Source organism: Ranitomeya variabilis, chromosome 6, assembly GCF_051348905.1.
Source record: "Ranitomeya variabilis isolate aRanVar5 chromosome 6, aRanVar5.hap1, whole genome shotgun sequence".
In the NCBI taxonomy this organism is placed as follows: domain Eukaryota; kingdom Metazoa; phylum Chordata; class Amphibia; order Anura; family Dendrobatidae; genus Ranitomeya; species Ranitomeya variabilis.
This window is the reverse complement of record NC_135237.1, coordinates 422,121,854-422,251,530: the sequence shown is the minus strand read 5'-3', so window position 1 is coordinate 422,251,530 and position 129,677 is coordinate 422,121,854. Positions and strand designations below refer to the sequence as shown.

Here is a 129,677-nt window from a genome sequence, read left to right as displayed (position 1 = left end):
CCTGTATATACTATATACCTGCTGTGTGTCATCTCCCCTGTATATAGTATATACCTGTATGTCATCTCCTCCTATATATAGTATATACCTGTACGTAATCTCCTCCTGTATATAGTATATACCTGTGTGTCATCTCACCTATATATAGTATATATCTGTGTGTCATCTCCTCCTGTATATAGTATATACCTGTATGTCATCTCCTCCTATACATAGCATATACCTGTATGTCATCTCCTCCTGTATATACTATATACCTGTAGGTAATCTGCTCCTGTATATAGTTTATACCTGTGTGTCATCTCCTTCTGTATATAGTATATACCTGTATGTCATCTCCTGCTGTATGTAGTATGTACCTGTATGTCATCTCCTCCTCTATATAGTATATACCTGTGTGTCATCTCTCCTGTATATAGTATATATCTGTGTGTCATCTCCTCCTGCATATAGTATATACCTGTGTGTCATCTCCCCTGTAAATAGTATATACCTGTGTGTCATCTCCTCCTGTATATAGTATATATCTGTGTGTCATCTCCTCCTGTATTAGACCTCGTTCACACGTTATTTGGTCAGTATTTTTACCTCAGTATTTGTAAGCTAAATTGGCAGCCTGATAAATCCCCAGCCAACAGTAAGCCCACCCCCTGGCAGTATATATTAGCTCACACATACACATAATAGACTGGTCATGTGACTGACAGCTGCGGGATTCCTATATGGTACATTTGTTGCTCTTATAGTTTGTCAGCTTATTAATCAGATTTTTATTTTTGAAGGATAATGCCAGACTTGTGTTTGCTTTAGGGCGAGTTTCGTGTGTCAAGTTGTGTGTGTTGAGTTGCGTGTGGCGACATGCATGTAGCGACTTTTGTGAGATGAGTTTTGTGTGGCGACATGCGTGTAGCAACTTTTTGTGTGTCGAGTTGCATGTGACAGGTTAGTGTAGCAAGTTGTGTGCAGCAAGTTTTGCGCATGGCGAGTTTTGCGCGTGGCGAGTTTTATGTGTGGTGCCTTTTGAGTATGTGCAAGTTTTGTGTGAGGCAACTTTTGCATGTGTTGCAACTTTTGTGCATGTGGCAATTTTTCCGCGTGTGCAAGTTTTGCGTGTGGCGAGTTTTCCATGAGGTGAGTTTTGCACGTGTGGCGAGTTTTGCATGTGGAGAGTTTTGCGTGTGGCGAGTTTTGAGCTGCGACTTTTGTTTTTCAACTTTTATGTGGCGAGGTTGGTGTATGTGTGGTGAAATGTGCGCTGAGGGTGGTATATGTGTTTGAGCACGTGGTAGTGTGTGGCGCATTTTGTGTGTGTGTTCATATCCCCGTGGTGGTGTGGTGATTATCCCATGTCGGGGCCCCACCTTAGCAACTGTACAGTATATACTCTTTGGCACCATCGCTCTCATTCTTTAAGTCCCCCTTGTTCACATCTGGCAGCTGTTAATTTGCCTCCAACACTTTTCCTTTCATTTTTTCCCCATTATGTAGATAGGGGCAAAATTGTTTGGTGAATTGGAAAGCGCGGGGTGAAAATTTCACCTCACAACATAGCCTATGACGCTCTCGGGGTCCAGACGTGTGACTGTGCAAAATTTTGTGGCTGTAGCTGCGACGGTTCAGATACCAATGCCGGACATACACACATACATACATACATACACACATTCAGCTTTATATATTAGACTAGCTGTACTACCCGGCTTCGCCCGGGTTAATGACTGCTGTTAGCAAAATAGAATGTGTTAACAAAAATTTATTCTGCACACAAAAACCACAAAACAAATAGATAGAAATGTATTTATTAAAAGGCAAAAACTAAGCTAATAGAAGAATTTCACAACATATATTAGCTTTGTTATACTGAGAATGTCTTTGTTGCCTATATTAACCAATCAGAGCTCAGGTTAATAAACTGTAGCAAAATAGAAGCTGAGCTGTGATTGGTTGCTATTGGCAGCCTGATAAATCTCCAGCCAACAGGAAGCCCTCCCCCCTGGCAGTATATATTAGCTCACACATACACATAATAGACAGGTCATGTGACTGACAGCTGCCGTATTTCCTATATGGTACATTTGTTGCTCTTGTAGTTTGTCTGCTTATCAATCAGATTGATTTTTATTTTTGAAGGACAATACCAGACTTGTGTGTGTTTTAGAGCGAGTTTCATGTGTCAAGTTGTGTGTGTTGAGTTGCGTGTGGCGACATGCATGTAGCGACTTTTGTGAGATGAGTTTTGTGTGGCGACATGCGTGTAGCAACATTTTGTGTGTCGAGTTGCATGTGACAGGTTAGTGTAGCAAGTTGTGTGCAGCAAGATTTGTGCATGGAGAGTTTTGCGCGTGGCGAGTTTTATGTGTGGTGCGTTTTGAGTATGTACAAGTTTTGTGTGAGGCAACTTTTGCATGTGGTGCAACTTTTGTACATGTGGCAATTTTTCTGTGTGTGCAAGTTTTGCATGAGGTGAGTTTTCCATGAGGTGAGTTTTGCACGTGTGGCGAGTTTTGCGTGAGCCTAGTTTTGCATATGGCGAGTTTTGCACGTAGCGAGTTTTGCGCGTTGCGAGTTTTGAGTGGTGACTTTTGTGTTTCGACTTTTATGTGGCGAGGTTGGTGTGTGTGGTGAAATGTGCGCTGAGGGTCGTATATGTGTTCAAGCACGTGGTAGTGTGTGGCGCATTTTGTGTTTGTGTTCAGATCCCCGTGTGTGGTGAGTATCCCATGTCGGGGCCCCACCTTAGCAATTGTACGGTATATACTCTTTGGTGCCATCGCTCTCATTCTTTAAGTCCTCATTGTTCACATCTGGCAGCTGTCAATTTTCCTCCAACACTTTTCCCTTCACTTTTTCCCCATTATGTAGATAGGGGCAAAATTGTTTGGTGAATTGGAACGCGCGGGGTTAAAATTTCACCTCACAACATAGCCTATGATGCTCTCGGGGTCCAGACGTGTGACTGTGCAAAATTTTGTGGCTGTAGCTGCGACGGTGCAGATGCCAATCTCGGACATACACACATACATACATACACACATTCAGCTTTATATATTAGATATACCTGTATGTAATCTCCTGTATATAGTATATACCTGTGTGTCATCTCACCTATATATAGTATATATCTGTGTGTCATCTCCTCCTGTATATAGTATATACCTGTATGTCATCTCCTCCTATACATAGCATATACCTGTATGTCATCTCCTCCTGTATATACTATATACCTGTAGGTAATCTGCTCCTGTATATAGTATATACCTGTGTGTCATCTCCTCCTGTATATAGTATATACCTGTATGTCATCTCCTCCTGTATGTAGCATGTACCTGTATGTCATCTCCTCCTCTATATAGTATATACCTGTGTGTCATCTCTCCTGTATATAGTATATATCTGTGTGTCATCTCCTCCTGTATATAGTATATACCTGTGTGTCATCTCCCCTGTAAATAGTATATACCTGTGTGTCATCTCCTCCTGTATATAGTATATATCTGTATGTCATCTCCTCCTGTATTAGCCCTCGTTCACACGTTATTTGGTCAGTATTTTTACCTCAGTATTTGTAAGCTAAAATGGCAGCCTGATAAATCCCCAGCCAACAGTAAGCCCACCCCCTGGCAGTATATATTAGCTCACACATACACATAATAGACTGGTCATGTGACTGACAGCTGCCGGATTCCTATATGGTACTGTGATATATGTGATGCAGTAACCCCTGTAACAGGTAGGGGGCGCTGCATGGTCTCCCCGGGATGTGCACGGAGTTGTATTGAGGCCGTGAGAATTGACCTGCAGTGATGTCAGGATCACGTGACCAGCCCATGTGATCCATTACTGTGGGTGTGATTACAGGTACATAACGTGACCAGAGTGTGGGTCACATGTTCCTGTGTGGTTCCAGTGTTTGGACCTGAAGGGTCCAAGTGCAAAATCCCTGAGGGAGTTCCTGAGGGCTCGGTGTGTTCCTGTGTTGGAAGCCTGGGAGGAGGCTTCCTGGAAAGCACCTGCTGGCGTGGGAGGTCCTAGGAGGAGGACCGGATCCCGGAGCAGTGCACAGTGGAACTGGGGAAGCTACAATCCTTCAGTGGCTCTGGACTGACTAGTGTGTGCCGGCCAGGCAAGTTGGTGATCCCTGTAAGGCAGCTTACCCGGAGGTGTGGACTGGCGAGGAGTCAGCAGGTGGAGCCGGAGCTCCCGTCAGGTATCGGACAGGCCGGTAGTGCTTGTGAAGTTCTATGAACTGTGTGGTCTCCCTTGGGAACTGGTTAAGGGAGGACCAGCGTGTATTAGAGACGACAACCCGGAGTCACATGTGCTGTCTGTGACTTGGGACGTTGGTGAAGTGTACGGCGTACGGACACCCTGGTAACTGGGCGAAGTGAGAGGCGCAGCACGTTAGTGTCCGTGAGGCAAAGCCGTACACTGAAGTGTTAGAAGCTGCAAGTAGATATCACCAGTTGGTGCCTGTTGTGTTTCATGTTTTGAACTGTGCGTAACCCGGTTTATGAGTCTTAATAAACCGCATGGACTGCTTTGTTTTATAAACCCGTGCCCGTGTGCTTGAATATCGCGGCCAAGTGAGTGTCCCCCAACACTCTCAGTAAGAGAAACCTTACAGTACATTTGTTGCTCTTGTAGTTCGTCTGCTTATTAATCAGATTTTTATTTTTGAAGGATAATACCAGACTTGTGTGTGTTTTAGGGCGAGTTTCGTGTGTCAAGTTGTGTGTGTTGAGTTGCGTTTGGCGAGTTTTATGTGTGGTGCCTTTTGAGTATGTGCAAGTTTTGTGTGAGGCAACATTTGCATGTGTTGCAACTTTTGTGCATGTGGCAATTTTTCTGCGTGTGGCAATTTTTCTGCATGTGCAAGTTTTGCGTGTGGCGAGTTTTCCATGAGGTGAGTTTTGCACGTGTGGCGAGTTTTGCATGTGGAGAGTTTTGCGCGTGGCGAGTTTTGAGCGGCGACTTTTGTGTTTCGACTTTTATGTGGCGAGGTTGGTGTATGTGTGGTGAAATGTGCGCTGAGGGTGGTATATGTGTTCGAGCACGTGGTAGTGTGTGGCGCATTTTGTGTGTGTGTTCATATCCCCGTGGTGGTGTGGTGATTATCCCATGTTGGGGCCCCACCTTAGCAACTGTACAGTATATACTCTTTGGCGCCATCGCTCTCATTCTTTAAGTCCCCCTTGTTCACATCTGGCAGCTGTTAATTTGCCTCCAACACTTTTCCTTTCATTTTTTCCCCATTATGTAGATAGGGGCAAAATTGTTTGGTGAATTGGAAAGCGCGGGGTTAAAATTTCACCTCACAACATAGCCTATGATGCTCTCGGGGTCCAGACGTGTGACTGTGCAAAATTTTGTGCCTGTAGCTGCGAGGCCTCCAACACTTTTCCTTTCACTTTTTCCCCATTATGTAGATAGGGGCAAAATTGTTTGGTGAATTGGAAAGCGCGGGGTTAAAATTTCACCTCACAACATAGCCTATGATGCTCTCGGGGTCCAGACGTGTGACTGTGCAAAATTTTGTGGCTGTAGCTGCGACGGTTCAGATGCCAATCCCGGACATACACACATACATACATACATACATACATACATACACACATTCAGCTTTATATATTAGATTGGGTTTTTTCTGTGAACTATTTAATAAGTCTCTTCTCCAAAAGAACTTTATCTGTGAGTTTCGGGCCTCCGTAATGCTGAGACTCTATCAAAACTATTCATTGATCATGTGGTCCGATTGCATGGTGTGCCTGTCAGTGTGGTGTCTGATAGAGGGGTGCAATTTGTGGCAAAATTCTGGAGGGCTTTTTGTAAAAGGATGGGTATCAGTCTGACCTTTTCATCGGCCTACCATCCCAAGACCAACGGTGAGACTGAAAGGACCAATCAGTCTTTGGAGCAGATATTACGGTGTCTTGCCACGTTTAGACAGTATGATTGGTGCTCTGCAGTACCCATGGCGGAATTTGCTTTCAATAATCATGTCATTCAGTCCACTGGTACTTCCCCGTTCATCTGCAACTATGGGTTTCACGTCCACTTTGGTGAGTTTTCCTGAATGGATTCGGGGTGTCCAGGGGCTGATTCAGCCTTCCTGCGATTGGGGGAGGTCTGGAGGGAGGTTCAGAGAAACATTGGGGAGGCTCAGGGCAAATATAAATTTTTTGCGGATAAACAACGTTCTGTGAGACCGGCTTACCAGGTGGGGATAAGGTATGGCTATCCACCAAGAATATAAGATTGAGGATTCCCTCTGCTAAGTTGGGTCCCAAGTTTATTGGCCCTTATGAAATTTTAGAGGTGGTTAAGCCTGTGGCCTTTCGCCTGCGCTTGCCTACGTCGTTGCGGATCCCCAATGTGTCCCATAAGGCGCTTCTGAAGCCGTCGGTACCTTCTTCAGGTGCGTCTCCCTCGCACTCGCCGCCTGTTGTGGTGGATGGTCAGACCGAGTGTGACGTGGAACGGGTGGTGGATTATCGTATGCTCTGCCGTTCACTTCAGTACTTGGTCCATTGGAAAGTTTAAGGTCCTGAGGACTTGTCGTGAGTGCCGACACGTTTGGTCTATGTGGATCGGTTGGTCCGGGCCTTTCACGCTCGTTGTCCAGGGAAGTCTGGGGGTCTTGTGGTTCTGCAGCGCCCCAGAGTCCTGGTCGTTGCAGTACTATCGCTCCGCCGCTAAGGGGAGTGATGGTATGTCTGATGGCACTAAAGGAGTTCACCTGACCAGGTATCACAGACACACATTACACTTCACACTCCGGCCACCAGGGGGAGTGGTTCTATCTAGTAGACCGCTCCTCACACTCTGGTAAAACTGGGGGTTGGATAGGAAGTTAGTCAGAAAGTAGTTGGGAAGAGCTAGGGAGAGGACCTGTCAGGGGTGGGATCCTGGCAGAGTCCTAGAAAGAGACAGATAGTTACGGAGTTGTGCCTGTGCCTTACAGCGACAGACTCCCAAGACAGGACAAGAAGCGAGGTTTATTGTGGAGAAGTGAGGAACGGAAATACAGCAAAAAGGAGAAAACACCAGAAGGAGTCGTGCCTCAAGATCAGCAACATCCTTCTGAGGCGCGCAGCCCGTGGCCGGAACACCGAGAAAGTAAGAGACTCCACGCATTACTTTAAACTACGGCCGGGCAGTTAACCATAGGTTGGCTGTCTCACCATTACACCTAACGAAGACAACGGAGGCAAACTGTGGGAGAGGGGCGTCCCTAGGGTCCCCATAAAATAGCTCCAGGCCTACCCCGTCATACGGGTGCGTCCTATCCACATCATCTGGGGGACGAAGAGAGAGAGAGAGACCAGAAATATACACGACAGTTGTGAGGACTATCCCGTGGTGCTTAGCAGGGAGGTACTACAACACACAGGCGCTAGAAGGTAGATACTGATTTCCACCTGCAAAGGGAACTCTGGATGTGCCTTCGGACCGGCCGGTCTCAGCCAGCCCTGTTAGCAGTGCTCTGGATTGCGGACCCTGAAGCCTTCAGTAAAGAGACTGCAACTCTGTGTCCTCGATATTCACCCCGATTTGCACCACGCGCCATCTACACACCTTTCATTAGCAGGGTCACGGACCGGGTCTAGCCACCGTGACAACCCCAGAACTGAGACAGAGAGGCCCGGTATCGAGTACCCCGCGGCCCTGCGTCGGGGGGCGCTCCAAACTTGGCATCACGAACAGGATCTACTTAAGCCTGACAAATCGGGTCATGTGTGCCTTGGAACTGTGATTGAACTGTGATTTATTGCAAAGACTGTGTGTTGCTATTTGCCACCAAAATCCGCCATCGCCGCGCTCGAAGGGAGGAGCCATAGCTTCGTGGGTGGAGCCGGTCAAAAAGAGCGCGGAACCAGAAGACGCGGTAAAACGACGATCCCGGAAGAGGAACACCAACTTCCAGCAGGTCAGCAGGGGGAAGGAGCGACCATGTCTGAGTCGGGGGGAGCAGAGGCGGCGGTCGCAGCCGTAGACCCAGAGGCATCTCCGGCCCCCGCAGTAGACGCAGCCGCGGGCCTTGTACCATAGCTGGTTGCCGCAGAGCTCGCCGCCCCTACCCGCCAGCCGGAGGCTGCTGCGGCTACAACAGCCATAATGCCCTTCTCCATGCCGTACCTACCTGGAGCAGCCTGGCTCCCGCGATACTCTGGAGAGTCCCATACATTAACTGACTTTAAAGAGGGGATCTGCAGCCTGCTCGAGTTCTATCCTCTGACAGAGCCTCAGAAAGTTCATATGATAACCGGCCAACTCTTTGGGGCGGCTCTGAGAGAAGTGAAGTCCTGGCCCGCCGCGGATAAGGGAACTGCACAGCAGGTCTTTGCAAAGCTTAAAGCCACCTTTGACACCCGCCCCGATACAGAAATTAAGTTGACTTTCTATGGTGCAAACAGAGGCCGCAGGATAGCCTATAGGACTATGCCCTTAACCTCCAGGAGGCGCTGCGGGCCATCAAGCAGAGTGACCCCGGCAGCATGCAAGATGAAGATAAACTCCTGAAGGAGCGGTTCATTGAGGGGCTCCTGTGCAGCCACCAAAGGGGTCAACTGCACTTCCTGGCCATGCAGAAACCAGACCTGACTTTTGCGCAATTCAAGGATAAAGCCATCCAGGTGCTACAAGAGCGACAGTCCAGCCGTGCAGTGCCTCCAAATTCATCCAGCTCTCACATACCACCAGGAGGTGGCGTCGGATGCCCCAGTTGCCGCCGAGGCCGATGCCCAGAGCTTAGAGGACGACTCCCCCGCAGGACTCCGCCTCCAGATGCAGGAGTTGACCAAGAGCGTTGCTGCCCTAGCCCAGACTGTGCAGTCCCTACAGGAGGCCCCCAAGGAGAAGATCCAGCTGGCCTCCAGACCAGAGGATGTCCCCTGGATGCGACAGAGGAGGACTCCGCCGACCAGAGGCAGGGACGATGATTGCTTTCATCGGGACGGACGACCTATCTGCCGCCGCTGTCACCAGGTGGGCCACCTTGCAAGGTACTCTCCTTTAAATGAGCAACCCCTGGGGCAAAGGGCCAACCCCCAGGAGTAGGACGATCAGGCCCGCAGCATTGGAGAGCCAAATACGTTGGAGGGCGACCAGTTCTTCCTGTTGTGATCGACGGTATCCCCGTGAACGCTTTGCTGGACACCGGTTCTCAGGTGACAACCATGCCTTACGTGCTTTATAAACGGTATTGGGAGGACACCGATATTACTCGTGGCCCCGATGACGATTTCACCATAATAGCCAGTAATGGTCAGCCATTGCCACAAGTGGGGTATAAAGAGGTCACCATCAAAGTGGGCCGGTTGGAATTGAAGGCCCAAGGGATTGTAATTGTTGATATTGACCGCCGTGAGTGTAATCCCATGATGACCATTGGTACTATTGTTATAGAAAATTGTCTTGCAGAAGTTATTGTCCTATTACAACAGGTAGCAGAAACAGCTGGCTACAGTGAACAATGTTCCCTGCAAAAAGAAATCAGGGCCCTGATGCAAAGACAGCAGGTGGAGCTGACTGGTGGTGAAATTGGTCGTGTCACAGTGAGTGATTCAAACCCCATTGCGATACCCCCCAGGAGTGAAATGTTAATATGGTGTCGGGCAGCCATAGGCCTCAGGGGTAAAGACTATCAGGCCCTGGTAGAACCTGTATATTCGGATAATAGGCCTACCCTGCTGACAGCCAGAGGGGTGGTTGACGTCCGCAAGGGGAGGGTGCCAGTACGTGTTCTCAATTGCGGGGAAGAAGAAGTCCAGTAAAGGCCCCGTCACACATAGCGAGATCGCTAGCGAGATCGCTGCTGAGTCACAAGTTTTGTGACGCAACAGCGACCTCAGTAGCGATCTCGCTATGTGTGACACGTACCAGCGACCCGGCCCCTGCTGCGAGATCGCTGGTCGTGTCGGAATGGCCTGGACCTTTTTTTGGTCGTTGAGGTCCCGCTGACATCGCTGAATCGGTGTGTGTGACACCGATCCAGCGATGTCTTCACTGGTAACCAGGGTAAACATCGGGTTACTAAGTGCAGGGCCGCGCTTAGTAACCCGATGTTTACCCTGGTTACCAGCGTGAATGTAAAAAAAACAAAACAGTACATACTCACCATCTGATGTCCGTCAGGTCCCTTGCCGTCTGCTTCCTGCTCTGACTGAGTGCCGCCGTACAGTGAGAGCACAGCACAGCAGTGACGTCACCGCTGCACTCTGCTCTCACTGTACGGCGGCACTCAGTCAGAGCGGGAAGCAGACGGCAAGGGACCTGACGGACATCAGATGGTGAGTATGTAGTGTTTGTTTTTTTTGGTAACCAGGGTAAACATCGGGTTACTAAGCGCGGCCCTGCGCTTAGTAACCCGATGTTTACCCTGGTTACCCGGGTGCTGCAGGGGGACTTCGGCATCGTTGAAGACAGTTTCAACGATGCCGAAGTCGTTCCCCTGATCGTTGGTCGCTGGAGAGAGCTGTCTGTGTGACAGCTCCCCAGCGACCACACAGCGACTTACCAACGATCACGGCCAGGTCGTATCGCTGGTCGTGATCGTTGGTAAATCGCTATGTGTGACGGGGCCTTTAGCCAAATATGCCACACTTGCCAAACTGTTTACTGTTAATAGTAGTGTGATACAGGCGCCTGGGCCCTTGGTCCCATCCAATCCGGCGGAGAACAACGGTTCTGCAGGGCAACCGAAGGATTGGTGTCAGGAATTACATGTGGGCACTGACTCTACCCCACCTCACCAGAAACAGGGGGCCTACAGGGTGGTTCATGAGTACGAGCGGGTCTTTAGCAAACACCCCCTAGATTTTGGACAGGTAAAAGGGATCCAACATCATATCCCCACAGGGGATCACCGACCCATAAAAGAGAGATACCGTCCTGTACCCCCAGCTCATTATCAGTGTGCCAAGGACATGTTGCGAGAGATGAAGGAGGCTGGGGTAGTGAGGGACAGTTGTAGCCCCTGGGCAGCTCCATTATTCCTTGTTAAGAAGAATGATGGTACAATGAGAATGTGTGTGGATTATCGACAGTTAAATCGCATTACACATAAAGATGCATACCCACTGCCCAGGATAGAGGAGTCCCTGGCTGCTTTAAAATCTGCTAACTACTTCTCTACATTGCCAGTACCCACTGGTGAGATCCAGGTTCCCGTGGCGGAGGCGGACAAGGAGAAGACGGCCTTCACGACGCCGATGGGTCTTTGTGAATTCAACTACATGCCCTTCGGATTGTGCAATGCCCCGGGGACGTTCCAGAGGATGATGGAGTGCTGTCTGGGGCACAAGAACTTTGAAACTGTACTGCTGTATCTGGACGATGTCATTGTCTTCTCCAAGACCTACGAAGACCATCTGAAGCACCTGGCCCAGGTGTTTGAAGCCCTATCCAACTTTGGCTTAAAGGTGAAACCATCCAAATGCCATCTGCTGAAACCCAAAGTGCAGTATCTCGGCCATGTGGTGAGTGCTGAAGGAGTGGCCCCAGACCCCGACAAGGTTACGGTGATTAAGGACTGGCCGAAGCCCAGCAACCTCCATGAAGTCCGGCAGTTCCTCGGGTTGGTAGGCTATTACCGGAGGTTCATCAAGGACTTCACCAAGAAGGCCGCGCCATTGCAAGATCTGTTGGTGGGCCAATCCAAGAAGACCAAGGGGAAGAGAACCCCATTTGATTGGAACGAAGGACTGGAAGGATCATTCACTTGCTTGAAGATGGCGCTGACGGGAGAAGAGGTACTGGCCTACCCTGAATATGATCAACCGTTTGTACTGTATACAGATGCCAGCAACGTAGGACTGGGAGCTGTGTTGTCCCAGGTCCAGAAAGGCAAGGCGAGGGTAATCGTTTACGCCAGCAGGAAACTTCATCCCACGGAAAGGAACCCTGACAACTACAGTTCCTTCAAGCTGGAATTCCTCGCCATCGTTTGGGCAGTGACGGAGAGGTTCAAGCACTACCTGGCTTCAGCAAAATTTACCGTCTTCACGGATAATAATCCACTAATGCACTTGGACACAGCAAAACTCCGGGCCTTGGAACAGCGGTGGATGGCCCGGCTGTCCAATTATGACTTCACCATCAAGTACCGGGCAGGACGCAAGAATGCGAATGCCGATGCCTTGTCCCGGATGCCCAATTTGCCAGAAACGGGGGAGGACCCGGTGGCACTTGAAGAAGTAGAACTGCCCGCTTTCCATCGCCCCAAAGCCACTCAATGCTCCCATCATGTGAAGAACAGGCACAGAAACAACCAGGATGCCACGCTGAATCCCCTGCCCCACCATGGGTGGGCAGAGACCCAGGATGGTGACCCTGCGGTCCGTTGGGTGAAAGAACTCCTGACGCAGGCAGGTTTGCATCCCGGCCCGGATGATCCACAAGAAACCCAACAGCTGTGGAAGGGGAGAAGCAAATTGTTTATTCACGATGGTAAGCTGTGCCGAAGAAGTATCGACCCCCGCACTCACGAATTGGTATGGCAGATAGTGGTTCCGAGGCAAGATGCGCCGATGGTTCTGGGAGCGTAGCACGATGGGGCTGGACACTTCGGGTGGAGGAAGTTAGAGAGACTACTCCGAGGGAGATTCTATTGGATTGGCATGAAAAGAGCCATCGAGAAGTGGTGTCGGGAGTGTGGCCGTGCAGCCTACGCAGGAAGGACCATGACAGCCAACGGGCTCCTTTGCAGCCCATCATCACCAAACGGCCGCTAGAACTGGTCACGCTGGACCACGTGAAGCTGACACCTAGCCAGTCGGGCTATATTTATGCTCTCACCATCGTGGATCACTATTCCAGGTTCCTGGTGGTTGTACCTGTCAAGGATCTAACGGCCAGGACGGCCGCCAAAACCTTCCAGCAGTACTTCTGTAGGCCCCATGGGTATCCGGAGAAGGTACTGACCGATCAGAGACCAGCGTTTGAGGCGGAGGTGTTCCAGGAGTTCTGCAATCTGTACGGGTGTAAGAAGATCAGAACCACACTGTACCATCCCCAAACCAATGGGATGTGTGAAAAGATGAACCAAGTGGTGATCGACTTACTGAACACCTTGCCTGTAGAAGAACGGAACTTGTGGCCAACAAAATTGCCCGACCTGGTAGACATGTACAACCACATCCCAGTGAATTCTAACAACTGCACTCCGGCGTACCTGATGTGAGGAAGGTCTAGCAAGTAGCCCGTTGATCTGGACATGGGGGTTCTGACCCCCAAAGATACCTCGCCGGATGCCGATTGGGATACGGAGAGGCAGCAAAGGTACCGCAAAGTACAGGAATGCGTGGAAAGAAGTCTCGCCCAGGCCAGGCAAAAACAGGAAAGGGACTACAACCAGCATGCTCCTGCGATTCCCTTGCCGCCTGGCGAGCAGGTACTCAAGCGGAAGCGAAGGCTACACAAACTTGACGACCAATGGGAAGCAGAACCGTATACCATCCTGCCGTCCGATTTCGGCAATACCAAAGTCTGTCTCATCAGCAAAGATGGAGGGGAAACCTCAACGGCAATATCCAGAGACCACCTTAAGGTATGCCCCGATAAGTTGAGGGAGAAGGAAACAGGTCCAAGAGCCTCTCCACCTGCAGAAGAGGAGAACATTATACACACTGTTCTTGGTGATTTTCCCCAGTCTTGGACCCAAATAAATCAGGCCATCGTGGTACCTGTCTTAACGTTTCGTCAACTGAACCCGCCTGGACTAGACGTGGTGCCAGATCCTCCGGACCCGCAATCACCACAGACCCCGCCGGACGATGCCATGCCCACCGTCGGACCGGCGGAGCCTCCCTCTGCTATCGGCAAATCTGCCGTACCCACTGATGGTAGCAGCAGCTCTGAGAGATCCATTATGCCAGTGCTACCCAGACTCACTAGAAGCGTAGCTAGAAGGCAGTGCACTACACCAGTGGTAGCAAGCATAGCGAGCCCTGCTAGGCCAATAACAACCCCCGCACTACGGAGGTCTACACGTAGCACCAAGAATCAGACTCCCCTTCGCTACAAAACTTGGAGGTATTAACTAAAGTTGATAATTGTGTTTGTGTAAATATCTTTGTTACAAGTTTAAGAATGGACAATGGAGCAGTGGACAGTGAATTGCTCCAAAACTTTCAAAAGGGACCCCTTTGTTTATCCGGGGTCCCTGCTGTTTTAAAGTTACAACCACTGAACTGAGAGTCATAAACTGTGCATGACCAAACTTTCGCAACGTTCAAGTGTTCTCACCTCCCGTAAAGGGAAGCACTGTTACGTTTACTTGTTTATTGCATTTTCAAAAGTTTGTATGTTTGGTGTTAATATGTATTGTTGTTGTTCTTTTCCCAGTCTGGGAGTACTGGATTTAACCGGGGGGGAGTGCAGCGCCCCAGAGTCCTGGACGTTGCAGTACTGTTGCTCTGCCGCTATGGGGAGTGATGGTATGTCTGATGGCACTAAAGGAGTTCACCTGACCAGGTATCACAGACACACATTACACTTCACACTCCGGCCACCAGGGGGAGTGGTTCTATCAAGTAGACCGCTCCTCACACTCTGGTAAAACTGGGGGTTGGATAGGAAGTTAGTCAGAAAGTAGTTGGGAAGAGCTAGGGAGAGGACCTCTCAGGGGTGGGATCCTGGCAGAGTCCTAGAAAGAGACAGATCATTACGGAGTTGTGCCTGTGCCTTACAACGGCAGACTCCTGTTGTGAAATTGGATTTTGGGCTCCCCCGGTGGCCACTGGTGGAATTGAACTGGTGTGCATCATCCCCTCTGTTCACCTGTTTCCATCAGGATGTGGGAGTCGCTATTTAACCTTGCTCCTCTGTCACTTCCATGCCGGTCATCATTGTAATCAGAAGCCTTTCTGTGCATGTTCCTGCTGCTAGACAACTCCCAGCTAAGTTGGACTTTAGTCCTCGTTTGTTTTTGCATTTTGTTCCAGTTCACAGCTGTAGTTTCGTTTCTGTGTCTGGAAAGCTCTTGTGATCTGAAATTGCCACTCTGATGTTATGAGTTAATACTAGAGTCTTAAAGTAATTTCAGGATGGTATTTTGATAGGGTTTTCAGCTGACCATGAAAGTGCCCTTTCTGTCTTCCTGCTATCTAGTAAGCGGACCTCAATTTTGCTAAACCTATTTTCATACTAAGTTTGTCATTTCATCTAAAATCACCGCCAATATATGTGGGGGCCTCTGTCTGCCTATCGGGGAAATTTCTCTAGAGGTGAGCCAGGACTATATTTTCCTCTGCCAGGATTAGTTAGTCCTCCGGCCGGCGCTGGGCGTCTAGGGATAAAAAACGTAGGCAACGCTACCCGGCTACTGTTAGTTGTGCGGCAGGTTTAGTTCATGGTCAGTTTAGTTTCCATCCTTCCAAGAGCTAGTACTTAGTTTTGCTGGGCTATGTTCTCTTGCCATTGAGAACCACAACAGTTTGACCGGCCAAAAAGGGTTAAATTAATTGACAGAGAAAGGAGAGAAAAGAGAAGTCTGCTGAAGATTTTTTTTTTTTTTTTCCCTTCCCTTCAGTTCTGAGTGTGCTTGTAATTGAATCTCTTGCAAGTCTGCCTATTTTGCAGCCTTTCTCTCTCTCTCTCTCCTTCTAATCCTGGAATGGCTCTGTGTTCACCTGTTTAAAATGGATATTCAGAGTTTAGCTGCAGGTTTGAATAATCTCACCACGAAAGTTCAAAATTTACAAGATTTTGTTGTTCATGTTCCTATATCTGAACCTAGAATTCCTTTGCCTGAATTTTTCTCGGGGAATAGATCTTGCTTTCAAAATTTCAAAAATAATTGCAAGTTGTTTTTGTCCCTGAAATCTCGCTCTGCTGGAGATCCTGCTCAGCAGGTCAGGATTGTGATTTCCTTGCTCCGGGGCGACCCTCAGGATTGGGCTTTTGCATTGGCTCCAGGGGATCCTGCGTTGCTCAATGTGGATGCGTTTTTTCTGGCCTTGGGGTTGCTTTATGAGGAACCTCAGTTAGAGCTTCAGGCGGAAAAGGCCTTGATGTCCCTATCTCAGGGGCAAGACGAAGCTGAAATATACTGCCAGAAATTCCGTAAATGGGCTGTGCTTACTCAGTGGAATGAGTGCGCCCTGGCGGCGAATTTCAGAGAGGGTCTCTCTGATGCCATTAAGGATGTTATGGTGGGGTTCCCTGTGCCTGCGGGTCTGAATGAGTCCATGACAATGGCTATTCAGATCGATAGGCGTCTGCGGGAGCGCAAACCTGTGCACCATTTGGAGGTGTCTACTGAGAAGACGCCAGAGAATATGCAATGTGATAGAATTCTGTCCAGAAGTGAACGGCAGAATTTAAGACGAAAAAATGGGTTGTGCTTCTATTGCGGTGATTCAACTCATGTTATATCAGCATGCTCTAAGCGTACTAAGAAGCTTGATAAGTCTGTTTCAATTGGCACTTTACAGTCTAAGTTTATTCTATCTGTGACCCTGATTTGTTCTTTATCATCTATTACCGCGGATGCCTATGTCGACTCTGGCGCCGCTTTGAGTCTTATGATTGGTCCTTTGCCAAACGCTGTGGGTATGATTTGGAGCCTCTTGAAACTCCTATACCCCTGAAGGGGATTGACTCCACCCCATTGGCTAGTAATAAACCACAATACTGGACACAAGTAACTATGCGGATTAATCCGGATCATCAGGAGATTATTCGCTTTCTTGTGCTGTATAACCTACATGATGTGTTGGTGCTTGGATTGCCATGGCTGCAATCTCTTAACCCAGTCCTTGACTGGAAAGCTATGTCTGTGTTAAGCTGGGGATGTAAGGGGACGCATGGGGACGTACCTGTGGTTTCCATTTCATCATCTATTCCCTCTGAGATTCCTGAATTCTTGACTGAATATCGTGACGTTTTTGAAGAACCTAAGCTTGGTTCATTACCTCCGCACCGGGAGTGCGATTGTGCCATAGATTTGATTCCGGGTAGTAAATACCCTAAGGGTCGTTTATTTAATCTGTCTGTGCCTGAACATGCTGCTATGCGAGAATATATAAAGGAGTCCTTGGAAAAGGGACATATTCGTCCTTCGTCATCTCCCTTAGGAGCCGGTTTTTTCTTTGTGGCTAAGAAAGATGGCTCTTTGAGACCGTGTATTGATTATCGGCTTTTGAATAAAATCACGGTTAAATATCAAAATCCGTTGCCACTGCTGACTGATTTGTTTGCTCGCATAAAGGGGGCCAAGTGGTTCTCTAAGATTGATCTCCGTGGGGCGTATAATTTGGTGCGAATTAAGCAGGGGGATGAGTGGAAGACCGCATTTAATACGCCCGAGGGCCACTTTGAGTATTTGGTGATGCCTTTTGGTCTTTCAAATGCCCCTTCAGTCTTTCAGTCCTTTATGCATGACATTTTCCGTGATTATTTGGATAAATTTATGATTGTGTATCTGGATGATATTTTGATTTTTTCGGATGACTGGGACTCTCATGTCCAGCAGGTCAGGAGGGTTTTTCAGGTTTTGCGGTCTAATTCCTTGTGTGTGAAGGGTTCTAAGTGCGTTTTTGGGGTTCAAAAGATTTCCTTTTTGGGATATATTTTTTCCCCCTCTTCCATCGAGATGGATCCTGTCAAGGTTCAGGCTATTTGTGATTGGACGCAACCCTCTTCTCTTAAAAGTCTTCAGAAATTTTTGGGCTTTGCTAACTTTTATCGTCGATTTATTGCTGGTTTTTCTGATGTTGTTAAACCATTGACTGATTTGACTAAGAAGGGTGCTGATGTTGCTGATTGGTCCCCTGCTGCTGTGGAGGCCTTTCGGGAGCTTAAGCGCCGCTTTTCTTCCGCCCCTGTGTTGCGTCAGCCTGATGTTGCTCTTCCTTTTCAGGTTGAGGTCGACGCTTCTGAAATCGGAGCTGGGGCAGTTTTGTCGCAGAGAAGTTCCAATTGTTCCGTGATGAGACCTTGTGCCTTTTTCTCGCGTAAATTTTCGCCCGCCGAGCGGAATTATGATGTTGGGAATCGGGAGCTTTTGGCCATGAAGTGGGCTTTTGAGGAGTGGCGTCATTGGCTTGAGGGGGCTAGACATCAGGTGGTGGTATTGACTGACCACAAAAATCTAATTTATCTTGAGTCCGCCAGACGCCTGAATCCTAGACAGGCGCGCTGGTCGTTGTTTTTCTCTCGGTTTAATTTTGTGGTGTCCTACCTGCCGGGTTCTAAGAATGTTAAGGCGGATGCCCTTTCTAGGAGTTTTGAGCCTGACTCCCCTGGTAACTCTGAACCTACAGGTATCCTTAAGGATGGAGTGATATTGTCTGCCGTTTCTCCAGACCTGCGGCGGGCCTTGCAGGAGTTTCAGGCGGATAGACCTGATCGTTGCCCACCTGGTAGACTGTTTGTTCCTGATGATTGGACCAGTAAAGTCATTTCTGAGGTTCATTCTTCTGCGTTGACAGGTCATCCTGGAATCTTTGGTACCAGGGATTTGGTGGCAAGGTCCTTCTGGTGGCCTTCCCTGTCTCGAGATGTGCGAGGCTTTGTGCAGTCTTGTGACGTTTGTGCTCGGGCCAAGCCTTGTTGTTCTCGGGCTAGTGGATTGTTGTTGCCCTTGCCTATCCCGAAGAGGCCCTGGACGCACATCTCGATGGATTTTATTTCGGATCTTCCTGTTTCTCAGAAGATGTCTGTCATCTGGGTGGTGTGTGACCGTTTCTCTAAGATGGTCCATTTGGTTCCCCTGCCTAAGTTGCCTTCTTCTTCCGAGTTGGTTCCTCTGTTTTTTCAAAATGTGGTCCGTTTGCATGGTATTCCGGAGAATATCGTTTCTGACAGAGGAACCCAATTCGTGTCTAGATTTTGGCGAGCATTCTGTGCTAGGATGGGCATAGATTTGTCTTTCTCGTCTGCTTTCCATCCTCAGACTAATGGCCAGACCGAGCGGACGAATCAGACCTTGGAGACATATTTGAGGTGTTTTGTGTCTGCAGATCAGGATGATTGGGTTGCTTTTTTGCCTTTAGCGGAGTTTGCCCTCAATAATCGGGCCAGCTCTGCCACCTTGGTGTCTCCTTTTTTCTGTAATTCGGGGTTTCATCCTCGATTTTCTTCTGGTCAGGTGGAATCTTCGGATTGTCCTGGAGTGGATGCTGTGGTGGAGAGGTTGCATCAGATTTGGGGGCAGGTAGTGGACAATTTGAAGTTGTCCCAGGAGAAGACTCAGCTTTTTGCCAACCGCCGGCGTCGGGTTGGTCCTCGGCTTTGTGTTGGGGACTTGGTGTGGTTGTCTTCTCGTTTTGTCCCTATGAGGGTTTCTTCTCCTAAGTTTAAGCCTCGGTTCATCGGCCCGTACAAGATATTGGAGATTCTTAACCCTGTGTCCTTCCGTTTGGACCTCCCTGCATCTTTTTCTATTCATAATGTTTTTCATCGGTCATTGTTGCGCAGGTATGAGGTACCGGTTGTGCCTTCCGTTGAGCCTCCTGCTCCGGTGTTGGTTGAGGGCAAGTTGGAGTACGTTGTGGAAAAAATCTTGGACTCCCGTGTTTCCAGACGGAAACTCCAGTATCTGGTCAAATGGAAGGGATACGGTCAGGAGGATAATTCTTGGGTGACTGCCTCTGATGTTCATGCCTCCGATCTGGTCCGTGCCTTTCATAGGGCTCATCCTGATCGCCCTGGTGGTTCTGGTGAGGGTTCGGTGCCCCCTCCTTGAGGGGGGGGTACTGTTGTGAAATTGGATTTTGGGCTCCCCCGGTGGCCACTGGTGGAATTGAACTGGTGTGCATCATCCCCTCTGTTCACCTGTTTCCATCAGGATGTGGGAGTCGCTATTTAACCTTGCTCCTCTGTCACTTCCATGCCGGTCATCATTGTAATCAGAAGCCTTTCTGTGCATGTTCCTGCTGCTAGACAACTCCCAGCTAAGTTGGACTTTAGTCCTCGTTTGTTTTTGCATTTTGTTCCAGTTCACAGCTGTAGTTTCGTTTCTGTGTCTGGAAAGCTCTTGTGATCTGAAATTGCCACTCTGATGTTATGAGTTAATACTAGAGTCTTAAAGTAATTTCAGGATGGTATTTTGATAGGGTTTTCAGCTGACCATGAAAGTGCCCTTTCTGTCTTCCTGCTATCTAGTAAGCGGACCTCAATTTTGCTAAACCTATTTTCATACTACGTTTGTCATTTCATCTAAAATCACCGCCAATATATGTGGGGGCCTCTGTCTGCCTATCGGGGAAATTTCTCTAGAGGTGAGCCAGGACTATATTTTCCTCTGCCAGGATTAGTTAGTCCTCCGGCCGGCGCTGGGCGTCTAGGGATAAAAAACGTAGGCAACGCTACCCGGCTACTGTTAGTTGTGCGGCAGGTTTAGTTCATGGTCAGTTTAGTTTCCATCCTTCCAAGAGCTAGTACTTAGTTTTGCTGGGCTATGTTCTCTTGCCATTGAGAACCACAACAGACTCCCAAGAAAGGACAAGAAGCGAGGTTTATTGTAGAGAAGTGAGGAACGGAAATACAGCAAAAGGAGAAAACACCAGAAGGAGTCGTGCCTCAAGATCAGCAACATCCTTCTGAGGCGCGTAGCCGGTTGCCGGAACGCCAAGAAAGTAAGAGACTCCACGCCTTACTTTAAACTACAGCTGGGCAGTTAACCATAGGTTGGCTGTCTCACCATTACACCTAACGAAGACAACGGAGGCAAATTCTGGGAGAGGGGCGTCCCTAGGGTCCCTATAAAATAGCTCCAGGCCTACCCCGTCATACGGGTGCGTCCTATCCACATCATCTGGGGGACGAAGAGAGAGAGAGACCAGAAATATACACGACAGTTGTGAAGACTATCCCGTGGTGCTTAGCAGGGAGGTACTACAACACACAGGCGCTAGAAGGTAGAGACTGATTTCCACCTGCAAAGGGAACTCTGGATGTGCCTTTGGACCGGCCGGTCTCAGCCAGCCCTGTTAGCAGTGCTCTGGATTGCGGACCCTGAAGCCTTCAGTAAAGAGGTAAAGAGACTGCAAACCTGTGTCCTCGTTATTCACCGCAATTTGCACCACGCGCCATCTACACACCTTTCATTGGACACCCCTTAGCAGGGTCACGGACCGGGTCTAGCCACCGTGACAACCCCAGAACTGAGACAGAGAGGCCCGGTACCGACTACCCCGCGGCCCTGCGTCTGGGGGCGCTCCAGTTCCCCATTGAGAGGGGGGTACTGTCATAATCCAGTCCAGTTTGTTTTCTGCTATTCCCTCTCTGGACTGGACATGCGGGGGTTAACACCCTCTGCCTCGTTTTGGAGCTGGCTGGGCTTTTTCAGTCCTCTGCTGACCAGCGTCAGTGATAGTAACACTTCTAGGCTAGAGCAGCTGACCCGTATACCTTGGAGATCCTTCTGCCTCTGACTTCCCGTATTTGTGTGAGACCCGTTCCCTATCCCTGACGTAGTGTTTGTCTGGTGGTTTTCCTTACAGTGTATGACTTGGCCTGATCTCTGAACACCACCTCTTGCTTTCCGTCTCTGATACCTTGTTCCCTGACTGGCTTTGACTTCTGGCTTGTACCCTGACATCATCTTATGTCTCACGTTATGGATACCGCACTCCAGTTTGGCTCAGACATCTGGCTTGTCTCTGACTTCGTGCATGCTGTGACCTCTGGTACCTCTGCTCCTGACAGTTTCTGACTCTGCTCATCTAAACAATCTTTCGTTACCTGTGACACCTGTGCATCAGCTCAGTGTTGCTATGCTGTTAGTGTGCAACCTCTTTCCTCACTAGCACCCCCTAGTGGAGGTTGTGCTAAACTGCACTGCAGCCGCATCACAACAACATTCTGTGACATCACAACATTCTGTCACATGTGGAGATCAGACTGAACCAAAAGAATCTATCGTGTCTTTCTCCTGTTAAATCTGGCTTACAACAGGAAACTTGAGCAAAAGTTGACATTTCCTTTTATGGAAATAATTACGCACGCATTCCTTCTTGATATTGTAGCCTTTCACCTACATACCAGAGGTTGAAACTTATCACAGTATAGATCTGCTTTGTAAAAGAATGTGAAATATGAGCGCTTGTGCGCATGTCTGTAAAATGTCTAACTCTTTACTATATAAAGGAGGGGGAGAGCCCAGTGAGACAGACGTGCTCCTGGGCTACCTCTGTATATGATCACACAAACTCTGTGCTGCGTGTCATTTACTTGGTTACCTACATTCAGGAAGCCAGGGACGAGAAGGACTCAACATTTCTTTGGCGCACCGAACAGGGACCCGAGGCGAGAGTATTTGCTCGAGATTCACCTGCGGATACGGACAACGGAGATCTGGGATAATGGACGGCAAATGAACTAAAAAAAACCTGGCCAGGTAAGAGACATTATTAGTTCTCTTTTATCTGCCTTGTATTATCCGAAAGATCTCTATGAGCCGTGTCACGCTGGGTTAGTCTAGTAGTGAGTAGATACCTATAAAACTCGGGTTACCATATTGTATAGATTTATGAGTCCTGTCCCTGGCAGTGTGTGAGCAGTGTGGAGGTTGTGGCATGTTGTGAAAGAAGAGCAAAAGTGCGTAGAAAAATAAGCCGAAATAGTTGGGGTATAAGCCTTATACACGGAAGTCAGCCTAACTGGGTCATGTGGTTGCGTCCTTTCGGGGAGACCTCCGCCCATGCTTGACTCTCATTAAGTGCTTAACTTCCTTCATTTCTGGATAAGGTTTGATAGAATGAGCCCAGGACGCGGTTTCATGAGCCTGGGACAAGTATGCTAACTGAGACAGAAAGTTTTGTGATCTGTATGGTGTTGCTGGGTCTGTTTGCGTGCATAATAGCACTTAAGTATGTTCTGCACGTTAGGAAGAACGGAGCAGACAAGCCTTTCAATATTTTAGCTCCCTAGGAGAGAAGGCAATGAGACATCACCATAGAGTAAGTGATTGTCCAAACGTCACCTGGGGTAGAAATAGCTAATATTGAAGAGAAAAATGGGAAATAAACAGACAAAAACCATCTTAGGACAAGTGGAAGCAGCAGATATCATACAGGAAAGATGTGGAAAGACAGTTAGAAGGCAGATTAGGAGGGTAAGAGAAAAATTGGGAATTTCAGAAGCACTTATGTTCAGTACAGAATGGGAAAGAGTAAATAAAGAAAGAGGAGGAATAGTTAAAGATAATGGGTGGGAAGATATTGTGCACTGCATAATAAGAGTCTCAAAAACAGCAAAGGAAGAAAATTGGAAGTATGATCCAGACACTTCCAAATGGATCATGGGGAAGGGAAAATGTTGTGACATAATCCCGCCACCTTACCTAGATCCAAAAGCCCAATCATTTGTACCATCTGGAGGAGCAGAAGGAGGAAAACAATTTCCAGCTTTGTATCCCAATCTTGGTGGGGTAGGAGGATGGGAATGTTCACACTGTGGACAACAAAATCCAGATTGGAGGAATGATTGCCTAGCCTGTGGTGCGCCTAGACATGGCGCTGTACTTGCCCCTGTTAGGGTAGTACCAAGACCCTTTAGGGAACCTGGTGCTGACGGGGTAATGAGAACTAGGTATCATCAAACTCGGCAATATTTCCCTTGGTCCCCTGCTGAAGGTATGTCTCTCTTGCATAAAGCGCCAGACCCCACCCAGTTTCCAGTCAGATTTGCACAATATATACAGCAAATTATGCAGACTCACGCAGGAGTCTGGGCGGATGGAGAGGAACTATGTAGAATGAAAATGACTCCTGGTCTCTTCCAGGAATTACTGGCATATCTACAGGGACATAGGCCACAGGCAGGACAAGTGGGACAGGCAGGACAAGTAGGACAAGCAGGAGAAGGTGCCCTACAAACGATAGAATCAGGCAATCAGTTCGTAGACCACTTAATAATTTTCATGAGGCAGAAACAGAGGCAGAGAGGAACAACGGGAGTGGTGGCTCAGAAACCTGGTCAATCAGTAGATGAGTATTATCTAGGGGTAGAAAATAGCTTTAGAGATGAAGGAATAGATCTGACCACTCCAGGAATGATGAGGTTAATTACAAAAACCTTCATAGATGGATTGACTCCAAAAGTGAAGGAGAAACTTAAGGCCGCAACTCCTGATTGGAGAACCTTGGAAGACCCACACTTGGCTAGGCAAAAAGCCGTAGGGATAGAGTTGGATTTAAGAGAAAATCATAAGCCTGTCAGAATAGCGCAAGCAAACACAACAGGAGGGAGAGCAAGACACAATTTTCCTTGCCATTACTGCAAGAAGCCAGGACATTTTCAGAGAGAATGCAGGAAAAAGTTGGCAGATATAAAGTCAGGCAAATTTGTTCCCAGAAATAACCCTCCCCAAATGGACAACCAACAGAAATCTACCATCGTAGATGGTCCCATACCAGATTCAGATTGACTCGATGTGTTACAAACTTCCCTACCAGCTAGAAGACCTATGATACAGGTGAATGTGGGGGGGAGAGAGATTCCATTTTTGATAGATACAGGTGCAACTTCCTCAATTTTGAATCAAGATTTTCTTCCAAACCCGGAAGATATTTCACAACAAACAACTTTTGCTGAGGGTTATGATGGGGTAATTCGAACACTGCCATATACTGTGCCCCTAGAGGTCTCATTAGGACCTAAATGTTTTGCATCCAGATTTTTGTATGCCAGAGGTGCCCCAACATGTTTGTTAGGAACTGATGTCCTAAAGAAATTAGAAGCTAACATCAATTTTAGGGAAGATGGCACAGTTATGCTGACTATCCCTGATGATGCAGAAACATTAGAACAATATGTTAGAATTCAGGCTTTTGAGGATTATACTGAAGAAAAAGAGTACACCACAGATCTAGACCTCTCAATGATCCCAGAAACACTGTGGGCACAGGGTGACACTGATGTGGGATTATTGCATATCTCTCCTGTAAAACTATCTGTGCAACCAGGAACTGTTCTCCCACAGCTCAGACAATACCCTGTGAGTGCCCAGCAGGAACTAGCGATTACAAAACAGATAGAGAAATATAGAGAGAAAGGAGTTTTGGTAGAGATACAATCACCTGCTAACACTCCTCTGTATCCAGTCAAAAAGAGAACTCTTGATAAGAGTTCTATGCCCAAATATCGTATGGTACATGATCTAAGAGAAATAAACAAAGTTCTAGATCCAATCACCCCAGTTGTACCCAATCCTCATACGTTACTATCACAGATACCAGCCAGTTCTCAAGTATTTACTGTAATAGATCTTTCAAATGCATTTTTCTCGGTTCCTTTACACCAAGATAGTTGGCATTTGTTTGCATTTACATTTAAGGGCAAACAGTTGGCGTGGACACGCCTTCCACAGGGAATGATACACTCCCCTACTCTTTATTCAAATGCCCTACAAACAGTCCTTCAGAGGTTTGAACCCGAACCACAGGTAGTAATTTTGCAGTATGTGGATGACATACTACTTTGCTGCCCAGATCTAGAAACCGCAGAAAGGTCCACTGTGAGTTTACTATGTTTTCTAGAAAAAGAAGGGTGTAAAGTGAATAGACAAAAGCTACAAACTTGTCAGACCAAAGTGGTCTTTCTAGGTCATTGCATTTCTCAAGGTAAAAAGCATCTTACACCTCAAAGAACTGAAGCAATAAGACAGATGAATGAGCCTAGAAATCATAAACAGCTACGAGCATTTTTAGGAATAGTGTCTCATTGTAGACAATGGATTATACATGCCAGTCAACTAATGCAACCACTGTATGACTGTGTAAAAAGTGAACCTTATTTGTTGACAAAAGAAGGTCAAATTTCGTTCCAACAATTAAAAGATGCCCTTGTTTCAGCTCCAGCGTTAGGGCTACCAGACTACACTAAACCATTTCAGCTTATGGCTGCAGAAGTTGATTCCCATGCTACAGGAGTTCTTACCCAGAAGCATGCAGGGAAACAAAGACCAATTGCATATCTTTCAGCAACGTTAGATCCCGTAGCTAGAGCAGCGCCAACCTGTGTACGTGTAGTTGTTGCTGTCTCACTATTGTTGGACAAAGCATCAGAAATTGTCCTAGAGTATCCACTCACAGTTCAAACTACACATGATGTTTATGGGATATTAAACCAGGTCCAACCAAAACACATTTCCATGGCCAGACATTTGCGGCTGCAGTGTTCTTTGCTGCTCCCCTCTACTATCACATTTGCTAGGCTTCAGACTCTCAATATAGCTACACTGCTACCTCTCGAGTCTGAAGGGGGGAATAAGGACACTGATCCACACGCAAATTTTTTCCCTACAGACACACATGATTGTACAGAGCTCATTTTACAAGAAACGGTAGGCTTACCCAATGTATCCGAAACACCACTTCAAAATCCAGATTTAGAGCTGTTTATAGACGGTAGTAGGTTTGCAGATGACACAGGTAACTTCCATACAGGGTATGCAGTTGTGTCAGAATCTGAAACTCTCAAAGCAGAACCACTTCCACCGAAACAGTCTGCACAAGAAGCAGAACTAACAGCATTGATTGAAGCGCTAAAAATAGCTGAGAATCAGACAGCTAATATATACACTGATTCTAGGTATGCATATGGTATTGTGTTTGATTTTGGAGTAATCTGGAGAGCTAGAGGTTACATGACAGCGTCAGGACAACCTGTAAAACATGCTTCTCTGATCAAACAGATCTTAGAGGCTGCACAAGAAACAAAAGAAGTAGCAGTAATTAAGGTAGCTGCACATGTGAGACTCGACACTAGGGAATCTAGGGGAAATGATAGGGCTGATAAAGCAGCCAAAGCAGCAGCAGTCAAACCCTTACAACAGGTTCATACTGTAAACCCCACAGAAAATACTGAAGATAGACTGAGACAAGCACAGGAAGATGCAGGAGAAGAGGAGAGGGACAGGTGGAAAAAGGAAGGGGCAGAAGAACAAGCAGGAATTTGGAAGAAAGATGGACTAATATGTCTACCTAGAGCCTGGTACCCGATTGTAGTTGGTGGACTGCACCACCCTACTCATGTGTCTGCAAATACAATGACACTACTGGCAAAGCAAGTCTGGTTGGCTCCAGGTTTTGGCAACTATGCAAGAGACTATTGTGCTGCATGCGTTATATGCCTGGCACATAATCCCGGACAGACAACAAAGACCCCTATGAAGCACCACGTCCGACCTCTCTACCCGTTTCAGCGATTACAAATAGACTTTATCCAGCTGCCAAAAAGTAATGGGTATGAGTATGTGTTGGTGTGTGTGGACATGTTCTCGGGGTGGCCAGAGGCCTATCCAGTTCGGAAGGCTTCAGCTAAAAACACTGCTGTAAAGCTAGTTGCCGAACTGATACCCCGTTACGGTCTCCCTGAAGTGATCGAGTCAGATAGGGGTACTCATTTCACTGGAGAAATATTTCAAAATGTACTGAAAATGTTAGGTGTTGAAAGTCAGTTACACACTCCGTACCATCCTCAAAGTTCTGGAAAGGTGGAATGCATGAATGGAACTTTAAAATTAAAAATACAGAAAGCCATGGCTGAAACAGGAAAGCCTTGGACAGAATGCCTTCCACTGGCCCTTTACTCAATACGCAATACCCCAAGGGGTAAGACTAAACTGTCTCCATATGAAATTTTGTTTGGCAGGATTGCCAATTTAGGATGCTATTTTCCACAGCAACTTGTATTAAATATTGAGTCATTGACTTCTTATGTGCAAAATCTTCAGAAACAATTAACTAAGGTGCATGCACAAGTTTTTGCTTCCCTTCCAGATCCTGACAACACTGAAGGGAGTCACAAGTTGGAACCAGGTGATCAAGTCTATGTAAAAAGACACACCAGAAAGGCTCTTGAACCAAGATTTGACGGACCCTTCCAAGTCCTGTTGACAACACCTACATCAGTCAAGCTTGAAGGAAAGGCATCATGGATACACGCAAGTCATTGCAAGAAGTCTCGACCATAATCTTCTTATGGACACTAACATTCAAATTATGTAACAGTTGGACTCCAGGTAAAGAGATGTTGCAGAATACCGAGCTACAAAACAATAAGTTCAATACATCATGGTCTTGGACCAATAGTACACAGAATCGCACACAAGGACATTTTACTTGTCAAGCAAATACTGGATGCCCAGTAATGAATGTGCAGATTGGCGGGACAGGCAGAATCTTTAGAAGTAGTGACTATCATACATTGTATATAATAGAAGCCTATACAAATGGAAGTATTACAGTGAATATTACTTCCCTTAATACTACAAATACATGTATAAGATACAACAACACGCCGTCAATTACACAAATATATCGAGGTAATCAAGAAATGGTGGATGACTTAAGACAGCAGACCATAAATTTTGAGAAGGGAAGGTTAAGTACAACTCTTAATTTTACACTGTTCTCCGATAATGGACTCTATATGTGTATGAATGCTACCTCTATAAACGGAAGAGATAGTTTTGGAGTAACATTCCTAATATATACCACTCCCGAAGTGCTGGTAACTGCTGATAATCTCGTTCCAATACATAAAACCTGTACAAATGTCTCAGTACAAATGCAGAAATTTAGAGTACATTTCAAATTATCCTTTCCGCCCCTACCAGAATGTAAGGTTAGACAAAAACGAGAATGGTATAATACTATCCTAGGAGTAACAAGTACTGGTATGGGAGTCATGAACTCAGTACAAATGGAGGTTTTAGCAAACAAATGGAGTATGGCAGGGAGGAAAATGTCACAAGCCACAACACTCACTGCTCAATGGTTGCCTACCACTTATAGGATAGCTTCACACCAGTTAACTATTTCACAGTTTCTAAATCAAATGTATAACCAATCTTTATGGGACAGTATAGATAGAGGTACCAATTTGAGCAGTTTGATAAATTTCACCAGATGCGGGTTTGAAATTATGGATTATCTACGGCAGAAAGATAAAGCACAGATCTCCCTAATGTCAGGGAATTTTAAGGTATGGGAGCGAATTTTCAACTTATCAGCACCAGATATATGGTTCGAAACGCAAGGCAAAAAGGCAGTATGTACAGATGAGTTTTGCAAGGTAAATTTCGACTATTATAAAGTAGTACAGGGTTCTACACAAACTATGTGTAAAATTGCGGTAATACCATTAATAGTAAAGAATGAATTCTGGTACCCTAAAATACAGGGTGAATATTTGGACCAGACAAACAAAACACATGATTTATCCCTATGTGAGCTTACAAACAAGGGATATGTGTGCGGAGCAGGAACTCCTGTGTATGAACCTTGTCTTTTACAACACAACACAAATATCTGCCCATTTCTTAGAGTCCCCGTCCAGTCTGTTAATACTTTTATGGAAATTGATGCACAACATATATGCATAGTTACCGGTAATCTGTCAGTAACAATGTATCTGAATATCTCTAATCCTTTCTCAGGATGTATTAATAATCTGACCTCTATTCGCTGGGAAGGTATAACTTATTTGTTTCTACCAAGTGTTGATGTAAACAGGGAAACCGAAATATATATATCAAAGTTAGACCTAGGAATACCCCCCAGCGTGCAATTAGATAAATTAAGGAGAATAATACAAGAATCAGAACAAACCCAGAAGTTTATAAATAACTTCGATCATACCCTCCAAAAGGTTCTCGTTAATGCTTACATAGATGCGGACAAGTTACTAACACTTTCCTCTTCTATCAAGGAGTTAACCGGACACCATTGGTATGATATTTTCTTAGGATGGTCTCCTACTGCACAACGCATTCTACAAGCATTATGTTATCCTTTGCTAATACTGATTATTGCGCTTATTTTGCTATCTCTTTGTAACATCTGTACTTATTGCAAAACAAAGAAAAGGTTGCGAGAGTTAAACGGAAGAATTAATACTAGATTTGATTCTCTTATTGAATACAAGCGTGTACATGTGTAATACCAAATAAAGGCTTTGTCTTTGGCCCTGTGGTAATAAAAATAAAAGAATATGTCAAAGGGGGGAATTGTGGAGATCAGACTGAACCAAAAGAATCTATCGTGTCTTTCTCCTGTTAAATCTGGCTTACAACAGGAAACTTGAGCAAAAGTTGACATTTCCTTTTATGGAAATAATTACGCACGCATTCCTTCTTGATATTGTAGCCTTTCACCTACATACCAGAGGTTGAAACTTATCACAGTATAGATCTGCTTTGTAAAAGAATGTGAAATATGAGCGCTTGTGCGCATGTCTGTAAAATGTCTAACTCTTTACTATATAAAGGAGGGGGAGAGCCCAGTGAGACAGACATGCTCCTGGGCTACCTCTGTATATGATCACACAAACTCTGTGCTGCGTGTCATTTACTTGGTTACCTACATTCAGGAAGCCAGGGACGAGAAGGACTCAACACACACTACAACATTGCGTGACATCACAACATTCTGTGACAGTACAACATTAGGTGACACTACAATATTCCGAGACATCACAACATTCCGAGACACCAGAACATTCCGTAACACTACAACATTCCGTGACAACAACCTACTCATAAAACGCAGTCATAAGTCCAGATAAATACAAATTACAAAAAATCTTTATTAATTACAACAGGTAAAACATAGCAGCCAGGAGGTTCTCCGTGCCATACCCAACACGTACAAAAAGGACAGGAGTGGGTGTGTACATTTATATAAATACCACCAACATAGGGGAAGACCGTATATAATACATATCAATGGATCAATATAGCTGTTTGTATTTTAATGCTAACTAATCATTCACAGTCATTAGAACAAATATATCCAATATACATACCAGTCGCTGTAAATGCACAAGTGTGCAGACACCCCACACCCATCCACCCCGACGCGCGTTTTGGCGAATGCCTTTCTCAAGGGGTGACATTCCGTGACACTAGAACATTCCAAGACATCACAAGATTATGTGACATAACAGCATTCCGTAACAAAAGAAAAAGAAAAAAGAGGGACAGCACTACCTTCCACAGCCTCTGTGCACATCAAGTGCTTTCATGCAGAAAAGCGGTCCAAATTCCACCACAAGCTACCGGGTGCTCCTCCAGAAATCACATGAAAATCAGTGCATTGCATAAGAAAGGAAGGAGGGCACTCACCAATCTGAAGCTTGACTTTGCTTTATTAAATGTTCATTAAAACATCATGGCCGGGAGAGTAAACAAGGAGCTCCTGTGAGCAGTGTGAAGACGACAACTGTTTCGCGCTCTCCACAGGTCCGTGGAAGCGCAGTGAGAGCGCGAAACAGCAGTCGTCTTCACACTGCTCACAGGAGCTCTTTGTTTACTCTCCCGGCCATGATGTTTTAATGAACATTTAATAAAGCAAAGTCAAGCTTCAGATCGGTGAGTGCCCTCCTTCCTTTCTTATGCAATGCAACATTCCGTGACATCACAACATTCCGTTACACTACAACATTCCATGACACCACAACATTCTGTGACATCACAACATTCCATTACACTACAACATTCTATGACACCACAACATTCTGTGACATCACAACATTACGTAACACTACAACATTCCGTGACATCATCACATTCCGTGACGCTACAACATTCCATAACACCACAGCATTCCGAGACACCATAACAGTCTGTGAAATCACAACATTCCGTAACTACAAGATTTCATGACCACAACATTCTGTGACATCACAACATTTCCTAACAGTACAACATTCCGTGACATCACCACATTCTGTGACACTACAACATTCCATAACATCAGAACATTCCGAGACACCAAAACATTCTGTGACATCACAACATTCTGTAACTACAACATTCCATGACACCACAACATTCCGTGACACTACATTATGTGACACTACAACATTCCGTGAGACCACAACATTCTGTGACATCACAACATTCCGTGACACCACAACATTCCGCGACACCACAACATTCTGTGACATCACAACATTCTGTGACACTACAACATTCCACGACACAACAACATTCCATGACACCACAACATTCCGTGATGCTACAATATTCCGTGACACCGGAACATTTTGAAATTCCACAGAATTCCATGACACCACCACATTCCTTGAGACCACAACATTCTGTGACATCACAACATTCCGTGACATCACAACATTCCGTGTCACAACATTCCGAGACACCACAATATTCCGTGACATCACAACATTCCATGACACCACAACATTCCGTGACACAACATTCCATGACACCACAACATTCCGAGACACCACAACATTCTGTGACATCACAACATTCTGTAACACTACAACATTCTGTGACATCAAAACATTGTGACACTACAACATTCTGTGGCACCACAACATTCAGTGACACCACAACATTCTGTGACATCACATTACGTGACACTACGACATTCCTTGACATCACCACATTCTGTGACACTACAACATTCCATAACACCAGAACATTCCGAGACACCAAAACATTCTGTGACATCACAACATTCTGTAACTACAACATTCCATGACACCACAACATTCCGACAACTACATTATGTGACACTACAACATTCCGTGAGACCACAACATTCTGTGACATCACAACATTCCGTGACACTACAACATTCCGCGACACCACAACATTCCGCGACACCACAACATTCTGTGACATCACAACATTCTGTGACACTACAACATTCCGCGACACCACAACATTCCATGACACCACAACATTCCGTGATGCTACAATATTCCGTGACACCAGAACATTTTGAAATACCACAGAATTCCATGACACCACCACATTCCAAGAGACCACAACATTCTGTGACATCACAACCTTCCGTGTCACAACATTCCGAGACACCACAATATTCCGTGACATCACAACATTCCATGACACCACAACATTCCGTGACACAACATTCCATGACACCACAACATTCCGAGACACCACAACATTCTGGGACATCACAACATTCTGTAACACTACAACATTCTGTGACATCAAAACATTGTGACACTAAACATTCTGTGACACCACAACATTCAGTGACACCAAAACATTCTGTGACATCACATTACGTGACACTACGACATTCCTTGACATCACAACGTTCTGTGACATCATAACATTCCGTGACACTACAATATTCCATGACACCACAACATTCTGTGACACTACAACATTCCATAACACCACAACATTCCGAGACACCAAAACATTCTGTGACATCACAACATTCCGTATCTACAACATTCCATGAAACCACAACATTCCGTGACACTACATTATGCGACACTACAACATTCCGTGAGACCACAACATTCTGTAACATCACAACATTCCGTGACACTACAACATTCCATGACACCACAACATTCCGAGACACCACAACATTCCGTGACATCACAACATTCCGAGACACCACAACATTCCGTGACATCACAACATTCCATGACACCACAACATTCCGTGAAGCTACAACATTCCGTGACACCAGAACATTCCGAAATACCACAACATTCAATGACACCACAACATTCTTTGACATCACAACAGGTCATGGGGGTACATTTAGAGCAAGGAGAATAAAGATAGTAAAGTTTTATAGATTTTACTCCAAAATGAATAGGCAGTGTTTACAAAAGTACAAAAAGTGTACCCCAGTTATCTCGCCTAATTCTTGCCCCGGAGGCTCGACAGGTACGGGCAAGAGAGTGACGTTGATGACTGCGCAACTCTTCCTCACTTTAATCCAAGTCAAGCGCAAGTCATAACTTCAACCACTGTGTATCTAAAGTCCTGTGGCGATGGGAGAGTGGCAAAGCAGCAGGTGTGGAGTCACTGGAAGCTGTAGTCACGAATCTGCATGCTGGCGGCTCAAGCCATTTGGTCGATCCCCACTGGATCGAAGCAGCAGTGGCGTTCGAGCCAGCCTCCTGGGTGTCTGAGCAGTCCTGTTCAGGATAACTCTGCTCACCTCAATCGAGGACGAGGCTTGAAAAGGTGCCTCAAACATAGCCTGCTTCATTTCACCTGCCCAGCTTACCGCAACTGGCGGGTTTCCCATACAGCGGTCGACACACAATAAAGAAAAAGAAAATTATGGTACTAAACCTTGGCACAAGGAATGCGAGAACTGCTGGATAATACTAAGGCAGACAGACCAGAGAGAAGAATGGCATTGGTTGCTAGGGAGCTAGCTCGTTGCAAGGTCGATAGCAGCTCTCAGCGAAGCACGCTGGCAGACAAGGGTCAATTGACAGAGCATAGTGGTGGATATACATTCTTCTGGAGTGGTTGAGGCAGCACTGAAAAACGACAAGGAGGCGTGGGATTTGCTATCAAAACTCATCTTGCTCGTAAACTTACCAGGCTTCCAGAGAGCATCAACGACCGTCTGATGACACTTCAGCTCCCACTTACAAACAAGAAACACGCAACTCTGATCAGTGCCTATGCTCCCATGATTACTAATCCTGATGACATTAAAGATAAGTTCTACGATGAACTTGACACACTTATTTCAGCAATCCCACAGGAGGCAAGCTCATTATACTTGGAGACTTTAATGCCAGAGTGGGAACAGACCATCAAAACTGGGAAGGGGTCATTGGGAGACAGAGCACTGGCAAGTGTAACAGTAATGGCCTGCTGCCCCTCAAGATGTGTGCCACACATGACCTTGTCATCACCAACACTTTATTCCACTTACCCACACGCAAGACGACATCATGGATGCACCCACGCTCGAGGCATTGGCATCTCATTGATTACATCATTGCCAGGAAAAGGTATGAGATGGACTTTAGAGTGACGAGGGCCATGTGCGGTGCAGACTGCTGGACTGACCATCGCCTCATTGTGTCTAAGTGCAGGCTTCGCATCCTGCCTGCGAGGAGACCCCAAGGGCAGAAAATGACAAAGAGGCTGAATATCTATAAGCTGCAATATAAAAGAATTACAAGGGAATTTGCCAATGACCTTGATGGCAGACTGTTAAATATACTGCAGGCAGAGATCAGCATTGAGGAACAGTGGACAATTCTGAGAGATGCTGTTTATAATACTGCTCTGGAGTGGAGCGCCCCCAGATGCATGGCCGCGGGGTACTCAGTACCGGGCCTCTCTGTCTCGGTCCTGGGGTTGTCACGGTGGCTAGACCCGGTCCGTGACCATGCTAAGGAGCGTCCAATGAAAGGTGTGATGGTGGTGCGTGGTGCATGTCGCGATGAATAATGAGGACACAGGGTTGCAGTCTCTTTACCTCTTTACTGAAGGCTTCAGGATCCACAATTCAGAGTACTGCTAACAGGGCTGGCTGAGACCGGCCGGTCCGAAGGCACATCCAGAGTTTCCTTTGCAGGTGGAAATCAGTGCCTACCTTCTAGCGCCTGTGTGTTGTAGTACCTCCCTGCTGAGCACCACAGGATAGTCCTCACAACTGTTGTGTCTGTTTCTGATGTTCTTCTCTCACAACTCGTATCTGTTCTGATGTTCTTTCTCCGTCCACCAGATGATATGGATAGGACGCACCCGTATGACGGGTAGGCCTGGAGTTCTTCCGGGACCCTAGCGTTGCCCCTCTCCCACAATTGCCCCCTATGTCTGCTTAGGTGATTTAGGTGAGACAGCCAACCTAAAATTAACTGTCCTGCCGCTGTTTGAAGTAATGCTTGGAGCCAAATACTTCCTTGGCGTTCCGGCCACCGGCTACGCGCCTCAGTAGGATGTTGCCTCGATCTTACGGCACGACTCCTACTGGCTTTATCTCCTTTTTGCTGCGATCTCGTTTCTCACTTCTCCACAATAAACTTCTCTTTGTTTCCTTTCTTAAAATGCCGCCGCAACGGGTGCAGGCGCGGCTCCGTAATGTTCTGTTCTGTTTGCTAGGCCACTGTCAGGATCCCACCCCTGACAGAGACCCCCCTGAATCTTCCCCTGCAACACCCTCTGCCACAGGATGTTGCCTGGATCCAACCCAGTCAGCTTCTGACTAACTTCCTATCCAGCCCCCAGTTTTACCAGATTGTGAGGAGTGGCCTAATACATAGAACCCTTTGCTCCCCCTGGTGGCCAGAGTGTGAAATGTAGTGTGTGACTGTGATACCTGGTCAGGTGAACTCCTTAAGTGCCATCAGACGTACCATCACTCCCCTTAGTGGCGGAGCGTCAGTACTGCAACGACCAGGACTCTGGGGAGCTGCAGGAGCATCTGGGATCAGCAGCCAGAAATAATCAAGACTGGTTCTATGAAAACGACGAGGAAATAAAGACACTCCTAGAAGAGAAACATCAGCAGTACAAGGTGTCAAAATGACCCCACGTCGTTAGCTAAGAAAGGTGCCTTTACCAACATAAAAAAGAAAGGTACAGATCAAGCTATGGGAGATGCAGGATAACTGGTTTAGCAAGAAGGCCGATGAAATTCTGTAATGCTGTAGATAAGCCCCTGATGCATCCTGAAAGATGAGAAAAAGAGGTTAGATTATACTCACCTGGAGGGGCGGTCCAGTCCGGGGCCTCCCATCTTTATAGGATGATGTCCTCTTCTTGTCTTCACGCTGCGGCTCCGGTGCATGTTGTCTGACCTTTCCCAGGGCCTGCGCACTGCAGTACTTTGCTCTGCCCTCAACAGGGCAGACAAAGTTCCCCTGCGCTGGAGCCACAGCGTGAAGACAAGAAGAGGACATCATCGTAAGACGATGTGAGGCCCCAGACCGGACCGCGACGCCCATCGGACTGGACCGCAGTGGGACCGCCCCTGGGTGAGTATAATCTAACCTCTTTTTCTCATCTTTCAGGATACATCGGGGGATTATATACACAGCATTACAGAATGCTGTAGATAAGCCCCTGATGCCGGTGGACATAGCTCACCTTCGATTTTGGGGGTGACAGGTTCCCTTTAATCATTTTCACATGAGTTGCCTCCGCAGACTCTTTCACATCAGGTGGCAAGACAATGTCCCGGACACCGGAATTCCGGAACAAACTGGGCTGTGCAGCATTTACACTCTCCTGCTGAAAGTCAAAGTGAGGTGGGCTGGACACGTGGTCGGAATGTCTGACAGCCGACTACCGAAACAACTGCTGTATGGAGAACTGTGCCAAGGAAAGCGAGCAGTTGGGGGGCAGAAGAAGCGCTATAAAGACTGCTTGAAGGTGTCTCTCAAAAACCTGGAAGTCAACACCAATGAATGGGAAAAGCTTGCCCTGGATCGTCCAGGTTGGCGGGGCAGGATCACCTCAGGAGCACGTGCAGCTGAAGATAGGAAAATCTTTGACACAAAAAGAAAGCGCGCGATCCGCAAGGCACAAGTAGAATCTGGTGTACTGACCACATCTGCTTCCTTATGTCAAGTATGTGAGCGAACCTTCAGGGCCCGGATTGGACTCATGAGCCACCTCTGGACCCATAACTACTAATTCTCTTCTAACCCTGAAGTCATGGTCATCCTCAACTATGAAGGAGAAACATCACAAAAAATGTTACCAAGAGAGACAGATACAGGATACGGGCAAAAGACAACTTCCTAATTTGGCTTCATGACCTTACACCCTCTGACACATGACCTCACTGAGTGGGCGGAGCTATGGCATGCACTCCCCTTTTGAAAGTTATGAAAATGCTTATGAGTGCCGCAACTCGGGCTGCGAGGCTCACAACGGGATGACAGAAGCATTGTAGGTTTTAGGACAAAATTAGCTTTCACTTAGGTGATTGGTCAGGTCGCAATCTGTTTCTTGCTTCCTGCTGTTCACCAGCGTTTCAAAACCCACCGATGAGGAGCTCTACCGATGCAGATGCCAAAAATGTAAGTTTTTCGCCTCTATGCCAAATCAGCGTTACTATATTACATCGGAAATAAACAAAGAGGTAGACAAAGAGCCATGCGCTCCTAACCTTTTACTTTTGGTTTCATGTTACACAAGCTGTATAGCAGGACGGAGGAGTGAGGGGGACATTCCAGCAAGGAGAGAGCGAGAGGGAGGGGGCAGAAGAGAGGGGCTGTCTGTGAGCTGTGCCTGCATGTCATTCCCAAACCAAGGAGATGCAGCAGAGCTCTGTATGTGTAATAGGAACAACAAGAAATTACATCATATTCCTGACAACTCCCCTTTGGACTGCGTTATGGAGGCAGGACCTCTCGGTACTCCTCCATGCGCACCTCGGCAGGCTCGCCCCGCCAGGACAACCAGACTGTATTACCATGCTCGCTGCACTTTTTGTGTTTAACGGTAAAGTCGTACTGCTGGAGGGCAAGACACCACGGTAGCAACTTTTTGTTGGTATCTGACATGTGCAGCCAACTCAGGGGGTTGTGGTAGGTCACCACGGTGAACGTGTGCCCATAGAGGTAGGGCTGCAAACTGTTGTGAATTCCGTTCTCGGGCTCCCTCCTGTGGTCATGAGTGGTACTTTGTGAGTTTGGTCTTGGGCTCCCTCTGGTGGCCTTTAGCGATATGGCTGGTCTTGGCTGGGCTCAGCTGTTTCATCTCCTGCTAGGCTGGGCCTATTTAACTCACCTGGACCTTTAGATGTCGCCTGCTGTCGGTGTATTCAGTCCTGATCCTGTGTCCTCCTGAATATTCCTTGTGACCAGTCTCCTGCTATGAGAAGCTAAGTTTGCTTGTTCAGTTTCTCATTATTTTCTTGAAAACGTTTCTCATTATATTATGAGTTCAGCCCAGCTTGCTTTTATGTGATTTTTTGCTTGCTGGTTAGTTCTGGGGTGCAGAGTGCGCCCCTCACATCGTGAGTCGGTGTGGGGGTTCTTGTATTCTCTGTGTGGTTTACTTTTGATAGTTTTTGTACTGACCGCACAGACACCTATCTATTTTCTGCCTATCTAGTATTAGCGGGCCTCATTTGCTAAATCTGTTTCATCTCTACGTTTGTGTTTTCCCCTTGACTCACCGTTATTATTTGTGGGGGGCTATCTAAAACTTTGGGGTACATTTCTCTGAGGCAAGTGAGGTCTTTGCTTTCTTTCTAGGGGTAGTCAGTTTCTCAGGCTGTGACAAGACGTCTAGGTTTTCAGGTAACATTCCACAGCTGCCTTTAGTGTGTTTGGATAGGTTCAGGATTGCAGTCAGTATAGTTTCCACATCCCCAGAACTTGTCCTATATACTCAGGGTATATTTGTCAGGTCAGTTTGAGATCCTACCACCAGGATCATAACAGTACAGCAGGCCCACGAAAGTGTTAATGCAGCTAAAGAGGGAGAAGAGAAATCTTAAGGTCATTTTTTTTTTCTTCCTCTGCACTGTGTTTTGCCTCTCTCCTCCCCTTAATCTCTGGGTGGTTCTGTATGCAGCTACTAATATGGACATTCAGAGTCTGTCTTCTAGTGTGGATCATCTCACTGCAAGGGTACAGGGCATTCAGGATTATGTAGTCCGCAGTCCTATGTCAGAGCCTAAAATACCTATTCCTGAGCTGTTCTCCGGAGATAGATCTAGGTTTTTGAACTTTAAGAATAATTCTAAGTTATTTCTTTCTCTGAGACCTCGCTCATCTGGCGACTCTGTTCAGCAAGTCAAAATTGTTATTTCTTTGTTGCGAGGTGACCCTCAAGATTGGGCATTCTCTTTGGCGCCAGGAGATCCGGCACTGCTAAATGTTGATGCGTTTTTTCTGGCGCTTGGAGTGCTTTATGAGGAACCAAATCTGGTAGACCAAGCAGAGAAGGTTTTGCTGGCTCTCTCTCAGGGTCGGGATGAAGCAGAGGTTTATTGTCAGAAGTTTAGGAAGTGGTCAGTGCTCACTCAGTGGAATGAGTGCGCCCTGGCGGCGATTTTCAGAAAGGGTCTTTCTGAAGCCCTTAAAGCCGACGGGTCTGAATGAGTCAATGTCTTTGGCCATTCAGATTGATCGGCGTTTGCGGGAGCGCAAACCTGTGCACCCTCTGGCGGTATTTTCTGAGCAGAAACCTGAGCCTATGCAATGTGACAGGATTCTGACCAGAGTTGAACGGCAAAACCACAGACGTCAGAATGGGTTGTGCTTTTACTGTGGTGATTCTGCTCATGTTATCTCAGCATGCTCTAAGCGCACAAAAAGGGTTGCCAACTTTGTCACCATTGGTACTGTACAACCTAAATTCATTTTGTCTGTTACTTTGATTTGCTCTCTGTCATCTTACCCAGTTATGGCTTTTGTGGATTCAGGTGCTGCCCTGAATTTGATGTATTTGTCATTTGCCAGGCGCTGTGGTTTTATCTTGGAGCCTTTACAATTCCCTATTCCGCTAAAGGGAATTGATGCTACACCATTGGCCAAGAATAAACCTCAGTACTGGACTCAATTGACCATGTGCATGGCTCCTGTACATCAGGAGGTAATTCGCTTTCTGATGCTACATAATTTGCATGATGTTGTCGTGTTGGGTCTGCCATGGCTGCAGGCTCATAATCCAGTCCTGGATTGGAAAGCAATGTCTGTGTCAAGTTGGGGGTGCCAGGGGATTCATGGCGATGCTCCTTTGGTGTCAATTGCTTCTTCTACTCCTTCTGAAGTCCCTGAATTTTTGTCGGACTACCAGGATGTATTTGATGAGCCCAAATCCAGTGCCCTACCTCCTCACAGGGATTGTGATTGTGCCATAAATCTGATTCCTGGTAGTAAGTTCCCTAAGGGACGACTTTTAAATTTGTCTGTACCAGAACATACCGCTATGCGGAGTTATATAAAGGAGTCCTTGGAGAAGGGACATATTCGCCCGTCCTCGTCCCCTTTGGGTGCGGGGTTCTTTTTTGTGGCCAAGAAGGATGGTTCTCTGAGACCCTGTATAGATTATCGCCTTCTATATAACATCGCGGTCAAATTTCAGTATCCCTTGCCACTGTTGTCCGATCTGTTTGCCCGGATTAGGGGGGCCAGTTGGTTCACCAAGATAGATCTTCGTGGAGCGTATAATCTTGTGCGCATAAAGCAGGGCGATGAATGGAAAACAGCATTTAATACGCCCGAAGGCCATTTTGAGTACTTGGTGATGCCTTTTGGGCTTTCTAATGCCCCCTCTGTGTTTCAGTCCTTCATGCACGATATCTTCCGAGAGTACCTGGATAGATTTATGATTGTGTACCTGGATGATATTTTGGTCTTTTCTGATGATTGGGAGTCTCATGTGAAGCAGGTCAGGATGGTATTTCAGGTCCTGCGTGCCAATGCCTTGTTTGTGAAGGGTAAATGTCTCTTCGGAGTCCAGAAGGTTTCCTTTTTGGGCTTTATTTTTTCTCCTTCTACTATCGAGATGGATCCAGTCAAGGTCCTGGCTATTCATGACTGGACTCAACCTACATCTGTGAAGAGTCTTCAGAAGTTCTTGGGTTTTGCTAATTTTTACCGTCGCTTCATCACTAATTTTTCTAGTGTGGTGAAGCCTTTGACGGATTTGACTAAGAAGGGTTCTGATGTGACGAATTGGTCTCCTGCGGCCGTGGAGGCCTTTCAGGAGTTGAAACGTCGGTTTTCTTCGGCTCCTGTCTTGCGTCAGCCCGATGTCTCTCTTCCCTTTCAGGTCGAGGTTGATGCTTCAGAGATTGGAGCAGGGGCTGTTTTGTCGCAGAGAAGCTCTGATGGCTCTGTGATGAGACCATGTGCTTTCTTTTCAAGAAAGTTTTCGCCTGCCGAGCGGAATTATGATGTTGTTAATCGAGAGTTGTTGGCAATGAAGTGGGCATTTGAGGAGTGGCGACATTGGCTTGAGGGAGCCAAGCATCGTGTGGTGGTCTTGACGGATCACAAGAATTTGACTTATCTCGAGTCTGCCAAACGGTTGAATCCGAGACAGGCTCGATGGTCGCTGTTTTTCTCTCGTTTCAATTTCGTGGTTTCATATCTTCCGGGTTTGAAAAACGTGAAGGCTGATGACCTTTCTAGGAGTTTTGTACCTGACTCCCCGGAAGTTTCTGAACCGACTGGTGTTCTCAAAGAGGGGGTGATTTTGTCTGCTATCTCTCCTGATCTGCGACGGGTGTTGCAGGAGTTTCAGGCCAATAGACCTGACCGTTGTCCACCGGAGAGACTGTTTGTCCCAGACAGATGGACCAGTAGAGTTATTTCCGAGGTTCATTCTTCGGTGTTGGCGGGTCATCCTGGGATTTTTGGTACCAGGGATTTGGTGGCGAGATCCTTTTGGTGGCCTTCCTTGTCGCGGGATGTGCATTCCTTTGTGCAGTCCTGTGGGATTTGTGCTCGGGCCAAGCCTTCGTGTTCTCGTGCCAGTGGATTGCTTTTACCTTTGCCTGTCCCGAAGAGGCCTTGGACGCATATTTCCATGGATTTTATTTCAGATCTTCCTGTCTCTCAGAGGATGTCTGTCATCTGGGTGGTTTGTGATCGTTTTTCCAAAATGGTCCATTTGGTACCCTTGCCTAAGTTGCCTTCCTCCTCCGATTTGGTGCCATTGTTTTTTCAGAATGTGGTTCGTTTACATGGTATTCCGGAGAACATTGTGTCCGACAGAGGATCCCAGTTTGTGTCCAGATTTTGGCGATCCTTTTGTGCTAAGATGGGCATTGAATTGTCTTTTTCGTCAGCCTTCCATCCTCAGATGAATGGTCAAACCGAACGAACTAATCAGACCTTGGAAACTTATTTGAGATGTTTTGTTTCTGCTGACCAGGATGATTGGGTGACCTTTTTGCCATTGGCTGAGTTCGCCCTCAATAATCGGGCTAGTTCTGCTACTTTGGTTTCACCTTTCTTTTGCAATTCTGGTTTTCATCCTCGTTTCTCCTCGGGTTAGGTTGAGTCTTCTGACTGTCCTGGGGTGGATTCTGTGGTGGATAGGTTGCAGCAGATTTGGAACCATGTGGTGGACAATTTGACTTTGTCCCAAGAGAAGGCTCAGCGCTTTGCTAACCGCCGTCGCTGTGTGGGTCCCCGACTTCGTGTGGGGGATTTGGTATGGTTGTCTTCTCGTTATGTCCCGATGAAGGTTTCCTCTCCTAAGTTCAAGCCTCGTTTCATCGGTCCTTATAAGATTTTGGAAATCCTCAACCCTGTGTCTTTTCGTTTGGACCTCCCAACATCGTTTGCCATTCATAATGTGTTCCATAGGTCATTGTTGCGGAGATATGTGGTGCCTGTGGTCCCTTCTGTTGATCCTCCTGCTCCGGTCTTGGTCGAGGGGGAGTTGGAATATGTGGTGGAGAAGATCTTGGATTCTCGTATTTCGAGACAGAGGCTTCAGTACTTGATGAAATGGAAGGGTTATGGTCAGGAGGATAATTCCTGGGTTGTCGCCTCCGATGTCCATGCGGCCGATTTGGTTCGTGCCTTTCATTTGGCTCGGCCTGATCGGCCTGGGAGCTCTGTTGAGGGTTCGGTGACCCCTCCTCAAGGGGGTGGGGTACTGTTGTGAATTCCGTTCTCGGGCTCCCTCCTATGGTCATGAGTGGTACTTTGTGAGTTTGGTCTTGGGCTCCCTCTGGTGGCCTTTAGCGATATGGCTGGTCTTGGCTGGGCTCAGCTGTTTCATCTCCTGCTAAGCTGGGCCTATTTAACTCACCTGGACCTTTAGATGTCGCCTGCTGTCGGTGTATTCAGTCCTGATCCTGTGTCCTCCTGAATATTCCTTGTGACCAGTCTCCTGCTATGAGAAGCTAAGTTTGCTTGTTCAGTTTCTCATTATTTTCTTGAAAACGTTTCTCATTATATTATGAGTTCAGCCCAGCTTGCTTTTATGTGATTTTTTTGCTTGCTGGTTAGTTCTGGGGTGCAGAGTGCGCCCCTCACATCGTGAGTCGGTGTGGGGGTTCTTGTATTCTCTGTGTGGTTTACTTTTGATAGTTTTTGTACTGACCGCACAGACACCTATCTATTTTCTGCCTATCTAGTATTAGCGGGCCTCATTTGCTAAATCTGTTTCATCTCTACATTTGTGTTTTTCCCTTGACTCACCGTTATTATTTGTGGGGGGCTATCTAAAACTTTGGGGTACATTTCTCTGAGGCAAGTGAGGTCTTTGCTTTCTTTCTAGGGGTAGTCAGTTTCTCAGGCTGTGGCGAGACGTCTAGGTTTTCAGGTAACGTTCCACAGCTGCCTTTAGTGTGTTTGGATAGGTTGAGGATTGCGGTCAGTATAGTTTCCACATCCCCAGAACTTGTCCTATATACTCAGGGTATATTTGTCAGGTCAGTTTGAGATCCTACCACCAGGATCATAACAGCAAACATTGCAAGGCCCAAACCATGGCTAGGCATTCCTTCTCTATGGTGGAGTAGGCCACTTCCCTTGGCAGAAGCTTCTGCTCAGGTACAGCACAGGGTACTCCTGGTTCCCCAATTAGACCTGGCTAAGCACAGCTCTGAGGCCAAAGTCGCTGGCGTCGGTCTGTACTAAGAATGGTTGAGTGCTGTCGCCTGCCTTTAACACAGGAGAGCTGCTCAAGGCTGTTTTCAAAGACCTGAAAGCCACCTCACAGCCGTCTGTCCAGTCGACTGGGGTGCCTTTTTCCTGGTGAGGTCCATCAAAGGCGTTGCAAAGCTACTATAGTTTTGTACAAAGAGCCTATAGTACCCTGCAGTGCCCAGGAAAGACATCACCTGTTTCTTGGTCCTGGGGGTGGGCCATGACGCGATAATGTCCACTTTGCCAGGCTCTGGCTTCAGAGTACCCCGCCTACCCGGTGCCCCAAGTAGTGGGCCTCTCTCATGCCCATCTGACACTTTCTCGGCTTGATGGTCAGGTTTGCTTGGTGGATACGCCCAAGCACCTCCTGGAGATGCTGAAGGTGTTCCTCCCAGGTGGAACTGAAGACAGCAATGTCATCCAGGTACGCCACCACGCACCTCTCCAGTCCCTGAAGCAGGTGGTTGACCATCTGCTGGAATGTGGCAGGGGCATCCTTCATGCCAAAAGGCATGACTGTGGACTCGTACAGTCCGAAAGGGTTAAGGCGGAATTCTCCAGTGTAGAAACTTAATTACAGCTCACTCAGTTGCTCTATGTTCATCCACCTGGGGCTCAGACACCGGCCTCGCCCTGGCCTCACATCAAGGAAAATAGAAAAAATTGGAATCCCGCTCAACAGGATTGGATTTTCCTTTTCTTTTTATTTTTCAAAAGAAAATATGGTGCATACAAAAGACAGTCATGATGAGTAAGACTGCCTAGTGCAGTCGAAACGCGTCGACTGGGTCATGTCGACCATGTAAATTTTTCTTTTGTATGCACCATATTTTCTTTTGAAAAATAAAAAGAAAAGGAAAATCCAGTCCTGTTGAGCCAGATTCCAATTTTTTCTATTTTCCTGGACATCTCCTGTGCCTCGGGGCTCAGGGAAATCTGCCAATATCCCCGACTCAGATCCATAATGGATAGATAGAGCGCGCCAGCTAAACTCTCAAGCAGCTCCTCGATGCGTGGCATTGGGTGCACATCAGAGGCTGTGATAGCTTTGAGTCCCCGTGTAGTCTACACAGAACCAGGTAGTCCGGTCCTTTTTTGGCACCAGGACTACGGGTGAGGCCCATGTGCTCTTGGACCATTGAATCACCCCCAGCTGCAACATCTCATCGATCTCCTGGCGCATGATGTTCTGCACCTCATCAGAGATCAGATAGGGTGTCCGCCGTAGGGGGTTATGATTCCCGTTGACCACTTCGTGCTGCCTCAGTCCTTCCAGGTCTGTTGGTAAATACCACCCGGAAGGGTTCCAGCTTGGTCCACAACTGCGACTGCTGGGGTGCAGATAGCAAGGCACTTACCTCCACGTCCTCTATGGACCCACCGGCCTTAGCTTGGGCCAGCATGTCCAGGAGGGGATCTTCCTCCCCGTCCTTGGGCAGGTTGCAGACTGGAAGGACGCAGGCTCCACATTCTTGATGAGCCTTCATCATATTGACGTGGAAGGCATTGCACCTACACCGAGCGTGGTCAAGAGTGATCACGTAGGTGACTGGGTTGAGCTGTTGGTGTACGACGTAAGCGCCTTCCCAAGCCGCCTGAAGCTTATCCTTTGGTATGGGAACCAGCACCCACACCTTCTGACCCACCTGGTAGGTCCGCTCCCAGGTGTTCTGGTTGTACCAGTGCTTCTGGTCAGTCTCAGCCTGCACCATGTTGTCATGCACCAAATGCGTCAAAGTCTGCATCTTGTCACGGAATCGCATGACATACTCCACAATGGACACTTCTGAAGGGTTTGTCTCTTCTTCTCAGGATTCCCTTACCAACGAAAGGGGTTCCCGGACTCGCCTGCCGTACAGGAGCTCGAAGGGGGAGAACCCTGTCAAGGCCTGCGGAACCAGTCGCGTCCTTGGGTCTCAACCAGCATTTTTAGCATGTGTTTGAGGGTACCATTGAAGTTCTCACACAAACCATTGGTTTGGGGGTGATACGTGCTCGAAACCAGACGCTTCACCTGCATTTTCTTACAGAGAGCCTCCATTAGGCAAGACACAAATTGAGTCCCCTGGTCAGTAAGCATCTCCCTGGAAAATCCTACTCGTGAAAAGATGGCCAACAGGGCATCCACCACCTTATCCGACCTAGTTGAGGACAGAGCCACTGCCTCCGGGTACAGGGTAGCATAGTCTACCACAGTAAGGATGTAATGCTTTCCAGAACTGCTGGGTGCGGCCAGTGGTCCCACAATTGTTGTGAACTCTGTTTTTGGGCTCCCTCTTGTGGTCACAAGTGGTACTGTGTGAGTGCTGTCTTTGGGCTCCCTCTGGTGGCTCTTTGTGTCATTCTGCAGGTCTGAGGCTGGATCAGCTGTCTCGTTATCTGTTAGCTGGTTTCCTATTTAGCTCACCTGGACTTTCAGTGTTTGCCTGCTGTCGATGTATTCAGTGCTATTTTGATCTCTCCTGAATTCCTTCGCTATCAGTCTCTCAAGAGAAGCTAAGTTTTCTGTTTGGTTATTTTTTGCTCATCAGTGTTCAATATGTTTCTTGGTTATTTACTTGTCCTTGTCCAGCTTGCTAATATGTGATTTCCTTGCTTGCTGGTAGCTCCAGGGGGCTGAGTTTCTCCCCTCACACCGTTAGTTGGTGTGGGGGTTCTTGAATTCTCAGCGTGGATATTTTGTATAGGGTTTTTTACTGACCGCACAGTTCCCTGCCTGTCTTCTGCTATCTAGTATTAGTGGGCCTCATTTGCTGAATCTGTTTTCATTTCTACGTTTTGTATTTTCCCCTTACCTCACCGTTATTATTTGTTGGGGGCTTCCTATATCTTTGGGGTCATTTCTCTGAGGCAAGTGAGGTCTTACTTTCTCTATAGGGGTAGCAAGTTTCTCAGGCTGCGTCGAGACGTCCAGGAATTTAGGCACGTTCACCGGCTACCTTCAGTGTGTTTGGTTAGGATCAGGTTTGCGGTCAGTCTAGTTACCACCTCCCTAGAGCTCGTTCTATGTTCAGTTACTTAGCTAGTTCATTCTGTGATCCTCAGCCACTAAGGATCATAACAGTACAGCAGGCCAAAAAGTGTTTAATGCATCGCAGAAGTGGGATAAGAGAAGTCCTGAGTACAATTTTTTTTTTTTTCCTCTCCCTTTGCTGCAGTCTGTCCAGCTTCTCTCATCCCCTTAATCTCTGGGTGGCTTTGAGTTCAGCTGCAGACATGGATATTCAGAGTCTGACTTCTAGTGTGGATCATCTTGCTGCAAGGGTGCAAAGCATTCAGGATTTTGTTGTTCACAGTCCTATGTCTGAGCCAAAAGTACCTATTCCTGAGTTGTTTTCTGGAGATAGATCTAGGTTTCTGAATTTTAAGAATAATTCTAAATTATTTCTTTCTTTGAGACCTCGTTCCTCTGGTGATTCCGCTCAGCAAGTTAGAATTGTTATCTCCCTGTTACGTGGCGACCCTCAAGATTGGGCTTTCTCCCTGGCGCCAGGAGATCCTGCATTGCTGAATGTGGATGCGTTTTTTCTGGCGCTTGGATTGCTTTATGAGGAACCTAATCTTGAGAACCAGGCAGAAAAGGCCTTGCTGGCTCTCTCTCAGGGCCAGGATGAAGCTGAGGTGTATTGTCAAAAATTTCGGAAATGGTCGGTGCTTACTCAATGGAATGAGTGTGCCCTGGCTGCAAATTTCAGAGAAGGTCTTTCTGAAGCCATTAAGAATGTTATGGTGGGGTTCCCCACGCCTGCAAGTCTGAATGACTCAATGGCTTTGGCCATTCAGATTGATCAGCGTTTGCGGGAGCGCAAATCTGCGCACCATCTGGCGGTGTTTTCTGAACAGAGACCTGAGTCTATGCAATGTGACCGAATTCTGACCAGAATTGAGCGGCAAAATCATAGACGTCAAAATGGGTTGTGCTTTTACTGTGGTGATTCAACTCATGTTATATCAGCATGCTCTAAGCGTGTAAAAAAAATCGCTAAATCTGTCACCGTTGGTACTATACAGCCTAAATTCATTTTGTCTGTTACTTTAATTTGTTCTTTGTCATCCTACTCGGTTATGGCTTTTGTGGATTCAGGTGCTGCCCTGAATTTGATAGATTTGTCGTTTGCCAGGCGCTGTGGTTTTGTTCTGGAGCCTTTAGAATTCCCTATTCCACTGAGGGGAATTGATGCTACACCATTGGCTGAGAATAAGCCTCAGTATTGGACTCAAGTGACCATGTGCATGACTCCTGTACATCAGGAGGTGATTCGCTTTCTTGTGCTGCATAATTTGCATGATGTTGTCGTTTTGGGTCTGCCATGGCTGCAGGCCCATAATCCAGTTCTGGATTGGAAAGCTATGTCTGTTTCAAGTTGGGGTTGCCAGGGGATTCATGGCGATGCTCCTTTGGTGTCAATTGCTTCTTCCACTCCTTCTGAGGTGCCTGAGTTTTTGTCGGACTACCAGGATGTATTTGATGAGCCCAGATCCGGTGCCCTGCCTCCTCACAGGGATTGTGATTGTGCTATAAATTTGATTCCTGGTAGTAAGTTCCCTAAGGGACGACTTTTTAATTTGTCTGTACCAGAACATGCCGCGATGCGGAGTTATATAAAGGAGTCTTTAGAGAAGGGACATATTCGCCCGTCCTCCTCCCCTCTTGGTGCAGGATTCTTTTTTGTGGCCAAAAAGGATGGTTCTCTGAGACCTTGTATAGATTATCATCTTCTAAATAAAATCATGGTCAAATTTCAGTATCCTTTGCCATTATTATCTGATCTGTTTGCTCGGATTAAGGGGTCCAGTTGGTTCACCAAGATAGATCTTCGTGGTGCGTATAATCTTGTGCGTATTAAGCAGGGGGATGAATGGAAAACAGCATTTAATACGCCCGAAGGCCATTTTGAGTACTTGGTGATGCCTTTTGGACTCTCTAATGCTCCTTCTGTGTTCCAGTCCTTCATGCATGACATCTTCCGAGAATATCTGGATAAATTTATGATTGTGTATCTGGATGACATTTTGGTCTTTTCTGAGGACTAGGAGTCCCATGTGAAGCAGGTCAGGATGGTATTTCAGGTCCTGCGTGCTAATGCCTTATTTGTGAAGGGCTCAAAATGTCTCTTCGGAGTACAGAAGGTTTCCTTTTTGGGTTTTATTTTTTCTCCTTCTACTATTGAGATGGACCCAGTCAAGGTCCAGGCTATTCATGACTGGACTCAGCCTACATCTGTTAAGAGTCTTCAGAAGTTCTTGGGTATTGCAAATTTTTCTGGCGTGGTTAAGCCCTTGACGGATTTGACTAAGAAGGGTTCTGATGTGACTAATTGGTCTCCTGTGGCCGTGGAAGCCTTTCGGGAGCTGAAGCGCCGGTTTTCTTCGGCTCCAGTTTTGTGTCAGCCTGATGTCTCTCTTCCTTTTCAGGTCGAGGTTGATGCTTCTGAGATTGGAGCAGGGGCTGTTTTGTCGCAGAGAAGCTCTGATTGCTCTGTGATGAAACCTTGTGCTTTCTTTTCAAGAAAGTTTTCGCCTGCCGAGCGGAATTATGATGTTGGTAATCAGGAGTTGTTGGCTATGAAGTGGGCATTTGAGGAGTGGCGACATTGGCTCGAGGGAGCTAAGCATTGTGTGGTGGTTTTGACTGATCACAAAAATCTGATTTATCTCGAGTCTGCCAAGCGGCTGAATCCTAGACAGGCTCGTTGGTCGTTGTTTTTCTCCCGTTTCGATTTCGTGGTCTCGTACCTGCCTGGTACGAAGAATGTGAAGGCTGATGCTCTTTCTAGGAGTTTTGTGCCTGACTCTCTGGGAGTTTCAGAGCCGGCTGATATCCTCAGAGAGGGAGTGATTTTGTCTGCCATTTCCCCAGATTTGCGACGAGTGCTGCAGAAATTTCAGGCGGATAGACCTGACCGTTGCCCACCAGAGAGACTGTTTGTCCCAGATAGCTGGACCAGCAGAGTTATTTCTGAGGTTCATTCTTCGGTGTTGGCAGGCCATCCTGGGATTTTTGGTACCAGAGATTTGGTGGCTAGGTCCTTCTGGTGGCCTTCCTTGTCGCGGGATGTGCGTTCCTTTGTGCAGTCCTGTGGGATTTGTGCTCGGGCTAAGCCTTGCTGTTCTCGTGCCAGCGGTTTGCTTTTGCCTTTGCCTGTCCCGAAGAGGCCTTGGACGCACATTTCCATGGATTTTATTTTGGATCTTCCAGTCTCTCAGAGAATGTCTGTCATCTGGGTGGTGTGTGATCGTTTTTCCAAAATGGTCCATTTGGTGCCCTTGCCTAAGTTGCCTTCCTCCTCCGATTTGGTTCCTCTATTTTTTCAGAATGTGGTTCGCTTGCACGGCATCCCTGAAAATATTGTGTCTGACAGAGGATCCCAGTTTGTGTCCAGATTTTGGCGGATCTTTTGTGCTAAGATGGGCATTGATTTGTCTTTTTCGTCGGCCTTCCATCCTCAGACGAATGGCCAAACCGAGCGAACTAATCAGACCTTGGAAACTTATTTAAGATGTTTTGTTTCTGCTGATCAGGATGATTGGGTGACTTTTTTGCCATTGGCCGAGTTTGCCCTTAATAATCGGGCTAGTTCTGCTACTTTGGTTTCGCCTTTTTTCTGCAATTCTGGTTTTCATCCTCGTTTTTCCTCGGGTCAGGTTGAGCCTTCTGACTGTCCTGGGGTGGATTTTGTGGTGGATAGGTTGCAGCAGATTTGGAACCATGTGGTGGACAATTTGAAGTTGTCACAGGAGAAGGCTCAGCGCTTTGCCAACCGCCGTCGCGGTGTGGGTCCCCGACTTCGTGTTGGGGATTTGGTATGGCTGTCTTCTCGGTATGTTCCTATGAAGGTCTCCTCTCCTAAATTCAAGCCTCGCTTCATCGGTCCTTATAAGATTTTGGAAATCCTTAACCCGGTGTCATTTCGTTTGGACCTCCCAGCGTCGTTTGCCATTCATAACGTGTTCCATAGGTCTTTGTTGCGGAGGTATGTGGTGCCTGTGGTTCCTTCTGTTGAGCCCCCTGCCCCGGTGCTGGTTGAGGGCGAATTGGAGTACTTGGTGGAGAAGATCTTGGATTCTCGTATTTCTAGACGGAGGCTTCAGTATTTGGTTAAGTGGAAGGGCTATGGTCAGGAGGATAATTCCTGGGTTGTCGCCTCTGATGTTCATGCGGCCGATTTGGTTCATGCCTTCCATGTGGCTCATCCTGATCGCCCTGGGGGTTTTGATGAGGGTTCGGTGACCCCTCCTCAAGGGGGGGTACTGTTGTGAACTCTGTTTTTGGGCTCCTTCTTGTGGTCACAAGTGGTACTGTGTTAGTGCTGTCTTTGGGCTCCCTCTGGTGGCTCTTTGTGTCATTCTGCAGGTCTGAGGCTGGATCAGCTGTCTCGTTATCTGTTAGCTGGTTTCCTATTTAGCTCACCTGGACTTTCAGTGTTTGCCTGCTGTCGATGTATTCAGTGCTATTTTGATCTCTCCTGAATTCCTTCGCTATCAGTCTCTCCAAGAGAAGCTAAGTTTTCTGTTTGGTTATTTTTTGCTCATCAGTGTTCAATATGTTTCTTGGTTATTTACTTGTCCTTGTCCAGCTTGCTAATATGTGATTTCCTTGCTTGCTGGTAGCTCTAGGGGGCTGAGTTTCTCCCCTCACACCGTTAGTTGGTGTGGGGGTTCTTGAATTCTCAGCGTGGATATTTTGTATAGGGTTTTTTACTGACCGCACAGTTCCCTGCCTGTCTTCTGCTATCTAGTATTAGTGGGCCTCATTTGCTGAATCTGTTTTCATTTCTACGTTTTGTATTTTCCCCTTACCTCACCGTTATTATTTGTTGGGGGCTTCCTATATCTTTGGGGTCATTTCTCTGAGGCAAGTGAGGTCTTACTTTCTCTATAGGGGTAGCAAGTTTCTCAGGCTGCGTCGAGACGTCCAGGAATTTAGGCACGTTCACCGGCTACCTTCAGTGTGTTTGGTTAGGATCAGGTTTGCGGTCAGTCTAGTTACCACCTCCCTAGAGCTCGTTCTATGTTCAGTTACTTAGCTAGTTCATTCTGTGATCCTCAGCCACTAAGGATCATAACACACAATGTCCTCTGGAAAGGCTTCTTTATCACCGGCAGAGAGATCAGGTGAGCCTTGGGAACAGGCCCTGACTTCTCCACTCTTTGACAGGTGATACAGGAGCAGCAGTAGTTTGTAACATCTGTCCCCAATTTGGGCCAATAGAAGTGTTAAGACAGCCGGGCCTTAGTTTTGCTGATCCCCAAGTGTCCTGCTAGTGGAATCTCATGGGGAATCTGTAACAACTCACCCCTAAATTGGTAGGGGACGACCAGCTGTCTTTCCCTGAAACACTCCTTTTGGTATTTGCCAGGAACTGTCTCCGAGTATAACCTCCCTCAATCCCAGAACACCCTCTCCTTATCATTTTCGGAGGTGGGCATCTGGGTGAGTTGTCTCAAGGTCTCCAGGCTCACATCTGAGTGCAGAGCAGACTGGAACTAGAAGTGATGTCAAGGTCCCTTCCTCACGGGAACCCTCTGGGACCTGCTCTGGGTCCGTCTCTGGTTCAGTCAACCCTCTGACTGAGGAGGGTCCAGAAGGCAGAGTGTTATCTGCGTTCTGGGGCACTCTGATTGCGGGTGACAGCGGCTACGTAGGCCATCTCCCCAGGGATTTCCACAGACCCGTAGTCTGTGCGGCTATGAGTACTACCTCCCCATCCACTCCCATTACCTCTGGAGCAGTGCTATATATGGGGCAGTTACCTTCCTCTGTGGCACTGCATGGCATCACCTTCCACATGGTTCCAGTGCCTTTCCCCATTTCCCTTAGCATTGTCGCTAGCTCCGGTTAGGGGTTCCTCAGCCACTTCACCCCACAGCGTGACGTGGCTGAGTACTCCTGCACCTTCAGATACATAATCATTATCAGATAACTCATTATCAGGTAAAGCATTATCAGGTAAATCACTGTCAGGTAAAGCATGCATATTCACATCATTATCATTAGCATTTCCCTCAGTATCAGATTGGGAGTGTTGTCAGGGACATAATACGCGAACATACTCCCAAAATCAGTCCCCCAAAAATGTTGGTGGGCAAGTTTTCAGACAACCTCAATTCCTTCACCCCGCTCCCGGCACCCCAATTTATAAAAACACAGGCCATCGGCAAGGGACAGCGAATGCCCCCAATCCTGGTGACAGTCAGTGTTTTCCCCCGGAATAATCTCTTCAGGGGCCGCCAGTTTGGGTCGGATGAGGGTTCGTTCAGCCCCGGTGTCCTTGAGGCCTATAGCACCCTTGCTCCCCTTGGTGATGTGCCGCAAATTTTCACGTACCCTCCCAATCACCCCACCCACCAAAAGAACTGCTGCATTAGGCCCTGAGGCCTTGGCTGGAGGGTTCTTCTGCTTCTCCAGACAGGTGTTGCTGAGATGTCCAGTCCGATTGCAGGTATAGCACTTGAGAGGGTCGGAAGTAGGCCTGGCGCTGGCGAAGGGGGCAGGGCCTCCAGTGGGTCGGCTGGCAGGGGTACTGGAGGTAGATGTAGCTTACCCCCTTTCCAGCTGGCCATCACCTCCGGTTTGCGGTTGGCCTCGTAGGTGTCGGCTGTCTGCGCTGCTTTATCCGTGCCTTTTGGCTCTCGGTCCATCACGAACTGTCACACCTCAGCTGGGAAAAGATGCAGGAACGCGTCTTTTATCATCAGGTCCCACGGCATCTCAAAGGTGTCCACGGACAGTTCTTGGATCCACTGGTCAAAGTGGGTTTTGAGTCCATGCACCACATCGCTGTAACTGTCAGGTGGGCCACGTTGGAGGTTCCGGAACTTTTTATGGTAAACCTCAGGAGTTAGTTGGTACTTCTTTATCAGGGACTTCTTGATGGCCTCATAGTCTCCATCTTGGTCTTGAGGGAAAGAAGCAAATGCCTCCAGAGCTTTTCTTTTGAGCCCTGGGGTTAAATATCAGGCCCATTGGTCCTCAGGCAGCAGGTACTGTCTGCAGGCCTTTTCAAATCCCCGCAGAAGAACGTCCAAGTCCCCATCCTTTTCCATCACAAGAAAGTGCTCCGGCCGGGGTTTAGGGAACTGAGCGCTGCTGGGCTCACTGCTGGGCTGGGAAGGCCTCTGCCCCTGGATTCAGGCTAATTCCAGCTGGTACTGTATCTCTTACCGCTCCCTCTGGGCTCGGGCCTCTCACCGGGTTTGGGCCTCTCGCTCGACCCTCTCCTGGTATTGCTGGATCAGCTGCAGATGTCTCTCCTGATCGTCTGCGGGGAGTTGTTCCAAGGCCAGCCGCAGGTGGGGGTCCATGCTGCCCTGGTTGCAAGTAGGACCGGCATTCAGTGGTTGGACCTCCTGCACTTGGGCCGGCTTCTAGGTCACCAGGGCTCTGGTGACGCATTGGCTCTGCTGCATTTTGCATCAATGCAGCAACCAGTTGGGCCTTGGATTTGCCCATGGAGTCAATCTGTTTATGCATGCAAAGTGCAATAAGAGTGTCCTTGGACTGCTGCTTATACCAGGCCTCTTCCAGCGTAGCCATAATTGCCAAATAAAAGATAGAACAGAAAAACGAAGAGAAGGGGGGGTAACTGCTCCACACACCGTATTATCTCAGAACTAATAAACACTGAGTTTGTTCTCCAAATCTTTTTGCATTGGGTCCTCGCAAGAACCATGCAAGTTTTTAGTGAGAGGAATGATTGCTCAAACCAGATCACTAATGCTCTATTATACCACCGCTCTGCCACCAATATGTCATGAACTGAGGGGGTGAGGTTGCCCTTCAATTGTCAGGGATTTATTATATCCCACCAATTGTCACAAATTTACTATTTATTAGTGGTCATGGGTTCTATAACCACCCACAACTTATGTTTCCACCTTCAGTTCCGGTTCTGGAACTTGCAGCTCTCTGGTGCCCCCCTTATCCTCGGGTCAGTCAGGGAACTACACCTAGGAAAAGTAGTCGCTAGAAAGGCTGCCTTGCTGTGTACTGGCTATTGGGCACTCTGCAGTGAGGGCAGTATGTATATCCCCAGTCTTTGCTGGTATAGGTGCACTGTGTTTTATCAAGACCAAAGTCAGCACTGCCGTCTACCAAGAAATTTTAGAGCACTTCATGCTTCCCTCTGCCGACAAGCTTCTTGGAGCTGGAAATTTCATTCTCTAGCAGGACTTGGCACCTGTCCACACTGCCAAAAGTACCAACACCTAGTTTAAAAACAACAGTATCACTGTGTGTGATTGGCCAGCAAATTCACCTCACCTTAACCCCATAGAGAATCTATGGGATATTGTAAAAAAGAAGATGAGAGACACCAGAACCAACAATGCAGACGAGCTGAAGGCTGCTATCAAAGCAACCTGGGCTTCTATAACACCTCAGCAGTGCCACAGACTGATTGCCTTCATGCCACGCCGCATTGATGCAGTAATTGATGCCAAAGGAGCCCTGACCAAGTATTGAGTGCATTTACTGAACATACACTTCAGTAGGCCAACATTTCAGATTTTAAAATCATTTTTTTCAAGCTGATGTTATAAAGTATTCTAATTTACTGAGATAATGACTTTTGGGTTTTCACTGGCTGTAAACCATAATCATCAACATTAACAGAAATAAACACATGAAATACATCACTCTGTTGGTAATAACTATATATGAGTTTCAATTTTTGTATTAAAGAACTGAAATAAATTAAATTTTTGATAATATTCTAATTTTGTGAGATGCACCTGTATATAAATATGCGTGTGACCACACTGCCGCACTGTCTGTACTTGCATCTAAATATAGAGTACAGACCAAAAGTTTGGACACACCTAATTTAAAGATTTTTCTGTATTTTCCTGACTATGAAAATTGTAAATTCACACTGAAGGCATCAAAACTATGAATTAACACATGTGGAATTATATACTTAACAAAAAAGTGTGAAACAACTGAAAATATGTCTTAAATTCTAGGTTCTTCAAAGTAGCCACCTTTTGCTTTGAAGATTGCTTTGCACACTCTTGGCATTCTCTTGATGAGCTTCAAGCGGTAGTCACCGGGAATGGTCTTCCAACAATCTTGAAGGAGTTCCCAGAGATACTTAGCACTTTTGCCTTCACTCTGCAGTCCAGCTCACCCCAAACCATCTCGATTGGGTTCAGGTCTGGTGAGTGTGGAGGCCAGGTCATCTGGCGTAGCACCCCATCACTCTCGTTCTTGGTCAAATAGCCCTTACACAGCCTGGAGGTGTGTTTGGGGTCATTGTCCTGTTGAAAAATAAATGATGGTCCAACTAAACACAAACCAGATGGAATAGCATGCCGCTGAAAGATGCTGTGGTAGCCATGCTGGTTCAGTATGCCTTCAGTTTTGAATAAATCCCCAACAGTGTCACCAGCAAAGCACCCCCACACCATCACACCTCCTCCTCCATGCTTCACGGTGGGAACCAGGCATGTAGTCCATCCGCTCACCTTTTCTGCGTTGCACAAAGACACTGTAGTTGGAACCAAAGATCTCAAATTTGGACTCATCAGACCAAAGCACAGATTTCCACTAGTCTAATGTCCATTCCTTGTGCTCTTTAGCCCAAACAAGTCTCTTCTGCTTGTTGCCTGTCCTTAGCAGTGGTTTCCTAGCAGCTATTTTACCATGAAGACCTGCTGCACAAAGTCTCCTCTTAACAGTTGTTGTAGAGATGTGTCTGCTGCTAGAACTCTGTGTGGCATTGACCTGGTCTCTAATCTGAGCTGCTGTTAACCTGCGATTTCTGAGGGTGGTGACTTGGATAAACTTATCATCAGAAGCAGAGGTGACTCTTGGTCTTCCTTTGCTGGGGCAGTCGTCATGTGAGCCAGTTTCTTTGTAGCTCTTGATGGTTTTTACAACTGCACTTAGGGACAGTTTCAAAGTTTGCCCAATTTTTCAGACTGACCGACCTTCATTTCTTAAAGTAATGATGGCCACTCGTTTTTCTTTACTTAGCTGCTTTTTTCATGCCACACTGCCGCCCGGTCTGTACATGTATATAAATATATGTGACCACACTTCCGCCCGGTCTGCACATGTATATACGGTAAATATGTGACCACACTGCCGCCCGGTCTGTACATGTATATACATATATGTGTGACTACACCGCAGCCCGGTCTGTACATGTATATAAATATATGTGTGACTACACTGCAGCCTTGTCTGTATATGTATATACAGTGCCTTGTGAAAGTATTCGGCCCCCTAGAACTTTTCAACCTTTTCCCACATATCATGCTTCAAACATAAAGATACCAAATGCAAATTTTTGGTGAAGAATCAACAAGTGGAACACAATTGTGAAGTTGAACGAAATTTATTGGTTATTTTAAATTTTTGTGGAAAAAATTCCCCCGGAAGAAGGCACGCACGCCGAAACGCGCGTTGGGGTGGTGGTGCAGCAGGTCTGAGGTAACTATGCTCCTTATTAGTCTCTTTACTTCATTGATGTCTGCCTTAGGTGTTGTTGCTGGATGTTTCCCACCAGCTTAGTATATTGTTCCTATTAATGGACTTGCTATGTACACCGATTAATGTATTATGTGGACATTGACATTTACACTAGCATGTGTCTAGCCTCTGATCTGCGTCCCCTTTGTAGTTTTCACTCTTCAAACATCTTATCTAGTATCTGTCATAAATATCGTTTTTAATTGTTTATTTAATAAAATTAATATTTTGATATATCCCGGTTTGTGCAGTAGTTTCTCTGTAGGGTTCATATATTTGCTGCATGGGATTTTGCTATACCTAATCCCCTGTTTGGGCACAGGTGTATTGATTGACACACTGTGTATTGTGCATCATTATTGGTTCAGACTGTATGAAGCCCACTGCCACGTTACGGCAAACCTCGTAGTGGGTCCTACCGCCCTAACGGAGCGGAGCCGTGCGGCGACCACCGTCACAGCGGCAAAGCACCAGTAGGGCAGACGGTCTGTTGCCGCACAGAACCCATGCTGCGAGACTGAGCCCCTATGACTCTAGACCGCGCCGCCCCACCAGCACAAAGCCACAGCAACAATGGCCGCCACACAGCACCAGCACCAAAATGAATGGAGCACAAACTCACCTTCCTCCAGCTCTTCAGTGAGAGCCAAAATGGGCTAGACCCCTAACTTTGCAGTCTCCTGACAATTAAAATCACCTGTGCCAAATGGGAGGAGTGCTGGTCCAAGAAAGAGACTAGAACATGCTTTGCACAAAAAGGAAAAAAGAGACTGCGAGACTGAGCCCCCATGACTCCAGACCGCGTGCGACCACACTGCCGCCCGGTCTGTACATGTATATAAATATATGTGTGACCCCACTGCAGCCTGGTCTGTACATGTACATACATATACCGTATTTTCCGGCGTATAAGACGACTTTTTAACCCCCGAAAATCTTCTTAAAAGTCGGGGGTCGTCTTATACGCCGGGAATCGTCGTGTACGCCGGTGTATATGGTGGGTGGGGAGGGGGAGTGATCCTGATGACGAGGGGGCGTCTCACAGGAAAGTGAGTAATCCCCATTACCTTATCCTAGCGGTGCAGCGTGGGGGTGTCAGTGCTGGGAGCGGCGGCGGCTGCTGTGTTCTGGTGCGGCGGCTCCTCTTCTGTGTGGGGCCTCTGTGCTGTGAGGTGGCGGCGGCAGCGGCGTATCTTTATCCAGTTGGGGCTCCTCCGGCATCTCCTTAGCCCTGGAGGCCCCGCCGCAACTCCATCGGTGCAATGTGGTGGCCTCCGGGAAAATGGCCGCTGCTCAGATTCAGATCTCGTGTCCCGAGATTTCGGGACGAGATCTGAATCTGAGCAGCGGCCATTTTCCCGGAGGCCACCGCATCGCACCTATTGAGCTGCCTCCGGGAAAATGGCCGCTGCATTGCACCGATGGAGTTGCGGCGGGGCCTCCAGGGCTAAGGAGATGCCGGAGGAGCCCCAACTGGATAAAGATATGCCGCCGCCACCGCCACCTCACAGCACAGAGGCCCCACACAGAAGAGGAGCCGCCGCACCAGAGCACAGCAGCCGCCGCACCAGAGTACAGCAGCCGCCGCACCAGAGCACAGCAGCCGCGGCCGCCACTCCCAGCACTGAGACCCCCACGCTGCACCGCTACGATAAGGTAATGGGGGATACTCACTTTCCTGTGAGACGCCCCCTCGGCATCAGGATCACTCCCCCCCCCCCAAAAGGCACATATTCACCGGCCCTATAAGACGACATAGGGTGTATAAGAAGACCCCCGACTTTTAAGAAGATTTTATATTTTAACTGGTAAAGTTGGGGGGTCGTCTTATACGCCCAGTCGTCTTATACGCCGGAAAATACGGTATGTGTGACCACACCGCCGCCCGGTCTGTACATGTATATACCTATATGTGTGACCCCACTGCAGCCCGGTCTGTACATGTATATAAATATATGTGTGACCACACTGCCGCCCAGGCTGTACATGTATATAAATATGTGTGACCACACTGCAGCCCGGTCTGTACATGTATATACATATATGTGTGACCAGACTGCCGCCCGGTCTGTACATGTATATACATATATGTGTGACCACACTGCCGCCGGGTCCGTACATGTATATTAAATATATGTGTGACCACACTGCCGCCGGGTCCGTACATGTATATAAATATACTAGATGTTTCCAGCCAGCTAACGCTCAGCACGCTCATTGCTATCTAATTAATGCTGCTGGTGATTAAACAAAAGTAAATAATGACAACATTCAATAGCGCTTACGCAGGTGGTAATTTAGCTTAAAATGAAGTTAATAACAATAATAATCATTAAAAATCTGAATAATACTAAAAATACATTTTATTCACAGTGTAAAATCAAAAACAAACTGGATTCAGTAAGATGTACATTTTTTATTCATTCCATCATCTAAACAAATTTCATAACGAAACATAAATTAAGTAAAAATTTCTCTGTAAACACAATTAAATGTATACACTATGTTCCAAATTATTATGCAAATGACATTTTTCTCGGATGTTCCTAAATGGTCAGTGCAAATGACAGTCAGTCTAATAAAAGTCATCACCCGTTAGAGTATACATCGGATTTTATTGAAGAAACCTCCCAATGATAACAGTATAATCTCCAAAATGAATAAAAACTCAAAATGCACTGTTACAAATTATTAGGCACAGTAGTATTTCTAAACATTTGATATGTTTTAAAGAACTGAAAATGCTCATTTGTGGAATTTGCAGCATTAGGAGGTCACATTCACTGAACAAAAAGCTATTTAACTCCAAAACATCCTAACAGGCCAAGTTACATGTTAACATAGGAACCCTTCTTTGATGTCACCTTCACAATTCTTGCATCCATTGAACTTGTGAGTTTATGGAGAGTTTCTGCTTGTATTTCTTTGCATGAAGTCAGAATAGCCTCCCAGAGCTGCTGTTTTGATGTGAACTGCCTCCCACCCTCATAGATCTTTTGTTTGATGATACTCCAAAGGTTCTCTATAGGGTTGAGGTCAGGGGAAGATGGTGGCCACACCATGAGTTTATCTCCTTTTATGCCCATAGGAGCCAATTACTCAGAGGTATTCATTGTCATGCATGAAGATGATTTTGTTCCTGAAGGCACATTTCTGCTTTTTAGACCATGGAAGAAAGTTGTCAGTCAGAAACTCTATTTACTTTGCTGAGGTCATTTTCACACCTTCAGGAACCTTAAAGGGCCCTACCAGCTGGTTCCCCATAATTACAGCCCAAAATGTGACTCCTCCACCTCCTTGCTGACGTCGCAGCCTTGTTGGGACATGGTGGCCATCCACCAACCATCCACTACTCTGTCATGGTTCCCAATGGCAAGGGAACGTCAGAGAACTTAAATAACAGACTAGCTCTTGGGTGATGGAATCTCGAGCTGACCGTGAGCTAAACCTACCACACAACTAACAGTGGCCGGGTGACGTACCTACGTTTTATCCCTAGACGCCCAGCGCCAGCCGGAGAACTAACTAACCCTAATAGAGGAAAAAACAGACCTGGCTTACCTCTAGGGAAATTCCCCCAAAAAGGAGACAGAAGCCCCCCACATATATTGACGGTGAGTTCAGAGGAAAAGACATACGCAGTATGAAGGTAGGTTAAGCAAAGCGAGGTCCGCTTACTAGATAGTAAGAAGATACAATAGGGAACTTCACGGTCAGCTGAAAACCCTATTAAAATACCATCCAGAAATTACTTTAAGACTCATGTGTCAACTCATGACACCGGAGTGGTAATTTCGGCCCACAAGAGCTTCCAGCTACAGAAACATAACATAACTGTGAACTGGAACAAAAATGCAAACAAACTTAGGACTAAGAGTCCAACTTAGCTGATAGTAGTCTAGAAGCAGGAACATGCAACAGAAAGGCTCTGGTTACATTGATGGCCGGCACTAGAATAACTGAGCAGCAAGGCTAAATAGGATACTCCCACATCCTGATGGAAACAGGTGAACAGAGAAAGTGAAGCACACAAGTCCAGTACCACCAGCGACCACCGGGGGAGCCCAAAAACCAAATTCACAACAGTACCCCCCCCTCAAGGAGGGGGCACCGAACCCTCACAAGAACCACCAGGGCGATCAGGATGAGCCCTATGAAAGGCACGGACCAAATCAGAGGCATGAACATCAGAGGCTGTCACCCAAGAATTATCCTCCTGACCGTAGCCCTTCCACTTGACCAGATACTGAAGTTTCCGTCTGGAAACACGGGAGTCCAAGATCTTCTCCACAACGTACTCCAATTCACCCTCAACCAACACCGGAGCGGGAGGCTCAACGGAAGGCACAACCGGTACCTCATACCTGCGCAATAATGACCGATGGAAGACATTATGGATAGAAAAAGATGCTGGGAGGTCCAATCGAAAGGACACGGGGTTAAGAATCTCCAAAATCTTATACGGGCCGATGAACCGAGGCTTAAACTTAGGAGAAGAAACCCTCATAGGGACAAAACGAGAAGACAACCACACCAAGTCCCCAACACGAAGACGAGGACCAACACGACGACGGCGGTTAGCAAAATGCCGAGTCTTCTCCTGGGACAACTCCAAATTGTCCACCACCTGTCCCCAAATCCGATGCAACCTATCCACCACAGTATCCACTCCAGGACAATCCGAAGACTCCACCTGACCAGAAGAAAAGCGAGGATGAAACCCCGAATTGCATAAGAAAGGAGAAACCAAAGTGGCAGAACTAGCCCGATTATTGAGGGCAAACTCCGCCAACGGCAAAAAGGCAACCCAGTCATCCTGATCCGCAGACACAAAACACCTCAAATAAGTCTCCAAGGTCTGATTAGTTCGCTCAGTCTGGCCATTAGTCTGAGGATGGAACGCAGACGAAAAAGACAAATCAATGCCCATCCGAGCACAGAACGCCCGCCAAAATCTAGACACGAACTGGGTCCCCCTGTCAGAAACGATATTCTCCGGAATACCATGCAAGCGAACCACATTTTGAAAAAACAGAGGAACCAACTCGGAAGAGGACGGCAACTTAGGCAAGGGCACCAAATGAACCATCTTTGAAAAACGGTCACACACCACCCAGATGACAGACATTTTCTGAGAAACAGGGAGATCAGAAATAAAATCCATAGAGATGTGAGTCCAAGGCCTCTTTGGAATAGGCAAAGATAACAACAATCCGCTAGCCCGAGAACAACAAGGTTTGGCCCGAGCACAAACATCACAAGACTGCACAAAAACTCGTACATCTCGAGACAGAGAAGGCCACCAGAAGGACCTAGCCACCAAATCCCTGGTACCAAAGATCCCGGGATGACCTGCCAACGCAGAAGAATGAACCTCCGAGATGACTCTACTGGTCCAATCATCAGGAACAAACAGTCTACCAGGCGGGCAACTATCAGGTCTATCCGCCTGAAACTCCTGCAAAGCCCGTCGCAGGTCTGGGGAAACAGCAGATAATATCACCCCATCCTTAAGGATACCTGTAGGTTCAGAATCACCAGGGAAATCAGGCTCAAAACTTCTAGAAAGGGCATCCGCCTTCACATTTTTAGAACCTGGTAAGTATGAGACCACAAAATTAAACCGAGAGAAAAACAACGACCAGCGCGCCTGTCTAGGATTCAGGCGCCTGGCAGACTCAAGATAAATCAAATTCTTGTGATCGGTCAATACCACCACCTGATGTCTAGCCCCCTCAAGCCAATGACGCCACTCCTCAAAAGCCCACTTCATAGCCAAAAGCTCCCGATTACCAATATCATAATTTCGCTCGGCGGGCGAAAATTTTCGAGAAAAGAACGCACAAGGTCTCATCACGGAGCAATCGGAACTTTTCTGCGACAAGACCGCCCCAGCTCCGATCTCGGAAGCATCGACCTCAACCTGAAAAGGAAGAGTAACATCAGGCTGACGCAACACAGGGGCGGAAGAAAAGCGGCGCTTAAGCTCCCGAAAGGCCTCCACAGCAGCAGGGGACCAATCAGCAACATCAGCACCCTTTTTAGTCAAATCAGTCAAAGGTTTAGCAACATCAGAAAAACCAGTTATAAATCGACGATAAAAATTAGCAAAGCCCAAAAATTTCTGAAGGCTCTTAAGCGAAGAAGGTTGCGTCCAATCACAAATAGCCCGAACCTTGACAGGATCCATCTCAATGGAAGAGGGGGAAAAAATGTACCCCAAAAAAGAAATCTTTTGAACCCCAAAAATACACTTAGAACCCTTCACACACAAGGAATTAGCCCGCAAAACCTGAAAAACCCTCCTGACCTGTTGGACATGAGAATCCCAGTCATCCGAAAAAATCAAAATATCATCCAGATACACGATCATGAATTTATCCAAATATTCCCGGAAAATGTCATGCATAAAGGACTGAAAGACTGAAGGGGCATTTGAAAGACCAAAAGGCATTACTAAATACTCAAAATGGCCCTCGGGCGTATTAAATGCGGTTTTCCACTCATCCCCCTGCTTAATTCGCATCAAATTATACGCCCCACGGAGATCAATCTTAGAGAACCACTTAGCCCCTTTTATTCGAGCAAACAAATCAGTCAGCAGTGGCAGAGGATACTGATATCTGACTGTAATTTTATTCAAGAGTCGATAATCAATACACGGCCTCAAAGAGCCATCTTTTTTAGATACAAAGAAAAAACCGGCTCCTAAGGGAGATGAAGAAGGACGAATATGTCCCTTTTCCAGGGACTCCTTAATATATTCTCGCATAGCAGCATGTTCAGGTACAGATAGATTAAATAAACGACCCTTTGGAAATTTACTGCCCGGAATCAGATCTATGGTACAATCGCAATCTCTGTGAGGAGGTAGTGAACCAAGCTTAGGCTCCTCAAAAACATCACGATAATCAGATAAAAATTCCGGAATCTCAGAGGGAATAGATGACGAAATGGAAACCAAAGGTACGTCCCTATGGGCCCCCTGACATCCCCAGCTTAACACAGACATTGCTTTCCAGTCAAGAACTGGGTTATGAGATTGTAACCATGGCAATCCGAGCACCAAAACATCATGTAGATTGTACAACACAAGGAAGCGAATCGTCTCCTGATGGTCTGGATTCATACGCATAGTCACTTGTGTCCAGTATTGTGGTTTATTACTAGCCAATGGTGTAGAGTCAATACCCTTCAGAGGTATAGGAACTTCCAGAGGCTCTAGATCAAACCCACAGCGCCTGGCAAAGGACCAATCCATGAGACTCAAAGCGGCGCCAGAGTCGACATAGGCATCCGCGGTAATTGACGATAATGAACAAATCAAGGTCACAGACAAAATAAACTTAGACTGTAAAGTGCCAATTGAAATAGACTTATCAACCTTTTTTATACGTTTAGAGCATGCTGATATAACATGAGTTGAATCACCACAATAGAAGCACAACCCATTTTTTCGCCTAAAATTCTGCCGTTCGCTTCTGGACAGAATTCTATCACATTGCATATTTTCTGGAGCCTTCTCAGAAGACACCGCCAAATGGTGCACAGGTTTGCGCTCCCGCAAACGCCGATCAATCTGAATAGCCATTGTCATGGACTCATTCAGACCTGTAGGTGCAGGGAACCCCACCATAACATCTTTAATGGCATCAGAGAGACCCTCTCTGAAATTCGCCGCCAGGGCGCACTCATTCCACTGAGTAAGCACAGACCATTTACGAAATTTTTGGCAGTATATTTCAGCTTCATCTTGCCCTTGAGATAGGGCCATCAAGGTTTTTTCAGCCTAAATTAGGTTCCTCATAAAGCAACCCCAAAGCCAGAAAAAACGCATCCACATTGAGCAACGCAGGATCCCCGGGTACCAACGCAAATGCCCAATCCTGAGGGTCACCCCGCAGCAAGGAAATTACTGTCCTAACCTGCTGTGCGGGATCTCCAGCGGAGCGAGATCTCAGGGAAAGAAATAATTTACAATTATATTTGAAATTCAGGAAACGAGATCTATCCCCGGAGAAAAATTCTGGTATAGGAATTCTAGATTCAGATATAGGAGCATGAATAACAAAATCCTGTAAATTTTGAACCTTCGTAGCAAGATTATTCAAACCTGTAGCCAAACTCTGAGGATCCATTTTAATCAGGTGAGATCAGAGCCATTCAAGGATTAGAAGGAGAGAGAGAGGCAAAGGCTGCAATTAGAGCAGAAATGCAACTGAGTCAACTATAGAGCAAGCTCAGAAGAAAAAAAAAAAAAAAAAATCTGCAGACTTCTTTTTCTCTCCTTTCTTCTGCCAATGGTTTTAACCCTTGGCCGGCCATACTGTCATGGTTCCCAATGGCAAGGGAACGTCAGAGAACTTAAATAACAGACTAGCTCTTGGGTGATGGAATCTCGAGCTGACCGTGAGCTAAACCTACCACACAACTAACAGTGGCCGGGTGACGTACCTACGTTTTATCCCTAGACGCCCAGCGCCAGCCGGAGAACTAACTAACCCTAATAGAGGAAAAAACAGACCTGGCTTACCTCTAGGGAAATTCCCCCAAAAAGGAGACAGAAGCCCCCCACATATATTGACGGTGAGTTCAGAGGAAAAGACATACGCAGTATGAAGGTAGGTTCAGCAAAGCGAGGTCCGCTTACTAGATAGTAAGAAGATACAATAGGGAACTTCACGGTCAGCTGAAAACCCTATTAAAATACCATCCAGAAATTACTTTAAGACTCATGTGTCAACTCATGACACCGGAGTGGTAATTTCGGCCCACAAGAGCTTCCAGCTACAGAAACATAACATAACTGTGAACTGGAACAAAAATGCAAACAAACTTAGGACTAAGAGTCCAACTTAGCTGATAGTAGTCTAGAAGCAGGAACATGCAACAGAAAGGCTCTGGTTACATTGATGGCCGGCACTAGAATAACTGAGCAGCAAGGCTAAATAGGATACTCCCACATCCTGATGGAAACAGGTGAACAGAGAAAGTGAAGCACACAAGTCCAGTACCACCAGCGACCACCGGGGGAGCCCAAAAACCAAATTCACAACACTACTCCATCCATCTGGACCGTCCAGAGTTGCTCGACACTCATCAGTAAAGACTGTTTGAAAATTAGTCTTCATGTATGTCTGGGCCCACTGCAACCGTTTCTGCTTGTGAACACTGTTTAGGAGTGGCCGAAGAGTAGGTTTATGCACCACAGCAAGCCTTTGAAGGATCCTACACCTTGAGGTTCGAGGGACTCCAGACGCACCAGCAGCTTCAAATAACTGTTTGCTGCTTTGTAATGGTATTTTGGCAGCTGCTCTCTTAATCCAATGAATTTGTCTGCCAGAAAACTTCCTCATTATGCCTTTATTTGCATGAACTCTGTCTGTGCTCTGTTTCAGATATACAAAGTGGTACACGGCACTCAAGGTTCCTTGGTGGTGCACAAGTAAGGTATCCAACCCGTACGTAAACAATAAAGCACTTGGCACTCAGAGATTCATTTGCAAGAAAAACGTGAACGTTTTGTTTATTTGTGCGACCAGTTCAAGAGTGTTTAAACGTTTTCGGTCACAAGACCTTCATCAGAAACATCTCTCATGAAACTGAAAAATATACAAACTACAATTACATGATTGTAAACGACATCTGATATACAATTGAATTTAACAGAGGAGAACAAGTACATACACAAAAGGAGAACAAGTCTGATTACAATGGATATTTGTACAGAAAAAATTCAGCACATGATGAATACATGAGTAAATGAACAAACAGTGACAACCGTGACGGTAAGGGTTAATCCAGACTGGTGTTCAGTGAGTCGTAGAATTCTCAGGCTAGGCTATAGGAAGCTGTGAGCGTGGATAAGGATAACAAGCAGTTGTATAACCTTAATGCTGAGATTACAGAGTACATAAATTGAGCTAAAATGCCCGGAAGGATACTGTGAAAGCAGTACTGCAGGGTGTCTGGTGGTGGCACTGGGAACAAAAGTGCAAAGTGATCACCTATAATGAAAATGTGACATTGTGAATTAGCAGAATAGAAAACGGGTGAGCTGCTACGAAGAGCTTCAGCAGCATATGTCCGCCCACCCTGTATAAAAAACATCACCATGTATACGGCACACACCCCATAAGAGTATGGTATCCCAAACTGGGATGCCAGTAATGTAATGATGGCAATATTCACTAGAATCCCCAGCAGAATAGTCTATATAAAGTACCTGGAGGCAGAACAGCACAATGCATAGGCCACAAAGGCCCACGTACACATGTGAAAAGACCTGGCAAGAGCACCTGAAGGGTATGATAAGAACCATGTTACCATCCAAGAGAATCAGGGCAAACAAATAATGCATTGTATGAGTGGTTGTATACCGTGAGCTCCTAATTACCTCGGGGGTCCTGGAAGGTGTATAAGGAGTTGGGCGCACCGGGAGGGCGAAAACCGCTGCAGAGAATGGCGCTAAAAGAATAGATGCACAGTGGGAAAGATATCCCTTAGTATCGTGCAAAGTAAAGCAGGCTCTGATGAATGAGTCATGTATATTTACCCAGTAGGTCCAGGTCCGGGGTACCGAGGTGCTGAGGGGCTGGTGTTGCCAGAAGCCGCTGTAAGACAGCGGTACTTCCGGGTATAAAAGCGCCCTGAGAGCGGGTCATGTGACTTGCCTCATCATAAAACATGTGATTGCGGTCATCAGGACCGCGCTTGCGCAGAGTGAGAGGCTACTGAAGGCAGGGACTGAGCGTTGTATTAGAAGCACTGCGCATGCGTCGATTCATGAGGGGAGCGAAGTGCTGTGGGTAAGCGCTATGTGACTATGGATAAGCGCTATGTAACAGATAGAAGGCGCTGGTAGTATCGCTAATGGTATGAGATCTACAGGGGTATACATGGTTGAGAATGCAGAAATAAGCTGGCTGTTTAGGGGATGGCCGCATAGTGTGTGTGTGTGTGGTGACCCCTGAAAAAAGAAGAGGAACATAGCACATATATACTCTACCATATGTGGTGCCACCAGTGCCCAGTGCGTGACGTGATTTTAACGATTCTAAAAGACAGTAAAAAAGAACAGCATTAGGTTAAATGCTTGATGTACAAGACAAATGCAGCAACAATAATAAAACAATAAAATACATAGGAGCTCCACTAGACATAATTAGTATTATCATAGAAAAGCTGAGACGTCATAGTCTCTATTTAACCCTTGGAAAACTAATTATCACATGTGTTTAAGATTGATTTCAGTGATTCATTGAGCCCTGAGACACAATACCATCCACGAGTTTATTTGAAAAACAAAACAATTAATTCTTTAAGACACTTAAATCCAATTTGCATAATAATTTGGAACACAGTGTAGTCATTTTCGTCATTTTCAAAGATCTTTCCTTGACTTCTACCAGGTACAATTTAATGTGTGGGGACAGGATTGTGTGTCATAATGTGGTGGGGGGGCGGGATTGTGTGTGGTAATGTGGTGTGGGGACGCGATTGTGTGTGGTAATATGGTGGGGCGGGATTATGTGTGGTAATGTGGTGGGGCGGGATTATGTGTGGTAATGTGGTGAGGGGCGAGATTATGTGTGGTAATGGGGGGATTATGTGTGGTGATGTGGTGGGGGTGGGATTATGTGTGGTAATGTGGTGAGGGGCGAGATTATGTGTGGTAATGGGGGGATTATGTGTGGTGATGTGGTGGGGGGGGATTATGTGTGGTAATGTGGTGGGGGGCGGGATTATGGTTGATGTGGTGGGGGGGCGGGATTATGTGGTGATGTGGTGGGGCGGAGCTACTGCGCAGGGGGCGGGATTAGCGAGTGTGATGTGGGGGGCGGGATTATGTGTGGTAATGTGGTGGGGGGCAGGATTATGTGTGGTAATGGGGTGGGGGGCAGGATTATGGGTGGTAATGGGGTGGGAGGGCGGAATTATGGGTGGTAATGGGGTGGGGGGCGGGATTATGAGTGGTAATGGGGTGGGGGGGCGTTATTATGGGTGGTAATGTTTTATGGGTGGTAATTGTTATTATGGATAATAATGGGGTGGGGGGGGTGGGATTATGGGTGGTAATGGGGTGGGATTATGGGTGGTAATGGGGTGGGGGGGCGGGATTATGGGTGGTAATGGGGTGGGGGGGGCGGTATTATGGGTGGTAATGGGGTGGGGGGGCGGGATTATGGGTGGTGATGGGGAGGGGAGCGGAATTATGGGTGGTGATGTTTTATGAGTGGTGATGGGGTGGGGGGGCGGTATTATGGGTGGTGATAGGGTGGGGGGGCGGGATTATGGGTGGTGATGTTTTATGAGTGGTGATGGGGTGGGGGGGCGGGATTATGGGTGGTGATGGGGTGGGGGGCGGGATTATGGGTAGCGATGGGGTGGGGGGGCGGGATTATGGGTAGCGATGGGGTGGGGGGGCGGGATTATGGGTAGCGATGGGGTGGGGGGGCGGGATTATGGGTAGCGATGGGGTGGGGGGCGGGATTGTGTGCGGTGATGTGTTGGGGGGCGAGATTGTGTGCGGTGATGTGTTGGGGGGCGAGATTGTGTGCAGTGATGTGTTGGGGGGCGGGATTGTGTGTGGTGATGAGGTGGGAGGTGGAGCTACTGTGCAGGGGACGGGATTAGCAAGTAATCACGATGCCTCTTATATATATAGATAGATGTGTGACCCCACTGCAGCCTGGTCTGTACATGTATATAAATATATGTGTGACCACACTGCAGCCCGGTCTGTACATGTATATAAATATATGTGTGACCACACTGCAGCCCGGTCTGTACATGTATATAAATATATGTGTGACCACACTGCAGCCCGGTCTGTACATGTATATAAATATATGTGTGACCCCACTGCAGCAAGGTCTGTACATGTATATAAATATATGTGTGACCACACCGCCGCCCGGTCTGTACATGTATATAAATATATGTGTGACCCCACTGCAGCCTGGTCTGTACATGTACATACATGTATGTGTGACCACACCGCCGCCCGGTCTGTACATCTATATACATATATGTGTGACCACACTGCAGCCCGGTCTGTACATGTATATACATATATGTGTGACCCCACTGCCGCCCGGTCTGTACATGTACATACATATATGTGTGACCACACTGCCGCCCGGGCTGTACATGTATATAAATACTAGATTGTGGCCCGATTCTAACGCATCGGGTATTCTAGAATATGCATGTCCCCGTAGTATATGGACAATGATGATTCCAGAATTCGCGGCAGACTGTGCCCGTCGCTGATTGGTTGAGGCAACCTTTATGACATCATCGTCGCCATGGCAACCATTATGACATCTACGTCGATACTGTGCCCATCGCTGATTGGTCGAGGCGAATTCGTGGCAGACTGTGCCCGTCGCTGATTGGTCGAGGCAACCTTTATGACATCATTGTCGCCATGCTGTGCCCGTCGCCTGGCGGCCTCGACCAATCAGAGACGCGGGATTTCCAGGACAGACAGACAGACAGAAAAACCCTTAGACAATTATATATATAGAAGATGTGTGACCACACTGCAGCCCGGTCTGTACATGTATCTATATATATAATTGTCTAAGGGTTTTTTCTGTCTGTCTGTCTGTCCTGGAAATCCCGTGTCTCTGATTGGTCGAGGCCGCCTGGGCCTCGACCAATCAGCGACGGGCACAGTATCAACGTAGATGTCATAATGGTTGCCATGGCGACGATTATGTCATAAAGGTTGCCTCGACCAATAAGCGACGGGCACAGTCTGCCGCGAATTCTGGAATCATCATTGTCCATATACTACGGGGACATGCATATTGCCCATGCATATGCATATTTAAGGTAGCACACTTCTTAATTATGTAGCAGGGGTTGGGGTAGCCCCCTCATAGAATATAAAGTAGCTCCCTCATAAAATATAATGTAGCCCCCCTCATAGAACATAATCTAGCCCCCTCATAGAATATAAAGTAGCCCCCTCATAGAATATAATGTAGCCCCCCTCATAGAATGTAATGTAGCCCCCCTCATAGAATATAATGTAGCCCCCCTCAAAGAATATAATGTAGCCCCCCTCACAGAACGTAATGTAGCCCCCTCATAGAGTATAAAGTAGCCCCGTCATAGAATATAATGTAGCCCCCCTCATAGAATGTAATGTAGCCCCCTCATAGAATATAAAGTAACCCCCTCATAGAATATAATGTAGCCTCATAGGATATAATGCAGCCTCCCTCGTAGAATATAATGCAGCCCCCCACAGAATATAATGTAGCCCCCCAAAAATCATTATATACTCGCCTTTTCCGCTCCTCGCGATTACCCACACTGCCGCCCGGTCTGTACATGTATATACATATATGTGTGCGCACACCGCCGCCCGGGCTGTACATGTATATACCTATATGTGTGACCACACTGCAGCCCGGTCTGTACATGTATATACATATATGTGTGACCTCACTGCAGCCCGGTCTGTACATGTATATACATATATGTGTGACCATACTGACACCCGGGCTGTACATGTTCATACATATATGTGTGACCACACTGCCGCCCGGTCTGTACATGTATATACATATATGTGTGACCACACTGCCGCCCGGTCTGTACATGTATATACATATATGTGTGACCACACTGCCGCCTGGTCTGTACATGTATATACATATATGTGTGACCACACTGCCGCCTGGTCTGTACATGTATATACATATATGTGTGACCACACCGCCGCCCGGTCTGTACATGTATATACATATATGTGTGACCACACCGCCGCCCGGTCTGTACATGTATATACATATGTGTGACCCCACTGCAGCAAGGTCTGTACATGTATATACATATATGTGTGCCCACACCGCCGCCCGGTCTGTACATGTATATAAATATATGTGTGACCCCACTGCAGCCCGGTCTGTACATGTACATACATATATGTGTGACCACACGGCAGCCTGGTCTGTACATGTATATAAATATATGTGTGACCACACTGCCGCCCGGTCTGTGCCTGTAAGCACACCACTGTCTCTCTGTCTACATATAACGCTATACACCACACTCACTGCCACATGGTCTGCACACATATATACACACTCACAGGTGGGTGTCAGTGTGGACACCGCGTGTACACATGGACACAGGACAGGAGACGCTGAGAGAGGAGGAGACAGACTTGTGTGAACTTACACTTAGGCGCCAAAACGGGGAAAAAAAGCGGGAGGAATTCCAGCTGTTCCGTGAGCAGGAGAGCCTCTATCTCGTCCTACACAAGATGCCGGTGGCCGCGGAGGTGACGGGACCCAGCGCTCAGGAGCAGGTATGGTGTCAGAAGCAGGTATGGTGTCCGCACCCGGCGGCGGGAGGAGCATGAATGAGCGGCTGAGCTGAGCACACTGTCTTGCAGGGAGTAAATGGCGGGCAGCACCAGGAGTCCCCCCATGACGAGTTGCAGTACCTGGATCAGATCCGGCACATCCTTCAACGGGGCTACCGCAAAGAGGACCGAACTGGTACCGGAACCGTGTCCGTGTTCGGTATGCAGGCTCGGTACAGCCTGCGGGGTAAGTGTGTGGCTGATGATGGAGGGTGCAGGAACCTTGTACTGGTGATTAGTGATAGCCCCGGCAGTCATGGGGCGAGCACGTACCCACCCTGTCAGTCATAGGGTGAGTGCAGCCCCAACCCCCGGTTATTGATAGGGTGAACCCGACCCCCACTGGCAGTGATAGGGCGAGTGCAGTCCCCCCCCCGTCAGTCAGTGATAGGGCGAGTGCAGTCCCCCCCCGTCAGTCAGTGATAGGGCGAGTGCAGTCCCCCCCCGTCAGTCAGTGATAGGGCGAGTGCAGTCCCCCCCCCCCCCCCCGTCAGTCAGTGATAGGGCGAGTGCAGTCCCCCCCCCCCCGTCAGTCAGTGATAGGGCGAGTGCAGTCCCCCCCCCCGTCAGTCAGTGATAGGGCGAGTGCAGTCCCCCCCCCCGTCAGTCAGTGATAGGGCGAGTGCAGTCCCCCCCCCCCGTCAGTCAGTCATAGGGTGAGTGCAGCCCCAACCCCCGGTTATTGATAGGGTGAACCCGACCCCCACTGGCAGTGATAGGGCGAGTGCAGTCCCCCCCCCGTCAGTCAGTGATAGGGCGAGTGCAGTCCCCCCCCCCCGTCAGTCAGTGATAGGGCGAGTGCAGTCCCCCCCCCCCCGTCAGTCAGTGATAGGGCGAGTGCAGTCCCCCCCCCCCCCGTCAGTCAGTGATAGGGCGAGTGCAGTCCCCCCCCCCCGTCAGTCAGTGATAGGGCGAGTGCAGTCCCCCCCCCCCGTCAGTCAGTGATAGGGCGAGTGCAGTCCCCCCCCCGTCAGTCAGTGATAGGGCGAGTGCAGTCCCCCCCCCCCCCCGGCAGTCAGTGATAGGGCGAGTGCAGTCCCCCCCCGGCAGTCAGTGATAGGGCGAGTGCAGTCCCCCCCCGGCAGTCAGTGATAGGGCGAGTGCAGTCCCCCCCCGGCAGTCAGTGATAGGGCGAGTGCAGTCCCTCCCGTCAGTCAGTCAGTCGTAGGGCGAGTGCAGTCCCTCCCGTCAGTCAGTCAGTCGTAGGGCGAGTGCAGTCCCTCCCGTCAGTCAGTCAGTCGTAGGGCGAGTGCAGTCCCTCCCGTCAGTCAGTCAGTCGTAGGGCGAGTGCAGTCCCTCCCTCCCGTCAGTCAGTCAGTCGTAGGGCGAGTGTGCGAGGCTGTCTTCTCAGATCAGGAGACCTCCATCAGCTTGTGGAGCAGTCCTTGCTGGGACTCTGACACATGAATGTGGTGTTACCCATACAATTCTGCAGGTCTGCGAAATTCATTCACTAAGGGGATATTCCCATCTCCAAGATCCTATCCTAATATGTAGTAGGTGTAATAACATTAGCAAATACCTCCAATCAGAAATGTGGTATAGTTCTTAGGATTGGCTATATCTCTTTCTTCACCTGCAGGCATTGCAGGAACTTAAGTATCCATGGTTACGACTACTAGCAACTAGCTGTCACTACATCAGTGGTCATAACCATAGATACCTAAGGTCCTGCAATGCTTGCACATAGGGAAAGAGCCATGATGAATCAGAAGAACTATACTACATTTCTGATTGGAGGTGTTTGCTAACATTTTTATTACACAACTACTTAGGCTATGTGCACACGTAGGAAATGTGGTGCAGAATTTTCTGCACTAAATCTGCATCTGCAGATTTGATGCAGTTTCTGTGCAGTTTCTGTGCAGTTTCTGTGCAGTTTCTGTGCAGTACAATGTAAATCAGTGGGGAAAAAAAAAAGCTGTGCACATGGTGCAGAAAAATCTGCAGCAGAAACGCTGCAGAACTGCACAAAAGAAGCGACGTGCACTTCTTTGAAATCTGCAGCATTTCTGCGCAGCTTTTTTTTTTTCCCATTGATTTACATTGTACTATAAATCACAGTGCAGTTCTGCAGCAGAATAATCTGCTGCAGTTCTGCACCAATTCTGCACTAAATCTGCATCGTGTGCACATACCCTTATTGGGATAGGATCTTGGAGATAGGAATGCCTATTTAAAGGGAACTTGATAATCCTGTGCTGAGTAACTTACAGTGTCAAGTTGGCACTGTTATAGTGATTAAAATGCTATATTGGTTGATGAATATTCAGTAAGTAAAATAGGGTCAGGTCTCTGAGGGATCAGTGACCTGTCAGAAGCCATACAGATGAATAGCTAAGCAGAGCACCAGATGAAGGCCGCCCCGGAGCATGAGAATTTCATTAGCCAAGGTATCGGTTTAATCAGTATAACGGTGCTGACCTGATGGTGTCTGTAGGTTACTGTGCACAATCCTGCTGACAGGTTCCCTTTAAGCCAATATATACAAGATAATTGCCAAATGAATGAACATTTCATCCAGTAATCAGGGGAGGGCCCCCTGCGAATTGCTCCCCATTTCCATGTGCCATTGTGTATTTCTTGTGTAAATGGCTGATATACAAAATGCAGAAGTCTCCTGTGTGCAGTGATATTGTGAATGGACGGAGTCAGAGGACCCCCGGCTGAGTGGCGCCCCTTGATTACTGCACATAGACTACTTCTGTATTTTGCGTATCACCCATATGCAATAACTACATCCATTTACCTGCAGACATTGTATAGCATATGACTTAGGCTGGTTTCACATTTGCGTTTTTTGCCGCTGCGTTTTAGCGCAAAAAAAGCATGCGTTTTTTTCCTATATTTAACATTAAAAACGCATGCGTTTTTTTGTATGCGTTTTGCCGCGTTTGACGACGCATGCGTCGTTTCTATGCTTGCGTTTTGTTGCAGAAATGCAACATGTAGTAATTTCTAGAGGCGTTTTTTTGCCGCAAAAAAACGCATTGCTGTCTATGTAAACGCATGCGTTTTTAAGCACATGCGTTTGGTTGCGTTTTAAACGCATGCGTTTTCATAGAAAAAAACAAGAATACACACTGATAAGCCACCCCCCACCATCAAGGTGATAAAGGGATCCTAACCCTAACCCTAGGGATCCTAACCCTAGGGATCCTAACCCTACCCCTAACCCTAGGGATACTAACCCTACCCCTAACCCTAGGGATACTAACCCTACCCCTAACCCTAGGGATCCTAACCCTAGGGATCCTAATCCTAACCCTAACCCTAGGGTTCCTAACCCTACCCCTAACCCCAACCCTAGCTATTTCTGTTTATAGTGGGTTTTCTTGTTGATTTTGATGATTGGCAGCTGACACACACTTCTCAGCATGCGTTTCAAAAACGCAAACGCAGGAAAAAACGCATGAAAACGCCGCGTTTTACCGCATGCGAAAACGCATGCGTCTAAAAAACGCAGCGTTTGCACGCGTTTACATGCATTTTTTTCACCACCTGCGTTTGCATTTTAAACGCAAATGTGAAACTAGCCTTAACCCCTTCATGACCTTGGGATTTTCCGTTTTTCGCTTCCCTCCTTCCCAGAGCCATAACTTTTTTACTTTTCCGTCAATATGGCCATGTGAGGGCTTATTTTTTGCGAAACAAGTTGTACTTTTGAACGACATCATTGGTTTTATCATGTCGTGTACTAGAAAACAGGAAATAAATTCCAAGTGCGGTGAAATTGCAAAAAAAGTGCAATCCCACACTTGTTTTTTGTTTGGCTTTTTTGCTAGGTTCACTAAATGCTAAAACTGACCTGACACTGTGATTCTCCAGGTCATTAAGAGTTTATAGACACCAAACATGTCTAGGTTCTCTTTTATCTAGGTGGTGAAAAAAAAATTCCAAACTTTGCTTAAAAAAAAAAAAATTGCGCCATTTTCCGATACCCGTAGCGTCTCCATTTTTCATGAGCTGGGGCCAGGTGGGGGCTTATTTTTTGCGTGCTGAGCTGACGTTTTTAATGATAGCATTTTGGAGCAGATACGTTCTTTTGATAGCCCATTATTGCATTTTAATGCTATGTTGCGGCGACGAAAAAAAAGGAATTCTGGAGTTTCAATTTTTTTTCTTGCTACGCCATTTAGTGATCAGGTTTAATTCTTTTTTTTTTTTATTAATAGATCGGGCGATTCTGTACGCGACGATACCAAATATGTGTAGGTTTGATTTAAAAAAAAATAAATAAAAATTATTGATTTATTTTGAATGGGGCCAAAGGGGGGTGATTTTTTTATATATATATATATATATATATATATATATATATATATATACATACATACATACATACATACATACATACATACATACATACATACATACATACATACATACATACATACATACATACATACATACATACATACATACATACAGTCAGTCATGGCCAAAAGTATTCACACCCCTGTAATTCTGTCAGATAATACTCAGTTTCTTCCTGAAAATTATGGCAAACACAAATTCTTTGGTATTATTATCTTCATTTACTTTGTCTTAAATGAAAAACCACAAAAGAGAATGAAGAAAAAAGCAAAACATTGATCATTTCACACAAAACTCCAAAAATGGGCCAGACAAAAGTATTGGCACCCGCAGCCTAATACTTGGTTGCACAACCTTTAGCCAAAATAACTGCGACCAACCACTTCCGGTAACCATCAATGAGTTTCTTACAATGCTCTGCTGGAATTTTAGACCATTCTTCTTTGGCAAACTGCTCCAGGTCCCTGATATTTGAAGGGTGCCTTCTCCAAACTGCCATTTTTAGATCTCTCCACAGGTGTTCTATGGGATTCAGGTCTGGACTCATTGCTGGCCACCTTAGAAGTCTCCAGTGCTTTCTCTCAAACCAATTTCTAGTGCTTTTTGAAGTGTGTTTTGGGTCATTGTCCTGCTGGAAGACCCATGACCTCTGAGGGAGACCCATCTTTCTCACACTGGGCCCTACATTATGCTGCAAAATTTGTTGGTAGTCTTCAGACTTCATAATGCCATGCACACGGTCAAGCAGTCCAGTGCCAGAGGCAGCAAAGCAACCCCAAAACATCAGGGAACCTCCGCCCTGTTTGACTGTAGGGACCGTGTTCTTTTCTTTGAATGCCTCTTTTTTTCTCCTGTAAACCCTATGTTAATGCCTTTGCCCAAAAAGCTCTACTTTTTGTCTCATCTGACCAGAGAACATTCTTCCAAAATGTTTTAGGCTTTTTCGGGTAAGTTTTGGCAAACTCCAGCCAGGCTTTTTTATGTCTCGGGGTAAGAAGTGGGGTCTTCCTGGGTCTCCTACCATACAGTCCCTTTTCATTCAGACGCCGACGGATAGTACGGGTTGACACTGTTGTACCCTCGGACTGCAGGGCAGCTTGAACTTGTTTGGATGTTAGTCGAGGTTCTTTATCCAACATCCGCACAATCTTGCGTTGAAATCTCTTGTCAATTTTTCTTTTCCGCCCACATCTAGGGAGGTTAGCCACAGTGCCATGGGCTTTAAACTTCTTGATGACACTGCGCATGGTAGACACAGGAACATTCAGGTCTTTGGAGATGGACTTGTAGCCTTGAGATTGCTCATGCTTCCTCACAATTTGGTTTCTCAAGTCCTCAGTCCTTAAGTCCTTCTTTCTTTTCTCCATGCTCAATGTGGTACACACAAGGACACAGGACAGAGGTTGAGTCAACTTTAATCCATGTCAACTGGCTGCAAGTGTGATTTAGTTATTGCCAACACCTGTTAGGTGCCACAGGTAAGTTACAGGTGCTGTTAATTACACAAATTAGAGAAGCATCACATGATTTTTCGAACAGTGCCAATACTTTTGTCCACCCCCTTTTTTATGATTAGTGTGGAATTATATCCAATTTGGCTTTAGGACAATTCTTTTTGTGTTTTTTTTTCATTTAAGACAAATTAAATGAAGATAATAATACCAAAGAATTTGTTTGCAATCATTTTCAGGAAGAAACTGAGTATTATCTGACAGAATTGCAGGGGTGTGAATACTTTTGGCCATGACTGTATGTATGTATGTATGTATGTGTGTGTGTGTGTATATATATATATATATATTTTTTTTTTTTTTTTTATTTTTTTTATTTTACTTTTGCCATGCTTCAATAGCCTCCATGGGAGGCTAGAAGCTGGCACAACTTGATCGGCTCTGCTACATAACAGCTAGCTGGGATCAGTAACCAAAGGACCTCTATGGTTACCCTTCTGATGCATCGCTGACCCCCAATTATGTGACAGGGTTCGGCGATGCGCTCATTTCCGTCCGGAAGCGCCGGTTAAATGCCGCTGTCAGCGTTTGACAGCGGCATTTAACTGGTTAATAGCGGCGGGTGAATCGCAATTTCACCCGCCGCTATTGCGGGCACATGTCAGCTGTACAAAACAGCTGACATGTCCCAGCTTTGATGCGGGCTCACCGCCGGAGCCCTGCATCAAAGCAGGGGATCTGACCTGGGACGTACTATCCCGTCCGAGGTCAGAAAGGGGTTAATATTGCTTTAGCATTATGCCTGACATTACCGCGCCTTTCTTTTTTATAAATATTTTCATCAAGCTTTTTCTATACCTAGTGTATGCATGCCTGCATAGCCTTCCCTGATTTGTTTATTAATAATATATATATATATATATATATATATATATATATATATATATATATATATATATATATATATATATATATATATATATATATATATATATATATATATATAATCTGATTGCCAGTGCTCCTTCTGGACTTTATGGTCGGTTTCATTCTCTTCCTTTAAAGGAAACCTGTCACCCCCAAAATCGAAGATGAGCTAAGCTCACCGGCATCAGGGGCTTATCTACAGCATTCTGTAATGCTGTAGACAAGCCCCCGATGTATCCTGAAAAAGAGGTTAGATTATACTCACCCAGGGGCGGTCCCGCTGCGGTCCGTTGGGCGTCGCGGTCCGGGACCTCCCATCTTCTTACGATGACGTCCTCTTCTTGTCTTCACGCTTCGGGGCAGGCGTAGTTTGTCTGCCCTGGTGAGGACAGAACAAAGTACTGCAGTGTGCAGGCGCTGGGAAAGGTCAGAGAGGCCCGGCGCCTACGCACTGCAGTACTTTGCTCTGCTCTCAACAGGTTAGATAAAGTACGCCTGTGCTGGAGCCGCAGCATGAAGAGGACGTCATCGTAAGAAGATTGGCTTAGCTCATCTTGAATTTGGGGGTGACAGGTTCCCTTTAAATGATGTGGTATAATGAATGGTGTCAATCAAAAGTACAACTCATCCCGCAAAAAAATGCAAGCCTTCATACGGCTATGTGGATGGAAAAATAAAATCGCATTGTTAAGAATGGGTCTTACAAAGCCTCCCCTCGCTTTGTTACACGGTATAGCATATTCATGGTCACATTAAGGGCTCCCAATCCCAAATACATGATACTAAAGTTGGCTGAATCTGCCAATATGATGGGTTCGGCCGTTGGTCTATTGTGTATGTAGGCCCTGGCCAACTGATCAGAAGAGATTTCAATCCGACATGACTGAATTCAGACTGCCAATTGCATTGGTTTTCCTTTGGATAATCCGCCGGCCAACATGTTAGTCAGCAGCTTCCTCTCAGCAAACCCAATCACACGATGGAGCAAGTGTTCCCTTGTATGGAAATATTAGATGAGATGGCTGTTGGCCTAACGATCGGTCAAAGCGTTTTCCTGCTGCCGCGTTTGTTTTCCCTGAAGATAAGCTGCTGCCAGTTGAGTCTGACATCTGCCCACTAATAGAGAACAGAAGAACACACCGAGCATTCCTGTGTATTAGCGAGTCAGAAGGGGGCATTCGGACAAACGATTGAATTGCTGAATACTAGTTCATGCGCTTGGGAGTTTTAGTCCCTTCATGACATACTGTATATGTACGTTATTTGTTGTCCCTCCCTTTGATGTGGGCTCACACACTGAGCCTATATCTTTCTGCCCACATTGACTGATTTAATCAGTCATGTGCCTTTAACAGCCGATGGTGAAGCAGTGCTCTGCCTGCAGCTGTTAACCAGTTAAATCTCGTTATCATTCACTGACAGCAAAAATGGCACATGCCGGTCAGAAGCGTGTCAATCATCCCACCCATCGGCGCCTTTGTCATGTGATTGTGGGGTGCCGATGGATTGTTATGACAGATGGCGGTTTGCTGATGACCCCCATGCCTGTCATGAGAATACTTCTGTGAATACCAGCTCATGGCTGGCGTTCATAAGAGATCGTGATTTCTGCTCCAGCACTGCTAATTAATGTACAGCGGGTATGGAAAGTATTTGGACCCCTTTAAATTTTTCACACTTAGTTTCATTGCAGCCATTTGATAAATTCAAAAAAGTTTTTTATATTTTTTTTTTTTCCACATTAATGTACATTCTGCACCCCATCTTGACTGGGAAAAAAACAGAAATGCAGACATTTTTGCAAATTTATTAAAGAAAAATTGAAATATCACATGGTCATAAGTATTCAGACCCTTTGTTCAGACACTCATATTTAAGCCACATGATGTCCATTTCCTTGTGATCCTCTTTGAGATGGTTCTGCTCCTTCATTAGAGTCCAGCTGTGTTTAATTAAACTGATAGGACTTGATTTGGAAAGGCACACACCTGTCTATATAAGGCTACTTTCACACTAGCGTTGGGCACTGTACGTCGCAATACGTCGTTGTGGAGAAAAAAACGCATCCTGCAAAGTTGCCTGCAGGATGCGTTTTTTCTCCATAGACTTATTTGCGACGCAGTGCCACACGTCGCAACCGTCGTGCGACGGTTGCGTCGTGTTATGGCGGACCGTCGGCACAAAAAAAGTTACATGTAACTTTTTTTGCACGTCGTGTCTGCCATTTTCGACCGCGCATGCGCAGCCGAAACTCCGCCCCCTCCTCCCTGGACCTTACAATGGGGCAGCGGAAGCGTCGTAACACTGCTTCCGCTGCCCACGTCAGGCATTTATTTCACAGCATGCGTCGGTACGACGCACTGCGACGGGCGCTTACCGACGCTAGTGTGAAAGTAGCCTAAGACATCACAGTGCATGTCAGACCAAATGAGAATCATGAGGTCAAAGAAACTGGCCAAGGAGCTCAGAGACAGAATTGTGGCAAGGCACAGATTTGGCCGAGGTTACAACAGATCTTCTGCAGTCCTCAAGGTTCCTTCGAGCACAGTGGCCTCCATAATCCTTAAATGAAAGATGTTTAGCACCATCAGAAGACTTCCTAGACCTGGCCGTCCAGCCAAACTGAGCACTCATGGGAGAAAAACCTTGGTGAGAGAGGTAAAGAAGAACCCCAAGATCCCTGTGGCTGAGCCCCAGAGATGCAGTAGGGAGCGGAGAGAAAGTTCGACAGTCAACTATCACTGCAGCCCTCTACCAGTCACACCTTTAGGCTGTGTGCACACGATGCGGATTTAGTGCGGATCCACAGCGGATTTTTCCACGCAGAAACGCTGCAGATCCGCACTGTCATTTACAGTACAATGTAAATCAATGGGGAAAAAAAAAAGCTGTGCGGAAAAATCTGCGCAGAAACGCTGCGGATTTAAAAGAAGTGCATGTCACTTCTTTTGTGCGGATCTGCAGCGTTTCTGCACCCTTCCATTATAGAAATCCGCAGTGGTAAAAACCGCAGAAAATCCACGGCAAATCTGAACCTGCGGTTTCTGCCAGGAGATGCGGATTTTGTGCAGAAATTTCTGCACCCCATTCCGCAAAGTGTGCACATATCCTTAGGGTATGTGCACACGTTGCGGATTTTGCTGCGGATCTGCAGCTGTTTTCCATGTGTTGTACAGTACCATGTAAACCTATGGAAAACAAAATCCGCAGTGCACATGCTGCAGAAAAAACGCGTGGAAACGTAGCGTTGTTTATTCCGCAGCATGTCAATTCTTTGTGCGGATTCCGCAGCGGTTTACACCTGCTCCACAATAGGAATCCGCAGGTGTAAAACCGCAGGTGGAATCTGCACAAAAACCGCATAAAATCCACAGGTAATACGCAGTGCTTTTTACCTGCGGATTTCTCAAAACAAGTGTGGAAAAATCCGCAGAGGTTTCATCTACCTGTGCACATACCCTTATGGTGGAGTGGTCTGACGGAAGCCTCTCCTAAGTGCAAGACATATGAAAGCCCGCATAGAGTTTACTAAAAAAATACATGAAGGACTCCCAGACTATGAGAAATAAGATTCTCTGGTCTGATGAGATGAAAATAGACCTTTTTGGTGATAATTCTAAGCAGTATGTGTGGAGAAAACCAGGCACTGCTCATCACCTGCCCAATACAATCCCAACAGTGAAACGTGGTGGCAGCATCCTGCTATGGGGGTGTTGTTTAGCTGCAGGGACAGGATGACTGGTTGTCTTTGAAGGAAACATGAATGCGGCCAAGTACAGAGATATCCTGGATGAAAACATCTTAGGCTAGTTTCACATTTGCGTTTAAAACGCAAACGCAGGTGGAGAAAAAAACGCATGTAAACGCGTGCAAACGCTGCGTTTTTTAGATGCATGCGTTTTCTCATGTGTTAAAAAAAACGCGGCGTTTTGACGTGTTTACATGCGTTTTTTTCCTGCGTTTGCGTTTTTAAAACGCATGCTGAGAAGTGTGTGACAGCTGCCAATCATCAAAATTAGGGTTGAGAGAAACAGATCGGCCAATTTCAAAAGTCGCCGACTTTTGGCAAAGTCGGGTATATGTATGTGTATATATATATATATATATATATATATATATATATATATATATATTTGCTTCAGCGCGATATAGCAGAAAAGCCGATTGTCGGCTTTTCATTTCACCTGCCTAAACCCGACATATGAGACATGGTTTACATACAGTAAACCATGTCATATCCCCCTTTTGTTTGCATATTCCACACTACTAATGTTAGTAGTGTGTATGTGCAAAATTTGAGCGCTGTAGCTATTAAATTTAAGGGTTAAATCGCGGAAAAAATTGGCGTGGGCTCCCGCGCAATTTTCTCCGCCAGAGTGGTAAAGCCAGTGACTGAAGGCAGATATTAATAGCCTGGAGAGGGTCCACGGTTATTGGCAACCCCCCTGGCTAAAAACATCTGCCCCCAGCCACCCCAGAAAAGGCACATCTATAAGATGCGCCTATTCTGGCACTTGGCCACTCTCTTCCCACTCCCGTGTAGCGGTGGGATATGGGGTAATGAAGGGTTAATGTCACCTTGCTATTGTAAGGTGACATTAAGCTAGATTAATAATGGAGAGGCGTCAATTATGACACCTATCCATTATTAATCCAATTGTATGAAATGGTTAAAAAAACACACACACAATATTGCAAAGTATTTTAATGAAATAAACACACAGGTTGTTGTAATATTTTATTGCTCTCTCAATCCATCTGAAGACCCTCGTTCTGTAACAAATTAAAAATAATAAACCAACATTTTACATACCTTCCGTAGATCTGTAACGTCCCACGATGTAAATCCATCCGAAGGGGTTAAAATATTTTACAGGCAGGAGCTCTGCTATAATGCAGCTGTGCTCCTGCCTGTAAACCCCGGGGAATGAAGGTAATGTAGGTCAATGACCTGTAGTTACCTTCAGTAGCGGTGATGCGCCCTCTGCTGGATGTCCTCATATGACGTCGAGCGTGGGAAAAAGTTCCCAGGCTCGAGGTCATATGAGGACATCCAGCAGAGGGCGCATCACCGCGACTGAAGGTAACTACAGGTCATTGACCTACATTACCTTCATTCCCCGGGGTTTACAGGCAGGAGCACAGCTGCATTATAGCAGAGCTCCTGCCTGTAAAATATTTTAACCCCTTCAGATGGATTTACATCGTGGGACGTTACAGATCTACGGAAGGTATGTATATTGTTGGTTTATTATTTTTAATTTGTTACAGAACGATGGTCTTCAGGTGGATTGAGAGAGCAATAAAATATTACAACAACCTGTGTGTTTATTTCATTAAAATACTTTGCAATATTGTGTGTTTTTTTTTTTTTTAACCATTTCATACAATTGGATTAATAATGGATAGGTGTCATAATTGACGCCTCTCCATTATTAATCTAGCTTAATGTCACCTTACAATAGCAAGGTGACATTAACCCTTCATTACCCCATATCCCACCGCTACACGGGAATGGGAAGAGAGTGGCCAAGTGCCAGAATAGGCGCATCTTCCAGATGTGCCTTTTCTGGGGTGGCTGGGGGCAGATGGTTTTTAGCCAGGGGGGGGCCAATAACCGTGGACCCTCTCCAGGCTATTAATATCTGCCCTCAGTCACTGGCTTTACCACTCTGGCGGAGAAAATTGCACGGGAGCCCACGCCAATTTTTTCCGCGATTTAACCCTTAAATTTAATAGCTACAGCGCCGAAATTTTGCACATACACACTAACAGTAGTGTGGAATATGAAAAAAAAAGGGGGATATGACATGGTTTACTGTATGTAAACCATGTCTCATACCATGTCGGGTTTAGGCAGGAGAAATGAAAAGCCGGCAATTGAATTACCGGCTTTAGGGTTAGGGGTGGGGTTTGGATCCCTTTATCACCTTGATGGTGGGGGGTGGCTTATCAGTGTGTATTCTTGTTTTTTTTTCTATTGAAACGCATGCGTTTAAAACGCAACCAAACGCATGTGCTTAAAAACGCATGAGTTTACATAGACAGCAATACGTTTTTTTTGCCGCCAAAAAAAACGCCTCTAGAAATTACTACATGTTGCATTTCTGCAACAAAACGCAAGCATAGAAAAGACGCATGCGTCGTCAAACGCGGCAAAACGCATACAAAAAAAACGCATGCGTTTTTAATGTTAAATATAGGGAAAAAAAGCATGCTTTTTTTGCGCTAAAATGCCGCGGCAAAAAAACGCGAATGTGAAACCAGCCTAACAGAGTTCTTTGGACCTCAGACTTGCCTGAAGGTTCACCTTCCAACAAGACAATGACCCTAAGCACACAGCTAAAATAACAAAGGAGTGGCTTCAGTACAACTCTGGAGAGACCTTAAGGCTATGTTCACACGCTGCGGTTTTTGCTGCGGATCCGCAGCGGATTTGCAGCTGCGGATCCGCAGACGTTTTCCATGCAGGGTACAGTACAATGTTACCCTATGGAAAACCAAATCCGCTGTTCCCACGTTCCTTTTTTCCCGCTGGAAAATCCGCGCTGATTTTCTGCGGGAAAAAAAGAAGTAGCATGTCACTTCTTTCTGCGGATTCCGCAACTGTTTTCCACCAGCACCAATAGGAAAGTGCAGTTGGAAAACCGCAGTGGAATCTGCAGGAGAAACCGCACAAAAAACCGCAGGGAAATCCACCGCGGTTTAGCACTGCGGGATTTCCAAATCAGGACCTGAAAAATCCGCAGAAAAAAAAGGATGGTGTGAACAAGCCCTAAAAGTGGCTGTTCACCATCAAACTGACGGAACTGGAGAGGATCTGCAAGGAAGAATGGCAGAGGATCCCCAAATCCAGGTGTGAACAACTTGTTGCATCATTCCCAAGAAGACTCATGGCTGTATTAGCTCAAAAGGGTGCTTCTACTCAATACTGAGCAAAGGGTCTGAATACTTATGCCATGTGATATTTCAGTGTTTTTTTTATATTAAATTTGCAAACATTTCTACATTTATTTTTCAGTCAAGATGGGTTGCAGACTGTACAGTACTGAGACCAAAAAATGAACTTTTTTTGAATTTACCAAATGACTGCAATGAAACAGTGAAAAATGTAAAGGGGCCTGAATACTTTCCGTACCCACTGTATAGCACAGGCGATCGTCCAATCACAGCTTCATGTCTCCTAAGGGGACTATTTAAAAAAGGTTTTAAAAATATGAAAAAAAAAAAACAAACCTCAAGTTCAAATTACCCCCTTTTTTGCCCCCCCAACCCCCCCCCCCCCCCCCCCCCAAAAAAAAAAAAAAAATACGTTTGGCATCGCTGTGTTGGAAAATGACAAATATATCAAAATATAAAATAAATTAATCCGATTGGTAAATGGCGTAATGATAAAAAAATCGAAACGGAATTACATTTTTGGGTCCTTGCCACATCGCAGTAAGGGTATGTGCGGATCCGCAACGGACTTGTACAGTACCATGTAAACCTATGGAAAACCAAATCCGCAGTGCACATGCTGCGGAAAATACTGCTGTTTATTTTCCACAGCATGTCAATTCTTTGTGCGGATTCCACAGCGTTTTACACCCTCTCCATAATTGGAAACTGCATGTGTAAAACCGCAGGTGAAATCTGCACAAAAACCGCGGTAAAACGTAGGGCGTTTTACCTGCGGATTTTTCAGAATCTGCTTGGAAAAATCTGCACACGAATCCTCAGCGTTTGCACATAGCCTAAGAGGTTATCAAAACATAGAATCTATCCCAAAATGGTGTCACTGAAAATGTCAGCTCCGGGCGCAAAAAGTGAGACCTTGCCCAGATCCCGAAAAATGAAAATGGTGCAGGTCTTTGGGAAATGTTGACAAACGCAAAAAAAACTTTTTCATGCAAATTTCCCTAAAAAATTATTATTTTTTTTTTACCACTTAAATAATAAAAAGAAAAACTATGCATGTTTGGTATCTGCGTATTTGTACAGACCTGGAGAATCATATTGTCAGGTCAGTTTTACCATATAGTGACCATGGTAAGTAAAAAAAACAATTGTGGAAAGTTTTTTTTTTTTTTTTGTTTTGTTTTTCACCGTTTTTTATTTTATTTTTATTTTTCCTCCTATTTCCAGTACACCATACAGTGTACTGGAAAAGTATAACTTGTCCCGCAAAAAGCATAGTTACTTACCGATAAAGGTATTTCTCAGAGCCCATGACAGCACCACAGAGAGAGGGGATCCGCCGTTCAGGGACAGGAAACCTACAGGATAAAAGGGCCGTACCTCTCCCCTGCATCAGTTGGTTTACAGAGCATCGGAGGTCCTCCAGGTTAGTGACAACAAAAAATATATAATTTTATCGTATTGCTTAACAGGTGTACACCATGTCTATATAAAAAAACACACTTCATACAATAAAATGTGCTCACCGCACACGTGTTGAGGGGGGGAATAAGCGGGTGTTGTCATAGGCTCTGAGATATACCGTTATCGGTAAGTAACAATGCTTTTCTCAGTCCCCCATGACAGCACCACAGAGAGGATTGCAGAGATTGTTGCTTAGGGAGGGACCACAGCTTGCAGAACCCTTCTCCCGAAGGTTAAATCAGATGAAGAGGCTAGATCTAGACAGTAGTGTCTAAAAAAGGTTGAAGGTGATGACCAGGTGGCCGACTTACAGATTTGGTCTAATGGTACCTCTGACCTTTCGGCCCAGGAGGTCGCCATAGCCCTTGTAGAATGGGCTTTCAGCCCCTCCAGAACTGCGTTCCCGGTAGAGGAGTACGCCAAGGCTATCGCATCTGTTATCCAACTATACCCACTATGCTATAGTGCCCCTGGAAGATCTGAGTCCTTTCCTGGGTCCCTGGAAGCAGATAAAGAGACCCTTCCTTCCTATGCTGCTGGGTGGATTCTAGGTACTGAACTAGACACCTTCTCACATCTAATGTGTGGAATTTTTCTTCTTTCGTATTTTTAGGGTCTGGACCGAAGGAAGGATTATCTCCTGAGACCTGTGGAATATGGATGCTACTTTGGGTAGATAGGCAGGGTCAGTTTTTAAGATAACCTTATCATCCAGGATTTTTGTAAAGGGAAGAGATGCGGACAGGGCTTGGAGATCACTTATTCTACGGGCTGATGTTAGGGCTATCAGAAGGGCAGTTTTTAGTGATAAGATTTTAAGGGGTATTGACTCTATGGGTTCAAACGGGGATTCTGTTAAAGCTGATAAGACTAGGTTCAAGTCCCAAACTGGTAACCTTTGTATGGTTTATTGGTCTAGATCTTGCAGCGGCTCTAATAAAACGTGTTATCCAAGGGTTGGCCGCTATATTTTTTCAGTACAATGCTCCTAGAGCCGCTATCTGTACTCTTAAGGTACTTACTGAGAGGCCCAGATCTAGACCTTTCAGTAGAAATTCTACTACCTCAGCAATTGGGACCCCCTCTTGTAACCTTACCCCGAAGGTGGACAAAATTTTTTTCCAGGTTTTGCCATAGATTTTAGTGGTCACGGTTTTCCTACTTTTCATTAGTGTGGAGACTAACTTATCCGAAAAACCTCTTTCCTTCAGTAGTGATTTTTTCAAATTCCACGCTGTTAAGTGGAGATTCTCTGACTGAGGGTGGAACACCGGTACCTGTGATAGGAGGTCAGGAAGAACCCAAGGATGGGTGACCGATAGCATCCTCAGCCAGGAGAACCAGGTTCTTTTGGGCCAGAAGGAGGCTATTAGGATGTGCCTGGACCTGTCCTCCCTGACTTTTCGCAGAACTGCTGGGATGAGGATAGTTGGGGGGGAAAGGCATACGCAAGCCTCTGTGTCCAAGGAATCGTGAACGCATCTAAGGCCTGAGGGTTCCCCCTGTGGTCTAGGGAACAAAAGACTTTCACCTTTCTGTTGCCCATATTGGCAAAAAGGTCTATTACAGGGATTCCCCAAAGCTCTGTGATCTGGTCGAAAATGTACTGATTTAATGTCCATTCTCCCTGTTTTAATTGGGTACAGCTCAGAAAGTCCACCTTCTGATTCTCTACTCCTCTTATATGCAACGCGGAGAGGGATAGGAAGTTGTTCTCTACTAAGCTGAAAATTTCAGAGGTGGTTTCCATTAGGGTTTGAGAGCTAGTCCCTCTCCTGGTGGTTTAGGTAGGCTACCACTACTCGATTGTCCGAAAATACTCGGACATGATGCCCCCGTAGGCTGTGTAGGAAAAACAATAATGCGTGGCTCACGACCCAGAGTTCGTTTTGGTTTGAGGAGGTCTCGTGTTCCTGACCTGTCCAAACCCCCTGAGTGACCCTGTTGTCCAGGTGAGCTCCCCACCCCGTGGGGCTTGCGTCTGTGGTAACTATCCCAGATACCTCTATCTCCCAGGAAATCCCTTTTGACAGGTTGTTGGGATCCATCCACCAAACTAGGGAATGAATAGTAGCTAAACTTAGTCATGTGACTTTCTAAACGCCCGCTTAGTATAACCTGGTTTCTCAGAATGTCCCACTGGAGGTCTCTCATGTGAAGTTGTGCCCACTGAACTGCTGGAAGGCAAGCAGAGAGGGACCCCAGCAATGACATCGCCCTTCTCAGGGTCATGGAAGGGTTTGAGCAAGCTTTCGACACAAGATTTCTTATCTTTTGTTTTTTTCTGAACTGGGAGGCGGCATTCTTGTGTTGTAGAGTCCAAGGTCAGACCCAAAAATTCCTGAACTCTGGTTGGTTCTAGTTTCGATTTTTGTAGGGTTAGAAGCCAGCCTAAATTTCTTAGGGTATCCACCACTCTATCGCACTGTTGTCGGCAGATCTGGGCCAAGTTGCTTACAATCAGAAAGTCGTCCAAGTATGAGACTATCAAAATGTCTTTTTCTCTCAGATGGGCCATCATTTCCGCTATCAGTTTGGTAAATATGCGGGGTTCAACTGATATGCCAAAGGGAAGGGCTCTGTATTGGTATTCCCTTTTTTCTCCTTTCATGACCACTGCTAGTCTGAGGAATTTCTGAGAGTTCTTGTGAATGCGGACGTGGTAATACGCGTCGCTGAGATCCAGTACTATCATAAAACAGTTCGGAAACAGATTTTTTTATTGTTGACTTTATTGACTCCATTTTGAATTTCTGGTTTCTCACATAACTGTTTAGCTTCCGCAAGTTTATTATTGTCCGGAAGGATCCGTCCGGCTTTGGGACTAGAAATAATGGGGAATAAAATCTGCTTCCCTCTTTCCAGAGGGGGTCTTCCTGGATGACAGCTTTGTCTATAAGCTTTATAATTTCCTATTCTAAGGCCTCTTGTTGTTGAGGGGGAGGACCTCATACACGTAGTTTTGTAGGTTACCGCGTAGTTTTGTGGAGGTAGGGAAATAGTCTATTCGAAGCCCCGATCTTATTAAGTTTAATATCCAGGGGCTGGTTGAAATTTTTTCCCAGGCCGGGAGGAACTGAGATAATCTCCCTCCCACCCTGGGGGAGCTGTCACTTGGGTTTCTTTTTTTTTTTTTTTTTTAATCCCGTGAGGAACTACCGAAAAGGAATCCCCTGTCTCTCCTTTTCCCTTCGTCCCATCTGTTCTGCTCCCTCGGTGGTCTTCTTCGAAAAAATTTCCTATTCCGAAAGGGCCATTTAATAAATGGTGAGGCCAAATTAGGGAACCCTTTTTTCTTGTCCCCTGCTTTCTGCAAGATATCATCCAGGGTCTCCCGAAATAGAAACTTGCCCTCGCATGGGATTGAGCAAAGTTTTTGTTTAGTTTGTAGGTCACCCGGCCACCTCTTTAGCCATAATGTCCTACGGGCTGCAGATTTAGATGCGAGTTTAACTGAGTTGGACGATGAATCTGCCAAAAAACGCCGCCTCTCCTCTTATCATAGGGATAGATTCTAACACCTTATTCCTAGGCACCCTGTCCCTCAGTTGTTTTTCTAAGTTGTCAACCCAAATCATTAGGGATCTAGAAGTACATGCGGCCGCTATGACTGGCCTTAAACATCCCCCTGTCGATTCCCAGGCCCCTTTAAGGAAGGTATCAGCTCTTTTATCAAGGGGATCCTTCAGAGTTCCCATGTCCTCAAAGGGTAGTGCAAACTTTTTTGAGGCTTTAGCCACCGCAACGTTGAGCTTAGGGGCTTTATCCCATGAAGTAGAAGCTTCTTCCTCAAAGGGATATTTTCTTTTAAGTGAGGGCACCGACGAGTTTTTTCTCTCTGGTTTTTCCCATTCCCTTTTAATTAAGGCTTGGATGTTCTCCTTAAGGGGAAAGGCTTTGCACTTTTTTTGGCCTAACCCCCCAAACATTATGTCCTGGACTGTTTTGTCAGGGCGAGGATCCAACACCCCCATAGTCGACCTTACTGCCTTCACAAGTGCGTCAACTTCATCTAGGGGGAAGCAGTGACGACCTCCACTCTCGTTATCCGAGGAAGAGAAGGAGGAGTCCGGTGTATCTGAGTTCCTACTCTAGGAACTAGAGGAATCTGAGTGGGAATAAGCTATAGGTTCTTTCCTCTAAACTTTTTCTCCTTCTTTAAGGGACTTAAATACAGTTTCTACCTCTGACAATTACAGATCGTAACTCAGAGGCAAAGTTTCCTCACAGAGGACTCTTCCTATACAGGAAGGTGGTCCCTTACCCACCATTTTTTAAACTTGGCGCCTATTACCAGCCCCTCCCCCTGTGGCTGCGTCGCTGAGGAAGCGCTGTTTTTTTTTTTTGTTTGTGTGTTTTTGTTCTGCGCATGCGCGTGCTGTCAGGGACCCGGAAATGCAGTCTGTGGATCCGGGGCAGCGGCCATCTTGGTGCACCTCATGCACTCATTGCGCCCGCCCCGAACCGGAAGTCCTTTACCATTTCCGGCACCTTGGAAGCGCCAAGTCCCGGAAGCTCCTATCCGGAGTGGCGGCTGCGCTTCCCCAACCCCCCCCCCCGCTCACGCTCCAGACCCATCGGTCCCAGAGGTGGCGGCTTCAGACACCGCACCAGCCGTGGCAGGGGCATCCCCGCTGCCAGAACTCGGACTGGCTGGCTCTGGATCCTCGGCTGATCTTCGGACGTGTTCAGGTACCGATACCTAGTAGGTTTCCCATCAGGGACAGGAAACCAAACTGATGCAGGGGAGAGATACCGCCCTTTTATCCTGTAGGTTTCCTGTCCCTGAAGGGCGGATCCCCTCTCTCTGTGGTGCTCTCATGGGAGACTGGGAAAAACAAGCCCTCATACAGCTATAAAAAGTTTTGGCTCTTGGAAGAAGGTGAGGAAGAAACAAAAACGGAAAATGACCTGTGGTAAAGGGGTTGATCAGTAAAAGGATAGGTGATTACTTGTTGATCAGTTGGGGGTGCCGTCCCTACGACCAGCACTTATTTGGCAGAATGGTGAACTTTCATTCCCATTACAAATAAGGAGCAGCAAGTCGAATTCCTGACCGCCACGCCATTCATTCTGTATGTGGCTGCCGGAAAAAGCTGAGCAAAGTGCTCAACAGACCAATCTAGAACGAATGGAGCACAAGTCGAGCATATGCACTGCAGCTCCATTGTAACCTTCTGAAGGTTTCCTGTTCTAACGATCGGGGCCGGTGTCATCAGTCGGACCCCCACCGTCCATCAATTTGTTGGTTAATCTGCATAGCATTGTTGTAAGATAACACTATTTTTAGTTTCCTGCATGAATAGTGAGGTTTTTGCATTTTCTATACCTATCTAATATATAAAGCTGAATGTGTGTATGTATGTATGTATGTGTGTGTGTGTGTGTGTGTGTGTGTGTGTGTATGTCCGGGATTGGCATCTGAACCGTCGCAGCTACAGCCACAAAATTTTGCACAGTCACACGTCTGGACCCCGAGAGCGTCATAGGCTATGTTGTGAGGTGAAATTTTAACCCCGCGCTTTCCAATTCACCAAACAATTTTGCCCCTATCTACATAATGGGGAAAAAATGAAAGGAAAAGTGTTGGAGGCAAATTAACAGCTGCCAGATGTGAACAAGGGGGACTTAAAGAATGAGAGCGATGGCGCCAAAGAGTATATACTGTACAGTTGCTAAGGTGGGGCCCCAACATGGGATAATCACCACACCACCACGGGGATATGAACACACACACAAAATGCGCCACACACTACCACGTGCTCGAACACATATACCACCCTCAGCGCACATTTCACCACACATACACCAACCTCGCCACATAAAAGTTGAAACACAAAAGTCGCCGCTTAAAACTCTCCACATGCAAAACTCGCCACACGTGCAAAACTCACCTCATGGAAAACTCGCCACACGCAAAACTTGCACACGTGGAAAAATTGCCACATGCACAAAAGTTGCAACACATGCAAAAGTTGCCTCACACAAAACTTGCACATACTCAAAAGGCACCACACATAAAACTCGCCACGCGCAAAACTCGCCATGCGCAAAACTTGCTGCACACAACTTGCTACACTAACCTGTCACATGCAACTCGACACACAAAAAGTTGCTACACGCATGTCGCCACACGCAACTCAACACACACAACTTGACACACGAAACTCGCCCTAAAAGACACACAAGTCTGGTATTATCCTTCAAAAATAAAAATCTGATTAATAAGCTGACAAACTACAAGAGCAACAAATGTACCATATAGGAATCCGGCAGCTGTCAGTCACATGACCTGTCTATTATGTGTATGTGTGAGCTAATATATACTGCCAGGGGGTGGGCTTACTGTTGGCTGGGGATTTATCAGGCTGCCAATTTAGCTTACAAATACTGAGGTAAAAATACTGACCAAATAACGTGTGAACGAGGTCTAATACAGGAGGAGATGACATACAGATATATACTATATACAGGAGGAGATGACATACAGGTATATGCTATTTACAGGGGAGATGACACACAGGTATATACTATATGCAGGAGGAGATGACACACCGATATATACTATATACAGGAGAGATGACACACAGGTATATACTACATACAGCAGGAGATGCCATACAGGTATATACTATATACAGAAGGAGATGACACACAGGTATATACTATATACAGGAGCATATTACCTACAGGTATATAGTTTATACAGGAGGAGATGACATACAGGTATATGCTATGTATAGGAGGAGATGACATACAGGTATATACTATATACAGGAGGAGATGACACACAGATGTATACTATATATAGGTGAGATGACACACAGGTATATACTATATACAGGAGGAGATTACATACAGGTATATACTATATATAGGAGAAGATGACATACAGGTATATACTATATACAGGAGAGATGACACACAGCAGGTATATACTATATACAGGGGAGATGACACAGGTATATACTATATACAGGAGATGACATACAGGTGTATACTATATATAAGGAAGATGACAAACATGTATATACTGAGGTGAAAATGAGAGGTGTGAGGTGAAAATGAAAAGGTGTGAGTGCAAAATGAGAGGAGTGAGGGAAAATAGTGGAGTGATCGGAAAATGACAGATGTGAGGTCGAAATGACAAGTGTTAGGGGGGAATGAGAGGAGTGAGGGGGAAAATGAGGTGTGAGGGGGAAAATGAAAGATGTGATGGGGAAAATGAGAGGCGTGATGGGAAAATAAGAGAAGTGAGGTGCTATAACTAACCACAGATATTTACTATGCCCAGGCAACGCCGGGCTCTTCAGCTAGCTTAGATTTACAATCTCCATGCTTTTCTCATGGTCAACTTTATGTGGCCTGTTCAAGAGTTGGAACAGCCAAAAATCTGTTTGTCTTTGCACCTGAAGGAAAAACTAAGAATGTCGTTTATCAAAAGGCTCTCGAATAAGTAGTAGAAGATTACTTCACATTACTTGGCCAATTTAGTTAAATCTGTGTGGAATATCTCTGGTGTTGAAATATATGTTGTAAAATGCTTCTATTTAGCTTAGTTTTTGCATTTTAATAATTACATTTCTATCTATTTGTTTTGTGGTTTTTTTGTGCAGAATACATTTTTGTTAACACATTCTATTTTGCTAACAGCAGTTATTACCCCGGGCGAAGCCGGGTAGTACAGCTAGTGTACTATAAATTTGAGTAATGTAGATTATGTATATAAAAATGTGCGACCGGTGTATGCATTTTACTGCTGGGGCCCACCTTTGTCGCCCATTTTATCCTGGCTACATGACATGATAGAAGATAATTGAGCACAGCATTCTGCCACTTTCGGTGCCAGCACCTTTGAATGACCGGCCACTTGCAGCCAGAAAGAATAGGGGGCACGATTACCTGTTACAGCCATGACTGGGGGACACAGCAATACATTGTTCTTCTATCCAGTGCATTGCTGTTAAATTTCTTAGACTGAAATGTACTTAAGAAGGACAGGGCTGTAGACACAACTGCTCTGTCTTCAAGGACCCAGCAAAATATTTTTGTCTGCGTCTTTGGTTCAGGGACATCATTGCCTTTAGGAGTCTTGTTATCATTATATTCTTTTACTGATCAGTTGTCAAAATATCAATTTTGATGTGATTTTTATTTATTTTTTTCGTACCCCTAGACCAGTTCCCTCTGTTGACGACAAAGCGTGTCTTCTGGAAGGGAGTGTTGGAGGAACTGCTGTGGTTTATCAAGGTAATGGGCAGATCTGGGGAACGTCCTTGATTTTCCAAACTCTTCTACTTACGGACGGTTTCACACATCCGTTTTTTTCTGGTACCAGAGATGTCTCTGTGTGTGTAATACTTGTGCAACAGTGTGCCGCATAGCAACGCCAGGAAAGCAGCGGTACAGTTACCGCTGTTGCCGAGTGCTGGAGACCGCTCTCATCATTCTCCCCTGCTCTGCTGGTGATCCGCACGAGCAGGGGAGAATGATGAGTTGTATTCAAGTATTAACAATGACAGCATGCGGCGGCTGATTCGACTACTCCCATCAGCTTGCTGCCGCTAATAACAGTGACAACAGGCGGCTTCTTATGGGAGTATTCATCACCCTCCGCCTGCACTATAAATTAATTAAAAAAGCGGCGTGGGTTCTCCTGTATTTTCTATAACCAGCCAGGCAAAATTCACAGCTGGGGGCTGCAACTCTCAGCTGTCTGCTTCAGCAAGGCTGGTTATCAAGAATAGAGGAGTCCCCACGCCCCCATTTTGACAGCCAGCTTGCTAAAGCTAATGGAAAGAGTATTGGCCTGCACTCTCTTAGGCCAGTCTCACACGTCCAGATTTTTCCGGTACGTGAAGAAACGGTCCCGAAGTTATCCGTGTCCTTGTGTGCACGTAGGTCATCCGTGTTTTGAAACAATTTTATTTAAATTTTAACCCTATGACTTTAAAAAAAGCACACGGATGGCATCCATGTGCGGTACGTGTTTACACACACCCTTTGACTTTAATGAGTCGGTGTGATTCGTGCGCTCCCACGAACACTGACATGTCTCCTTGTTTTGCACACGGTCCATGAAAACACGCTGACATGTGCAGAGACACATTCATTTTAATGTGTCTACGTGTGTCAGTGTCTCCGGTACGTGAGGAAACTGTCACCACACGTACCGGAGCCACTGACGTGTGAAACCGGCCTTATGGTGAGGTGCTGGTGTAAAGGGCCAGATAGCCCTTAGGTCGTGTAGTAAAAATTCACCGCATGCTCTGTAACTTTGAAGTGATGCAAGAAAGTGATGTTTATTATAAATGATGAGAACAAAAAAATAACGGTAGAGCACAGGATAAAATTGCTAGAGCGACTATAATGAAGTGAAGCTTCGACCTATCCCAGGTCTTATTCAATACGTCGTTGGCAATTCCTCAGTCATAAATATAGAAATTGGTATGGGCAAACACCCTTGTAATGTGCAAGGTGGGCTGTATAGCCCTCAAGATCAGGGAGAAATGGCTAGATGCTTCAAGATGCATTCATGGCTCCCGCGCTTTGCCTGGCTGCTGCTGCTGGTGTGCGCTGCCATGAATGCATCTTGAAGCATCTAGCCATTTCTCCCTAATCTTGAGGACTATACAGCCCACCTTGCACATTACAAGGGTGTTTTCATTATAGTCGCTCTAGCAATTTTATCCAGCGCTTTACCGTTAGTTTTTTTTGTTCTCATCAATTATAATAAACATAACTTTCCTTGCATCACTCCAGAGTTGCAAAGCCATGCTAAAGCTCACAGCTGGGGGCTGGTATTGTCAGGCTGGTAACGGGCCATGGAAATTGATCCGCGCCCCCTCCATCTAAAAAAAAAAAAAAAGTCGTCTAGAAAAGGCAGACAAAAATGGAAAAGTATGCTTTGTTTCATTTATAAATAACAAACCGTTATACTCACCCAACACCTAATTACACGTGAAATTAATCGTTAGGTGAGTCTAACTGTGTTATTTTTAAATAATAATGGAAAAGTATGTTTTGTTTTATTCTGGCTGTGTCTTTACCATATACAGTTGTGATCAAAAGTTTACATACTCCGGCAGAATTTTTGCTTTCTTGGCCTTTTTTCAGAGAATATGAATGATAACACCAAAACTTTTTCTCCACTAATGGTTAGTGGTTGTGTGAAGCCATTTAGGCCGGCGACACACTCACTGTATGGAAATACGGTCCGTATTATACGGCCGTAATACACAGTAATTTTCCCAAAACACTGTTCCGTATTCAATGCGAGGATGCGATTTTTACAGACAAATGTATCCGTGTGTCATCCGTATGGCAATTTTTATTTTTTATTTTTTTGCGCATAAAAGCCGGTAGTTCAATTGCCGGCTTTTGCTATCTCCTTCCCAAACCCGACATGATATGAGACATGGTTTACATACAGTACACCATCTCATATCCCTTTTTTTTTTTTACATATTCCTCTTTACTAATGTAACAAGTGTCTCTGTGTAAAATTTTGAAGCTCTAGCTATTAAATTAAAGGGTTAAATCCCGGAAAAAATTGGCGTGGGCTCCCGTGCAATTTTCTCCGCCACAGTGGGAAAGCCAGTGACAGAGTGCTGATATTAATAGCCTAGGGAGGTACCATGGTTATAGGACCCCCCCCGGCTAAAAACATCTGCCCCCAGCCACCCCAGAAAAGGCACATCTGGAAGATGCGCCTATTCTGGCACTTAGCCTCTCTTCCCACTCCTGTGTAGTGGTGGGATATGGGGTAATGAAGGGTTAATGTCACCTTGCTATTGTAAGGTGACATTAAGCCAGGTTAATAATGGAGAGGCGTCAATTATGACACCTATCCATTATTAATCCAATAGTACGAAATGGTTAATAAAGAACACACACACACACACACACACACACACACACACACACCACACACACACACACTATTAAAAAGTATTTTAATGACATAAAGACACAGGGTGTTTTAATATTTTATTATACTCTCAATCCACCTGAAGACCCTTGTCACCTGAAATAAAGTTAAACAAAACAAACAACAATATTCCATACCTTCCGTCGATCAGTCTTGTCCCACGCTGTAAATCCATCTGAAGGGGTTAAATCATTTTACATCCAGGAGCTCTGCTAATGCAGCTGTGCTCCTGTCTGTAAAATTTGGTGAATGAACTCGACCGTGGGAGCTTTTCAGAAAAGTTCCCAGGCTCGAGTTCATATGAGTTCATCCAGCAGAGGGCGCATCATCGCGACTCGAGGTAACTATAGGACATTCCCCTGCATTCCATTCATTCACAAAGTTTTACAGACAGGAGCACAGCTGCATTAGCAGAGCTCAGGTGACAAGGGTCTTCAGGTGGATTGAGAGTATAATAAAATATTAAAACACCCTGTGTCTTCATTTCATTAAAATACTTTTTAATAATGTGTGTGTGTGTGTGTGTTTTATTAACCATTTCGTACTATTGGATTAATAATGGATGGGTGTCATAATTGACGCCTCTCCATTATTAACCTGGCTTAATGTCACCTTACAATAGCAAGGTGACATTAACCCTTCATTACCCCATATCCCACCGCTACACGGGAGTGGGAAGAGAGAGGCTAAGTGCCAGAAAAAGCGCATCTTACAGATGTGCCTTTTCTGGGGTGGCTGGGGGCAGATGTTTTTAGCCAGGGGGGTCCTATAACCATGGTATCTTCTTAGGCTATTAATACCTGCCCTCTGTCACTGGCTTTCCCACTCTGGCGGAGAAAATTGCACGGGAGCCCACGCCAGTTTTTTCCGGGATTTAACCCTTTAATTTAATAGCTAGACACCCCAAATTTTACACAGACACTTGTTACATTAGTAAAGAGGAATATGTAAAATAGGAAGGGATATGAGATGGTTTACTGCATGTAAACCATGTCTCATATACTGTCGGGTTTGTGAAGGAGAGAGCAAAAGCCGGCAATTTGAATTACCGGCTTTTCTGCTATATAGCGCTGTGTGATATTCATTGGTCGCGGCCTCTGTCTGTCATTGAATCCAAGTCGCTGATTGGTCGTGGCAAAACGCCCACGACCATTGCCACGACCAATCAGCGCCGCGCACAGTCTGGAAGAAAATGGCCGCTTTTTACTCCCTGCACTCAGTGCCCGGTGCCCGCATACACCCCTCCGGTCACCGCTCACACAGGGTTAATGCCGGCAGTAACGGACCGCATTATGCCGCGGATAACGCACTCCGTTACCGCCGCTATTAACCCTGTGTGACCCAAGTTTTTACTATTGACGCAGCCTATGCAGCGTCAATAGTAAAACATCTAATGGTAAAAAAAAAAAAAAATCATTAGATACTCACCTTCCGCCGCCTTTCCCTATCCTCGCGATGCTCTGGCCGGTCCATGCAAGCGGCAAGGATGGTCTGGGAGAAGGACCTGGCATGACGTCACGGTCATGTGACCGCGACGTCATCACAAGGCCTGCGCGTGAAGGACCTGCCATGATGTCACGGTCACGTGACCGCGACGTTATCATACCCTGGGACCGGAAGCTGCCGCCTGCACCCCACACAGGCGACAGAACTACAACGCGCCTGCGGAAGGTGAGAATGTTTATTTTTAATTTTTTTTAACCTGTGACATACGTGGCTGGGCAATATACTATGTGGCTGGGCAATATACTATGTGGCTGGGCAATATACTATGTGGCTGGGCAATATACTATGTGGCTGGGCAATATACTATGTGGCTGGGCAATATACTATGTGGCTGGGCAATATACTATGTGGCTGGGCAATATACTATGTGGCTGGGCAATATACTATGTGGCTGGGCAATATACTATGTGGCTGGGCAATATACTATGTGGCTGGGCAATATACTATGTGGCTGGGCAATATACACTACGCATACATATTCTAGAATACCCGATGCGTTCGAATCGGGCCACCATCTAGTATGTATGTGTGTGTGTGTGTGTAATATATATATATATATATATATATACGCACACACACACCCCTATTCTATTCTAACCTGTCAGTGTGATTTTACTGTACACTGCACTGAATTGACGGCTTTTCTAGAGAACACCGCTGCGTATTTCTCGCAAGTCACACGCATGGTCCGTGTGTAATCCGTAATTTTCTCGCCCCCATAGACTTTCATTGGCGGATTATTTGCGCAATACGCTGACAAACGCAGCATGCTGCTATTTTCTACGGCCGTACAAGACCGTATAATACGGATCCGTAAAATACGGCAGATAGGAGCTGGGCCATAGAGAATCATGGTACCTTATGCAATCCGTATTTTCTGTGCCTCTCATACGTCCGTAAAACACGCCAGTGTGACGCCGGCCTTATTGTCAAACTACTGTGTTTTCTCTTTTTAAACCATAATGACAACCCAAAACATCCAAATGACCCTGATGAAAAGTTTGATTTTAGCCTGATAACATGCACAGAAGTTGACACAAATGGGTTTGAATGGCTACTGAGGGTATGTGCACACGTTGCGGATTTTGCTGCGGTTGCGCAGCGGTTTTGACGTTGCGGATTCGCAGCAGTTTTCCATGAGTTTACAGTACCATGTAAACCTATGGAAAACAAAATCCACAGTGCACATGCTGCAGAAAAAACCGCGCGGAAACGCTGCGTTGTTTATTCCGCAGCATGTCAATTCTTTGTGCGGATTCCGCAGCGGTTTACACCTGCTCCATAATAGGAATCCGCAAGGGTAAAACCGCAGGTGGAATCCGCACAAAAACCGCGGTAATTCCACAGTAGATCCGCAGTGCGGAAACGTGTGCACATACCCTAAAGGGAACATCCTCACCTGTGACCTGTTAGCTTTTATTCACGCACTGATTACAAGCAGAGTGAGTTTCTGGGATCCAGACACTCTTGCATCTTTAGAGCCGTCTTCAGCACATGTAGCCGGGGGACAGCGCTTACTGTCTTGCTGCTTCTCGGGCGCTTTTTTCACACAGATGACATCCCAGTGTACACGTGTGCGGGATGTTTTGCAACCCATGATGCCGGTAAAAAGGACAACATGTGGGTCACATGGACAATACGGTCCGTGGAAACTCACTAACATGTGCACAGACCTATTCACTTAAATGGGTCTACGTGTGTAAGTGTCTCCAGTATGTGTGAAAACTGTCACCACGCGTCCCGGAGACACTGATGTGTGAAAGAGGCCTATGGCATTCGTATTTACTTACATGTTCAATCCATGTTTATTCGGGTAGAACCCATACCCATTATAATCTGTGGGGATATTCTCAAGTCTGTTTTTTGATTGGAGTCACGGATCAAAATTACCCATACAAGTTTATGGGTCCATGAAAATCACTGGTGGCATCTAGTCTGTTGGTGATACATGATTAATGTTGCATTGAACAGGAGAAGATTTACAATTTATTTTTTTTTTCCCTTCATACGCGAAAATCACTGATGGAAAAACTGAATCTATTAAAACTTTGCCACTTTTTTTTTTTTTTGTAAGTGCTGTCTGGTCTGGTATGTGTAGTCTGGCAATGCTCGGTAGCAATGATAATCATGGGCCACTATAAGCTTAATTCCAATAACCCATTACTGAAATGGTTAAATGGACCCCATGAACCAGAGCATTAGAATGCTGCTAGTATGATGACATTTTCAGTGTGAAAGCTCATATGTCAAAAGCCATCAACCTGTTAATGTGTAATGAGGCTTACTTGTGTGATCACCTGGGACCTGGCTTCTTATTAAAGTGAACCTGATGTCTGATCCACAGGCTGCAGCGTTTCAGAGCAAAACATACTTCATAAGTGGCCGGGGACCGAGCTATGCTAGAGACTAGTCGGACAGGCCGGTCCCTGGCAGCTTCTCCCGGCATGCTGCCCTGGAGTGACAAGTCCCTGTCTATTTCTCCTCTCCATGCCGGCTTTTTAAGACATATTTTTTCTGATACACAGCAGTGTTTGAGTCAAACATACCCGGCTGTGATTTTACAGCCAGTGCCTGAGGCATGCTGCCTGCTTCCCTTTATTGAGACTCCGCAGTGTACCGTAATCGCCAGGAGATGGTGCTGTTGTACATGATTTTGAAGACTTGCTTCTGACACTCTCCAGTATTGGTGTCCCCAGATGCTGCACTTCATCTGATATTCTACTGTCAGGATATGTTCACTTGCCGCTGATTTTCACTCCTGATTTGTGGGTAGAAAATCCTCAGCATATTATAGTAGCAGTGTAGTTCTGCAATGAAATTCTGGTATGATGCAGATTTTAAATGTTGGTTTTTTTGGTTATTTGTTTTTTATCCTTTGCAACTCCTCGGCTAAATTCCACATGTAACACAACAGATTTTTTTTTTTTTCACAGGTGAATATACCTGGTGTCAATATGATGACCATAGTGCATACTGCTTCAATGCAATGCTTTCAGATCTTATCAGGGATGGGGCGTTCATGTCACTTTAACCATTTGTCACTAATTTGAAATTGGATTGTGTAACCCTTATATATTACCAGCTGTAAGTTAGACAGTATTTTAGGGGCTTCTTCAGTGTCCTATTGAAAAAATATATTTGCCTTTTTTTTTTTTTCCCCCCTCTAAGGGTTCTACAAATGCAAAAGAGCTGTCTGAAAAAGGCGTGAAAATTTGGGATGCAAACGGTTCCAGGGAATTTTTAGATAAACAAGGATTTGTATCACGGGAGGAAGGAGACCTTGGACCTGTGTATGGATTTCAGTGGAGGCACTTTGGGGCCGAATACAAAGACATTCACACAGGTTAAGAGGAAAAAAAACAAAAACCTGATTTTAATGTATTTCTTTGTGACTCTTGGTTGCCTTAAGTGAATGCCTACAATTTCTGTGATCTTATCTATAGATTACACAGGAAAAGGCGTGGACCAGCTACAGCATGTGATAGACACAATCAAGAATAATCCGGATGACCGGAGAATCCTAATGTGTAGCTGGAATCCTAAAGGTACATGTATATTTACAATGGCATGGTTTCTGATAGTGCTTATAGTAAGTGTCACAGCAAAATGACTGTTCGAACAAAGTGCAAGCTTGGTAAGCAAATCAGTGCACCCAACTATTTTCTTAAAATTGGAAAGCAGTATATCTCCATATCTCCACCACCTTCTTCCTTGATTGACCGTTCTCACTTCATAAAAAAACAGGGGAAAGTAGAAATACTTGTTTGCAAGTTGGAAGGTGCCAGAACTGTTCTGAGCATACTAAGGGTGCACCACACCAACATCTGTGCTTGGTCTGAACAGTCATTTTGGGGACCCTTGCTTTAGTAGAGGATTTTCGGTTTTGTCATTATCTTGTGCATAAAGAAAAATCTTCTGCCTTTACATCATTACATACTGGCCGTGTATACAAGATTGGCAATATGTAATGGTGTCTTTTTTTTCAAGCAGAAAAGGCAACACTTGTCATTCTGGTGTCTATGGTTTGTCATCCCTGCTGGGAAAGTATAGTCTGCTCCAAACCAATTTAGTGCAAAGTAATTTAGTTTGACATATTCATGAAAAGAGAATTGACAGGGTTTTGGGAAAATGGCAGAGCAGTGCTAACAACTATGCACTATGATGTCCTTCTGTAATTGTATCTGGTAGATCAATGCCTACTCCTACTATTCAGCATGTGGCCTGTTAATACGCTCTCTCTATTGCAGATCTTCCCATGATGGCACTGCCCCCGTGCCATGCTCTCTGCCAGTTCTATGTTCTTAACAATGAGCTGTCTTGCCAGCTGTATCAGAGATCCGGAGACATGGGCCTTGGAGTACCATTTAATATTGCCAGCTATGCCTTATTGACTTACATGATTGCACATGTCACAGGACTCAAGGTATTTAAAAAAAAAAAAAAAAAAAAGTCATTCTAATCTCTGTACTTTAAAGGTGTTGTCAAAGCTTATGCTGTTGATGACCTATCCTTAGGCCATGTTCACACTTTGCGGTTTTTACCGCGGATCCGCGGCGATTTTGCAGCTGCGGGTCCGCAGCAGTTTCCATTGCGTTTACATTAACATGTAAACTCTATGGAAACCGCAAACCGCAGTGCACATGCTGCGGGAAAAACCGCGCAGAAACGCAGCGATTTACAACCCGCAGCATGTCACTTCTTTGTGCAGAATCGCTGCGATTCTGCACCCATAGAAATGCATTGAACCGCTTACTTCCCGCATGGGGCTGTGCCCACGATGCGGGAAGTAAGCGGATAATGTGCGGGTGGGTACCCGGGGTGGAGGAGAGGAGACTCTCCTCCAGGCCCTGGGAACCATAAATAGTGTAAAAAAAAGAATTAAAATAAAAAATCATGTTATACTCAGCGCTGTACGCGGCCGGCCGGTCAGAGTTGCTGTGCGAACAGGACCTGCGGTGACGTCGCGGTCACATGACCGTGACGTCGCGGTCACATGACCGTGACGTCGCGGTCACATGACCGTGACGTCACGAAGGGTCCTTCTCGCACATTATCTTTGGAACCGGAGCGCCGGGTGCAGCGCCGAGGAGATCGAGACGTCAGAGGGTGAGTATATAAACTTTTTTATTTTATTTTAACATTACTATTGATGCTGCATATACAGCATCAATAGTATAGGCGGAAACCCGCAGCGGAAACCGTGGAACAAACCGCAATAAATTTGCAGGGATAACCGCAGCGGTTTTGCCCTGCAGATTTATCAAAATCCGCTGCGGGAGAACCCGCAGAGGTCACCCGCAAAGTGTGAACATGGCCTTACTGTACCTAATCTATATCCGATTGTTGGGTAATCAGCTGTTTTTTTTTTGTTTGTTTGTTTTCTAAAGCTCTGGTGAGCGGTGAACATAGACTGAAACAGCACTGCTATTATTTTCCGCCATGTAAAAATTCTAAGGGGCTATAATCACCTGTGGCCTGTTCTAGTGAGGATTGGCTCCTGATCTCCCAGGGCTTGCATCACATTATGCCACTTTCCTCTCACTTTCTTAGGACAAATCAAGGCAGCTAAGATTGAGACAGAGAGACTCATTGTCAGAGAAGGTAAAAATAATCCCAAAATATTCTTTAACTACGTAAATAGTAAGAAACTAAAAAATGATAGTGTTGGCCCCCTTAAAAATAGTCTGGGTGAAATGGTGGATGAGGAAAAAACCGATATGCTAAATGACTTTTATTCATCAGTATTTACACAAGAAAATTCTATGGCAGACAATATGATCAGTGATAACAAAAATTCCCCATTAAGTGTCACCTGCTTAACCCAGCAGGAAGTACGTCGGCGTCTAAAAATCACTAAAATTGACAAATCTCCGGGCCCGGATAGGATACACCCTCGAGTACTGCAGGAATTAAGTACAGTCATTGATAGACCATTATTTTTAATCTTTAAAGAGTCCATAATAACAGGGTCTGTACCACAGGACTGGCGTATAGCAAATGTGGTGCCAATATTCAAAAAGGGGACAAAAACTGAACTCGGTAATTATAGGCCAGTAAGCTTAGCCTCTACTGTGGGTAAAATCCTGGAGAGTTTTCTAAGGGATGCTATACTGGAGTATCTGGAGAGGAATAACCTCATGACCCAATATCAGCATGGGTTTACTAGGGATAGTTCCTGTCAGACTAATCTGATCAATTTCTATGAAGAGGTAAGTTCTGGACTGGACCAAGGGAACCCAGTGGATGTGGTGTATATGGACTTTTCAGAAGCTTTTGATACGGTGCCACACAAAAGGTTGTTACATAAAATGAGAATAATGGGGATAGGGGAAAATATGTGTAAGTGGGTTAAGAGCTGGCTCAGGGATAGGAAACAAAGGGTGGTTATTATTGGAGCACACTCGGACTGGGTCACAGTTAGCAGTGGGGTACCACAGGGGTCAGTATTGAGCCCTCTTCTTTTTAACATATTTATTAACCCCTTTCTGACATCGGACGTACTATCCCGTCGAGGTGGGGTGGGCCCGTATGACCACCGACGGGATAGTACGTCCAGCGCGATCGGCCGCGCTCACGGGGGGAGCCCAGCCGGGTGTCAGCGGACTATCGCAGCTGACATCTGGCACTATGTGCCAGGAGCGGTCACGGACCGCCCCCGGCACATTAACCCCTGGCACACTGCGATAAAACATGATCGCAGTGTACCGGCGGTACAGGGAAGCATCGCGCAGGGAGGCGGCTCCCTGCGTGCTTCCTTGAGACACCCGGAGCAACGCGATGTGATCGCGTTGCTCTGAGGGTCTCTTACCTCTTCCTCCCTGCAGCAGGCCCGGATCCAAGATGGCCGCGGCATCCGGGTCCTGCAGGGAGGTGGCTTCACTGCGCCTGCTCAGAGCAGGTGCCGGGAAGCCTCCAGGAGCTGTGCATGTCAGATCGCCGATCTGACACAGTGCACAGCAAAGTGTCAGATCGGCGATCTTACACTATAACATGATATATTTTTTGCAATAAAAAGCGTCTTTCAGTGTGTGACGGCTGCCAATCATAAAAATCCGCTAAAAAAACCCGCTATAAAAGTAAATCAAACCCCCCTTCATCACCCCCTTAGTTAGCAAAAAAATAAAAAAATGTATTTATTTCTATTTTCCCATTAGGGTTAGGGCTAGGGTTAGGGTTAGGGCTTGGGTTAAGGCTACAGTTAGGGTTGGGGCTAAAGTTAGGGTTAGGGTTTGGATTACATTTACGGTTGGGATCAGGGTTAGGGGTGTGGTTAGGGTTACCGTTGGGATTAGGGTTTCAGTTATAATTGGGGGGTTTCCACTATTTAGGCACATCAGGGGCTCTCCAAACGCGACATGGCGTCCGATCTCAATTCCAGCCGATTCTGCGTTGAAAAAGTAAAACAGTGTTCCTTCCATTCCGAGCTCTCCCGTGTGCCCAAACAGGGGTTTACCACAACATATGGGGTATCAATGTACTCAGGACACATTGGACAACAACTTTTGGGGTCCAATGTCTTCTCTTACCCGTGGGAAAATAAAAAGTTGGGGGCGTAAAGATCATTTTTGTGAAAAAATATGATTTTTTATTTTTGCGGCTCTGCATTATAAATTTCTGTGAATCACTTAATGGGTCAAAGTGCTCACCACACATCTAGATAAGTTCCTTAGGGGGTCTACTTTCCAAAATGGTGTTACTTGTGGGGGGTTTCAATGTTTAGGCATATCAGTGGCTCTCCAAGAGCAACATGGCGTCCCATCTCAATTCCTGTCAATTTTGCATTGAAAAGTCAAACGGCGCTCCTTCGCTTCCGAGCTCTGCCATGCGCCCAAACAGTGGTTTACCCCCACATATGGGGTATCGGCGTACTCAGGACAAATTGTACAACAACTTTTGGGGTCCATTTTCTCCTGTTACCCTTGGTAAAATAAAACAAATTGGAGCTGAAGTAAATATTTGTGAAAAAAAGTTAAATGTTCATTTTTATTTAAACATTCCAAAAATTCCTGTGAAACACCTGAAGGGTTAATAAACTTCTTGAATGTGGTTTTGAGCACCTTGAGGGGTGCAGTTTTTAGAATGGTGTCACACTTGGGTATTTTCTATCATATAGACCCCTCAAAATGACTTCAAATGAGATGTGGTCCCTAAAAAAAAATGGTGTAAAAATGAGAAATTGCTGGTCAACTTTTAACCCTTATAACGCCCTTACAAAAAAAATTTTGGTTCCAAAATTGTGCTGATGTAAAGTAGACATGTGGGAAATGTTACTTATTAAGTATTTTGTGTGACATATCTCTGTGATTTAATTGCATAAAAATTCAAAGTTGGAAAATTGCGAAAATTTTCAAAATTTTTGCCAAATTTCCGTTCTTTCACAAATAAACGCAGGTAATAAATAAATTTTACCACTATCATGAAGTACAATATGTCACGAGAAAACAATGTCAGAATCATCAGGATCCGTTGAAGCGTTCCAGCGTTATAACCTCATAAAGGGACAGTGGTCAGAATTGTGAAAATTGGCCTGGTCATTAACGTGCAAACCACCCTTGGGGGTAAAGGGGTTAATGATCTAGTAGGAGGTATACAGAGTGGAATTTCAATATTTGCAGATGACACTAAACTCTGCAGGGTAATCAATACAGGGGAGGACAATTTTTAGATTACAGGATGATTTATGTAAACTAGAAGCTTGGGCTGATAAATGGCAAATGGGCTTTAATGGGGATAAATGTAAGGTCATGCACTTGGGTAGAAGTAATAAGATGTATAACTATGTGCTTAATTCTAAAACTCTGGGCAAAACTGTCAATGAAAAAGACCTGGGTGTATGGGTGGATGACAAACTCATATTCAGTGGCCAGTGTCAGGCAGCTGCTACAAAAGGCAAATAAAATAATGGGATGCATTAAAAGAGGCATAGATGCTCATGAGGAGAACATAATTTTACCTCTATACAAGTCACTAGTGCGACCACACTTAGAATACTGTGCACAGTTCTGGTCTCCGGTGTATAAGAAAGACATAGCTGAACTAGAGCGGGTGCAGAGAAGAGCGACCAAGGTTATTAGAGGACTGGGGGGTCTGCAATACCAAGATAGATTATTACACTTGGGGCTATTTAGTTTGGAAAAACGAAGACTAAGGGGTGATCTTATTTTAATGTATAAATATATGAGGGGACAGTACAAAGACCTTTCTGATGATCTTTTTAATCAGACCGGTGACAGGGACAAGGGGGCATCCTCTACGTCTGGAGGAAAGAAGGTTTAAGCATAATAACAGACGCGGATTCTTTACTGTAAGAGCAGTGAGACTATGGAACTCTCTGCCGTATGATGTTGTAATGAGTGATTCATTACTTAAATTTAAGAGGGGACTGGATGCCTTTCTGGAAAAGTATAATGTTACAGGTTATATATATTAGATTCCTTGATAGGGCGTTGATCCAGGGAACTAGTCTGATTGCCGTATGTGGAGTAGGGAAGGAATTTTTTTCCCCAATGTGGAGCTTACTCTTTGCCACATGGTTTTTTTTGCCTTCCTCTGGATCAACATGTTAGGGCATGTTAGGTTAGGCTATGGGTTGAACTAGATGGACTTAAAGTCTTCCTTAAACCTTAATAACTATATTACTATGTTACTAAATGTGACATCCAGGAGAAGTCAGAGTTGCAGCAGCTCTCACTTATTCCGGATTACAGGTCTCGATGTGTTCCTGGTGTGGCAGCATCGCTGCGGCATGTCAGTTGTGTGACCTCGCACCTAGACTACTGATCAGAAGTGATGCCGATAGAGAGGAGGGGTCTTTCATTGCTCCCTTTCGGTGGCCAAAGATTACTGTTTTGCACGCTGGACATGGATCACGCACATTGATTTGTTCATCCCTAGCAGCTATTTACTTATATTATTGCTCTCTTATAGAGTGGATCTGATATGTATTTCTTTGCCACCTAACTTTCAGGTAAAAGTTTGTACTTGACCTGCGTAAGGATGTGATCAGTTGTAAAAGAAAATGAAAATGTGTATCAGGCAACCATACCAGGGTGCACACCCGGAGCTCTTCTGTAAGCATTGCGGAGATTTTATGCTTCTGCCACTATTTTAACAAGCTGCTTTCTTAGTGCTCGCATACAATAATCTGCCTATTATGTCCTCCTGACATAGAAACCCTATCTGCCTCATGGAAACTCACCATTTCTTATCCTCTGTGTATGTTGTATTTCCTCTTTTATTACTGGACTGGAAGCTATTGAAATGAACCAGCAAGGCTTACAAAGCAGACTAGATTTATAATTTTGTTTTTTCTCCACTTTCTAGGTTGGTGACTTTATCCACACCTTGGGGGATGCTCATGTTTACCTTAATCATATTGAGCCATTGGAGAAACAAGTATGTAAATTACCAAAATTGGGAATTAAAATGTAATAATCATTGTGTTCTTACTTTTATCAGCACATCTCTCCCTATTTTAAGGAAATTAGAATTGACTGACTTGAGTAGAAATAACGAGCACTAATGTTATTTTTCTGTTATTTCTGAACTAAAGAAAAGAGTTTATCCAGCATGAAGGAACAGCTCTTCCTGAATATTTCTTTGGTATCAACTTCTTAACGACAGATTTTTGTCACTGGTCACTGTGAGGGGTGTGGAGCTGAGCTCGCTTCATACACAGCAGATGGCAACTGTTACACAGCCAGCATCTGTCTCTAACAGCAGCAGCTGGAGCTACAGTAGCTCTGATCTGTTGTCAACTATTTAAATGCCGCTGCCAATCACGGACAGTGGCATGGAAACTGCGTTTACCAGGGTACGTGTGCACTGGTTTCCGCTCACCCCACCCAGGGATGGGTTCCCTGGCTGCTGCTGGATACCATTAGCAGGCGTCTGCTGAAGGCCCCCGTCGCTGCCATCTTACTACTCCTATAAAGCTGAGCCAGAAGCTGAGAACTGCAATGACTATATCATGCAATACAGTCTATATCATGCAATAAAGTATATAATTGCACACAATAATCAATAAGCATGTACTATAAATGGCCGAGAGCATATTTAGTAGTCAAAAGTAGCTCTCTCAGTATCAAGATGAATCTATAGGAGCATCACTCCCAATAGGACATATATACTAGCGAAAAAGGGAGCATGGACACTAAAATTTATAAACAATGTAAAGATTTTATTCATATACAAAATACAAAGAATACCATACAGAAAATAAACATACATGACAGTTGTAGCAAGACACCCATATCACTTCCCCTTTGAAAAAGCGATCGAGCGAAACGCGCGTCAGGAATTGTGGGAAGGCCACACACGTATCCTGATTTACAATGGGTAAGTCCTTATGGCCTTTATGATGCATTTATGCTGGGACACAATGGTGTATTACGGGACATAGGGCGTTGGTTTTCCAGAGATACTTCCTCATGGTAGGAGCATAGGTTATTTTCTGGACTGCTCATACTTACCCAGGTCACACTTTGGATGTGTGTCGTATCCCTTAGTGTAACTGGTTGGTTTTCCTCCTGTCCACATGTTGGAATTTTTTTATATATTCTGTCATGTATGTTTATTTTCTGTATGGTATTCTTTGTATTTTGTATATGAATAAAATCTTTACATTGTTTATACATTTTAGTGTCCATGCTCCCTTTTTCACTAGTATATAATAAAGTATATAATGTGTAAGATTGCAGGTTCAAATATCTTGGGATTAAAACAAGTAAAATAAAGTTATGGTACCTTTTTCTGGTGGCTACAAAACTGTATCAATAAAAAGTGCAGTAACTAGAATCGAGCTCACCACTGTAGAATCCAGTTCAGAGCATGGACTGTGTCTCTGCCTGGGAGCAGCAATAGAACATAAGGATAAGTCCAGCTCCACGAGCAATCTTTTTATTTGATGTTCGCATACGATGGATGACCACATGTTCCTGAAGCGTGTGATGCTACCGTATCAGGGTTTTAAATGTATCCTTTTTGTACTCGCATTAAATAAGTGTTCGTGGAGCTTCACTTATCCTTCCTGATCATTAATGAAAAGTACAGCTCAGCATGCAAATACAAACCCTCAACAAGCTCCATAGATGGCAATATAAAGTTAGGATATATAGATATTTCTTAAATGGAATGTGTCGCAGTTTTTATTTTTGAATTGATTACATTTTATTTAGTTTAAAAATAAATAATTGCATAATATTTTTTTAACATTTTATTATTTCTGCAGCCTCTATGCTCTTCTATTTTCATTTGCTGTTTATATAAGTGTTTTGAGCAAATATGGCAGCCACAGCAGATTACGGTTGGTGTCAACCGCATCTCCTATACTGTGAACTGTGCACGCCCCGGAGCTGTCCAGTTCACAGATGTGGGGCAATTTCCCCCGAATGCGGTGGGGCTGTAAATGTTGTCAGAAACTACTTTTAGGGCACATGTCAGGGCTGAGAAGGAAGGAGCGCTACTTGGCTTTTGTAGGTTTTGCTGCAATAGTTTGCTGGTGACATTTACACAGCCCCAAAGGTGCCAGGATAAGCGAAAAACCACAAAAGTTTAACCCATTGAAGAAATTGCACCTCTCAATTAATTTACAGCGGCAATGACTATTTTGTAACAACCACAACAGGCTTTATTCTGGAGAATTCCAAATATATTCCAGGTTAGTGCCCATACAGTGTATTGCCCTAATATATTGTGGTCAACTTGTGCTGCTTGCGACACGCACCATGTAAATTGTCACTTGGCTCTCCCCGCTACAGTAATGCCAAACATGTGGCTGCGTACTGCTGTTTAGGCACAGTGGGGCTCAGAAGGAGGGGGCATTTGGATTTGAGAGCACACACTTATATGTTAAAATGATGGGACACCACCAAAACAGAGACCTGTCTAGGTCCAAAGTGACTCCAGTTGCCTCGTAATTCAGTGGATGTTTCTTTGGGACTTAAACAGAAACCCTGGCTTAATGGCCCAGGATAAATGTGAGCCGAGACTTATTCCAGTGTTTGTGCAAAAATAAACACTTTATACTGTTCTCTATTTGTTCATTCTGCCTCCCAGTTTACAGGTATTGCTCGATATTGGTGATAAGACTGCTTTATTCTTCAGGTCGATGCATTTACAATAATACCACATTTCTATAGGTTTTTAGTGTGTTGCTATTATCACACAGTAAAAAAAAATGTATTGCCATATTCTGAGAGCTGTAACTTTTTTTCTTTTTTTTGTCAAACCGTTTTAGGAGGGCTTTTTTTTCTCATGACAAGTTGAAGGGTTTTTTGGTACCTTTTTGGGGTGTATATTGATTACTTTTTTTTATTCCAAATTTTCAGATGCAGAATGAATATATAGATGAGAAAAATATTTAACATTTTGTCAACCACCAAGGGCTCTCCAATCTGAAGTCACATTTTTTGCACAAAAGGAATCCTGCACTAATATGACAACTGACATGAAATGATCTATCAATGTGGGGCACGGAGAGACATTCATAGCAGTAAATATTGGTGTAGTTCATAGATGCAGGAGTGTGAAAGTTTTATTATCCTCTATTGAGGTCTGGACCAGGTTTGTGATGTCCCCACAGGTCTGAGTGGCACATTCCTTAATTGATGTAAAAGGACATAAATGCATGCGACATATTCATTCCTGCTCTGAATGTGGCAAAGGTCATAATTAGTTTGTATTCCCACAGTCTTCTGTTTCTCTGGGATATCCAGTTTCATGTCCGTAATGTTGTGATCAGGGCTAGAAAAATGTTTGGCCACAGGTAATCTATTCTTTTTTTCTTTTATTGTGTGGCGATGAGAATTCATCCTTGTTCTAAGTTTTTGCCCTGTCTCCCCCACACACAGAACCCCAGCTAGACATTTGATACATATAAATAAGTACACCACATTAGTTTTGGTGCAGCTGAAAGTACCTGGGATCTTGTAGCCCTGACTAGACATGAGCGAATATGTTCGGCTCCCTCCTTATTCGGCAAGCTATAGGGCTTACCTAAAGCTGCAGCGGGAACCCGGATACCTGGAGCTCTGCGATAATCAGGTGATCGGCTCCGCAGCGGCACGTGTCACGGCTGTGTGACAGTCACAACACATGTATGCATGGAGAGCCTGTGTATTGTGACTGTCGCACAACCGCAACAGTCACAGTCAAAAATGTTAATTTTTTTTCTTGCAGAGAAAGGTTCCTGTTGTTGTTGCAGATGACTGAGAGCTTCTGACAATGATGTGTATTAGATTTGGGGGCAGCCTAAAACACAGGAGGATGGGGGAGGGTCTGGAAATATGTATTTTAATCGGGCATCTTTTTGTAATAAAGGTTTCCATGCAGCTCCCCCTACCGTTTCCAGATTTGATTTGTAGTTGACTACTATAGGGACCCTGGTGCTTTCTTCTTTAGTTTGGTAATGTAGGAGGTGATTCCTTGATATTCGGGTGACTATTGCAATCTGGTTTTCAATTGTTCTTGGATGGTAGCCCTGATTCAAAATGGTCTTTCTGAGACCAGCAAGGTGTTTCTATCTGATGGCTTGACTGTAGATAATAGCGTTAGTGTTTTGGCCAAAAACTGTCATATCTAAGATAAGTTGGACGGTCAATTGGCTTCTAATACAGAGATGTTTCTATTTTATTTTTCTGTATCCTAATGATGGCGTCCAAAAAGTTAATTTACGTACAGGGTAGTTAAGCTGATAGGGGGAATAACCTGATTAAAGTGTTCATGGAACGTCTGCAGCTGTTGCTCACACTCTGTCCAGATGATTAAAATATCGGCAGTTCAACAGTAATAGGCCAGAGGGCTGATGGGACAAGAAGACAGAATGTAACTTTGTCTGCTTATAGCAGGGTCCAACAGGCCACTGTACACTAACTGGGGTCTTCAAATGACCTTGGGGTACCATGGCAACTATTGGCACCCACTGTTACAATTGTTGGGGGCAGATGGTGGCAAAGAGGATCTTTTCACTCCTTTTAACGACTTACATGTAGCTGACGTGACTGACCGCGGTATTTAAGAGCTTAGTCGTCCCTTATTGGTTCTAAAACCAATCTGGGACAATGCCATAGGGTGTCAGCTGTCATCTACATCTACAGCTGTCCCTTACTGGGAGGTGCTATACACTTACTCCTGATTTTAAAGCTGTGATCAGGAATAAGCCCTTTTAATGACCACCGTTTTAGTGCTTATCATGGGTTGTTTTTTGGGGGGGGGGTTTTTACCCTTTAACAATCTAGTAACTTTTTTTCACAATGGACACTTTGGCTGTTTACTCCTACTTCCTGATTGTGCTGTCCTTTTCAGGAAGAGTTCTGTTAGGGTACTGTCTCACAGTGGCACTTTGGTCGCTACGACGGTACGATCCGTGACGTTCCAGCGATACAGCGATATCCATGCGATATCGCTGTGTCTGACACGCAGCAGCGATCAGGGACCCTGCTGAGAATCGTACGTCGTAGCAGATCGTTTGGAACTTTCTTTCATCGCTGGATCTCCCGCTGTCATCGCTGGATCGTTGTGTGTGACAGCGATCCAGCGATGCGTTTGCTTGTAACCAGGGTAAACATCGGGTTACTAAGCGCAGGGCCGCGCTTAGTAACCCGATGTTTACCGTGGTTACCAGCGTAAAAGTAAAAAAAAAAAAAAAACAGTACATACTTACATTCTGGTGACTGTCCCCCGGCGTTCTGCTTCTCTGCACTGTGAGCGCCGGCCGGCCGGAAAGCGAGCACAGCGGTGACGTCACTGCTGTGCTTTCCGGCTGGCGCAGACACAGTGCAGAGAAGCACAGCGCCGGGGGACAGACACCGGAATGTAAGTATGTACTGTTTGTTTTTTTTTACTTTTATGCTGGTAACCACGGTAAACATCGGGTTACTAAGCGCGGCCCTGCGCTTAGTAACCCGATGTTTACCCTGGTTACCCGGGGCCTTCGGCATCGTTGGTCGCTGGAGAGCTGTCTGTGTGACAGCTCCCCAGCGACCACACAACCACTTACCAACGATCACGGCCAGGTCGTATCGCTGGTCGTGATCGTTGGTAAATCGTTTTGTGAGACGGTACCCTAAGGCTCCATATTATCAGAAGCAGGATTTCAATGACTGGTAACACTTCAATATACAGCTGATAACACAGGATCCACCAATCACAGTAGGCGATGTCTGAGCTGACCCTGCTCCTCCTCCCTTCATAGTGAGCTTTGCACAAGCTCATTAGGCACTTCAATACAAATGGGTCAGTCTGTTCATTGTGACTATGTACACATGTGACTTCCTGAAACACGAAGCTAGCGTAAAAAAAAAAAAAATCTCTAGTGGCCAGTATGTTGATTTTTCTCTTTTAAATTTTTTAATTAGATTTATTTTTAATCAGGTTTTGGGAGTGGGGTGGAATACACAAAGCTGACTGAATTATCAATGCATGATTTTCTGATAATGGCTTCCTTTTTAAATGGTTCCTCTTCTAACTTTGGTTTCAAAACAAAACTACAGGTGTTTTCTGCAAAAAAAAAAAAATGTAAATGATGTGCTTTGAAGAAAAAATTGGATCATAATCATTCAGAATTATACTAGTGCAAGACTAAAAGTAACTACCGTATATACTCGAGTATAAGCCGAGATTTTCAGCCCATTTTTTTGGCTGAAAGTCCCCCTCTCGGCTTATACTCGAGTCATACCCGGGGGTCGGCAGGGGAGGGGGGGCGGGGGCTATCTAATTATACTCACCTACTGCTGGCGCTGTGCAGTCCCTGCTTCTTCCAGCGCTGCATATTCTTCCTGTATTGAGCGGTCACATGGTCCCGCTCATTACCGTAATGAATATGAGGCTCCACCTCCCATAGAGGTGGAGCCGCATATTCATTTTGGTAATGAGCGGTAACTGTGACCGCTCAATACAGGAAGATGCAGCGCTGGAAGAAGCAGGGACTGCACAGCACCAGCAGTAGGTGAGTATACAGCGCTGCGCGATATTTACCGCTCCTCGTTCCGGTGCGGCTCCGTCATCAGCGTCCTCTGGCTGTGATGCTCAGGTCAGAGGGTGCGGTGACGTAGTCAGTGCGCGCCCTCTGCTGAACGTCAGTGCTGAAGATGGAGCCGCACGAGGAGCAGGTAAATATTGAAAATGCCGGGGATCCTAAGCGAAGAGAGGTGAGTATGTGATTTTTTTTTTTTATCGCAGTAAAAGCATATGGGGCAGTGACTGTACGGATCATCTGTATGGGGCCATAACGCTTGTGCAGCATTATAATGGGGCAAGTGACTGTACGGAGCATCTTATGGGGCCATAACGATTGTGCAGCATTATATGGGGCAAGTGACTGTATGGATGATCTTATGGGGCCATAACGTTTGTGCAGCATTATATAGGGCAAATGTGTCTATGGAGCATCTTATGGGGTCCTTATTACCCTTTATGCAGGATTATATGGGGCGTATTTTAATATGGAGCATCTAATGGGGCCCATCAAACTTTATGGAGCATGATATGGGGCTCCTGATTCAATATGGATATTCAAAAACACTTAACCTACTGATGTCTCAATTAATTTTACTTTTATTGGTTTATTTTATTTTATTTATCTATTTTTACTTTTGAAATTTACCGGTAGCTGCTGCATTTTCCACCCTAGGCTTATACTCGAGTCGTTAAGTTTTCCCAGTTTTTTGTGGCAAAATTAGGGGGGTCGGCTTATACTCGGGTCAGCTTATACTCGAGTATATGCGGTAACTACAGGGTGGTCCATTTATATGGATTCACCTGGGTGGGCCATGTATATGGATACACCTAAATAAAATGGGAATGGTTGGTGCTATCAACTTTCTGTTTGTGGCACATTAGTATATGGGAGGGGAAAAACTTTTCAAGATGGGTGGTGACCATGGCGGCCATCTTGAAGTCAGCCATTTTTTTTAATGCAACTTTATAAATGGCCCACCCTTTACTGATAAGATCAGTGAATTAATAAGCCGTGTAGAACAATGCACTCACGTTTATCTTTACTGCAATATGAACAAATCCTTGCAGGGATCTAGAGGTGTAGTATTATAATGAGACACAATGTCACGGGATAGTAAGTGAAATTACATTTTTTGTGGATTATAATACGCGCCCCAAATTTGGGGCAGAAAATGTGTGTGTGTGTGTGTGTGTGTATATATTTACTGCGGGGGGGGGGGGGGGGGGGTCATTCCGTGTCAAGTGAACCAATGATTTTTACCTCTATATTTTTAATTCTTTTGAGATTTTGTTATTTGGTAAAGTGTGTCAGAGAATGCAAAATGTGAAGAAAAAAATTTCGGTGTTGCCTGCCTTTACATTTCTCCTCATAACTCAGGCTAGAAAAAAGATAGAGAAACCAAATAAACACCATTCTACTCAGAACTGTACAGGTTTTCACCAGATATGTCACAAGAGTATCTTTAATAATTATTTTAGCCATGCAAAAGCAAACGCAAAACTTTAAAACGTATTTCCGAAATGCTATCCTCCTAGCCACATCTGTACCAAAATACAAGCTGGGATCGTGATGGGATCATATTTTAAGAAGTAAAACTATTACCATGTCCGAAAATCTCAAATTCTGATCTGTTCAGCCTGTGGTGTAGAAGTGTGGGGTCTATATTTACCAAATAATCCATGATTTTTAGATATTGCTGTATTATTTTATTATGTTACAGAGTATTAGAAGCAGAAGAGGACAGAGGAGAAGCTTTGTTAGGGCTGAGGATGACCAGGGGTAGAAGGTGACTGCAGAGCAGATGACAGGCCAGCAGCTCAGGCCGCCAGAGGCCGTATTCACACCAAATCTAACACCCAGGAAACTCCTCAAATGTAGGGAGAAACATACTCTTAACCCCTTCCCGACCCATGACGCCTATGCGGCGTCATGGAATGATCGCATCCCTGCAGATCGGGTGAAAGGGTTAATTCCTATTTTACCCGATCTGCAGGGAGAGGGGGAGTTGTACTTCAGCCTAGGGGGGGTGGCTTTGCCCCCACGTGGCTACGATCGCTCTGATTGGCTGTTGAAAGTGCAACAGCCAATCAGAGCAATTTGCAATATTTCACCTATGAAAATGGTGAAATATTGCAATCCAGCCATGGCCGATGCTGCAATAGCATCTGCCATGGCTGGAAATCATGTACTGGCCCCCCCCCACCGCCCCCGATCTCCTCCCCAGTCGTCCGTTCTGTCAGGTACCCCCCTCCGTCCCCCTGTTCGCTCCCCCGTGCTCCTGTCCGCTCCCCCGTGCTCCTGTCCGCTCCCCCCGTCCTCCGATCCCCCCCCCCCCTGTGCTCCGATCCACCCCCCCCACCACCCCCTCATACTTACCGATCCTCCCGGTGTCCGGCCGTCTCCTCGCTGGGCGCCGCCATCTTGGAAAATGGCGGGCGCATGCTCAGTACGCCCGCCGAATCTGCAGGCTGGCAGATTCGTTACAGGTACATTTTGATCGCTGTGGTAGGTTCTACCACAGCGATCAAAATAAAAAAATAATAAATAAACCCCCCCCTTTATCACCCCCATAGGTAGGGACAATAATAAAATAAAGAAAATATTTTTTTTTCTTTTACCACTAGGGTTAGGGTTAGAACTAGGGGTAGGGTTAGGGGTAGGGTTAGGGTTACGGGTAGGGTTAGGGGTAGGGTTATGGCATGTGCACACAGAGCGGATCGGCCGCGGATCTGCAGCGGATCGGCCGCGGATCCGCAGCGGATCGGCCGCGGATCCGCAGTGGATCCGCAGCGGATTGGCCGCGGATCTGCAGCGGATTGGCAGCGGATCCGCAGCGGATTGGCCGCGGATCCGCAGCGGATCGGCAGCGGATCCGCAGCGGATTGGCCGCGGATCTGCAGCGGATTGGCCGCGGATCCGCAGCGGATTGGCCGCGGATCCGCAGCGGATTGGCCGCTGCGAATTCGAAGCAGTTTTCCATCAGGTTTACAGTACCATGTACACCTAAGGAAAACCAAATCTGCTGTGCCCATGGTGCGGAAAATTCCGTGCAGAAACGCTGCATTGTATTTTCCGCAGCATGTCAATTCTTTGTGCGGATTCCGCAGCGGTTTACACCTGTTCCTCAATAGGAATCTGCAGGTGAAATCCGCACAAAAAAACACTGGAAATCTGCTGTAAATCCGCAGGCAAAACGCAGTGCCTTTTACCTGCAGATTTTTCAAAAATCGTGCGGAAAAATCTCACACGAATCCGCAACGTGGGCACATACCCTTAGGGTTAGGGTTGGAATTAGGGCTAGGGTTGGAAATAGGGTTAAGAATAGGCTTGTGGTTAGGGTTACAGATAGGGTTAGGGGTGTGTTGGGGTTACAGTTGTGGTTAGGGTTGGGATTAGGGTTACGGTTGGGATTAGGGTTGGAATTAGGGTTACGGTTGTGTTGCGGTTAGGGTTGTGGTTAGGGGTGTGTTGGGGTTAGGGTTGTGATTAGGGTTATGGCTACAGTTGGGATTAGGATTAGGGGTGTGTTGGGGTAAGTGTTGAAGTTAGAATTGAGGGGTTTCCACTGTTTTAGGCACATCAGGGGTCTCCAAACGCAACATGGCGCCACCATTGATTCCAGCCAATCTTGCGTTCAAAAAGTCAAATGGTGCTCCCGCCCTTCCAAGCCCCGACGTGCGCCCAAACAGTGGTTTACCCCCACATTTGGTGTACCAGCGTACTCAGGACAAACTGGGCAACAACTGTTGGGGTCCAATTTCTCCTGTTACCCTTGCAAAAATAAAAAATTACTTGCTAAAACATAATTTTTGAGGAAAGAACAATTATTTTTTATTTTCACGGCTCTGCGTTATAAACTTCTGTGAAGCACTTGGGGGTTGAAAGTGCTCACCACACATCTAGATAAGTTCCTTCGGGGGTCTAGTTTCCAAAATGGGGTCACTTGTGGGGTGTTTCTACTGTTTAGGCACATCAGGGGCTCTGCAAATGCAATGTGACGCCCGCAGACCATTCCATCAAAGTCTGCATTTCAAATGTCACTACTTCCCTTCCGAGCCCTGACGTGTGCCCAAACAGTGGTTTACCCCCACATATGGGGTATCAGCGTACTCACAACAAACTGGGCAACAAATATTGGGGTCCAAATTCTCCTGTTACCCTTGTGAAAATAAAAAATTGCTTGCTAAAACATCTTTTTTGAGGAAAGAAAAATGATTTTTTATTTTCACGGCTCTGCGTTGTAAACTTCTGTGAAGCACTTGGGGGTTGAACGTGCTCACCACACATCTAGATAAGTTCCTTGGGGGGTCTAGTTTCCAAAATGGGGTCACTTGTGGGGGGTTTCTACTGTTTAGGCATATCAGGGGCTCTGCAAACGTAACATGATGCCCGCAGACCATTCCATCAAAGTCTGCATTCCAAAACGTCACTACTTCCCTTCCGAGCCCCGGCATGTACCCAAACAGTGGTTTACCCCCACATATGGGGTATCAGCGTACTCAGGAGAAACTGGACAACAACTTTTGGGGTCCAATTTCTCCTGTTACTCTTGCAAAAATAAAAAATTCTGGGCTAAAAAAATATTTTTGAGGAAAGGAAACACATTTATTATTTTCACGGCTCTGCGTTATAAACTTCTGTGAAGCACTTGGGGGTTCAAAGTGCTCACCACACATCTAGATAAGTTCCCTTGGGGGTCTAGTTTCCAAAATGGAGTCACTTGTGGGGAGTTCCTACTGTTTAGGCACATCAGAGGCTCTGCAAACGCAACCTGATGCCCGCAGAGCATTCCATCAAAGTCTGCATTTCAAAACGTCACTACTTCCCTTCCGAACCCCGACGTGTGCCAAAACAGTGGTTTACCCCCACATATGGGGTATCAGTGTACTCAGGAGAAACTGGAAAACAACTTTTGGGGTCCAATTTCTCCTATTACCCTTGGGAAAATAAAAAATTGTGGGCTAAAAAATCATTTTTGAGAAAAGAAAAATTATTTTTTATTTTCATGGCTCTGCGTTATAAACTTCTGTGAAGCACTTGGGGGTTCAAAGTGCTCACCACACATCTAGATTAGTTCCTTGGGAGGTCTAGTTTCCAAAATGGGGCCACTTGTGCGGGAGCTCCAATGTTTAGGCACACAGGGGCTCTCCAAACGCGACATGGTGTCCGCTAATGATTGGAGCTAATTTTCCATTCAAAAAGCCAAATGGCGTGCCTTCCCTTCCGAGCCCTGCCGTGCGCCCAAACAGTGGTTTACCCCCACATATGGGGTATCATCGTACTCAGGACAAACTGGACAACAACATTTGGGGTCCAATTTCTCCTATTACCCTTGGGAAAATAAAAAATTCTGGGCTAAAAATCATTTTTGAGGAAAGAAAAATTATTTTTTTATTTTCACGGCTCTGCGTTATAAACTTCTGTGAAGCACCTGGGGGTTATAAGTGTTTACTATGCATCTAGATAAGTTCCTTGGGGGGTCTAGTTTCCAAAATGGGGTCACTTGTAGGGGAGCTCCAATGTTTAGGCACACAGGGGCTCTCCAAACGCGACATGGTGTCCGCTAACGATTGGAGCTAATTTTCCATTCAAAAAGTCAAATGGCACGCCTCCCCTTCCGAGCCTTGCCGTGCACCCAAACAGTGGTTTACCCCCACATATGAGGTATCGGCATACTCAGGAGAAATTGCCCAACAAATTTTAGGATCCATTTTATCCTGTTGCCCATGTGAAAATGAAAGAATTGAGGCTAAAAGAAATTTTGTGTGAAAAAAAAGTACTTTTTCATTTTTGCGGATCAATTTGTGAAGCACCTGGGGGTTTAAAGTGCTCACTATGCCTCTAGATGAGTTCCTTGGGGGGTCTACTTTCCAAAATGGGGTCACTTGTGGAGGAGCTCCAATGTTTAGGCACACAGGGGCTTTCCAAACGCGACATGGTGTCCGCTAACGATGGAGATAATTTTTCATTCAAAAAGTCAAATGGCGCTCCTTCCCTTCCGAGCCTTACCATGTGCCCAAACAGTGGTTTACCCCCACATGTGAGGTATTGGTGTACTCAGGAGAAATTGCCCAACAAAATTTAGGATCCATTTTATCCTGTTGCCCATGTGAAAATGAAAAAATTGAGGCTAAAATAATTTTTTCGTGAAAAAAAAGTACTTTTTCATTTTTACGGATCAATTTGTGAAGCACCTGGGGGTTTAAAGTGCTCACTATGCTTCTAGATAAGTTCCTTGGGGGGTCTAGTTTCCAAAATGGGGTCACTTGTGGGGGAGCTCCAATGTTTAGGCACACGGGGGCTCTCCAAACGCGACATGGTGTCCGCTAAAGATTGGAGCCAATTTTTCATTGAAAAAGTCAAATGGCGCTCCTTCCCTTCCGAGCCCTGCCGTGCGCCCAAACAGTGGTTTACCCCCACATATGAGGTATCAGCGTACTCAGGACAAATTGGACAACAACGTCCGTGGTCCAGTTTCTCCTTTTACCCTTGGGAAAATAAAAAAAATTTTGCTAAAATATCATTTTTGTGACTAAAAAGTTAAATGTTCATTTTTTACTTCCATGTTGCTTCTGCTGCTGTGAAACACCTGAAGGGTTAATAAACTTCTTGAATGTGGTTTTGAGCACCTTGAGGGGTGCAGTTTTTAGAATGGTGTCACTTTTGGGTATTTTCAGCCATATAGAACCCTCAAACTGACTTCAAATGTGAGGTGATCCCTAAAATAAATGGTTTTGTAAATTTTGTTGTAAAAATGAGAAATCACTGGTCAAATTTTAACCCTTATAACTTCCTAGCAAAAAAAAAATTTGTTTCCAAAATTGTGCTGATGTAAAGTAGACATGTGGGAAATGTTATTTATTAACTATTTTGTGTCACATAACTCTCTGGTTTAACAGAATAAAAATTCAAAATGTGAAAATTGCGAAATTTTCAAAATTTTTGCCAAATTTCCGTTTTTTTCACAAATAAACTCAGAAATTATCGACCTAAATTTACCACTAACATGAAGCCCAATATGTCACGAAAAAACAGTCTCAGAATCGCTAGGATCCGTTGAAGCGTTCCTGAGTTATTACCTCATAAAGGGACACTGGTCAGAATTGCAAAAAACGGCAAGGTCATGAAGGGGTTAACATCCAGTTCATGTATTGTACAAACCAGGGCTACGAAGAGGAGGAGAGTTTGTTATAACATCGGTTACAGGAAGCAGAACCCATCACAGGGACTCTGCAATACTGGACTGTCATCCCATGTAGTGGAAATAAAGACAGTGAAGTCCATGAAGTGGTAGAAGGCGGCACAAGATTGGCAATGGATGACAGAACTGGTGATGTGACCTGTGAATATGATCGGCGCTGGTGGTGGCTACTGGACTCTCCAAAGATTGTGAAAATGAAGAAGTAGAATTTACTTTTTTGCACCTTCTGGTCCAGCGCCGTCCTTTGTGTATCCAAGAAAACCAGACATTTTAAGGCCATGTGCACACGTTCAGGATTTTTCGCTATAAAAACGTGAAAAAAACGCTTACATATGCCTCCTATTATTTACAGGGTATTCCGCATTTTTTGTGCGGAAAAAAAAAAGCAACATTGTTCATTAAAAATGCGGAATTGCGGGGATTCCGCACACCTAGGAGTGCATTGATCTGCTTATTATGCAGATTATGTGCGGTTGGTACCCAGGGTGGAGGAGAGGAGACTCTCCTCCACGGACTGGGCACCATATAATTGGTAAAAAAAAAAAAGAATTAAAATAAAAAATAGTGATATACTCACCCTCTGGCCCCGGAGTGTTCCCGCCTCTCCGGGGCATGCTCTCTCTTCCGTTCCTATAGAATAGATGGTGTGGTTCAGGACCTGTGATGACGTCGCTGTCTTGTGATTGGTCGCGTGACCGCTCATGTGACTCACGTGACCAATCACAAGCCGCGACGTCATCTAAGGTCTTTCAAGCGCTCATTCTTAGGAACGGAAGCTGCCGGTTACATCAGTAAGGTCCAGGCTGCGTCGGAGAGGTGAGTATATCAATATTTTTTATTCTTTATTTTACACATTAATATCGATACCGATTCCCGATATCACAAAAGTATCGGATCTCGGTATCGGAATTCCGATACCGCAAATATCGGCCGATACCCGATACTTGCGGTATCGGAATGCTCAACACTAGCAATAACACATTAGCATCGTGATTTTTGAAGAATTAAAGCAAATGTTTGAATTTTCCCTTTAAGCAAAGTTTTGAATTGTTTTTTTTTCTTTTCCTGAACATGTTTTATACTGCATTTTAGGTTTCGTATTTTGTAACAAAAGTTGACAAGGTTATCTCTTTGTATTTCAGCTTCAAAGGAAACCTAAGCCATTCCCTAAACTTAAAATCCTACGGACAGTGGAAAACATCAATGACTTCAAAGCAGAAGATTTCCAGCTTGAAGGCTACGACCCTCATCCTACCATTAGAATGGAAATGGCCGTGTGATATTTTCAGAAAATTCTTTATTTTTTTTTCCCCCCTCATACTTTAGCGCTTATTTAAAAAAAAAAAAAAAAAAAATTATTACAGTTGAGATGTCCTAAACTAAATAATGTTACTTGGTGGTGTATATGTATGTGTATAAAGCAATTCTATAGTAAACATGATATTTACAAACCAGTTATTTCTTTAAAATATATATATTTTTTTATTTGGTGACCACTTAATGCTATATGAAGTATATATCCACTATGACCACGTCCTTTAGTATTCCAGGACGCATGGAAGTTAGATGTGGTTTGGGGTTTTTTGTGTTATAGTTGGCAGGGACCTCAATGGTCATCATGTCTAACCCCCTGCTCAATGCAGGATTCACTAAGCCATCTCAGACAGATGTCTGTCCAGCCTCTGTTTGAAGACTTCTATTGTAGGAGAACTCGCCACCTCTCATGGCTGCCTGTTCCACTCATCGATCACCCTCCCTTTCAAAGTTTTTTCTAATATCTAATCTGTATCTTCTCTGTTTCATTCCAATGCTTCTCGTGTTTCCATGTGCAAATGAGAATAAGCATGATTCCTCTACACTGTGACATCCCTTCAGATATTTGAAGACAGCTATTACCGTATATACTCGAGTATAAGCCGACCCGAGTATAAGCCGACCCCCCCTAATTTTGCCACAAAAAACTGGGAAAACTTATTGACTCGAGTATAAGCCTAGGGTGGAAAATGCAGCAGCTACCGGTGAATTTCAAAAATAAAAATAGATGCTCCATACCATTCATTATTGCCCCATAGATGCTCCATATAAAGCTGTGCCATATATAATGCTCCATACCATTGATTATTGCCCCATATATTATCCATATATAGCTGTGCCATATAGAATGCTCTGCACCGTTCATTATGGCCCCATAGATGCTCCATATAAAGCTGTGCTCCATATACAATGCTCTGCACCGTTCATTATGGCCCTATAGATGCTCCATATAAAGCTGTGCCATATATGCTCTGCACCGTTCAGTTTGGCCCCATAGATGCTCATTATAAAGCTGTGCCCTATATGCTCTGCACCGTTCAGTTTGGCCCCATAGATGCTCATTATAAAGCTGTGCCCTATATGCTCTGCACCGTTCAGTTTGGCCCCATAGATGCTCCTTATAAAGCTGTGCCCCAAAAACAATGCTCTGCACCGTTCATTATGGCCCCATAGATGCTCCATATAAAGCTGTGCCATATATGCTCTGCACCGTTCAGTTTGGCCCCATAGATGCTCCTTATATAGCTGTGCCATATATAATGCTCTGCACCGTTCAGTTTGGCCCCATAGATGCTCATTATAAAGCTGTTCCCTATATGCTCTGCACCGTTCAATATGGCCCCATAGATGCTCCTTATAAAGCTGTGCCCCATATACAATGCTCTGCACCGTTCATTATGGCCCTATAGATGCTCCATATAAAGCTGTGCCATATATGCTCTGCACCGTTCAGTTTGGCCCCATAGATGCTCATTATAAAGCTGCCCCATATGGAATGCTCTGCAGCGTTCAGTTTGGCCCCATAGATGCTCCACATAAATCTCTGCCATATATAACGCTGCTGCTGCTGCAATAAAAAAAAAACAAAACACATACTCTCCTCTTGCTTGCAGCTCCCCAGCGTCCGGTCCCGGCGTCTCTCCGCACTGACTGATCAGGCAGAGGGCGCCGCGCACACTATATGCGTCATCGCGCCCTCTGACCTGAACAGTCAGAGCGGAGAGACGCCGGGAAGACAGAGCGGCGCCCGGCGTGTGGATCGTGGACAGGTAAATATGCGATACTTACCTGCTCCCGGCGTCCCGCTCCTTCCCCCGGACAGCTGGTCTCCGGGTGCCGCAGCCTCTTCCTCTATCAGCGGTCACCGGCACCGCTGATTAGAGAAATGAATATTCATTTCTCTAATGAGCGGTCCCACGTGACCGCTGTACAGGGGAAGAGTTGCGGCACCCGAAGACAGTGTGACGGGCAGGGGGAGCGTCAGGATCGCCGGGACTAGGTAAATATGCCTCAGCGCTCTCTCCCCCTCACCCGCCGTCCCTGCCACAGACCGTGACTCGAGTATAAGCCGAGAGGGGCACTTTCAGCCCAAAAATTTGGGCTGAAAATCTAGGCTTATATACGGTAAGTCTCCTCTTAGCCTTCTTTTTTGAAAGCTAAACATTTCCAGATCCTTAACTGTTCCTCGTAGGACATACTTTGCAGTCCGCTTACCATCCTGGTAGCTCTTCTCTGAACTTGCTCCAGTTTTTCAATGTCTTTTTTAAAATGTGGTGCCCAGAATTGGACACAGTATTCCAGATGAGGCCTGACTAATGAGGAGTAGAGGGTGATAATTACTTCACGTCATCTATATTCTATGCTTCTCTTAATACATCCTAGAACTGTTTGCATTTTTTTGCTGCTGCATCACACTGTTGACTCATGTGCAATCTGTGATCTATTGGTATAAGCCTTTTTCACATGTGCTGTTGCTTAGTTCTTTTCCTCCCATTCTATAGATGTAATTTTCGTTTTTCTTCCCCAGATATAGAATCTTGCCTTTCTCCCTATTAAATACCATTCTATTAGTCACTGCCCATTGTTCAAGCTTATCTAGAGTCTTCTGAATCCTTTCTCTGTCTTCTCTAGTGTTGGCTATCCTAGCATTGCATTGTCTGCAAATTTGATCAGTTTATGTGCAGTTCCTTTATCTAGATCAATTATAAAAAAAAAATGTTGAACACTGGGGCCAGGACAGAGCCTTGTGGTACTCCACTTGAAACACTTTTCCAATTGGATGTGCAACCATTTATTACCACAATTTCAGTGCGATCACTAAGCCTGTTATGGTGAACAGCAAACAGACGAGTTTTTCAGCACATTTTTATTTGTGCTGAAAGCGCCCCCCTCGGCTTATACACAAGTCACGGTACAGAAAGCCGGCGGAGCAGCGGGTGACAGAAGCCGGCGGCTTCCAGCACACATCATACTCGCCCACCTGCTCACCCCCCGGTCCTGGCACTGCATCTCGTTCTGGTCGCCACCTGCCAGCAGCTCTTCCTGTACTCAGCGGTCACGTGGTACTGCTTATTAAGGTAATGAATATGTACCCATCTCTACTCCCATAGGCGTGGAGTGCATATTAATTACGTTAATGAGTGGTACCACGTGACCGCTGAGCACAGGAAGAGCTGTAGGCCGGCGGCCGGAATGAGATGCAGCGCCAGCACCGAGGGCGCGCAGGTAGGTGAGTAGGATGTTTTGGTTTTTGTTTTTTTTTGTCAATAGAAAACATGCATACAGGGACGAAACGGGGGAGGCATTCATTCCAGGACAGGGAAGGATGAGGCATGCATACAGGGACGGAACAGGGGAGACCTGCAGACAGGGATTTTATTAAGAAAATTCTTTAAAATAAGTAGTCCATTCAGCATAAAAGTCACAATATGCCCCCAATATGGGAAGAGTTCCTTGGGCAGAGGCGTTTCGAACCGAACGCTTCTTAATCCATGCAAGTATTAGGAAATCTGTCCCACCTTGGAATCTAAACCTGGTGCTCAATGCACTTTGT

At 45.7% G+C, this 129,677-nt stretch overlaps 1 protein-coding gene and 1 long non-coding RNA gene across 4 annotated transcripts; one reads left to right on the top strand and one right to left on the bottom strand.

Annotated features, from left to right (window-relative positions):
* Positions 1-66,848: 66,848 nt before the first annotated feature.
* Positions 66,849-73,108, bottom strand: LOC143782636 (uncharacterized). Its single transcript, XR_013217010.1, has 6 exons — positions 72,971-73,108; positions 68,781-68,828; positions 68,169-68,239; positions 67,998-68,070; positions 67,717-67,779; positions 66,849-67,623 (listed from the first exon to the last, which is right to left on the bottom strand). It is a non-coding gene; the product is annotated as an uncharacterized LOC143782636 (long non-coding RNA).
* TYMS (thymidylate synthetase) lies at positions 71,568-126,251 on the top strand. 3 transcript variants are annotated; one of them, XM_077270323.1, is made up of 9 exons: positions 71,568-71,614; positions 72,977-73,118; positions 73,188-73,344; positions 96,393-96,466; positions 103,821-103,995; positions 104,096-104,197; positions 104,900-105,075; positions 110,976-111,047; positions 125,953-126,251. In XM_077270323.1, exons 1-9 carry the CDS (start codon positions 71,583-71,585, stop codon positions 126,088-126,090), a joined length of 1,068 nt encoding a protein of 355 aa, XP_077126438.1. In that variant the 5' UTR covers positions 71,568-71,582; the 3' UTR covers positions 126,091-126,251. The 3 variants fall into 3 exon arrangements, with proteins under 3 accessions (XP_077126438.1, XP_077126437.1, XP_077126436.1); XM_077270322.1 differs by lacking the exon at positions 71,568-71,614 and having other exon boundaries at positions 72,900-73,100; XM_077270321.1 differs by lacking the exon at positions 71,568-71,614 and having other exon boundaries at positions 72,900-73,118.
* The last annotated feature ends 3,426 nt before the right edge of the window (positions 126,252-129,677 follow it).

Coding starts and splice junctions, on each gene's coding strand:
- TYMS (XM_077270321.1), top strand. CDS start 72,915: ATGGACACAGGACAGGAGACGCTGAGAGAGGAGGAGACAGACTTGTGT. Junction 103,996..104,095: donor ATACAAAGACATTCACACAG/GTTAAGAGGAAA, acceptor TCTTATCTATAG/ATTACACAGGAAAAGGCGTG. Junction 111,048..125,952: donor TTGAGCCATTGGAGAAACAA/GTATGTAAATTA, acceptor TTTGTATTTCAG/CTTCAAAGGAAACCTAAGCC.